General features: G+C 38.1%; 1 protein-coding gene across 2 annotated transcripts; it reads right to left on the bottom strand.

Moving 5' to 3' along the window:
* Window positions 1-4,841: 4,841 nt before the first annotated feature.
* LOC129775616 (serine-rich adhesin for platelets-like) lies at window positions 4,842-114,760 on the bottom strand. 2 transcript variants are annotated; one of them, XM_055780570.1, is made up of 8 exons: window positions 114,358-114,760; window positions 75,885-75,962; window positions 54,020-54,896; window positions 22,407-23,565; window positions 14,344-15,061; window positions 14,117-14,216; window positions 6,761-6,915; window positions 4,842-6,628 (listed from the first exon to the last, which is right to left on the bottom strand). In XM_055780570.1, exons 3-8 carry the CDS (start codon window positions 54,087-54,089, stop codon window positions 6,290-6,292), a joined length of 2,541 nt encoding a protein of 846 aa, XP_055636545.1. In that variant the 5' UTR covers window positions 54,090-54,896; window positions 75,885-75,962; window positions 114,358-114,760; the 3' UTR covers window positions 4,842-6,289. The 2 variants fall into 2 exon arrangements, with proteins under 2 accessions (XP_055636545.1, XP_055636544.1); XM_055780569.1 differs by lacking the exon at window positions 75,885-75,962.
* Between the last annotated feature and the right edge of the window lie 10,601 nt (window positions 114,761-125,361).

The following is a 125,361-nucleotide window of genomic DNA, read 5'->3' as shown; positions in this document are numbered from 1 at the left end:
AGGACAAATTCAGCGTTCCGGAGGAGATTCGCAAGCAGAAACTATCCAAGTTTGCCAAAAAGTACATGGTGTGGCAAGCGATCTGCTCTTGCGGAAAGCGGAGCGCCCCCTTCGTGATGACCGGCACGGTAAACGGGCAGGTTTACCTTAAGGTGTGCCTACAGAAGCGCTTACTACCACTATTGAAGCAGCACGAGGGCCCGACCATCTTCTGGCCGGATCTCACTTCGTGCCACTATTCAAAGGACGTGTTTGAGTGGTACGAAGCCAACGGGGTCACCTTCGTGCCAAAGGAAATGAACCCGCCCAACGCGCCGGAGCTTCGCCCAATAGAGAAATATTGGGCGATTATGAAGCAGACCCTCCGGAAGAACCCAAAAGTTGTCAAATCGGAGGCGGACTTCAAGAGAAAATGGATTTCTGTTCAAAAAAAACTACAGCCTGACGTTGTACAGAACCTTATGGACGGGGTAAAGAGGAAGGTGCGAGCATACGGGCTTGGGCTCGAAGTATGAATAAAAAGAAAATGCCAAAAGTTGTTTAATAGTTTTTATTTTACTGTCTAAAATTTTCAAAAGGATCGGTCTACTGGGCGGATTTCTACAGCGTTTTTTCCGTGATGCAATTTGATGTGACACACCCTTTAAAAGCCGATGGGTGGTTTTGTTGTTCCCGCCAAGGCTAAAAGGCAATGCTCTCGAAAAACATCAGAATATCCCCTGAATGGCCCACTTTTCCTCTGTTACGGCAGACATGATTTGAATTCAAACAATCAGTAAAGAAATGCTTTGCCTGCACTGTCAGCAGGGACGTCTTGGTGTGGCTGCTTTTCCCTTGGATGTAGGTTTATCGTTGGTCTAAACCAGTGAATCCTTTTTATTCTGCGCGGCGAATGACGTGAGATAGCAAATTTTCTCTCTCTATTATGGAAGCCACCTTACTTTTCAGCTCCTTTTTTGTACCCGAGGCGATAACATATGAGGTCACGACTTCAAATCTCACCTAAGTGACAATCTATAGTCACGCAATTCGCCTGCAGGAATACCGTGACTTGAGTCATCTCATGTCACTCGCCGCGCGGAATCAAGGGGAATGTTTCGTACTCGGCTTCGCATTCCCAATAACAGCAATGTTTTGTTTGGGATTATTCAAATGCTGACACTCCAACGGCAACTTTGTCAGTCACATTAGATCCGCTTCAGTTTCGCCTGCTATTTTCGTCAGGAGGCTTGTTCGGACATTCGTGTTTTTCTCCGACTGTTTTTTACGTAGGACTACGCCAAACCGAACGATATGGGGATAAAATGAACTGAACATGTAGCAAAACAAGAAAGAATTCGGCTGTTTATAACTAGTGATCCCCGATAATCGTTCGATTAATCGATCAATCGAATACTTCCTACAGAAATCGATTATTAATCGAACGAATACTGCACAACCAATAATCGAAACGAACGTTTTATTTACGTCGATTAATCGATCCAAACTCAGAGAAAAAAAAACATACAGTTTTATCCTGAAAATCAATCATTAGCTTTGACGCTCCCCTAAATTCGTAAACGAAGCTTAATGCCGTCAACGTAAATTGAGCTTCGTTTACGAGTTTAGGAGAGCGTGAAAGATAATAATTGATTTTCAGGCGGAATGAACACTTTTTTGATTCCAGATGGCTTTCTAGCAAATGAGAAGTATTATTCTAACTAATGATTTATCTCAGTGTGACGATTGATCGATTATTCGATTATTTGGGGTGATTAATCGTATCGAATAACAAACTGCTGAAAAGTATTCGATTCGTATTCGTTTTATCCAGTTTTTTTATTTTTTTAGATTTTCCAGTTTTTTACTCCCAAAAAATTAATTCTTTTCTTCCAGTTGTGAGAATCCTACTCCGCTTCACTCATATCGAAGACCTTTATGACGATTATCGTCTTTCCCTATCTATATGTTCATATACGCAAGGATGCCAGATATGATAACATGCCTTCATTTTGTAAACAGTTGAATTGTGAGATATTTAATTTAGTAATAAATTGTATGTATATTTCTCAAATAAGCTTTAGCCAACATATAAATTGAGAGTACAGAGAATGAAACATTTTTCTCAGTGGCATTTGGTTACTTTTTTTTCGCAATTTTCATTTTCATGTGCATGTATTTTCCTGAATGATTTATGATAAGCCATGGTCAACGATATTGAAGGTCGTTTTTTTCTGTGATCATGGTGATTGAAAAGCCCTTAACAGTAACCCTACCACGAGGGGTCAAATGACGCATTTTAAGCTTTTAGTCAAAATTTTCTTGCAAATTACATTGTCACAACACAATTTACCTACACTACTTTTCTTAAAACATACATCGAATGTATTTTTCAGTGTTTACTCCTCTCTTGTTATTTTTTTTGCTATAAATTATATGAGTTACGGACAGGTGTGTCAGAGAACCCTACAATAGATTATCAACAGCAGCTGCATTGCCGCCACCCATGGCGGTATCAAATTCGAACGGCATAATTGCCGCCAACAGATAAGCGCGCGAGGTGCAGATTCAGCGATCCCGGAGACTGGAAATGGGAACATAAACATCTCGACAGCATCGGTTCGCATCATCGGATAAACATAAACAACGGACGGACAACAACAACGGCATGCAATGCTGACGAAGTGTTTTGTGATTAATAAAAGCTTTTGGAAAATAAAATCTAGTTAGTTCTAGTGAGGACCTGGCGCAGTCAAGTGTTAGTTTTTTAAAAAAAACCCGAACGTTGCCCAGCAACTATAACTTATGTAATCTGCCCTAACTACCGCAACGGGTCATTTGACCCGTGCAAACATTCATATGATATCAGAAAGATTTGTATGTGTGGTTGTGATACAAAAGCATTGCTTTACACATTTTTGCTAATGCTTTATATATTTTGTTGTATTTGTGAATGAATAGAATTAATTGCATTGCTGACTACCCAAGAGAGCTAACAGTAACCATTCCAAGCTACAGTGATATTTTGCGTGTCAAAAATTGTAATTTCATTATTTTGCTAATGATCGTTAACTTAAAAATGTCGAAATATGCAGGAGAAATATGGTATGTCACGTTTCTCAACAAAACGATACAAATCGAGTAATTGTTCACTAACTATTCATAAAGGGTCAGTTGACCCGCTGTGGTAGGAATAGGTATATATGAAACATCGGTAGGTTTAGTGTTAACGTGATATCGTGTTTTTCCGAACTCATTGCAATAGTATAAAAAACACAAAAGTGGTTTTCATTACATGCATTGTGTAAATTAGAATAAAGTTATATGATTCATCGAACGAAACGAAAATAATATTTTAACAACTTCAACATCTCGAAAAAATTTTTTTGTCAAAAATCAACACTCTGGGTTTTTTGACTTGGGACTACGTCTAACCGGAATATATGGAGGGTAAAATGAAAACCTAAACACAGAACATGCAGGAAAAAATGAAAGATTTCGAATGCTTATAGCTCGAACATTTCGTACTGGATAGGAGAGATGTTTGCATCACTTGATAGGGAATATTTCTACGCATCTATCGCAACTAACAAAATGTTGTTTTTCATTAGATACACAATTGAATAACTGTAAAATATTAGGCGTTATCTAAACGCCCTAGCTGCATCGTTTTGATTGGCCCGATTTACGGTTTCCCTAACACAGCCATCAAAACCAAGCAGCCTTGGGGAAATCGGCATTGCAAATACATGAAAGTAGGGGGACTTTTGTTCTCATCGAAAAATGTTCCCTAACACAGACTTTAAAACCAAGCAGCGAAATCGGCATTGCAAGCACACGAAAGAGCCTAGAGGCGAGTGAACTGAAAAGTTTAAACCCTCTTAAAGCCAAAAAGAAGAAAAAGAACACACGAAAGTAGGGGGAGCTTTTGTTCCCACCGAAATGTGTTCCCTAATAGAGATTTCTAAACCAAGGTGCCTGGAGAAATCGGTATTTCAAATTCATGCAAGTCGGGGGTATTTTTGTTCCGACTGGAATGTGTTTCCCTAACACAGACTTCAAATCCATGAAGCGTGGGGAAATCGGCATTGCGAATTCATACAAATCGGGGGTATTTTTGTTCCGATTGAAATGTGTTTCCCCAACACAGACTTCAAAACCGAGGTTTCTGGGGAAATCGGCTCTGCAAATAAATGCAAACTGCGAGTACTTTTGTCCTCGCTTGCCTTTGTGCAGAGTGGAATATGTCTGTCCTAACATGATCTTCTAAACTTAGGAACCTGGGAAAATCGTGCAGCCACTAGAAGCGAATGAACTTCCCAGTTTCAAGCAAATTCGAGATTCGAGAAGTATGTACACTTTTGGGATGTAAACTTCAGAGGGAAATGTAAAATAAAATAATCGTTTGATAATTTTTTTTTGTCTTTATTGGAAAGATTTTCAGCCTTAGGCTGGTTCATCAAACGTTTGATAATTCTTCCGTACATATATTTTGTTATAGTCATCATACCAAACGTAAAAGGTCCGTCATTAAATTTACTTGTAACGAAGAACAATCAATCACAATAAATGAATTGACTTTACACGGCATTTGTTCATTTTTTTCACTCACAGAGCAAATATATTGAACTCAATTGAATTTGGAAACTGTTTCATTCAATCAAGAATTTAATCAATACAAACGAACGATTGCTAAGCTGAGGTAGTTCCACGTGAACCTTGCGGTTATATCATAGATATAACCCACTAATTTTTTAGGATCGTTTTTTCCCCATACATTCATTGGCACCCTAACCCACACACTAGGTACACATGATGCACACACTTCAGGGAATTTTCTTTCGCAAGAACACACGATAACATATGTGACTTAAGGGTTTCGTATATTATTCACATTACAATTTCCATATCTGCTCCGAGCGATGCCGCATCACTTCGCTGAATAAAATCTTGCAATTTCGCGCCAAATTATGGGCTCCCAAATCGTGCGTTTGCGTACCACTGACATATTTACAGTACGCATAACGAAGTCCTAATTCATATGGGAAAATGTTCGATCCAGGACGATCAAACATTATCTTTCTCTACAGTAAGCATGTTAACAGGTGGCTGGATTGCTGCTAGGTATTTCTACAATATACGTTGATCTATCATTTGAAAGCGTGAGCAAGTTTTCTGGAGAGAGAAAAAAAACTAAGAACAATCGATAGATGCTACTCGACACCGATCTGGCAAACAATTTCGATTAAGAAGGTAAAGTAACAATCTCGTAAAAAATTACACACTAGAGCTAGAAGACTAAACTGAACCGTCTGTAAGTTTGTACTGCACTTTGTTAACAATGATTAAAAGGCACTCATATTCATGTGAATCAATGTTGGAAAAAGACCCGCCGATGCTTTGAATGTTTAGCAGTGAGATAAATTCGTTCGTTAGCATGAAATGTAAACTAAATACAATCCGATGTGTCGAGCGCAGGCGAATCAAAATCAGTACCATGGGTTGCATGATAATGTAAAAGAAATAAACTTTCAAATAAAAAAAAATATCAAGATATTCACATAATGTAGATAACATGAAAAAGTTTCGTTAGTTTTCATTCGTGTACATTTTGCGTTATTAGTAGTGTCGTAGTGGAGGTGAACGGTAAAGTAGCTTAAGAACTAACCTACAGCGAAAAATTAAATTCTGCTTGTTTCCTCTCCTGAATTACAGTAATGCATCTGCAATATCTCTCGATATGCGCACAGAAGGTTATCTTGTTGCCGTGTGAACTTTCCAATGTCTGTATTCAGAATTGTTCCTATAAAGGTTAGCTCATTGAGTTTTGAGTCCTAAAACTAAATAAATATTTTGCTTATGTTTTTGCATGGTTCTTTTTTTATTTAATTGTGTATCTCTAACTATTAATAAGTATATTCAACATATAAAAAAATTGTCATTTCTCATAAAATCACAATGAATGTATTTTAATTACGGTTTTTTTTTCTATGCAAAATACAACTCTTTCTTTCGCCCAGCAACGTATTATCACCAGAAACCCAGACACAACGTCCGTCCCGTCCCATTCCATCATTCAGTCTCACCGAAAAAATACCTCAAACATTCTTCCACTCGATCTCACCCAACATAGTCTACTAAATCAGTCAGTCAAAACATGTGGATCTATAGGTATGTGTACGTGGTTTATCGCGATAAAAGAACGACAAATTAAAACAAAGATGTAATACAAAAATTACGTAACTTCCGGTCCTTCCCGCAGGCGTTGACACCGGTCGAGTCCAGTAGTGTTGTGGTTGGCTGAGCGAGATCAACTCGCATCAACCAGGGCCGCGGCGGCAGCAGCATCGTTCGTTTCACTCGAAACGGCGGGAATGGGCGCGCCTGGGACAAAAATTTCCACATTCTGTTGGCTGCTGGCCAATTTTTGTTTTCGCTTCAACTCCATGAGCTGCTTCCTCTGGGCATCTCGTCGGGCGGCGGCGGCCGCAGCAGCTGCCCGCTTACCACTAGCAGCAGTATTGCCGCCATCCACCGAGTCCGATGAGACGGCCGGAGTTTTGAAAGGCCTTTTCACCAGCTTCGAAGTTCGGACCGTGCTGCTGGTGTTGCTGCGTGTCTGCGGGGAGGGACTCACGGGCGCTGGTTGCTGGAAATGAACGGAGAAGTTAGGACGTTTTCTGTTTCAGGAATATAATGTGTTATAAGTTCTTCACTTCAACTGAGAAATTAGAAAGTATTACTTTTTAGAAATATGCAATAGAAAATCAAAGAATCTTACCTTCCATCCATTTCTTCTGAAAGAATCAATCTCAGCGAAAGAGGCGTCAACATTATCAACCTGCAACATAACCATATCCCAAAAGCCGCGTAGATCTTCATTCGTAGTTTGAAACTTTTCGCCGGGCAATTGATTGAGATTGTTGTAACATAAACCTAAAACAAAAAAAGAGTTATTATTTTATTAATATTTGTTATGAAGTAGTATTATGAAGAAGTAGACAAAGATGAGTTCTCGTATGAATCTTTACAAGGTGACTGATTTGAAGGGTTGCTAACTCATGAAGTTGTACTTTTGTCATATTATAGTTTTTAGAAAAGCTTCGCATTTCACTTCGGTTTTTCGATGTTCATATACATCCATTCAATACCAAACCGATATAGTGATTCTCGAATGTTCGTGAAAATTTGTAGTTTTGTTCTTTATTGCGAAATATTAGACCCTCGAGCAATTCCACGTCAAATTAACCGACCGCTGATCCGACCCTCTTCGATTTTTTTAAAACTTGGTGCTTAAAATACATGAAACACCTAAAATCACAATTTTCATTACCATATGATCAATTTAAATTACGTCTGATCTTTTTAAAGGGCGTAAATTATCCTCAGGTTTGATGGGTTTGGTCTGCGACAGGTTTGTATGTCTAGGAAGCTATTCAAACAACTCGGGAAGTTGGTAAAATATAAAAAATTAAAATATTATTAATTCAGCGAATTTTGACCATTTATATGAATAACACAATGATTCGGTGTTCGTATACAGGTAAACTTCGATATAACGTACATTGCACTTTCAAAATTGTACGTTGTATCGAATTGTACGTTATATCGAAGCATAATAAAGTACTCACAAACGTAGTCTATATTACATTATTGTGTTGTTGTTTTAGTAAAGTTAATAAATAACTTCAATCAGAAGACGAAGCCAGCCTTTCTTATGATGTTTCCCTTCGTACTGTTGATTTAAGCTTGATTCATTTAGAATCCGGAATCACAAAACCAGCTGTATTTCAGAATTGATTGAAGGTACAAAACTTGTTTTAGCATCACAATAAAGATAATTCATTGTTCTATCAGAAAAAAAATATTGAAAAAAATTTTCCTTTACACTTTGGAAATGTGTACGCTATATCGAGGTAAAATGTACGTTATATCGAGTGACGTTATATCGAGGGTACGTTATATCGAAGTTTCCCTGTATCGGGATTTGACTCGGGAACGGGTCAACGGACCTGAATAATTTACGAATTTTCTGCTGTTATCAATCTACTGATTCAAATTGCATTTTGTTTTGAAGTTTGGTGGTCCTTCCAATTTTGGGGACATAAATTTAGTTTATTCAATCTGAAATATTGGACAAATCATCAGTTTGGACGACTGTTCACATATTCTAGGAGAGGTGTATTGAAATTTTGTTTAATCTCAACAATTAATTAGCATAGAAATTACTTTGATGTTTGGGGGCAAAGTGGTCATAGGTGAATAATGACTTACAATGTTCTGTTTACTAAAGCTGATATACCGCATCACATTCTGCTCTTGAAGAAGATCCTTTTGTGACATTGACCCTGTATAATTATGCCACTCCAACTAAACGAAGCCTCATTATGCGGAACGTTATGTGTTTCTTACAACGTTTTTGTATGTATTAGAAAATTTAAATTGAGACTCTAGGTGAATAAGCCAAGCTTATTTCATACATGTACCTACTATATCAAATATGATTTGAACGAATTTGGACGAAAAAACGCACAAATCTATCCCATTTAGCTTGATATGTGCGAGTGATCACTTTGCCCCCACTAGGTGACCATTTTACCTCCAAGCAAAAAATATGTTCGATTTTTCATCTTCTTTTTTAATGATGAAAAGTGTACTATTTTTATTTTTTATAGTAAAAGCCGTTTGCTATTCGATAATTGGTATGCGAATAATCAAAATCTGTTCGCCATAAGTTGTAAATAAAACAGGTGAAAGATTATAATGATGGTTGCTTCGTTGTGACATCGTTTCGAGAAGGCAGAGAGCCACCATCAGAGGGAAGTCGGGTAAGACGGACAGGGCGTGTAAGATGGACACTACGGAAAAAATCGACCCTAAAATTTTAAAAAGTTACCCATACAAAATGTTCATCACCTCGAAAAAAAACACCCTATGCAAAATTTCAGCTCAATCGGACTTAAGGGAGAGTAGCGCAAAACGGTCAAAGTTTGAATTTTTTTGAATGTCGAAAAAATTACCCAAGGGAGGAGTAAAGAAATTCGGGATTTTCGAAAAAAAATTGTTTGATGTAAAATGTCTTAAAATTGCATGAAACGAGATCTACTGTCATCTCGAAAAATATTTTTTTTGTCAAAAATCGACACTCTGGGATTTACTTTTTTCCGGAATACGAGACAAAACGTATGGTTTTGTGTGCCAATAAAAATAGTTATCTCCATTTTTCATTCGGAACTTGCTGTTAAATGTTGATTTGCACGCAATTTCATGCAATTTTAAGACATTTGACATCAAACAATTTTTTTTCGAAAATCCCGAATTCCTTTACTCCCCCCTTGGTTATTTTTTTCGACTTTCAGAAAATCAAACTTTCACAGCTTTGCGCCACTCTCCCTTAAGTCCGATTGAACTGAAATATTGCATAGGGTATTTTTTCGAGGTGATGAATATTTTTTGAGGTAAATTTTTTGAAATTCGGGATAACCATATCCATTGGTACCCTAATGGACACTTATGTATGAACGATGATTTACATTAATTAAAATTTTAATAATGTACAAACTTGCAAACAGTGTAATTTTGACACTTATTGGGTGTACACACCCAGTGTTCATCAAAATGTTCTATCAAAATTATAAATTAAAACATAAAAATGATCTGCAAAGAACAGTTCGATGAAAATTTTCATCTGCGGAAAATAAGGTTCTTATTGCTAACAATGATTTTCTTTTTCTTCACGTGAATGTTTTACCACAACTTTTCTTCCAGTTCATCGAATCAACGGTAAATTTACTCTTTTTTAATCCAGAAATATTGATGTTAAAAAATACTAATCATGTCAGATAAGACGGAAACCGAAGGGAATGACGAACATTTTGTTTTGAAAACAATTTGATTATCACCTCCTTCTTTCTTGTAACAGATGCCCACTGACTACGTTTGCAAGAACAACCGGATGTCATGGATGAACCAGCGAATGGAAAAGGCTGTAAAAAGGGGGAGGGGTCCCTCGTGAAGACAGCTGCGTTGAATTTCGACATTCCAAGAACAACAATCGTACGGCACCTCAAAAATTGCAATTTTCACCATAGCTAGAACCACTTCCGACAGTTTTCAGTTAACAACAGCTACAAGAGCTAGTGCGACATCTATTCGACTTAGATAGAAGATTCTATGCGAAGTCCATGACGGAAGTCAGATTTTTTTTACCCTCCACTCACCCCCATCTCGATTAAACTTTTAAAAATTGGCTTTTGTACTGGCGGAACAGAAGCATTTGCTCAATAAACCAACTCCGGAAAAGCCTGAATTAGCGGTTTTAAATTATAATCAAAACCTGTCATTTCGGATGCCGGAAACTATTTCAGACATGACGGAATGAGAAAAGTTACAAGGCTTATAGGTCAAGCCTTTTTGTTCAACCATTTTGATGGCCTATTTGAAGACCCTAAAAACTTATTGACAGGGTGTCGACTCAAAATTCGAAAAAAAAATCCCTGATATTCCCTGATTTTCCAGCAATTATTCTGAAAAATTGAGGCTGGAGACTTTTAATCAAATTTTCTACTAGCTCAACTACAGCTCACTCACTACTACTCAACTTCAACTACAGAAATTCTTAAAACATTTAATTAGCTAAAACAATGAAACTTATGAAGGTCCCTTGATATCTTCCCATAAATTAATTGTTTGTGATATTTTATTGAGTTCAACGACGACTGAGAAGTATCATAAAATATATCAAATTGGATTCATCATACAATTGAAAGACATCATGGAGGAAACTTAAACACTGGTACAAAACGAGTCATTTTCATTTTCAATCGGGATAATTTCATGACACTGCTACGATTTTAACGAAATTATTTTTTTTACAATCTTTCGGCTTCCTTCTGTGCGCTTTCCATTTTTTCTCGTTTCCTCTTTTCAAAGGAAATTCACTTCTGCTTCTCGTAGCCGTTTCATTAACATTGATTCATTTGACACAAAAGTATCTTTCTTCTAGCTTTCCTTGTTTTCTGGATAAAGAGGAAGTTAATTTCGAACTCGATGCATTAACTATCTTAACATTTTAAAGATGTTATCCCCCCAAAGTGAGCTTAGCTGATACGCCAAAAATTTGTCAATATAGTCCAAAGCTTCTCAAATCGTTCTCCAGCTAATTTTTGATCGGAATCAACGAAGGATCAAGGACACACTTTTTGATCGGAATCAATGAAGGATCAAGGACACAGCTTTCGTCGCCGGTTACATCAACGCTTCATAGCTTCAAAACCAGGTGCTTTAAACATTCTCTGCATCCCAAACGAAATAGCAGGATTTGTCTGTCGGAATTTGGGGCAATGCCAAACATCATCATGAAGCTTATATTAGGGTGTCAAAAAAGTCCTGCGGTATTTCCGCGAGGTGTCGTTGTAAGCGCGTAGTTCTAGTTGTATTCATTGTATCGAGTCATACTATAGCTTGTTGGAAAGGTATTTTTGCGCGCTATAATATAGTCCTTGACAGCGTTTTGTTTGGTTAAGTCGTTCGTGAGTTATAGTGTCGCAAATATGGAGCAAAAGAAAGAGAATATCCGACATATTTTACAGTACTACTATGACAAAGGCAAAAATGCATCTCAAGCTGCCAATAAAATTTGTGCAGTTTATGGACCCGATACAGTTTCCATTTCCACCGCACAACGATGGTTTCAACGTTTTCGTTCTGGTGTAGAGGTCGTCGAAGATGCGCCACGCTCCGGAAGGCCTGTCGTCGAAAATTGCGACAAAATCGCTGAATTAGCCGAAAAAGACCGGCATAGTAGCAGCCGTAGCATCGGCCAAGAGCTGAGGATAAGTCATCAAACCGTTATTAACCATTTGAAGAAGCTTGGATTCACAAAGAAGCTCGATGTATGAGTGCCACACACGTTGACGCAAAAAACATCTTTGACCGTATCGACGCATGTGAATCGCTACTGAATCGCAACAAAATCGACCCGTTTCTGAAGCGGATGGTGACTGGCGATGAAAAGTGGGTCACTTACGACAACGTGGAGCGCAAACGGTCGTGGTCGAAACCCGCTGAAGCGGCTCAGACGGTGGCCAAGCCCTCATTAACGGCCAGGAAGGTTCTGCTGTGTGTTTGGTGGGATTGTCAAGGAATAATCTATTATGAGCTGCTTCCCTAAGGCCAAACGCTTAATTCGGACCTGTACTGCCAACAACTGGACCGCTTGAAGGTAGCACTCATGAAGAAGAGGCCATCTTTGATAAACAGAGGCCGCATTGTCTTCCATCAGTACAACGCCAGGCCACACACTTCTTTGGTGAGGCGCCAGAAGCTCCGGGAGCTCGGATGGGAGGTTCTTTTGCCGTATAGTCCGGACCTTGCACCAAGTGACTACCACCTGTTTTTGTCCATGGCGAACGAGCTAGGTAGTCAGAAGTTAGCCACAAAAGAGGCCTTTGAAAATTGGCTATCCGAGTTTTTTGCCAATAAGGAAGCGAGCAGGACTTTTTTGACAGCCTAATATTATCACACCTTAGATGGACCTTCTCAGCTTTATGGCTGTCATGAAACATTCTTCTCAAAACTACAATGTCTTTTTGAACAGTGCGGATTAATTTTTGATCCATCACTTTTTTCCAGACACCACAGGATCTCAACTGTTGAACTGCAGGGACTTATTGCACAAGTAAGTGATCAGTCGCAATCACAACCTAGAGGAAAATGGTTCGAGCTCTTGGTGTGAACACGTTTTTTTTCTGTAACATAGAAAGTAGTTTCTAGAAAAACGGAAAAAAATTGCCAAAACTCCATACTTTGGCTTCATTTGACAGTCGGGGAAAAGTGCCAGACAATTTTATAATTTTATCGTACCTCGTACGCAAACATATCTGCCAACTACCAGCAAAGACAGCACAAATGTTGAAGTCCTTTGCTTTAGCGCTGTTTGTGGACTAATTTGACCTACAGGCAAAAGCAAACTACCAACTGAAAAACCTACAGAGAGTCAAACTACTCAATACTATTTTTGGTATCATTAGCTTTTTAATTACCGCAATGATCAAAATTCTAATCGGCAGAATTGATTTTTTTCCAGATTAATGAACAAATTCCCTTTTCCCGACGTTGTTTGAATCGACATCCTGATTGAGTACATCATCTTGAATCTCAAAATAGAACTCTTCAGTTAATGTCCATTCGGCTAATTCGATGTGGAATTGCTCTATTATATTTCGAAACATGATTTGGCACAGCTCAGTATGCTTACTGTGTATACGCTAGTGCTCAACCAGTGCGATGTACCTTGCTAATTCTTGCTTACGTCCTCACCCTCAGCACAAGAACGAAGAACACATCGAGCGAAAATTGCAGGCAACTATATTTGAATACTAGCCAAAAAGTTACATATTCTTTACACGTCTCCATACGGTACACAACTTATTTCTCTAACTTTTGCTCAGTTTGCCATCATTACGTGTAGTCCCTTGACACTTCCGGAGGATTCTGTTTGTGGTAATGGCAATATTGTAGTTCCATGCGTCTCGAAGCTTTCATCGTGTCTGTATTTTTTTTTTTTATCTGTATTATAGTGAATTTCAACTCATTTGGCTGGTTCGTCACTTTTACTTCCATTTTTGGAAGAATGTCGGGAGTGAGAATTGAACTCGTGACCTTTAGCGTGAGAGGCATGGATGTTACCACTACGCCAGATCGCCTCCGTGTCTGTATTTTTAATGGCATGAAAAATCGAATGTTGTCGGTCCAGAGAGCAGAAGCAATGAGCCATAGTCCATAGTCAAAAATTGGGTGCTGAAATTTGGCTAAGGTTCGATGCGGTATGCTGGCTTGCAAGCGCAGCCAATTAGCATACAGAACGAATGAAAAACGATTTATATAGTCTGTGTATTTATAATTGAAAAGCTTCGAAGGAATGAAATTAAAATTTGGCGAGTAGATCAACGCGAATCGATGCTATGAAACTAAAGTCGTCATAGTTCATTTTACTTTTGCAATCAAGGATTGTCGACAGACACTCGAGAAGAATATGATCAGAGAAAGACATACGTATCAACGTATACATCACAACAATCACAAACGCTCAGAAAAAGCCGGTCTTTTGATTGAAATGAAAACAATACACACTCACCTTCAAACTGCTTCATTTTCTGCGAGCACAGAAGTCGTGCTTTACCCGCCGCCACCAAAATGTAGCCGGTAATTTCCTCGCTGATTTCCACACCATCAGTCTGAAACCGAAAATAAACACAACGTTAATTATCGCTTTTACTACCACGTGTGTTATCCTGCACAGCACGATAACAATTGATAACCATCGCAATCATCAGCATTCGGTCACATTTTATCCAATCTCACCTTCACTTGTTCGATTTCACTCTCTATATCGGCTGCCATTGCGTAGAGCCTTTTCTGTTCGTTCTTGAGCACCTGCAGAAAATAATTTCCATCCTTCAGGGGTGACTTTGCCGACAGCGGTTCCACTATGTCACCGTTCAGATTTTCCTTATTTTCCGCCGGATGATGGTTATGATGGCCGTTCTTGGTTCCATTCTGGATAACTTTCGCTCGATCGTCATGATCGCCACCATTAAGGGCCACCGACGACAGTTCGTTCAACTTCATCTCTTGCTTCTGCTCCGGGGCCGAAACCGATTCCACACAAATTGGCTCCTCTCCGACTGGTGTTCGTTTTGTCACTGCCGTCGTGGTTGGCGAAAAAGATTCTCGCCTAATGTCGCCGCAAATACTATTATCGTTGGCAACAGTTGTCGGCCCTGTTGCGTCACTAGTGTTAGTCGCCGTCGTCGTCTCCCCAGCCGAAGTGACCACTGATAAAGACTCCGAATCCGATCCGTTCTGCTGTTCATGGGATTTCGCGAGTTCGGTTTTGGTTGTGGTAGCCGTTGTGACTACTGTTGTTGCCACTGTGGTGTGTTCTTCTCTCGAGTCCACTCCGTTTGACGACGCGTGGATAGACGATGATGACGACAGCGAGGAGGACGCCGTTGTCGTGCTGTTTGACGTTGTGACTTTGCCGTTGATCAAGTGTGATGTGGAGTACGAATGATGATGACTAGGATGAGAAAATAAGAAAGAACAGATTAGTCATGTAATCAGGCCTTTGTTGATAAGCTATTCTGATGTCTAGATAAAATGTGAGATCAACAAATGGGCATTAGACTGACATCATGATGACAAGGTTGATATAATCCAATATTCAGAATGGAAATCGTGGTCCGTACTGCAATTTGAAACGAAATTTTCGAATCTACGCATACCAATACAGCATTTGGTTACCGCTACTTTTCAAGGTACGTGATTAAACAATAAATGTTTTGGAGTTAAACGTGCCCGACGTGCCGTTTTTAATGTTTCGATTTTAAATTGCAGACAGGTAATATGTACCATGGATATAAGACCATAGTGTAGTGTCTAATTTACCTGCATGCTTTTTTTGGAAATTCATTTCAAGGCACGCAAAACAAGTAATCGAACTCTCCACTTTGAAATAAAGTGTGCTGCTAGTATGTAAATATGAAAAAACACTGAGAATTCATCAGAAAATGAGCCTTCAACCAATTGAATCAAATGAATCAAATTAAGAAATTTATTTCACTGAAAATACACTAAATGACTTTCGTAGCCTAACTAATAGTTAAGAAAATGGTAACTTACATAAACATTTTTCAGGATGGGAAACTCTTCAAACGAGAGAACCGATTGTAACGAAGAATTTTTTGTTAGCCGAGAATTGTAAAAGCGTCTAGGATAGACATTGAATCATTGCCGAATGCAATCAACAGTCATGAGTACCAATGAATATGTGATCAAAATAAATTTGCTACTGAAACTGTTTGAATCGTTGTATTAGGCAACTAAGCTCTCACAATTTGTTTATATGAAACTAGTGGACCCCGCGAACTTCGTCCCGCCTGATGATTTGTGATATGAATACATTCGAACATTTTCTTACTTCTTACATGCATGATCTTGGGTTAAATCCCTATTTTTAACTAGTTAACTGTTTCACCAGAATCGAGCCATGTATATTCGAGTATATTCGTCAATCCCAGAGAAAGTTGCGCTTGTAAGATATTGGTTGAAAAAGATGGATTTATTTCATAAAATTAAAAATTCTATTACTAATAGCTGACCCGGTAAACTGCGTCCCGCCCACAATTGCTTTTCTGATTCAAATAATTTCGAACACTCACGTTCCCCGAAAATTATTTTTCTGTGGGCGGTCTATATTCGCGGATTCTTTTTTGACATATGTATCTGACGCAGGTTGAGACACATCAATCCTGATACTGACTGTTCAAATCAATAATAGTTGCTCCGTTGTTGAGTTGAACCGCGAGGAACGGACACTAAATCATTTTTATTTATATAGATATACAAAATTTGTGGAAATCAGAGAAATTTAAGAAGGAGAAGCTCCACGTAAATCGAGGCTCTCTGACCAGGATAAGCGGGAAATAGCTAGAACAGCTTCGAATGCCTCAATCGCTTTTGCAAATAAAGCAATATTTCAATTTAAATGTTACTCGGGTGACAATTCGTCAAGTTTTGGAAAAATCTCACATAAAGAGGGGCTCCTTATCTTACAATCTCACAAAGGAAGACGTCTGAGTTTTGCCAAAGCTCACATGAACCGACAGTGGGACATGGTATGTTGTGACAAATGGGTACTGGCGTGACTTACGGAAGGAACAGTATTCTTCAACCAGGAATTTTGGTGGAGGCTCGTGCATGGTTTGGGCGGGATTCTGTGCAACCAGAAAGCTCAAGATAGCTTTCACATCATTCAAAGATTACATGAATGTTCTGGAATCCTCTCTCCGACCGTCCACGCAAAAGGATATCGTCACAAAAAATCGACATATCGGGCCTGATCACGAACGTCACTGCACGGTGAAATCGGAGTGAATTGTAAACAAAGTTATTACGGCTGCCACCGTGTGTGTAGAATCCGGAAGAGTTCATCCGTCATGACAACTTTGATGAACTCGGTGTTATTATCAATATCACGATACTGTTACGTCACGGGGAAAAACGAGTATATTTGTCACTTGTGTTTTAGATGGTGAAAGCTAGTCACGCGGAATGGAGTAAGTTTAATTTCGGATTTTTTCGGAGCTTTTTTGCTAACATTTTAAATCGTGTCTTGCTTTTTAAGAAAGAAAAGATAAACAAACAGCAATTTACCCGCTTGGTGGCATTTTAGAACGAAATCCTGACGTATCCAGAGGACATAAATTTGTTTATTTGGATTCGATAAATGCGCTATGGGATGGAAATGAGGACAAAAAAATTTAGCTTCCGTAGACCGATTGAAACATGGCGAAAGGTCTAATTTCGATTGTCCTAAATGAATAGAAATTATTTGTTTCTATTTTAAGGATTAAATTAATAGAGTGTTGCAACCCCATAAAATGGCAATGGAGGCCACTGGCCCAAAACGATCATTATGATTGATTATGTATAATATTGATTTGTTAATATTTTGAATATAAAATAATAACTGTAATGTTTTTCCAACATTGTAGGGTTGGTTTTTGTAATTCAAACATTCGCAATTGGTGGACAAGACCCAAGGATGGAAAACAAGGGAGCATGATGTGATTTACGATTAATCGCAAACTGCACAGATCGCAATCTGTGCAAACTGCGACTAACTATTAATCATCACCCATCATAACCAAATGATTTTCTCTTGGTTACTCTGAGTTGACCAAAGCATTGCTAGACTGGAACTAGTTCGAATAATTGAGTTACTCTCCGTCCTCGTTTTGTTTACAACTCCTAACAAGAATTTGCTCCATGGGAATGAGTGTCTCTATGACGTACGCTTTACGATTCTCGCTCTCTCGTCCGGGCGTTCAATTTTCCTTTCCGAGTGCGTTTACTTCGATGAATCTGGGTAAAATAAAAAAATGCGCTACAGCAGATAGGACGACTTTAATGTTTAATGTTTCACAGAGGATTTTTCAGATGGTGTTTAAATTAATCTACAAGAGACTACAAACAATAATCCCCCTCAAATCACTAATTTTATGAGTTAATGTAAATGCGTTATTGGCCAAGGCTATTACGACATCGAACACGTGGTCTTGCGAGATATATTTTTCCGCCAGCCCAAATACAGACCTCTTTTTTCGGGCCCGAGTAAACTGGTGGCTAGAAAAGACCTTGATTACCTTGAATTAATCAAAAAACATAAATTAGCGCAAATATGTCAACATGTGTTTTTTTTGTGTAAGCACGTAAATATTTGCTCATAAATTTTTTGGATTGTGGAACTCTACATAATTTGTATGCAGATAGACTATCCACAGTTAGTGGGGGGGGGGCTCATACAACTCAAATGGATAATGATTCTCTGCTATCACAAAGCTGAGAATTTTTTTGACGTTTTGTTTTACTATTAATTCATTCAAAAAAAAATTTTAAATGTTTTCTTATCCTGAGACTGGCTCACCATATTGCACTGCTACTAAAACCGTAGACTAACTTCAAGGATATTTTTATTCATTTTCGGCGAATAATCAATAGAGTGCCGTGTTATGAAACATCAGAATAATAGCAAAAACAATATTACGATCATAAGGTATTGGATAGGTTATTCCAGACGACATTGGAATATATTCCATCTGATCATCTTTAGAAAGGTTAAAGACCTTTAAAGGATAAATTTATCTTGGGCACATTGAATTGATGTTCATGACTTCCAGTCGGGTGTTTATCAGCTCTGATAATAATTGTGTGGTCCCCACAAAGCATATATTCCAATGCCGTCAGTTCACTGAAATTCTTCGCATACCGTCTGATGATAAGGTAGGATGTTGATAATCATTTGCTGCGATACCTATTTTTCCAACAGTATTCATTCGACAAAATGAAGACTGAATACCTGAAATTAACCAGATTTAACCATGCAAATCTGCGGTCAAAGCAGTATGTACATTTGAGAGATGCAACAATTTTGAAGGGATATAAAAAACATTAGTCGTTCGATAAATCTACTGCCAGATATGTCGGAAGTCCACGATATATGAATAAAATACGTCCATACTAATTCATTACATTTATTCGCAACGAAGAACGTAACCACACAGAATTGAATTAATCAAATATGTGATCCGTTTTATCTACAAAATAAAAAAGGGTCTGAAATTCAATCGAATTCGAAAGGTGTTTCGTGAAGTCACTAATTGAATTACTATTGGAAAAATTATTTGGAGAGAACTGTGAATGTTCAGAATTATTGGTATCTATAAACGATTTTGGGCGGGATGAGATTCGCCCAAATCTGCTGGTAATAAAATTAATCAATTGCATCCATTACCCGTCTGCTGTTCATCGGGCGGGAGACGAGAGCAAAATAAAATCGACACGAGACTGAGTCAGCCACTCACTGCGGACAATGCAATAGAGAATTAAAAATCCCTCGACGAGTGTCGTAAGATTTCAGTTGATCGTCTCTTGTTACACTTTCCGATCAAGAACTCATCATCCGCTCTATGGAATAGGATTAACCGTTTGTGGCTTGCACTCACGATAAAACTTGAGTAGTAGAAGTAATGTTTCGAGAGTGCAAGCAGTGGGGATTCCGCTTTCATATTGCTTTTTTGAGATCTTGGTAGCTCACCGTTCCAAGTATTCTCTCTGTGTACATATGAAGAATAAAAGAGCATCGCCTGCTGGGGGTGATTTAAAAATATCCGACTAGAGGGATATACTTATTCATTGATCGTTGAATGTGATTTTTTACCATCCCTGTCAAGACCGAGTCAAAACGATAGTTACATCGAAAAAGGCCATTGATCTTTTGTTTTTACGAAATAGATATTTTCAACGATATTGTTTCGAAGATATACTTTGAATGAAAGAATATTTAATTTTTGAATTATTCTCTTCTAGTTCTTTTTCCATAATTTTGATTTGATCATTTTCAATTCTGATCCGTCTAAAGAAAATCTGAATCATTTTCTGCATTTGATAAATTCCTTGAAACTCATCAAGTGTATCATATGAAAATTATGCTTCTGACCGACGCTACTGACCAGTTTCTGTTTAAATAATTATATCAAACCTCATGTCCCGTATATCAAATTACACGAGAATGGGAAGGATAAGAGGATTAAACTTCAGAATCCCATATGGGAGTAGCTCAGATTATAATGATCATGAGATGGATAAATTCGGGTTTATTATGATATATAGAAGATATTATTAATCAAAGTTGTTGAAACGGTTCTCAAAAATGATTTTAACGTTGACTTGTACTAAGTACTTCTCACTATTCAAACGAATAAGACAGAGCTGAGTACAAGAGTTTACGAGATATCGATTATTGAACTCATGATAGTTAGACTTTATCTCTAGAGTAATTTATAGAAAGAGGAAGTAAAATTACATCCTGTTCAAAATCCTAGGGGGATCCTTGTACGCATAATCTACACTGAGGGAAAGCGGTACACCACGATTGAATAGCTCAAGGTCGCAATTTCGGAAATATGGAAAATATATCGAGAAATCGTTCTGCAGCATTTGGTAAATAGAAGATCTCAACGTTTCATGCAATTTGAACACATATGGCATCTATTTTTTCAAAACACAGATTTCATGTAACGCCTACGTCACAATTACGGATACGACGGTGGAAATAATCGATCAAATGATGCTAGTCTGGTAGATGTGACTTGCGATCTTCTACTTTTTCATAAATTATCATTTTTATTTAGACGAATGCTTGAAGAAGAGGTTGCGTCCTTTGTATAGAAAGCAGGATCTGCCTGCTCTATGCTGGTCAGATTTGACAGATTGCGGAAAACAACATCATGTATGTCGAAAAAGCCAACAATCCACCAAATTGTCCTTAACTGTAACCAATCGAACGTTACTAAGCAATTGCCTAGGGTCAAAGAATTGGTCAGTAGCGTCCAAGAAGTTCACGAAGGCTACTGTACAGAATTTTGATGGGAGGTTCAAACCCAAGGCACGATCATTTTACGGAAATCAGCGATCTGTGTAACTTATTCACTCTACTGTCTATCAACACAGTAAGCAATATTAAAACGTACTAATCCAAAAAATTTCAACAACCTAATCGCTGTATTTTTTTTATTTTTGGAAACTTTAGATTACTTTTTGATACACTCTCTAGGACTACGTTCAACAGGAAGGTTTAGAATGGAAATCTAAAAAGGGAGCATGCAATGAAAAAAAGGAACGGATTTGGATGGATTTTGAACGCTTAGAACACAACAATTTATCGATAGATCGCAGATCGCATTTTGCATCGATTGATTGCATCTACGCTTTTAATTTTGAGTTATATATTTTTTTTAATCTGAACAGTTCAAAAAAGTCACCTATTATTTAAATGAAAATCACGCGCTCTAATTGTTTCAATCTCTGTTATCGCAGTTGGGCTGTCAGAAAAGCAAGAACGAGAGGTATATTTTTTTTCACTCTAGACAACGGATCATCCAACATCATATGTTAAAGCTGAGGGTTGATTTGAAAATATTTCTGCTTTGTCGATCGCTATAGCGAAAAAAAGCCAAAGAAGAATATAAACTTGCAGTACCGAAAGCGATCATGACGTTTTGATTCGCATGTTTGAGTATCATGAAGTGCTAACCGAAGCAGAGTTCTCTCGTTCTCGTTTGTGCCATGATTCCGAAATCATGATTTGCTGGTAAGAACAGCACAGCGAGCAGACATTATTTTTTTCCTAATGTTGATTTCACACAGCTCGATATAATAATAAAGAATGGAAAATATTGAAACAAACGAATGCAACTGGGGGTTCACAAACATAGCAGATAACACAATAAAGGACTAAAAATGAGGTGCAAGCACGAAAAAGAGATATTTTTTGCAAGAAAACTATAACTATTTAAGCTACATAAATCAATTTTGATATTTTTTCATGGCTTCGGAAAGTAACCATATGAATGGAAAGTAAAGTTGGATTGAACATCCTACAGGAACAATAATGTAGGTTTTGACCAATGTTTTTGTTTGGCGATTTTTTGCCAGTTTCCGGAAAACGAAAAAACGAAAATTGGAGATTGGGGTTTTTGTATCGGCAATGATCAAAATTACACCAATGGCTTTTGTTAATACAATATTTTTTACAGCTTGGTCGTTAATGGGTTAAAATATCCTTCTGTAGGTGGTCAGATATGAATGTGAAAGGCATGATCAGAACAAAGATAAAGAAGCCTATCAGTAACTGACAATTTTCGTGAATGCCTATTGAATAATTATGTAACTCACTTTTGCGGATATTCAAGGTTATACTGTATTCTATGAAAGGGAATATTTCATATTGCTTGTTGTTGGAAAGAGGACGTTTATTCTGTGATGTGATTATTCTTTGATTAAGCTAAAGTGAATCATCCTACCTTAAATCCCCATTGGACATGGAATAGCTATCGATGTGACAATCACTGCTGGCGGTACCACTACCGGAAGAGCTCCGAGCGGGTGACGTTTTGGGGACTTTTTTGGGAGAAAATAGTTGCAACTGTGCCCGGAACTCAGGCCGCAAATGCCGCAATACTGGCAGCGCTTCCAAATCTGGATCACTGGTAATCTCCTTATTGTTCTCATCGAGATTCTCTTTTGTTCCACCACAACTACCGTTGACGCTAGCTCCACCTCCTGCCCCATTTGCTATCCCTCCTCCCCCTCCTCCGACCCCGGTTCCACCAACATCGCAGCAAGCATTCGACGCGGCATTTCCGTTCCCATTGAAGTGAATCGTGCCAGAGTAGCTCTTGTTCACATTCTCATTCGCAATGTTGTTTAAATATCTCCTCTCGTTGTTGTTGTAAATCTGCTTGCTAATCACAACGCCCTCCGCGCTCCCGTACAACTTTTCGACGCGCTGCTGAATGAAGCTCTTCTTCACCACTTTCTCGCACTCTTTTACGCTGCCTAGCTGGGATTGCGATGAAATCACCTTTGTTCGCAGCCCACCACCGCTGAACCCATTACTATTGAACATTGCGGCATTATCCGGAACATCCTGGCTGACGGTCCGATCCGATCCGACAAATCGTCCCCCTGCGCCACCGCCGTTCACCATTGCGCCAATTCTGCCGTTGCTAATGCTATTGTTAATACTATTATTCATACTAATGTAGCTGAGAGTGGGGGCGGTCAGCTGAAAATTGCCACCCTCCGACCGATTGTAGTGCAGTGTGGCAATGATCGGCCGGCTCGGCGATACCTCCCGCGACTTGTTGATATCCTGCCTCAGCTTCGAATCATACGTCGTCAGATTCGAGTAACCATTCACACAGCAGGCCAGATTAAGGTAGCTCGGCTTCTTGCCCGTGGCAGCCGTCGCCGCCGTCGTCGTCGATGTGGCCGTCTCGGTCTGGGGGGATGTCGTCGTCAGGACGGTGCTGATATTACCCGTCGCCGGATCCAGTACGGTCGTTACGGCCTGACAGCTGATGAACGGGATCTTGCAGCGCTCCTTGATACCGGCAGTGAACTCACGTTGGATATCTTTGGCCGAGTTGGGCGTTAGGAAGTTTAGTTCGCCTGAGGTGTCTGCAAGAAAAGATCGGAAAACATAGATTGTTAATACTATTTTATTTATTATATATTTTATAAGTAACACTCTAGTTATAGTATAAATTAAACAAAAGCCTCTTTTCAGATATCTCACTTATATACATTCAATTGAACGGTAAGTAGAGATTTTAATTATGAAGAGTAGTCGGCAAAAACATTTTCAATATCCATTCCACGAATTTGCAAATTTGTAAATATTCAATATGAAAAAGACGGGTGGGTAATTCCCGGGACATAACCGCAAAGACGTAAGACTACATCAAAGACTTTCAATTGACAACGAATTCCATGCCAACTCGACCGGCTATTGGCAGCAACATCTTGGATTGGAGTGAAACGTTGTGGGTGTAAAGGCATTAGTCATTCAAGCAACTTTGAATACTTGGAATCTTCGAAAAGAATAACACTGCTTTTTGATAAGATTTTTTTTCTTTATATTTTACAACTAGCTGACCCGGCAAACTTCGTCCTGCCCAAAATTTGTGTTTTGTTATCAATACCTTCAAACATTCACGTTTTCTTACTACGCGCTAGTTCATGAGCCCAATCGCAGAACTGTTCATTGATTGATCTTCTAATCGACCCCGTTGAATTCACCTTTCACTATAAAATTATTAGTACTTCTACCAAAACTCATCATTATAATATCAGATTATTTTCAGACACAATTCTCGTTCCAGATTTTTCAACCCCTTGCAAATAACATGTTTCTTCGTTACATGGAATAAATGTTTGATACAGAAAATATAATATAATAAAGCTTGAATCATTCTCGAGTAATGTAGAAATTTGTGTTTCATTTAAATGGCAAAAAGGGGGAGGGGTCTCAAACTATTAGGAAAACCTTCCCCGGCCCCAAAACCCCTACATACCAATTTTCATGTCGATCGGTTCAGTAGTTTCCGAGTCCATAAGAATCAGACAGACAGACAGAAATCCGTTTATATATATATAGATAAATTATAACTCAAAAACTATAATATCTACAAAATTCTTGTTGAAATTTTCATAAAAAATACTAAAAAAAATTTAAAGAAAAATTACGCTGAAAATTTTTTTTCAAAAATTGGAACCTTTTTTTTCTCAAGGTTTTAGATCTTATTAAAATGTGAACTTTTGTTGAAGATTTAAACTTTCTATCTTTTATAGTTTCTGGAATATTTGGCATTTTTATATAGAGACTCCTGAAAAAGTAATGTTTATTCGTATCATTTTTGTGTGTAAATTCTCACGTTTTACTTGTTCTTGATGTGTTTCGGAAAAAAAAGAGATTGCAAAAAAGGAAATTGCAAAAAAAGAGATTGCAAAACATTGTGATAATCCATACATAAAAATGTTACGGGTTAAACTTTAAAAGTAAGCTTTCAAAGAAAACGTGGAAAGGTTGTTGTTGGAAAAACTCTTTCCCTATAAAACTGCCCATCTTCCGATGTATGAGTGACTTGTTGGAAATTTGTAAATTGCAAAGGTTTTTTTCAAAATTAAAAAAAAAATATTTTTGAGAAAAATTTATTTTTATTTTCGAAATATGTTTTTTTAATGATTTTTTTTATTATTTCTTTTTATTTTTTAATGAAAACTTCTTACACTTCATTCTCTAACCAACATTTTGTAAATCGTATAGTTTTTGAGTGATTTTTTTTGAAGTTTTTTGAGTTTTGAGTTTTTGTAGAGTTTTTCTTTCAATTAGCTGCACTATTTTCAGTCTGCATGGGTTTGCTTGAAATTGGAAGGCAGTGGGCTTATCATTAGGTGACTTTTTTCAGAATTAAAAATTTTGTTTTTTTTAAGTTAATTTGAATTTTTTAAATATGTATTCTCAATGAATTGTTATTTTTAATTTTTTTTATGTTTTTTAATAAAAACTTCAATAACTTCTTACATTTCATTCTCCAACCAACATTTTGTAAATCTTATAGTTTTTGAGTGAATTTTTTTTCAAGTTTTGAGTTTTTCTTTCAATTTTTTAATAAAAAAAATTCAAACAAAATTTCATTGAAAAAAATATTTGGAAAATTTAAATTAATTTAAATCCATTTTCAAAATATTTTTTTAAAACCGATAAAAAATAAATATGAATAGCCCTTACAATTTCCAACAAATCGCTCATACATCGAAAGATGGGCACCTTTACAACGAAAGAGTTTTCCCAGCAACAATTTTTTCATATTTACTTCGAGAAATTAATGTTCAGTTCGTAACTTTAACACGTTGAGTGCCACAGTTTTATAGCGACTCTATAGAAATGTTCAATGTATACGTTTTTTCTCGTAATGGAAGGTATTTTTCTTCGAAAGGGAATGCTTATAAGCTTATATGCTTATATTAATTACCTTTATTATCATATGTTATACTGTCAATCGCCGGTGACTGACGTAGCCGTCAACGTGTTAATAAATAGAAATTATCACGACTTACATGTTCTGCAAACATTTTTCTATTCAGAAACATGTCAAGAACATGTATAACGCAAGAATTTACACACAAAAAAGTTATGAGTAAAACATATTTTTCTCAGGAGTCTCCATAGAAAAATGCCGTGTATTCCAGAAACTATAAAAAAAATTGAAAGTTTATGTCTTCAACAACAGTTCATATTTTAATAATTCATTATTCACATAATTTTCCTGAGAATTTTTAAAAAATACATTTTTGAGAAAAATTAATTTCAATTTAAAAAAAAAATTGAGTGTAATTTTTCTTTAGAAAGTTTTTGGCATTTTTTATGAATTCTGATTATTTTTCGAAGATTCCAAATATGCATGACAGACATGAAGTCTGTCTGTCTGTCAGACGCTTTCACTTGACGATTGAAAATTCCCCATTCATTATCATTTGAATTTCTATATGTCACTTTCAGATCGTGAAACTGCTTTCAATTGACAGTTTCATTCGAGCTCATTTCTTCAAACTGAATTTTCCGGGACCGTCTTTCGAAAAAAAAAGTGGAATTAAAAGAGGCATATGAGGGCATATTATTTTCATTCGAAATAAGACACTTTCATTCAATATAAATGCCTTTCATTTTCATTTGACGGTTTGATAATTTCCCTTCAGTGTGAAGAATGAAAGAAATAATCGTGAATTGGAACGAGTCCGTACGAAGGTGAAGTAATATTCTCTTTATTGAGCGTGAAAAAAGAGCAGCACTATTTTCAGACTGCAAGGGTTTGCTTGAAATTGAAAGGCAATGGGCTCATTATTAAGTGACAATGTGTCAATTGAAGTGAAATTGTAAGGCCCTGATCCGAGTAGTTTTATTATTTCGGAAATTAGTTAAACTCTCACTCCCGACATTCTTCCAAAAATGGAAGAAAAAGTGACGAACCAGCTGAAATGTGTTGAAAATCACTATAATAGAGAAAAAAAATCGGATATCACTTTAGAATGCATCGTATTGCATTAACTCGTACTGACTTGTAGTAACTCTTCTGTGAAAGATTTGGTGCCCCTGAAATACATCAATCGATTCATTCTTGTTCTCGCGATGTTGAAATTTGTGTCCTCATTTTGCCAATGCACTTCACTAGTCAAACTGGAAGCAGATGATATTCGTGAAGCAGTGACTTTAAAACCCACGCAGACTGCAGACTTTTTATCGTCTAATAGTTTGATCGGCTACTTGATCATCCTAGAACGATGACTTTAGCATATGAACCCTGCTTCGCGGTTAGAAAGTGAATGATGTTTTCGGTAAGCAATATCCAAATTTATTTCATTCGACTGGCGGTACAATCACAAGGGAATATTTTGCTTGTTTTCAAGTTCCGCCGTTACTCTGATTGATCCTTTTGGTCAGAACCATTTGAGGAGCACAAATTGGACTAAGCATCAAAGTTTAGAGTGATCAAAAGCCAACGGGTTTTTAAAAAAATGTGTCGAATAATATTCTTATTGATTAAGCTGCTTAGAGGATACATAAATATCTAGTATTTATTATTTAGGAAGAAAATCTTCTAATAACGCCTGGAAAAGATATGTTTTGGTTGCTCAAACTGAAATAAAATGAAAGCTCATAATTCTCCAACATGCTTGAAAGCCCAAACAGTGACATGCACAAATGTATATGCATCGAGCTGTTTACTACGTTTGTTCGTAATAGAGTTTCATACTGACGGATACTTTTCTTGAAAAACGCGAACACAAAAAATGCGGGTTCCAAAAGCACTATGTTATCCTAAGCTGCTCAGCTATCCGTCGATGCCAAACCCCTTTCGCTCGAACAGAGATGCGAGTGATTTGAGTGATTTGGAAAAAAAACGTTACTACGGGTCACCCTGTACCACTCTTTTTCAATGCTCGTTTTGACATAAAAATAGCTAAAACTGGATAAAAATCCCTCAACATGCCAAGACACCTTTTACACCATCGACACGCTAGCAAACAGCCAACGAACTCGAATTGTTTAGTCCTTTACATTTTACATCGGAAAACGCCAAGGAGAAAGAAACCTTCACACGCCCGTCAAGTCACAAGATTCACGACCCTGTGAGCCCGATTATGTTCGACCTTTAACCTACAAATTACCCACCTCCGTCACTGGTTACTGCCCGTGATGTGGTTTAATACCTTTGCCTTTATTTTCAAATGGTGGGTGAATGTACGAGCTTTATTGTGAATAGTTTTGGCTTCGCCATGGCAATGACGCTAATCCCAGATAGGTTTGGTTTTTTTCCATAAACAGCAGTAGCTTACTGGTTTCGGTCACAAACTGCGAGACATTCGCCTGCCAGCAATCGGAAGAACCGTTAACGAGCTTGGAGGAGAGAGTGAGTAGAAAAAAGCTCTAGATCTGCGCTATATATCGCCATGAAACACGGAAAATTACAATTAAGAACAGGTGGTGAGGTGGAAATATATAGGTCTGTTTATATGGCCTTAGCCGTATCTCGAGCCGTATTCCAATTCCAGTTCCACGGCCAGAAACGACGACACGTTGAATGAATCGTAAATTAACGAATTCGCGCGAAAAATGATTTGGAGGTTTTGGTGTATAAATAATTTGTAGATGTTAGCGGTACCCTATCCGAGCGGACTGCATTTCTCGAGCGCGCGTTGCGAAACTTCATAATTGGGATCGGGGTTATTACACGAATGTGATTTCATGGAACCCATAAGTTTGGTTATGAATGACTCCGTTGTGTGACTAATCTGTACGGGTTACCACTTACGGTACACCAAACAACACATTGTACCGTTCCAACGATGGTCGATGAAAGGAAAATGAACGTGAGAGATATTTCACATACTGCATATTAGATGTGAGTTATGCGCAGTTAATTGGCTTACGATCCTTAATTAAAATGAAAAAGCAATTCAACCAATTCGATTGAACGAATTGCGGTATGCTTTGGTTTGCTGTTTATAACGCTGCGGAATCAAACATCTACTGAATTGATTTTTTGTGTGTTCGGTGGTTGTTTTACTGAGAATATATGAATTCCAGACAAATGATGCAAAATCTTAACTGGTCAAAACTGCACAGGGAACACTGAATTATTGGGACATCGAAACGAGAATCCCAGTAGTTACAATGGGTGCCTTCTGAAGAGTGAAAATTCAAAATGTGTAGTTCAATGTTCATCAAGTTCAACGAAATGAACACCTTTCTCTCGCTCTGAGGAGAATGTCATCATCCATCGCATTCGTGGAAATTATGTTTATTCCCATAAAACTGGAGAGAAGATTTAATTCTGCAATCATTAATGACATGAAGCTGGCACTGTAGAGACTAAACATCATTCCAAAAGCAAAAAAGTTACAAAAGAGTTTTAATGAAACACACACTTCATATTCTGGGGCATGCAAATCATATTTCCGACATACACACTAGGGTGGGAATGTATGTATGGGAAAAAAATTCATCATCGAATTTCAAAAACCGACCATGTACATTTTGCTTATTGGCCCAAAAAAAAATCTGTGCAAAGTTTCAGCTTAATCGGACATGATTTAGGAGTGCTTCAAAGAGCTCAAAGCTTTGATTTTTTTATCCTCGAAAATCTTCCAAGGGGAGAGAGTAAAGGAAATTTGGAAAATCAAAATTTTTTTTCGATGCCAAATGACTTAAAAATGCATGAAACGTCGAGATCTGGTGTCATCTCGAAAAAAAAATTTTGGCCGAAAATCGACCTTTTGGGACTGAAAGCCTGAAGGCAATGAAAGTATGGAAAAAAAATAATTGTCGAATTTGAAGAACCGACCATGTACATTTGGTTTATCGGCCCAAAAAATGACCTGTGCAAAATTTCAGCTTAATCGGGCATGATTTAGGGGTGCCTCAAAGCACTCAAAGTTTTGATTTTTTGGCACTCAGGATCGATTTTTGCCCAAAAATGTTTTTCGAGATAACACCAGATCTCGACGTTCTATGCATTTTTAAGTCATTTGGCATCAAAAAAAAAATCGATTTTCTAAATTTTCTTTACTCTCCCCTTGGAAGATTTTCGAGGATCAAAAAATCAAAACTTTGAGAGCTTTGAGGCACCCCTAAATCATGCCCGATTAAGCTGAAATTTTGCACAGGTCATTTTTTGGGCCGATAAACCAAATGTACATGGTCGGTTTTTGAAATTTGACATGACCATTTTCGCTGTCACCCTAATATACACCCATACCTCACTATACGGTCCAAAAAATCAACTTTTTTTTTTTTTCCAAAAATGACTTTTTTCAAAAATTCTGAACTTCTGAACTACTGAACTGATTCAGATGATCAACATATCAAATTGAAGCCAATGAGCCAGTTTTTTTAAAAAAATATCGAATTCGTGGAACAAAATTGGATTCTAGTTGCAAAGATCTAGTCTAGTCGCATAGGAATATTGAACGAAGACTGAAAACATGTTAACTTTATAAAATCATAACTCAAAAACGAGAAACAACACCTTATTGAACTTTGGATACGATATGTAAAAAAAACTTCAGCTTTCAAGGAGAAATATGAAAACAAATAGCACCCTTGGTCCCGAGAACATATAAACTATAAAAAAAACAATCAATGATTACAAAAACAAAATCCCGTTTTTTTTGCAAGCGTAGAACATAGTTATTTAAGAAAAATGCAAATCCAAAATGGCCGCCACAACAAGATGGCGCCTTATATATTTTAAACAACCCCATCAATATAGGTATCAAATGAAAAGGCCTGTCTAGTAGAATACAGTTGTTTATGAAAAATGCAAGTCTAAGATGGCGGCTACTACAAAATGGCGGATTACATATTTTCTCAGAACCCCATCAATATGGTTTGATACCCATTTCAGAACTGCGGCCATCTTGGAATTGGATTTTTCATAATCTGATATGTTCTACTAGTCGAAAACTTTTTTTTGACACCCATATTGATGAGGTTTAAAAAAAATATGGCACTATCTTGTGGTGGCGGCCATTTTGGATTTACTTCTTTCTCTTTCATTTGATATACATATTGATGGAGTTTTGGGAAAACCCATATTGATGGGATTTTGAGAAAATATGTACATAATCCGTCATTTTGTAGCGGCCGCCATCTTGGATTTTCAAGATCATGGAATGCGTAGTTTTATAAAGACACCAGAGATAAAGATGTGTTCCAAATTTCAGATCAAACGGTCAACAGGTAGAGGGTTAAATTTCTATTGATATGGTACAGCGCTACAGAAAATGTTACAAAGTTACAAAGTCACACACATACAAACGGATCAACCTAGATAAAACCGTTTAGTAAATAAGTGCAAATCATAATTATATTACGTTTAACAACCGAAAATTCGTTTTTTTTATGACTCGATTATCCGGAGTGAAAGAAAAATCAAAACTGCGGATAATCGTAGTGCCAGTAAAATTGAGAAATGTTCAGCGGGAAGATTGAAAATTACAAATTCGCGGTATACATTTGACAGAATGTATTGGATATTATGATGAGAGCATCAGCGTCGATCCCTCTGAGCGAAAAAAGCACTTCCGACTGATTCACGCATATCTTGTGGCCACTCAAAATATAATCAAAACTTGTTATTCCCATATTACCCTATGGGAATAAAAAGTTTTGATTATATTTTGAGTCAAACGCCAAATCAGTCGAACAAAGCAAATTTTACCGTGAGCCTCTTCGATTTTATTGAAACTTGGTACGTATGATGGAAGCTACCCAAAATCACAATTTTCATTATCACATGACGTATATGATCAACCAAGAAAAAATTAAATTTTAAATGAACGTTAGCCTTTTTCGTAAATGGTTACGATTTCACATAGTATTTAAATTCCATCAATTTTCAAAAATTCATATCTCCACTTTGATGAGTTTGCCACGAGATTACTGTACGTCAAACTTTGTTAGATTGGAAGGGCTTTCCAATAAAAAAATATAAAATATAAATTTAAAAAATATACAAATGCCTTTAATATGAAATTCAATTTTTAAGTAAGACTTCCAACAGTGCATTTAGAGTCTAATTTTCCTGAATAGTTCCTTTTTTTCCAAAAACTTTGACAAACATCATATTTCAATCACACATCTGAATTTTAGGTTACGATTTTTTGAGAGGAAGATCAACGATTTTGAATGCGCTCTTTTGAAACATCAATCGTAATTTAATTGGTCATATGATAAGGCGTGGTACAAAAATTACGTAACGCTAAAAATTCGACTAAAACTCCGGTAATAACCACCAAACCACCTGGTAATAACCAAACGAACGTTCGTATGTTCAATCCCACAAAAAATAATTGATTGATCTTCTAATTGGCCTTGTTCGTGGTTAGAGGCGAATTAACCTTGTAATCTAAAGCTTTTTAACAGAAGAAATCAAACAATCAATCAATTCGCGATGACCAATGTAAAGTGTCAACATCTACAGTGGTGTGAAGCAATTAACTCTATCAGATTAGCAAGCCCTAAAGCAGTTTCAAATTGTTAAAAATAGAATGAAAATTCTTACTTGATGTTATTTGAATTCTTAGAATACGTGGTTTTGACCCTTAAAGGGTGTGTCACATTGCAAATTTCATCACGGAAAAAACGCTGTAGAAATTTAATTTTTAGGAATTATATCTTCAGCTTTCGCTTATAATCAGATAAGAGTGTATAGATCACGTTGGGCATGCTTTACTGTCAATTTTTCGTAAATTTGGAAAAATGTCGTCGAACGAAAAAGAGCGTCGTGAATTAATCCTGTGCACTCATTTCGAGAATCCGGAGTTGTCACATCGGGACATCGGTAAGATGCTGGGAATCGTCCAATCCACGGTCAGCAGAGTACTAAAACGATACTTCGAGAACCTAACCATCGACCGGAAGGTGAAGAACGGCAAAAATGGATGCTCCGTCAGTGAAAAAGATCACAAGCGCGTAGTTAAGCAGTTTAGACGTGATCCGAGAAGTTCGGTCCGGGATGTCGCCAATAAGCTGAATTTGTCAAGTTCATTCGTCCAGCGGACCAAGCAGCGGGAGGGCCTGCGTACATACAAGGTTCAGAAGGCTCCTAACCGCGACGAAAGGCAAAACATGGTGGGGAAGACGCGAGCCCGGAAGCTGTACACCGAAATGCTGACGAAGCCGCATTGCCTGGTAATGGACGACGAAACCTACGTCAAAGCGGACTTTCGTCAGCTGCCGGGCCTGTTGTTCTTCTCCGCAGAGGACAAATTCAGCGTTCCGGAGGAGATTCGCAAGCAGAAACTATCCAAGTTTGCCAAAAAGTACATGGTGTGGCAAGCGATCTGCTCTTGCGGAAAGCGGAGCGCCCCCTTCGTGATGACCGGCACGGTAAACGGGCAGGTTTACCTTAAGGAGTGCCTACAGAAGCGCTTACTACCACTATTGAAGCAGCACGAGGGCTCGACCATCTTCTGGCCGGATCTCGCTTCGTGCCACTATTCAAAGGACGTGTGGGAGTGGTACGAAGCCAACGGGGCCACCTTCGTGCCAAAGGAAATGAACCCGCCCAACGCGCCGGAGCTTCGCCCAATAGAGAAATATTGGGCGATTATGAAGCAGGCCCTCCGGAAGAACCCAAAAGTTGTCAAATCGGAGGCGGACTTCAAGAGAAAATGGATTTCTGTTCAAAAAAAACTACAACCTGACGTTGTACAGAACCTTATGGACGGGGTAAAGAGGAAGGTGCGAGCATACGGGCTTGGGCTCGAAGTATGAATAAAAAGAAAATGCCAAAAGTTGCTTAATAGTTTTTATTTTACTGTCTAAAATTTTCAAAAGGATCGGTCTACAGCGTTTTTTTCCGTGATGCAATTTGATGTGACACACCCTTTATTTAATCTTTTTTTTATAGATTTTCCAAGATTTCTAACAAAAAGTGACATGTTAATATAACATTAATATCAAACACAATTTTCATTCAAGATTCTTTAATTCATCTTTGCATGATTTTTTTTTCTTTGTTGGTGAAATAAATCAAGGTCCACGATCAACTTGAAGTGATCTTGTTCTTTTATTTAATTTTTGGGCATTCATTGTTATAATGGAAATTATGAGTTAATCAACAGAATGCTCAATTTCGTCAATACAATTTTCAATTGGACGCCTATCACGATGTTTTACCGTTTTCCTTCAAAGTTCTTCCGACTTTTCTCGGCCGGGTTTGCCGTCTGATTGACTATGCTTTCAAGCTAGAATACACAACCTAAACATTTAAACTCGAAGAAGGAAATATCATGCTCTGGAGATGTTTATTCTGGTTCAGAATTGGTCCGAGTCTCTGAATAAAGAAGACAATGGATCAGTACCTTTACCACGAACGAAATGAAAAAAAAACAGTTGAAATAGCGAGTTATGCAAGATAATGATTCTAAGCATACAGTCCGCTCTGTAAAAATGGATTTCTGGATCATAAAATTTAAGTTATGCAATACCCAGCACAGTTCTTCAATCTAAATCCGGTATAATACCTGTGGCAGATTATTGAAAAGTCTGTGAATCAAATGAAATCAAGAAGTCAAGATGAGTTGTGAAGCAAAATTAAGGAAGCATGCTATGCTATATCGTTAGTACGTGCCGGAACCTCGCTGAGTCGTTGCCTCAATTTGTGTACTTGAAAATCCTCGAAGGAAAGTTTTTTCTCGAATACTTCGATAACATTTGAATGTATTTTTTTAAGTACGATAATAGAGTATTTTGTCATTATGAAAAAAATACAATTTGTTATTTTTTCTGGTATACTACCAGTCTCTGGATCGGTTTCAATAAGTAATGATCTTATATTCTGTTCCAAGTAGAGCTTTTGCCACCTCGTATAGGTTAGGGTGCCAATGAATGTATGAGAAAAAATCGACCCTAGAATTCCAAAAAGTTACCTTATGCAAAATGTTCACCATCTCGAGAAAACACCCTATGCCGAATTTCAGCTCAATCGTACTTAAGGGAGAGTGGCGCAAAGCGGTCAAAGTTCGAATTTTCTGAAAATCGAAAAATCACCCAAGGGGGGAGTAAAAGAAATCGGGGTTTGCTAAAAAAATTTTTTGATGCCAAATATCTTGAAGTTGCATGAAACGTTGTTGAAAGTTGCATGAAAAGCAAAAATTTTTTTTGTCGAAAACCCGCATTCTGGGACTTGGGAGTTTTTTTTCGGAGTACGAAACGAAAAGTATGATTTTGGGGGCCAATAAAAATAGTTATCTCGACTTTTCATTCAGAACTTGCTGCGAAATGTTGATTTGCATGATAATATATCCTATGCAAAATATTAGCTCATTCGGACTTCATTTACTGGTGTCACAAACGATAAAATTAAAAAAGTTAAAGTTTTTTGAAAACCGAAAAATCACCGGAAATCAGGGTTTTTAAGAAAAAATTGTGGTGCCAAGTGTCTTAAAATTGCATGACACGTCGAGATTTACATTTAATTAAAACAAAAATTTCGTCACAAATCGATTTTTCAGGTAGAAAAACGACCAAGTGCCAAAAACAATTTTTTTTGATAAAAAAAATTCGAGATAACTATAAATCTTGATGATTAATGCAATTTTAAGACATTTGGAATGAAACTTTTTTTTTGGAAACCTCGATTTTCGATGATTTTTCGTTTTTCAAAAAAACTTAAATTTTAACGTTTGTGACACCAGTAAATGAAGTCCGAATGAACTAAAATTTTGCATAGGGTGTATTATCATGCAAATCAACATTTCGCAACAAGTTCTGCATGAAAAATCGAGATAACTTTTTTTTGTCCCAGAATGTCGATTTTTGAGAAAAAAAAATTCGATATGACACTAGATCTCGACGTTTCATGCAATTTTAAGACATTTGGCATTAACTTTTTTTTCGAAAATCTCGATTTCCTTTACTCTCACCGTAGGAGATTTTTCGATTTTCAAAAAACTGAAGCTTTGACCGCTTTGCGCCACTCTTCCTTAAGTCCGATTGAGCTGATATTTTTCATATGGTGTTTTTTCGAGGTGGTGAACATTTTTCATGGGTAACTTTTTGAAATTCGAGATGGCCATTTTCATTGGCACCCTAATGTAGGTATTACAAGCGTCATTTTGTTAGTAGTGCCTAGTTGATATTTCTTATGCCAAATGACACGCCTTGAATGTGGCAAGCTCTAGAATACGTGCGATCGCAGTGCAAATCGGAAGAAATTTCATTGGAGAATAAACTCCTGGCCAGAAAGGGAGTCGAACTTGAACCCTCAGCAGGATGTATGTGACGTTAACCACTCGGCTACGGAGGCACCGAATGTACAAGGTTTTGAAAAAAAATCATAGAGCATCTGGGTAGCAGTGGACGAGTGATTTTACACCTTATCGTTAAATGATGAACAGCTTCCAATTTGATCTTCCGATGACGTACGGATCTCAATATGATCATGAGTAGAAAAAAGTATGTTACTGAAATGTTAATAATATACCACTACGTACCGTTGTTATGTGGATGGATAAATTATCGTTTATCAGATCAATCACAATGTATTAACCCCAATATTATACTAGCAATATTATGGTAATGCACGTTATTTAACCGCGTTCTTATTAGCAAGATTTATCGTTGAACGTTTGGTTCTGAATGCAACGGGTTACAGTTGCTGTGCCACCTACATCTATCTGGTTAACTGGGGAAGAAAACAACCACTGTTCTACTATCCTACTGATCCACAAAGCACACTCTTTCGCTGCAATCTCATAAATTATTCAATCGAATAATTGTTTCTCCACTTGTTTCATCACATTAGGTGCACACACACATTTCGAACAAGTGTATTTTTTCTTGTTCACGATCGTTTCAGGACGAAGAAGATGATGTAAAATTTGAAAAGAAAAAACGCAATCACATCGACACTATCGACAAACTTATTCACAGCGTAGAGAAGACACAATCGATTTGCACTGAAGACACTTCCCATTCACACGCAGAATCCAAACGCCGCAGGGTTTAGTCATCGCAACAACTATTTCAGTCATCTTCTCTCACTTGTTCTTCATCATCTTATTTTCACCGTAAATTTCCCGCTATAGAAGATGTAACCAGCGACGATGATTCATGAATCTCGACGGAGACACCGTCGAATGAAACAAACAGGGAAATGTGTCCACCCTTCTCACCACCACCCTTTTCACTATAACACACAATTCAATTACAAACTGCACGTTCTCCCTAGCGCCGCCGGTGTCCCACGGGACGAACTATAATTTCACTATAATCGTACATTTCTTCTTCACAACCTTCGCTGGCTGTTCGCGATCGGCCGAAGCGTGCGAAAATCACCACCTCATGAATAATACCCCCGAGATTGGACTAAGCTAAGCGACGACGGTGTCTATGTGTGCGATATGGATGCACACGACCGAATCGAAGCAGATAACGCGAAAAATTCCAATCTCATAACCATGCTCTCCCCACTCGCACACATACACACACTGGACTCGCGATTTTCACTTAATTTCTCAATTATCTTCTTCACGGCAAACGGCATAGCAACATAACAAGAGCTAAATAATCTTTCATTTCTTCTCCATGTAATAAACGATCGATTCCGCTTCCACACCGGGTCGGCTGCCAGCCAGGTACTGCTGCTGGAGCAGGTCGAACCACGAGTTCTTGAACGACTCTAATGGGCGACCACTTCAAGGCGCACACACGACTGCCACAAATCTCGCGCACTCGCGCGTCGCTATAGCCTTGCTGCTATAAAAGCTTTGAGCCTATCAAAGGTCTGAATGAGACTGCCTACGCACAGACTCACACGAACTGATGGCTGCTGCTGTTACCGAATGGCTCAGCTTGGAAGAACGTGAGTATGACGGCACAACAACAGAGACGATGGCGACGACAACATCTGCGAACGCCAATACAAAGTTAATCTTCTCGGTACGAGCCCCGATGAATGACTGACTGACCGGACAACACGCAAAACGAGGGGTGCACCAACCACCATGGCGCAGACGACTAACAACAACAGGATGGAAGACTTGCAGCCACAAAAGAAAGAGATATGGTCCGGTTTGGAATTACAGCAGATGGATTAGAAGCTGCTCAAATGAGCAGGTTACATGATCCATCCGCAAAGGGAGGCTTCGTGTATCATTAATTGGGAGAACAAATTAGTGGTACACATTTAATATAGTTTTTTCGACAGTTGCTTGAAAAAAACTTTCACGTGATTAATGCGTCAATTTGATTGCAGTTCAACGAAATTTAGCCTAGTCCAATAATTGGTGCCACAGTTAAAAATGTTTAAAGGGAAAACAATACATTTATAATTTATTTTTTTTTATTAGAAATTTCGACAACTTTTACAAAAATAATAATCATTAACTTACGATTATTTCGTAACTCCGCAATCACAAAATGTTATGAAAAAACGAAAGTATTTCGTGTAGCCAATAATTTATAAGGAGGTTGAAAGGGGCGATTCAATCCATGTAACCTGCCGTAAACTACGGTAAACGAAAAACATGATGGTTTTGAACACTTGTGTGTTTGTGTGTATTTGCACTTCCCCGGTGCATCCGTCTTGTATACTAGCTTTTATTCTTTATATACCAACAGGTAAAGGAAACACCCGAAAGATGGATCAAGTTGCACTCGTTCGGAAGAAAAGGACACCGTTTCGTCGAGTGGTTCCCTCTTATTCTACTGTTTATTGTATCTATTATTGACCTGACCTGTAAACTATCACTTGTAGTCTTTCCTTTCCTACTGAATTCATAAGTTTATCACTCTACTGTGAGCTGAAAATACTCTATTGACCGGAAGCATCTGCCAATATGTTATTCTAGTCAGCATTGCTCTAAATGACAGTACGAAGTTTGCATATAAATATCAAGAATTTTATTAATTTTAATGTTCCAGCTATAGAAGAATGGGCGAGTGTTCGATGTGATGGGAACCAACTTTGCTTATAAAAATGCGTTCGATAACAATTCTGCGAATTTCTTTTCAGGTATAACAGGAAGGTATGGGGCGTAAAATGAATAAAAAAAATCGAATATGTGACATAATTATGAATGATCCCGATGCTTTAAATTTTTCAATTTTTCAACAGTTTGTCCCAAAAGAATTATGATTTTTGTAGATGCGTAGAAATATTTTTGATTGTCGGAAAAAATTAAAAAAGGCAAAAGCATTATCTGAGCTAAAATCCCACGTTTTGATAGATTAAATCTGTGCTTCTAAAACTACGCCGCCCAGAACGAACCATCTAACGTAGAGGCGAGGCACATTTTTATTATTCCAATACCGATAGCGTTGAAGATGAAGGGAAAAGTTATTCAAAACGTCAGTCAGATGAGAAAAATGTGTAGCCAAAACCGTGTCCAGAAGAGGTGTGCGCCGACCTATGAGTCCGATTAACGGAAAAGTAGGCAATTTCTTCGTGATAACGATGAATAATTTGTTCTGTAATTTGTTGAATCTGCAACATTATTCGTTTTTGCATGAAAAATGCATTAAGTTGAATAATAAAATGAATTTATACATTATTCAAAATATTGGTCATCGCTAGACACTACTTTTTCCCATCTTTCTGGCAATTTACGGATTCCATCGCGAAAGAAGCGTTCATCTCTTGAAGCCAATAATGAATCCAGTCAATTTTTGATACTCAAAGCGTTCTACATCGATCGAAACAAACGGTGGACGGAAGAGGTAAGGTCATGACCATAAGACGGGTGAACCAGAATTTCCCATTTTCCAAATAGGTTTAAACACGAACAGCAACATGAGGCCGAGCGTTGTCTGGTCGCTTAATCTGGACGTTATACGGCAATAGCTCACTTGAAACGAATCAAGTGTTGCCTGTAGAAGTCTCCATTTGTCTCCAGTTTGATCAGGTTCCGAGAAACTCCTTGTGGATCACACCCTTTTTATCCCACCAAATACAGAACTTTGACACCGTGGATATTCGACTTCGGCGTTGAGGTTCCTGGTTGGTTGGGCTTTACATACAATCTTTTGCGCTTTGAATTATCGTAGTGAACCCTTTTTTGTATTTGGATGTATCCTGCGACTTTGAATCGCTTAGAAATAGCTTGTCGACTTACTCCCAATGATTTTACCAGCTTTGTTTGCGTTTGGCACGAACCTCGATCGAGTAATGTCTCTAATCCTTCGTATTCAAACTTTATCGGTTGACCCAGACGCTTTTTGTCATTATCTCTAAAATCATTCCAAATCATTCCCTACAAAATCTATCCGATGGTGCAGAGTCATCATAAACTTCCACAGGCATTCGATGCGCTTCAACTGCACTTTTCTTCCAATGGCAAACAAAAATCAAAACTTCCCGCAAATGGTACTTGTTTGTAGTGAAGCTCGTCATTTTCAACGCAGTAAAAATTGTACTTGTTGGGCAAAATTCAAAGACTTGTGAACAATGTTTGGTTGAATGATTCGACACTTCACGATTCAGCAAAAATCAGCTGTCAACGACTTCTGTGTATATTTTATATGGGTATTCACATGCGTCTGATTATTTTATATTAGTTCTCTTATTTGTTATCAAGGGGTCTCCGTAGTTTAAATTACAGCACTTCCGCTTACCAAACAAACAATCGTTCAATCCCAGGACTCTTCATTGGTTGATTGGCCTTTCTCGAGGCTAGACCCTCTTTTATCAAACACTCTTTCTTCAATATCATCAATTTTCGTTTCACTCTAGACAACGATCAGCCAACACCATCTGCTGAAGCTTAGAGTTAATTTAGAATTTGTTATTTATTGATGTTTATAATTTTTCCTCGGGAGAGGGCTTGTGTGAATCAAGGAATGGGTTTAACAAGAGTTTAACAGTGACTTTTTCCGATCATTTATTCAATTTTCGAGAAATCGAGCATCGCCTCTAGACCGCAGCTCGCTTGTATCGTACCGTTGCCGTGAAAATGCCTTAAGGTCTGCACAAGTCTATGGGGAAAAAAGAATCTCTTATTCTTACTATTTTCAACCAAATTACTATTAAAAATTCATGATTTCTATATGGTAGTGTCCAAATTGATTAGTGAAAAAATCTTGTAAATCCACATAAAAATAACTGAGCAATAAGTGCAATAACAATAACATTTTTCCCAAAAACCACGTAACCCTACCTCAAAAATATATTGAAACTGAAAGTAAAAAAATACTTTTAATAATAAAATCCACTAATATCAAAATAAATCGATCATAAGTTAATTTTCACTATTAGTCCCAAGACTTTATAGTTTCCTGACCAATATCTATTAATCGGCTTTTCATAACTGAGGCTTACCGAACAATAGTCTATTGATTACTTACTTGAAACTGAAGCTTACGCCTATTGATCGCTAGTCATAGCGATAGAGACGATAATTGATATTTTATTAACAGTGAAATTTGTTATGCGATACGTTGCTCAATTGCGTTAGTTTCGTTGCTGTCGAACTATTAGCGATCGATAAAGTATGAATTGACATAGAGCAATTCCACACCAAATCAGCCGAAAAACGGCAAATTTTAACACGACCCTTTTCGATTTTTTTTAAACTTGGTAACTCAAAATGAGTGCACCCGTGGCCGAGTGGTTAGCGTCTCACATTATTATGCCGGGTGTTCGGGTTCGATTTCCGTTCTGGTCGGGGGATTTTTCATCAGAAAAATTTCCTTAGACTTGCACTGTGATCACGCGCATTCTAGAGCTTGCCCCTCGGAATACATTCAAGGCGTGTTATTTGGCTTAAGAAATCTCAACTACGTATCAATAAATGACGCTAATTGATGCATACGTTAAAACGGCAAAAGTTCCATAGGGAACGTTATCGCCATTCAAGAAGAACTCAAAATCTAGATGCGCGATTGAAATAAGATGTTTGACAAAGATGTGAGAATATAAATCAACCATTTAGGAAAAATAACATTTTAAATTTACTGTTAAAAAATCTCACTCAAAAATTTATTTTATTATTTAAAACCTTCATATCTCAAAACACCCCCCCTCCCCTCCTCCTTAGATATTTTTTTTTGTATATTTTTATTTGAAAGCCATTCGAATTTCACAAAGTATGCATTTTCTAGATTTTCACGAACACGATTTTAATAATACAGCAATTCCAAATGAAATCGACAAATGACAAAACTTGAGTATTTTTGATTCGAATGAAAGTGTGTATTCCGTTTGGGTTAGAGGAAATATGAGTTTTCCACAGCAATTGGGAATTTTTTTACTCAAGCGTAACTTTTGAAAAGGGCGTATCGATTTGAGTAAGAGAAATCTTTGATAATTTATATCTCAAAAACTATGAGTCGTACCGAAATAGTGTCTTAGAAAGAGTTATAGAGTATTGATGGTTGAATATGAAAAAAATGTACAATGAGAAAAAAAAATTAGTACTTTTTTTTATTTACAAAATAAAAATTCAATTTGCAATATCCAAAACACATATTTTTTTTTATTTTTTTTTATTTTTTCATACAAAATAGAAGTCATGTAGAAAATTTAAAAAATGGGCCCAAGATGGCAAAACTATTTTTGACAAAATTTGTGGAACATCTAATTTTTGAGAATTTTCGAAACTTCGAATTTTTGTATGTTGGCAATCATTTTTAGCCACAAATTATGAATTCTGATGTGATTTAAAACAAAAAAGGTTATTATCAATCTCCTTTTAAATGCAACCATTTTCGAGATATTTAATAAAATATTTCTAATTTATAATCTTTTTTATAGTAAATAATCTCTTTTAATATGTTTGTCGTGTTATACCGTCATGTTCATGAAATTTTATGAATTTTCTTATAATTTCCACCATTTTTTTTTTATTGATTGAAGTTTTTATTAAGATAAAAAAGATTTTTTAGTTTCGCTACGTTTAGTATTAACCCACATGTCTTCGAATGTTTCGTAACGTAACTCCTAAACATATGTCTTTACCATAACGATGTATTTGGAAAAGTTGTTGGAAATTATAAGAAAATTCATAAAATTTCATGAACATGACGGTATAACACGACAAACATATTAAAAGGGATTATTTACTATAAAAAAAACAATAAATTAGAACTATTTTTTTAAATATCTCGAGAATGGTTGCATTTAAAAGGAGATTGATAATAACCTTTTTGTTTTAAATCACATCTGAATTCATAATTTGTGATTAAAAATGACTGCTAACATACAAAAACTCGAAATTTCGAAAATTCCTAAAAATTCGATGTTCCACAAAGTTTGTTAAAAATAGTTTTACCATCTTGGGCCTATTTTTTAATTTTTTACATGACTTCTATTCTATTAATTCTATTAAAAAAATAAAAATATTTATTTTGGATATTGCATTATTTTGTAAATAAAAAAAAGAGTACTAATTTTTTTTCTCAGTGTACATTTTTTTATACATAACCATCAATACTCTATAACTCTTTCTAAGACACTATTTCGGTGCGACTCACAATTTTTGGGATATAAATTATCAAAGATTTCTCTTACTCAAATCGATACGCCCTTTTCAAAAGTTACGCTTGAGTCAAAAAATTCCCAATTGTTGTAGAAAACTCATATTTCCTCCAACCCAAACGGAATACACACTTTCATTGGAATCTAAAATACAAGTTTTTAAAATCTGCATTTTTAGGACGATTTCATTTGGAATTGCTGAATATTAAAATGGTTATATTTCGAGAAAGGTTGGTCCTAGGATTAAACGTTATGTATAGTTTTTCATGTAGAATCGCATGTGAATTCCATTTTTCATGCTATTTTTCTTGAATGGTTACAATTTTACAAAGTATTGAAATTTCAAAAAAAATCAAAAATTCATATATCCATTTTAGTCAATTTACCACGGCACCACATAAACTTTGTTAAATTGAAAGGGCTTTCCAAAAAAAAATATACAAAACAATATCGAAGGTTGATGTTTTAAGATATAAAGGTTTTAAATATTCAATTAAATTTTTGAGTAAGACTTTTTAACAGTAAATTTAAAATGTTATTTTTTCTAAATAGTTCACCCATTTTCCAACAACTTTATAACACATCAAATTTTAATCAGGCATCTGGAATTCGATTTATATTTTTTTGATTAATGATTAATGATTTTGATTACGACCTTTTAAAAAATCAGTTGTAATTAAAACTGGTCATATGATAATGAAAATTGTGATTTTAGGTAGTGTCCATCATAAGTACCAAGTTAAAAAAAAACGGAGAGGGAATTGAACCATACTGTGTATGCAAGCCTTCATATTGTTCTATGAATGTTTATTACAGATCAACTAATCTCTCATCCAAAACTACGAGCTCTCATGATTTATCATGTTTCTCTGAGTTGAAAAAGTGAAATCCAGGTCACTTAATGAACAGTAAAAAATGTGTTTAGTATATTTCGTTTTTCATTCACAAATCTACCTAGATAAAACCATAATAATATTGAAGAATAATTATATACAAACAATACAAAATTGAACATCAATGAAAATCAATATTCAAAATCAAATGCTGTTCATTTGTTTTACGCCGAAAATATCAATTTACTGAACAAATTCCTAAACCTACGAAAACAACTAATACTTTTTTTTTTGACGTAGAACTACGTCTTTCAGGAAAGGTGCCAAATCAGAAAACAGATCACGTTTTTATGAAATAATGTTAACGTTAATAACTATTTCCACTGTGAACGAATTCTCGAGATTTGCATATCAATCGAATCGGAAATTCTCCAAGATTTGTTTAATATGCTATACATTACAATTCGCTAATCTATAAACAGTTTGAATTCATGAAAACAGGAAGAAAATCCTTTTTCCCCATACATTTGTTATTCCGATTTGTGTTCTAACCAGTATTTCGAATGCTTATAACTCGGACATTTCTTAACAGATCGGAAAGATGTTTGCACCAATTGATAGGAAATATGTCTGCGCGTCTATCATAATTAAAAAAATGTTATTTTTCATGAGATGAACAATTGAATAACTGTCAAATTACAAGCGTTATCTAAACGCCCTAACTGCCAAAGGTTGATTGGCTGATTTACGGTTACCCCAACACAGACTTCAAAATCGATGTACCTGTGGAAATACGCTTTGCAAATATACATGCAAGTCGGGGATATTTTTTCCCCACTGAGCTGTGTTTTCCTAACACGGACTTCAAAATTAATGTGCCTGGGGGAATCCGTTTTGACATTACATGCATGTCGGGGGTATTTTTTGGTGTTTAGTATTTTTGTACTTGCTTGTCGTTGTGCAGACCGGAATATGTTTTCCTAAAACGTACTTTTAAACTGAGAAGCCTGGGAAAATCGTCATTTTAAGATACTAGAGGTGAATGAACTTTCGCGGTTCGAGAACTACGTAAAAATAAGATGTGCAATAATTTCAGAGGGAAATGTAAAATACAATGATCGTTTGACAATTTTTGTAAGATTTTGTAACGAAGAACATAATCTATTACAAAAATTTCGATGCATTCTAAAATAATATTCGAAGTGGTAAACAAGTGGATTGCATGATATAATTGCGTAGTTCTACGTCGAAAATATGCGGGCGTGTCCTAGATACAACCCCTTACAATTTTTTTCATGAAACAAACAGTGTGTTGAAGCATATTGATCTGCGATTTCAGCTTCAAACCAACTTTCAGATGAAGAGTCACCATGCAGAGGGTTAATACTTTTAGGATCAAATTCTCTAGCTTCTTCAGCGTGTTTCCTTTTATAAGTTGATACTCTCTCTGATTCTGTATGATCTTATCTATTTGATTGCTCGAAATGCTGCAGAAGAATAGTAGAAGTTAAATATTGCAACGTAAGCTCCGCCTCTGCATCGGATGAAGTTTCAAAGGAAATTTTACTGGTGAGTTCATACTATTCTCGCTCTAACCAGTGAATAGCCAACATCCACATACAGAGGGTTTGGCCGCCTCGAAGTCTGAGAGGGTCGATAGTTTGTGGTGAATGAAAGATATCACTTCGCAGTGCAATTCATTTTTTTTTAAGTTCTGTTCTCAAAACATTGGATGCCCAATGAAAAGACAAACCGCGCTTACTGTCAGGTGAAGAGTGTACGTGGATGATTGAATATAATCGCATGTGATCGCAGTGAATTTCAGCGACGAAATAGACCGACTTGATAGAATGTTGGTTTTGATGTTCTTGAAGAAGAATTTTCACGATGTATATTTGGTGCAGTGGGCCTATTAATAAGAGCGGAACAAAATGGGATATATGGACAGCGAGGGCAAGAATTCATTATGAATCAACCATTTTTAGATACTTCTATGAAACCACACATTCATTAGTCCATTCCAGGACCACCAGAACATTGTACTAAAAGATAATTTAAAAATTTTGATGTATTCTAAAATAGTATTCGAAGAGATCAACAAGTAAGTTTTATATAAAATAAAAGAATCCGTAGTTCTCACGCAGAGATCACGAGTGCAATTCTCACTCCCGATATTCTTCCAAAAATGGAAGTAAAAGTGACGAACCAGCCGAAGAGTGTTGAAAGTCACTATAATAGAGAAAAAAAACCGTAGTTCTAGGTAAACGATGCTGTCGCTTCCTGGATTCCAGTCTCTATTATTTTTGAAACAGATTTTGGAATACAGCGCGATTATATACAGTTTTTGATGTCTTTTCACTGTATATAATCGAATCCTGTATATAATCAAGTCAAAAAAAAAATTTTTATTATTTGTTTTTTTTTGCATGTATTTTTCGTTTTTTGAAAATAAAAGAGGAATTTGATTTTTGATTCATTCCCTTAAAGTCAGAAAGTACCTTTCTCACATGAAAAAAATAAATTTATGAAGATTATCTCAACAATGACAGAGTTATAGAACTTTTTTTCTGTTTCAGACTCTGTTGCCTCAAACTGCCTCTACATTACAAAGTACGCTACGGAAGACGATTATGATGCTTTCATTTGAAAAATGAAAAAAATTAGTGCAGGATATAGTAGTTGGACAACTAAATTAGTGGATTTGAATAACATTTTGGAAGTGAAAAACTTAAAAGTTAATAATTTTTTATGTGTTATTATTAATTTTATCCTAAAAATTTATATTAAACTAGATTGTTTCTATCAACTAAATTGAAGTTCTTCAACCGCTCTACAATTTGTTCTTTGACGCCCAACTTCTATCTTTCTTAATTTGGCTGCAATACCGATATAAACAATTCCTGGTGAAAATTCAAGCAAAACCTTCAAAAATCACGATTTTTACCCTACTGTACATGTAATAGCCACTTAAACTTCACCTTAACGTTGAAAGGTTACATTTCTTCTTGAAATAAGCCATATTTAAAAAAATAAAAAAAAAATTCCAAACTGTATATAATCGAGTCCAAATTTGTATATAATCGAATCACATAATCACATATAATCGAGTCCGACCTGTACACATAATTGTGAGATTTTTTTACACCATCTTCGAATGCTACGTGCATAACATGAATTCCGCAGTTTTTATTTCCCTGAATGAAATGGTGATCATCGCAAGCTCTGCTGATGGAGCGTGAAAACACCTGAGGATATCCATTTTTTTAGGCAGAAGACATCTTGTTTATTTGTTAAATATCGTACAGCAAGGAATATTCGTGATCCCCTCGACACTGTTGGACCTTGCAGCCAACGCATACACGAGACACACCCGATACGGGGAAACAAGTCAACGGAATCGACAAAAATGCACTCACAGATCAAGCTGCAAGCGCGACTAGCCGTCACTGACGCTGACTTTTCAAACATGCCTTTACCATGTATGTAATAGTTTAAACCAAGGGATTGCTAAGATGGCCGCCTTTCTGTAGCCAACATAGAAACTCATGAGCATAAAAATCATAACCTGAAATTAAAAATGAAGTGCTCCGCGCGATCCTGTAGCAGTGATTTTAATTTCGAATCTCCAAGAAAGCTTCCGGATGGGTATCCAAACATCGATTGCCAAAGGAAACTATCCAACGTAATCAAGTATTAACATATATGACTCCAAACTGTAAACAATACGTGAGCCCCCTTAGCGCGAGCCCTGCTTTATGCTGCCTACGCTTAGTTTGCATTGGTTGGGATAGGGTTGTCAGAGCCCCGGTTTAAACCACTTCGCGCGCATCGGAACATACCGTCCGGCTGGCAAATCAAGTATGCAAACAACAAACAAACAGAGAGGGAAAAAACGAAACCTGCGTACTAATTGCTAGCTATCGTTGTTCTACTGAAACAGCCTTTCAGCGCTTGGGCATGACGCAATTTCGAAACGATGCGAACACAACAAAACCTTACACGGCAGTACATCTGTACCTCCACTTCCTAAGAGTTTCAAACCATTAGAAATGATTGGATGTGCACAAACAGTAAATCATAATTTTTGAACGTCGTACCATCGTTTCCAGTGATAGACTCGAGAGTACATCAAAGAAAGCATTCTTCTGATAAGGTCAGCCGCAATACATACTCAATACGCAAGAACCTTGAATTGGCTAGGACTGTGTTGGTGAGTACAAAGCTTGGTCGGTCACCCAATTGGGAATATACCCCCGATAAGGAATTATTCGTATGTGGGAGCTGCATGCGTTGTTTTTTGGCGCAGTCTCATTTTCCTATAATTTCTTGCAACATGGTATCCACATCTGTTGCTTGCAGCGAACTCAAGGCAAAAGAGTGCACGCACTTAAATCATGTGGATTCTAATCCTGTCGATGTGAATCAATAACAATAACTTTCATTCCACCAACCTTCGTATAAAGTACGCAACACCAGTAGTGTCATCAATTGTACAAGGTGGAGGAAGGCCACGCTCAGAACACGCAAAACAGGAAACACGCGGGGAATGCTTCATAAATATTAATAAGTGTTTGTGTTTGGCGATATAGAGCTTATATAGCTGTATCTCATTTCTAAATTTAACGATATCAACCTATTCGTCATACCAGTGATAAAATACCGACAGAAACTTCCCAAAATTATGACTTCAGCATTCGATCAAACAACATTTGAGAACCGATACAAATTTGCATTGACGCTAAGTCTAGAACTAAACAAGAGATGAACATTACAAAGGAATCGTGTTCCGCCAGCTTAAAATCCTTCATGGTGCGGCCTACCACAAACAACAAAACCCACGCAATGGTACACTAAATCCAAAGAAAATCAAACACAAAAAACGCATAACGCATTGTGTTATTACAACTAATTTGAGGACACCGGTGAAGAACCTCCAGCCAGTTGAGGCGGTTGAGGTACTGGAAAGGTGCACAATAGGAGGTAAACCTCGCGAGTGAGATCACTGAATACTAGTCACTGCCGCATAGGAGGCCCCTAGAAGGCCAAATGGGGTTGCCGCTGCTGCGTAAGCGAAACCTGTCACCGGTGGTAATAAAAGCAAAAAACCAGCAAAACTACAAACTTAAGCCGCGAGCAACAACAACAGAAAAAAAAACGAAAATAACGACACAACGCTTCTGGTTTGAGAAGCTCGAACGTGAGGTGAATGTCTTTTTTTGGCTGCATCCCACATGCAAAGTAGAATTTTGGATATTTTCCTTCTCCACTGCGCCCAGCACGCAAACCAGGTGGAGGTGCGAGCTCATGGCCGCGCGTTCCTCCCTGGCCAAGTTTCACTGTCGCGGAAAGGTAAAAGTGTTTCTCTGATTCACCGTGGAATACTAATGGATAATGTTGAGGTGGAGAATTTTACGCGAAGAACAAATTTTTTTCGTTTCAGTTTTGTTTTGATGCCAATGTTGACGCAGAACATGACGGTAGTATGCAAGTAGTGTCTGTGTGTCTAGGTAAGAAATTTATTTGTTTTTTGGTGCCTCTGCTATCCTTCACAAATATACTGTCCATGTAAACAACAACGTAACGTTGAAATACTGACCATCAACTTCTGTTTATCAAATTCATGACAAGACCGAACTACACACAGTCAATATCGCTAAACAATGTTTTCGGAATTAGCATTAAAGTATGGAGTGTAGTCATTGGTTTTTCGTCTAATCTGCACCGGTCTCTATGGTTCTAAAGTAGATTTTTTCGTTCATTGATCACAGGGGCAAAATTTAAAATATGGCTTAACTTTTCGATAAATCAAAGCAGTACAAAGTTTGAGCAAAATCAGAGATTCAATACATTGGTTTTAGTAGGAACTAGCTGACCTAGCAAACTTTGTCCCGCTCAAAATTTATTTTTTTCAATACCTTCAAACATTCACGATTTCTTACTAAGCGAATGTTCATTGGTCCAATCGCAGAACTGTTCATTGGTTGGTCTTCCTTTTACTATGAAATGCTCAATACTTCTACCAAAACTCGTCATTATAATATCAGATTAGTTTCAGACACAATCCTCGTTCAAGATTTTTCAATCACTTGCAAATAACATGTTTCTCCGTTACATGGAATGAATGTTTGATACAGAAAATATGGTAGAATAAAGACAGTCCTAAATCGGGCAATTCCTTCCTCGAGTTTTCTCTTATCCATTCCATTTTTATCTATACAGATAGAAGAAGATAAAGGTAAAGATAGATAAAGATAAATCAATTTCCACTTTCGAACATCGATCAATTTCGTTAGCGCAAACATCAAATGGACTAACAACGCTTGTCGCTATGTAATCCCTCGCATCCCAAGTTTGGCTCCATTTACTTAACTAGTTCTCGAGTTATGCAGAAGTTTGTGTTTCATTTGTATGTAGGGGATAGGTGTGTCGAATCACCATAGAAACACTTATTGCCCCCTAAAACCTCCATATACCAAATTTGGTTCCATTTGTTTGATTAGTTCTCGAATTATGCAGATATTTGTGTTTGATTTATATGGCAGCACCCCTTAGAGAGGAGACAGGAGTGTCGAATCACCATAGAAACTTTTATCGATCCCCAAAACCTCTATATACCAAGTTAGATTCCATTTGCTTGATTAGTTCTCGAATTATTCAGCCCCCCTCCCCCTTCAGAGAAGGAGAGGAGTGTCAAACCCCCATAGAAACAGTTATTGCCCCCCAAATCCTCCATATGCCAAATTTGGTTCCATTTGCTTGATTAGCTCTCGAGTTATGCAGAAAATTGTGCTTCATTTGTATTACAGAGAAGGGAAGGAGTGTCTGTTCACCATAGAAACGTTTCGTGCCTCCTAAAACCTTCAAATGAGAAATTTGGCTCCATTTGTTTAATTAATTCTGGTGTTATGCAAAAATTTATGCTTCATTTGTATGGCAGCCCCCGCTTAGAGAAGGGAGGGAATGTTTGTTCACCATAGAAACGTTTCGTGCCCCCTAATACCAATACCTGATTATTTTTCGAGTAATGCAGAAATTTGTGTTTCATTTGTATGCTCAAGCATCGAGATCAGATCGTCCGATCTATTTTTTTTGCTTGACTTCGCCCAAAGAATCGTAGTCGTGAGCAGTGTTGCCACATGTACAGATTTATCTGGAAAGGTACAGATTCTTTCGTTATTTTTGGTACAGATTTTCGTCAAAAAGTTCTGATTGGTACAGATTTTTTCCGCGTGTGAAATTTCTTACATTTGAACAAAGCGACATTAAGGTACATGACGACTTTACGCCGCAGTATCGCTTGGTGCTGCTGATCATAAAAGCATTTATAATACAATAATTGATCAGTTTGATGAGGACGAAATTCGTTGTGTTAGAGGCGTTTCCAGGGGGTCTCCGTAACCACATTGGTTGCGCTCGATGGTGAGTTCAAAACTCAGGGCCCTCATTGACCATCTTTGTGTTCTTACAGAATAACTACGTCCACGCAACAATCATCAGCGATGGAGATCGATCCGCGGTCGAAATAAGATCGATTCATCCATACAACTGCTCTGCTCTGCAAGACACATCGGGCTGCTGTTCTATAAATAACTCAACAATGATCAATCAACTGTCGCCACTGTCCGCTCTAACTGGATAATGGAAGAACAGAAGGAAAACTCATACGCCTAAATGGCTACTCTGTGAATGTTTATCATATGCAATGGTATAGAAGGGAATACTCTAACGCCTGAAAATGGCAACTGTGTAATGTGCTAATTATAGATATGATAAACTTGTGACATGTTCACGATTCAAATTCGGCTCTGTTACAGCTAAAATGCTAATGAGCCTAAAATAAACAAAAGGGATAACAAAAATAAGAGGCGTTTCCAGGTTTCTACGATGAGAATGTACAAGATCTGGAGAATGAATTCCGTACCCTAAAGGTAAAATTACTCCGTAAGGGAACCAGTTTCAGAAAACGAGCATGTGCAAGATTGGTGAACAAGAATTTGCTGTCTAAAAAGAATTGAGGGGCTCAAAATTAAAGGGCTGTAAGTGACATCATCGACTTCTCTACATCGACTCTCTCTTTTGATCATAACTTAACTGCAAACACATTCCCAGATTTGATAATCTGGAAGATAGACCAAAACCTTATCTATCGAATTCTATAGCAAACTCAATTTGGACGTTTTTGCAGTTGAGTTATTAACTAAAGAGAAAGTTGATGAAGAGAAATCGGTCAAATCACTTACACCCCTTTCCTTCTGAGCCCCTCAATTAATGGTTCGCCCACATTTTCGGAACTTCGATACCTTGTTTGTAACGTGCAGAACAAAAATAAGCTTCGAAATCGACTCAACAACGATACGATAAACGCTATTTTGAGATCAAAAGATTTGATTCATCAAACACAGGAATTACTTGCAAATGTCAAATTATGCAATGATAAGGAGGATAGATCCCATCCCATCCGGAATCTGTAGAATGTAGTGTTTGTAGTGAAAAAAAATTTTTTTTTTCATTCTAATAGAATATATTTTTCCTACAACGAATATTTTCAATGGTACCGATTTTTGGTACATATTTTTGGAAAAAAAAGTACAGATGAGAAAGATTTTTAACCCCTCTGGTACAGATGAAAATGTGGCAACCCTGACCTCGAGATCGTAGTAGACGTCCAATCGAATTCGCCTTGGCGCATTTAGCTTCGTGTTCCGTTGGTTTGAAATGAAAATGGGAAGAGAAAATCTATTCATTCACCCTCAGAAATTCAGATGATTCGAGCATCAATCGCAGACAATAAAAACGAAGTCGGAGTACAGATCTATTGAATATGAAAAAGGGCGTCGAACCACAAGCTGGTGTAACCAAGTATTTTAAGGTTGCACTAATGTTGGATAAATGCGATGATATGTAGAACATAGTGCTAAAACAGGTCCAACATCCGTTCAATCGAAGAAGATGAAAAGGTGAAGGAAAATTATATGAACGAAACAACTAGATACGGTAGAAAGCAGCCATGAACCAAGTGTCTCGGCGTAATGTGTAAAAAATCTACTCGCTATGTCAAAACACTATATTCCATGAGACGGATCGAAGCCACAATTATTTTTCTGCCGGAAACTTTTCAACTTTTCAACATTCAAACAGAAAATTAAAACGCATCCGAAGGCACAGAATATCTCGGTACATCATGGTACAAAATACATCAGTTGTCCGCCCACAGATAATTCAGACAATTACAGTTCATGGAAACCGAAGCATTTATTTCCTTCCCAATAAAATTAAAAAAATATTGGATCTAGTGTACAATTCTTCTGTCGGCTCTTCGTTCCGCATTTCGGTATTCGATTGATTCTGATCGCGAATCGATGGTCTGACTCGAAGGTGGTGTTGCAATACAACGAACCGTCGTTGAAATGTTCCACAAAGTAATATACAATAGATGCAACAAGCAAACCAAAACAAACTTCTTGAATTTAGAGGCGAATGAACTGAAAAGTTTAAACCCTCTTAAAGCCAAAAAGAAGAAGAAGAAGAAACTTCTTGAAAAATTATGACAGATACTTCGATAGCTTTCACTCAGTCGACCCTACCGACTTGCTTAGTATCCATGATAACTAAATAGAGCTAACTAGCAAAAGTTGGTTCAATTCGAATTGGGAATGGAGCCCAATAAGAATAAATGAAAATGAAAAATCATCGGATCCTATAAATGTTCAATTCATATTTTTTCAAGCTATTAATAAAAAATATTGAATTACTTACCAGAAAAATCAGTCGAATCAGCATCTACATCGAGTGAACAACTACCAATGGAATCTACACTTCTATCCATATTCCGCTCGAGGACTTCGGATAGAAGCCAAATCTCCCACTGCTACACCTCCTGTCTGTCGTCCAGCTTTTTTCCAATAAACCAGAAAAAAAGCAATCACTTGCTGAACACTCAGGCCACTATATACAAATCGGATTCTACGTTTGCACTAACTCTATAACCCTGTTTCAACACCGGAAGCTGTGAGCAATGTTTCAAAACATATGAGCATTAGCCGATTACAAAGCTTTGTACCATTCGGCACTGTAGAAGCGTTGATTCGATTCACTATTTTTTTTGCAACACAGACAAATTTATCACACTCGTACACTTCGTTTTATTTTTTATCTTTTCAGATTTGTCGCATTCATTTAAACAGAAACTGCACTCACATAGTAATTAAAAAACACATCGGAAATTTGAAAGCTTGCCAACTTTGTTTCACCTTAGAAAAGCGCACGATTGCCGCTCGCCCGGGGACACCACTTTCGATTGCGGGGACGCTTCCCTGTCGCCCGGATTCCTGACAATATCCAAAACACGAGCGTATCGATCGGATGCGGCAACTGCTACCGCGTTGCAACTTCTACTACTTTTACTGCTGCTGTTGCCGGTGGAGTCGCTGCTGACTGCCCGTCACAAACCGCCTATAATTGAACATTCTCCGCGCGCGCGATCTGTGGGCGGCAAGCGAGTTCCCTCCTAACAAATTCTCTTACTACCCCCGCCTCGCGCTCTTCAACGGGGTCTACTACTAGTTCGCCCGTCGCGTTAACAGCTCTCGGATCTCGGAGCACAGTTGCTGTGTGTCTCGAGGTGAGGATCGCTCTGGAAATGGAGAGAAAGAAATAAAAACATACATAAATGAAACCCGTCTAATGACTGCGAGATCGTTTTCGAGGCAAACATACACACAGGGGACACTCATGAAAATTATGTTTTTTTTTGTTTCTAGCGTAGATCACCTAGCAGTTATCTGTTTTGCTGAGGAAGCGACTTAAGTGAGAATGGGGTCTTTCATACAAATGAAACACAAATTTCTGCATTACTCGAGAAATAATCAAGCAAATGAAACCATTTGAAGGTTTTACGGTGCAATAAATGTTTTACGGTGGTTAGACACTCCACCTCCACCCTAAGGGGGAGCTGCCATTCAAATGAAACACAAATTTCTGCATTACTCGAGAAGTAATCAAGCAAATGGAACAAAATTTGGCATATGGAGATTTTAGGGAGCAATAAATGTTTTCATAGTGGCTTGACTCATTAACTCGAGAACTGATCAAACAAATGGAATCAAACTTAGCATATAGAGGTTTTAGGGATCGATAAACGTTTCTATGGTAGTTCGACACTCCCACCCCAGTATAACTCGAGAACTAATCAAACAAATTTAACCAAAATTGGCATATGGAGATTTTAGTGAGCAATAAATGTTTCTACGGTGGTTCGACACACCTATCCCCTCTCTTAAGGCAAGGGGGTTGCCATACAAATGAAACATAACTCGAGAACTAATCAAGCAAATGGAGCCAAATTTGAGATATGAAGGTTTTTGGGTACAAGAAATGTTTCTATGATGGCATGACACCCCTTGCTCCTCTGGAATGGAGAGGGGGTCCCGAAAAAATAATACAAATATTTCAAACAAACATATTCCAATTAAACATGACAATTGAAAATTTTCGGAAAACTCTGAAGGAAAATGGGAAAATTCGAAAAAATCAATTCGCATGGGTTCTACAATTACATATTGAATAGCGTTGTTAGTCTATTTGATGTTTGCGCTGACGAAATTGATCTGTGGAAATGGAAATGAAAGTGGAAATGGATTTGATTGTGATAAAACGCACTCCTTTGTCTTCTTCTATCTATATAAATAAAATTGGATCGCCGAATGTGTTGATAAGAGCAATACTCGAGAAAGGAATTGTCCGATTTAGGGCTGTCTTTATTCTATAATATTTTCTGTATCAAACATTTATTCTATGTAACGGACATATCTTGCACGAGAATTGTGTCTGAAATTAATCTGATATTATAATGTCGAGTTTTAGTAGAAGTACTGAAATTTTACAGTAAAAAATAATTTTGAGTGGTAGATTAGAAGATCAATCAATGAACAGTTCTGTGATTGGACCCATGAACGTGCGCTTAGTAAGAGAACGTGGATGTGATAACGAAAAATACATTTTGGGCGGGACGAAGTTTGTCGGGTCAGCTAGTAACATTATAATTATGCAGCCATTCGAAGTAAAACCGATATAGTGGATCTCAGATTTTCGTCAATTGTGGTAATTTTGTTATTTATCGCAAAATATTAAACCCGTATTTTTTTTTTTTTTATTAGGGTGCCCATTTCCATTTTAGGGTGGTCCGAAAATCAAATTTTTCCACTTTTCCCAAAAACAACTTTTTTTTTTAAATTCATAACTATTGAACCACTGAACCGATTCAGATGATCGATATATCAAATTGAAGCCAAGCGGCATATCAAATTGAAGCCAGACGTCATTCTTGGATAAAAAGGAAAAATGAGTTTTTGGACCACCGGTTAACTTTGAAAAATCATATCTCAAAAACGAAAAAAATTTCACATCTGATATCGAGATATGTTGTGTAAAAAATCCTCAGCTTTCAAGCAAAAATATAAAAAAATATAGTGCCCTCTATTCCAAAACCATGAAAACAACAAAAAACAACTACAATCAATAATAACGAAAACAAAATACATTAATACTGCAAAATCAATAACAAACTAAAATTTAAAAAAAAATAAAATAAAATAGTAAAAGGCTAGCTCATTGGCTTTAATTTGATATGTAGAACATCTAAATCGGTTCAGTGATTCAAAAGTTATGAATTTTTGAGAAAAGTAATTTTGGGGAAAACGTTGAAAAAAATGATTTTACGGATCACCCTAAAATGGAAATGGTCACCCTAACAAAAAAAAAAAATACGGGTCTAATATTTTGCAATCAAGAACAAAATTACCACTTTTCATAGAAATCTGAGAACCACTATATCGGTTTGGCATGCAATGGCTGTATAACATTATAATTTTAAATTTAAACTGGCAGCCCTTGATGTATTCCTACGTCTCTCCGGTTATTTCCCCGACATTATTCTCCCGTCTTCTTTTTATTTCCACAACGCACTGGACCGATGAGAGCGGTCGAATAATGATTTCGGATAAGCACTCATTCATATTTTTGAGTCTTTTCATCAAATGTCCAACATTAACTGGGATTTTCGTTATGAAAATTGAACCCTTTTCCCGGTTTAAACGGAAAGATGTATTTTTTTCGAAAAATCCTATAAAAAGTACAGGGTCCCTTCAATCACGACGACATAAAAACAGACATTTTCAATGTTTCGTCTGAAAGTAACCATTTGAGATACATGCTCAAAATGGGTATTCCGGAGCGTGTGAGAAACACGCAACAACGGCCGATTTTGTTATGTAAAAATATATGTTATGTTATATATATATATATATATATATATATATATATATATATATAACATAGTATATATATATATATATATATATATATATATAACATAACATATATTTATATAACTATATATATATATATAGCCTAAGCCCCCTCTTGTACAGTTTTTACGTCAATGATATGGATGATTGTCTAACTAGAGACTGCATGCTGAGACAACTTGCAGACGATGGAGTTATTTCCATCACGGGTACTAATCCCGTCGTTCTGCAAAAGTCGTTGCAAGATACCCTGAACAATCTGTTCACGTGGGCCCTCAAGCTGGGTATCGAATTCTCTACGGAGAAAACTGAAATGGTCGTTTTGTCTAGGAAGCACGAACCCGCCCAATTCCAGCTTCACCTATCCAGCAAAACGATCCAACACTCTGTTTTTCAAATACCTGGGTGTATATTTTGATTCTAAGTGTACCTGGGGGAGACACATTGCGCATTTGAAACAGAAATGCCAGCAAAGAATCAATTTTCTCCAAACAATTACCGGAACATGGTGGGGTCCATCCAGGAGACCTCATTCAGTTGTACAAAACAACGATATTATCAGTGTTAGAATATGGCAGTTTTTGCTTCCGATCAGCTGCCAGGATTCATATTCTCAAGCTGGAGAGAATACAATATCGTTGCCTGCGTATATTGCATTCGACACATACGATGAGTCTCGAAGTTTTGGCAGGAGTACCCCCGCTTACTGTTCGGTTCACAGAATTATCCTACAGATTTCTCATCCGTTGCAAGATCATGAATCCATTGGTGATTGATAACTTCGAAAATCTACTCCAACTGACTCCTCAGTCAAGTTTATATACATATTATATACATATATATATATATATACATATATATATATATACATATATATATATATACATATATATATATATATATATACATATATATATATATATATACATATATATATATATATATACATATATATATATATACATATATATATACATATATATATATACATATATATATATATACATATATATATACATATATATATACATATATATATATATATATATATATATATATATATATGTCAAATGATGTCAAAAAATGTGCTGTATATTTATATAGAGTGTACAAGACCGACGATCATAACCGGCGAAAGAGTTCAACAATTATTTCTAGAATAAACCTTGAGAAATCAGAAAGCAAATCCAAAATTTATGACACTAAATCCATATTGTAACTGTCTGTATAAAATAATCGCCGAGCGTTCTGCTAAAGAATGTACAAAAAAAAACATCACAAATCCACCGTTTAAGCTGGATTACATTGCCGACAAAAGCATTTCTACCCATATTCCAATACTTTTCCAACTTATTCCAGCTTATATAGCTTATAACGCCCTACGATAACGAACGCACTTGGATGCGACAGAAGCGGCACCGAGATATAAATTTAGATCGCACTTTGAACTGCCATCAAGCATTAGTAGCGTTTTCATGGACAGGAGAAAAAAAACCAATATGAACGCGTACAATCATCGAAGGACAAGGAGAACAACAAGCGACGCGTGCTCCTAAAGTCGCATGTTGGGGAAATGCATCTAGGACAAACTCTTGCTCTTTTGCTTTCTTGACGACGGCTGGTTGCTGGTGCAGAAAAAGAACCCAAAGGCATCCATCCCTATGAGCGACGTTTGCTGAGCCGCAGAGTAGAATGTTAAGCCGTGGATTTAGATTATAAATAGATCGCTCTATTTCTGGGCGGGCCCATCGCGCATCTCCGCGGCCGAGAATGCAGCTTAAATGCAGCCGAGATGTGAGTGTGACAAAATTCCCTGTGCGGTTGTGCGAGGAAATACGTTTTCTGAGATAAACTCGGGTGTAAAGATGGCTTTATGAGGGTTTTTGAGAAATTGATCTGCAAGAATAGACGCGAATCTAAATCCACCGATATTTTATATTTCCGGCTAGCAATAATCAAAACTGTATTTTGACCGTCGTATGCACGTTAACGCCATCGTTCCGTGGTGGTATTCTTCAAACAGCAATTATTTATTCAACGAGATTATTACCATCCGCATCATCATCATCATCACCACTTACACTTGGTCACTGAAATAAGCTGACATCATTTGACGAGCGTACAGGTTGCGTGAACTGGCTGTACGTTTGTGATCTTCACCTAATGCAAGTGACGACGACTGTTTGTACACTGCCTCGGTGTACCATAACTGATCTGATTGAATCACCAGTGTTGTATGAAGCAAATGTTGCATGTGGTCACGTGAACAACGCTTTTCGACCTGATGGCCACCATCATCGGCGCACAACAGGAACAACAGTGAGCACGCAACGGCTCGAGCAGCTTTCGGTTTCATTAACGAACCGCCTACCGCCTACCCTGAATCACAACAAATCTTGACGTAATCGGTATTTGTAGAGACAATGATATTCGATGCTGACTTTTAAATTATCTCACCAGAACCAAAAACTAAACTACCGCGCAAGAGGTGGCGTAGGTTCTGCGCGAAGTGCATTAAGCTTTTACTTTATGTGCGACGCGCGCAAGAGACGACGCGTGGTCAGACTTGTTTCCAGCTACACCCACACTCGTTATCCCATAGTCTCAGCCGCCCGGTGACGGTGCGCCAGAGCGGAACCGGTGCAGATAAATCTTGCAACGAATCTTGCATCTTACGCCTCTCAATTCACTCCCACCAAAATGCCATGATGTAAAAGTATCAGCTCTTTCTTCGAGGGCTGTGCTGAAGGGGTGGATTGCTCAAAATGGGTATTCCGGAGCGTGTGAGAAACACGCAACAACAGCCGATTTTCAAAGTCAGGAAATTTCATGAACTGTGGTAATAAAACTATTGTAAGGAAGTGATGATTCAGTATGATTTAGCAGTATAACAGGCTTTCGACACGATTAACATATCATCTCAGAGCAAGTCAGCTTGCACTAAGGTCTCGCATCAATATACCAGGAACAGTAGCGCATCAATATACCTTAACTGAAAAAAAAACATTTGAAGAAGCCACGCTTTGCCTTCGATTATGATATACTCGCTCAATCTTTATGACCTTGAGCAATACCGTACCATCCAGAGTTCCAAACCATTTTGCAGTGTCTACGAGGGTGAGTTGAAAAGTTTTCGGTCTGACAAAGTAAACTTTTTTCCATCGCTTCATTTTTTTTACTTACAGGAGTACTATATTTTTCATACCTTTTTTTCTTATACAGTGATAGAATTTTTAAAGATCGATTCGTGAAGTCCCTCGAAACACTGATTTACAGCTCACAATTGATTTGACTTCCGAGCCATTTTTCGAGATTACAAAACAGATAACAGTCGCTGGAGGCTAAATCTAATATTAAAATTTATTGTACAATTTAGAATGGACCTTTCTGGATGGAGGTGAGAGATGTAATAACTTTCAGCTGGCATCCTAGAAATCCTCGTTGTTCTTTTTTTTTATCCAAAATATATATTTTTATTAAGGCTCATATGGCGTCAGCCTAACGGGGCCGGGAGTTCAATATTTCGACAATGTTTGCTTACAACTATGTTAGTAATATGTAACCGATTACTCGCGGTTGGCTCGAGGTTAGTATTACAAGTGTTCTCATAATTGGTATGTTGCAGTCTTCGATGCTCTGTACGTGTGCCCGACACGGGATACCTCCTATTGGGATGCAGCTGACCATTAATCAGCAACGCCCCCCTAGTCTGTACCCCATATCTAGCGTGGTGCGTCTTTCTCGACTCGAGGAATCCAGGATAGAATGGTCACTAGCCGGCGCAATCATCAGCTCGTGTAGAGTTGTCATAAGCGGTACAACCTTTGGCTCTTGTTGAATGATCAGTGGACTGCACAACCTTTGGCCCGTGTATCTGTAAAGAGTGTGTGTATGTATTGCCGCGACTAAGTAAAAGTTTATCGTTTGGATAGGAGGGATATGAAACGGGGACACAACGAAGGAAACATCATTAAACGTTGACATCGGCGTTTCTGAGGAACAGGTATAGATGAAGCAGAAGATCAGGATCACGGCTACCTAAGATATCCCGGACGGGGATATCCGATTGTCTGCCTTGTGCTCTCAGTGCTCTAGAGAGCTGAGAGCGAGCAGCATGGAACCGGATACACGACCAGACTACATGCTCGATGTCGTGGTAGCCATCGCCACAATCACAAAGATTGTTTGCTGCGAGCCCAATGCGATAGAGATGCGCGTTTAGGTTGTAGTGATTGGACATAAGCCGAGATATCACGCGAATGAAATCACGACTTACATTCAGTCCCTTGAACCATGCACTCGTCGAGACCTTAGGGATAATCGTGTGTAACCAACGACCGAACTCATCTTCACTCCACATGCGCTGCCAACTTACGAGCGTATACTGACGAGGAATGTGGAAAAATTCATTATAAGCAATTTGCCTTTCAAAAAGTGTGCCTTCTAAAGCGCCCACCTTAGCTAGCGAGTCCGCTTTCTCATTCCCCGGAATCGAGCAATGAGAGGGAACCCATGCTAAGGTAATCTTGAATAAATTTTCGACCAAAACACTCAATAGTTGTCTTATTCTTGTTAGGAAATAAGATGAGCATTTATCAACTTTCATTGAGCGGATTGCCTCTATTGAGCTGAGACTGTCTGAAAAAATAAAATAGTGGTCGATGGGCAATGTTTCAATGATCCCTAATGCGTAATATATCGCACCCAGTTCAGCGACATACACGGAACAAGGATCTTTGAGTTTGAAAGAGGCACTGGAATTTTCATTGAAGATGCCGAAGCCAGTGGACCCGTTTATGAATGAACCGTCAGTAAAGAACATTTTATCAGATCCAACTTTCCCATATTCTGCCGAAAATATCGGCGGAATGAAATCGTGATCTGGGATTCCATGGATTTTTTGTCGCATGGACAGATCAAAAGTGACAGAGGAATTGCAAAAGTATGGGAAGCAAACTTGGTTGGAGATGCCTGGTGAAGGGTGCACGTCGTGGGTAAGGTACTCATGGTATAAAGACATAAAACTTGACTGAGGAGTCAGTTGGAGTAGATTTTCGAAGTTATCAATCACCAATGGATTCATGATCTTGCAACGGATGAGAATTCTGTAGGATAATTCTGTGAACCGAAGAGTAAGCGGGGGTACTCCTGCCAAAACTTCGAGACTCATCGTATGTGTCGAATGCAAACACCCCATGGCTCGTTGTTCTTGTTGTTGTCCATTTTTATATGATTTTCGCGTCAGACTACCGTTTATTGAGAATGGCAAATAAAAAAAACATTTGACGTTTTTTTTTTAAATAATAGGAGTACCGGTAAGTTTATTCGTTTTTTTTCAAAAAAAAATAATGCTTTATTCTGCAAAAATTGTTACAAGTTTAATATTCAAATATTGCCCATCGCTAGTCACAACTTTTTCCCATCTTTCTGGCAATTCACGGATCCCTTTGCGGAAATAATCGACCGGTTTGTCGGCTAACCACGAATCGATCCAATTTTTGACTTCATCAAAATTGGAAAAGTTCTGGTCAACCAGGCCATGTTGCATCGATCGAAAAAGGTAATTGTTCGGTCTTTAATTAGAAATCCAAGTCCAATGGTATTAGCATTTCCATTATTCCCACCTAGTATCCCATCTATTAACCTCGAGTAAGCCGCGGGTAAACGGCTCCCATTAATACTAACAAAAATACCATCTAGAACCTTCTAGTCACCCTTCGTTCCAATGTTTCAACTAAAGCTAACAAAATGCCAAGAACCTTCTAGTCGTCCTAATAAACACGCCTTGTAGAATCTTCTAGACGCCTCTTGTCTCAATGCACATTTTCCGACAGCAATAGCCACAACAACAACAGGCTCATTATGCACATGGTGGTGCGCGCTGATTGGCTGATTGGAATTTCAATGCAATAAGCTGACGCAATCGTTCGAATATAAAAGGAGACAGTCTAGAGCGAATCAAATCATTGTATTCTTGAATATAGTAGCGCTAACATTACAGAAGTGGAAAAAATATCGAAGTTAAGTTAAAGTTAAGTTTTTTTATTCATACGTGGATAGAGACAAAACTGTCTTTTTCAAGACACCCCGAAAGAGTAAATTAGCCCATCCAATACAGTCCATTTCGTAAAGTGAATTGCGCCCTAAAGAGTGCCTCAACCGAGGTTACTGTTTGGAAGAGGAGCTTCAACCGAAGCTCGGTGCTGTTTTCCTAGGAGGAAAATCCGAGGATTTCCTATCGTCCCATCCTTGCAAATGTTCAACCGAATAGTAGTAATCGGACGAAGCAATGTCTAGAGAATACGGCGAGTGGGATAGGACTTCCCATTTCAGCGTTTCCAAGTATGTTTGACCAGTTTCGCGACAAGCTGCAAAATAACTTCATCATGTCTTTACTCGCATTGTGGCCGTTTTTCCTTCAGTGCACGGCTCAAACGCATCAACTGTTGTTGATAGAGGTCCCCCGTAATGGTTTCATTCGGTTTTAGCAGCTCAAAGAACACCACACCCAGCTAGTCCCACCAAATAGACAGCATAACCTTGAATATTCCGCGCGGCCGTCGGAACATGGCCGGAGTATCCAGACGTTGCCGGAAGTTTAGGGTTGTCGTAGTGGACCTACTTTTCATTACCAGTAACGATTCAATGCAAAAAACTCTTTCTTTTATGCCGTTAGAACAGTTGTTCGCACGTGAAAAAACGGCGTTCGACGTCTCGTGGCTCTCGTGGCAATGTCCTATCTTTCGGATCATTCTAATTGCTTTTAAACGATCGGATATGGTTTGCTGAGTGTATCTGCAAGTTCTTGTTGCGTTTGTGACGGATTTGGATCGAGTGAAGCCTCCTACTCTTCATCTTCAAACTTTTTTGGGGTGGAGGCGATCTGGCGTAGTGGTAACATCCATGCCTCTCACGCTAAAGGTCACGAGTTCAATTCTCACTCCCGACATTCTTCCAAAAATGGAAGTAAAAGTGACGAACCAGCCAAAATGAGTTGAAAGTCACTATAATACAGATAAAAAAAAAAAAAAAAAAAAAAACTTTTTTGGCGGTCCGGAACGTTCTTCGTCTTCCAAGTTAAAATTACCACTTTAAAACCGTGCAAACCACGTTTGACATGTTCGCTCAATTAGAGCATGGTCACCATAAACTTCCACCAAAATGCGATGACATTCCGCAGCTTTTTTCTTCATATTGAAGTAATGAAGTAACACTCCTCGCAAAAATACTCTCGTTGGTACGAAATTCGACATATTTGAAGTGGCAAAAGACTATGTTGTTTACGCTCCAACTTTTTGACATATACCGAAAAAGACGCGCAATGACAGTAGCTTTCCAACGAATGTCTGGAAATTTGATTCACTGGAATAATGTTCAAGTTACGCCATCTGTTGTGAAACCGAAGAAACTTACCGGTACACCTAATATATACGGACGAATTTCATAACAAATGGAACAAAAGGCACTGACATACGCGAATTAGGCTTCTCCCTTGCACATTGTACCGGGTTAGAGTATAAAAGATGATAATTGCGAAGTCCAGAGTCTTCGGACCAGAGACCAGTCAACAGTTTTTCCCGAAGCACCCTGAATGAACTTTAGATAGAGTTTTATGTTAAGCTTTTTTATAACTAACGAATTATCTTTGTAGTTTGAAGGCCTTATAATAGAACAAAAATCAACAAAAACAATCTCCTCTAATTCCAACAGTCAATCGTATAATCAGCATATGATGAGTTCCGATTCAGGCAAGTGATTCTTCAGATTTTAATTTAAGAAATTCAATATATGGTAAGTGTTTGTATTGTTCCGATCTCTTCGATACAAGAAAGTCAATTCTTAATTTTCGTTTTATTCTACATTCTGTCAAATATATATTAGGAATCAGTAATTCTAAATCTTTCGACTGAAAATTTTTATTTTTTAAGTTGGTACTACTTTTAATGATCTTAATGTAAATGTCGACCGCGATCTGTCATTTAGTTTGTTTACAGCGTCATTGCAAACAAGTTGTTTTTTTCCCGGCAATTTTTTATATGGTGTTGTCCATTCGAAATTCCTTCCGGAGGGCCAAACGGTCAATAAAGAATATGAGCTTGGCGTTATAAGACGTTTGAGAGAGAAAATTCGTCGCAAACGGGCAGATTTGTGGAAGGGTGACACTCGAATTTTGCACCACGATAATTCACCAGCTCATCGATCATTGTGAACGAATTTTGACCAAAAATGGCACGAATGTGATTAAACAAGTGCCGTACTCTACAGATATGGTCCCGCGTGACTTTTTCCCATTTCCGAAACTCAAATTACCGCTTCGTGGGACCCGTTTTGAGAGCGTTGAAGACATAAGAACGAATTCGCTGCGTGAACTGAAGGCAATTCCTGAACACAGCTACAAAAAAAATTTCGATGACTGGATCGTTCGTTGGAAAAAAAAATCTCTAAAAACATAAATTCCCGTATAATGTAGATAGATTGAACCATGGTTTCAATTCTCAACGTGATGAACACTGTCCGATTTGTGAATCGAATCAACTCCAGTGTCTTTTCGAATGAGGATGTAAGGATGTGATTTCATTTAGTTGGTACATTTTGAAAGCATCCTGGATAAGCTGAAGCATAAGTAAATGATGCCATCTGGCGTAAAAACCCTTTTCAGGATATAATCTTTGAATTATTCTCGACATGGTCGATAACATACCACTATGTTAAAGCTGTATTTGATAGACACAAAGGAAACAATGTCAGTCAGTATTCTTTATGGAACGATAAATATTAACATGAAACTATTACAAGTTATGGTTTAAAGTGCCCAAAAATATTATGATGTGTTGACAATTTTTTTTGGAGACACATACACTAAATGGTAGGAGAGAGGGAGGCAAATTGGCGACGTTAAGCTTTGGCGAGCCCTGGATCTTGGATTTTTTTTTTAATGATGCTGATTCATATAGCCTGAAGTGTTTTCTATCATATTATCTATTGGATGGGCAAAAAAAACTAAAAATCTTGTCCACCCAAAAGCTTTGCACAAAAAGCGTCGAATTCGCCATCTTGCCTCCACGTGGAGGCAAGTTGGCCAATATGGTTTGGTTACCTGAAAATCAACAAAATGTAATAACAGTTATTTATTTATCCTTGGTTGGAACAGTGGAAATGCCATTTTCATCAACACTGTAAATATCACACGCAGGAAAACGATACTGAGCTCGTATATCTCCCAAAGTTCGAAAAAATAAGTCACAATTTTCTTTATTGAACGCCATTAATCGAGCCGCTGAGGTATTTTCTGGCTCTCTCAAAGATAGCTTATGAGCCTTCATAAACATTTCAACCCATGACCGTCCAGCGCATGTTCCTTTGAAAGAGTGATCTATGCCATTTTTAACCGCAAACGAATAGGCAATTCTTCGGAGCTGGATTTGAATGAGGCTTTAAAGCGGCCTTTATTGGACGACGTATCTTGCATAAAGACGTTTAATTAATTTATTGGACGTTTAATATTTCTTGCATAAAGAACATGGAAACGCAAATGCTGAATTGAAAATCTAACCTCCATGTCTGGATATTTTCGTCAATAGCGTCTCAAAGTTGGTCCTGGCACACCGAACTGTTTTGAAGCACCCAGAACAGACAAACCTTCTTCTATAGCTTTCATAACATTCTCCAAAGTGGTGTCCGACCAATATTGGTCTCTTTTTCGCTTATAAGTTCTAACCATCTGCAATAAAAAAAACAAAAATTAACACAATGTTGCAGTTCGCCAACTTGCCCCCAAGCGACTTTTTAAATAAAAAAAAATTAGCTGAGAAAAAATCATGATTGAAACTCGCCGGAAACAAACAGATTATGTACAATAGAGTACCTTTATCATGTAGAAAATTATTTTGAAATTTTAACTTTTCTCATAAAGTGGATAATGAAATTTGAAAAAACGGAAAAAATAACAAAATCACGATTTTTCTCATTTTTGTTTTTCACTTTTTTGGTGATAACGTTTTCGGCAGAGTTACCGAGTACAAAGTTTAGCCTTGTTATGATGCATATTCAGTAAAAAGTAGGTGGCGCTACCTTCATTACAACGATTCAAACTACCGATTCGTCATCTTGCCTCCCTCTCCCCTATAACTATATTACTTGAAAGTTTTGAAAAAATCAGAATTAAAGTTTCTCTTGGATACACCTATAAATTAAAAAAAATATAAACTTTTCTCAATTCTTGTTCATGCCATAAAGGGTGTGTCACATCAAATTGCATCACGGAAAAAAACGCTGTAGAAATTCGCCCAGTAGACCGATCCTTTTGAAAATTTTAGACAATAAAATAAAAACTATTAAACAACTTTTGGCATTTTCTTTTTATTCATACTTCGAGCCCAAGCCCGTATGCTCGCACCTTCCTCTTTACCCCGTCCATAAGGTTCTGTACAACGTCAGGTTGTAGTTTTTTTGAACAGAAATCCATTTTCTCTTGAAGTCCGCCTCCGATTTGACAACTTTTGGGTTCTTCCGGAGGGCCTGCTTCTTAATCGCCCAACATTTATCTATTGGGCGAAGCTCCGGCGCGTTGGGCGGGTTCATTTCCTTTGGCACGAAGGTGACCCCGTTGGCTTCGTACCACTCCAACACGTCCTTTGAATAGTGGCACGAAGCGAGATCCGGCCAGAAGATGGTCGGGCCCTCGTGTTGCTTCAATAGTGGTAGTAAGCGCTTCTGTAGGCACTCCTTAAGGTGAACCTGCCCGTTTACCGTGCCGGTCATCACGAAGGGGGTGCTCCGCTTTCCGCAAGAGCAGATCGCTTGCCACACCATGTACTTTTTGGCAAATTTGGATAGTTTCTGCTTGCGAATCTCCTCCGGAACGCTGAATTTGTCCTCTGCGGAGAAGAACAACAGGCCCGGCAGCTGACGAAAGTCCGCTTTGACGTAGGTTTCGTCGTCCATTACCAGGCAATGCGGCTTCGTCAGCATTTCGGTGTACAGCTTCCGGGCTCGCGTCTTCCCCACCATGTTTTGCCTTTCGTCGCGGTTAGGAGTCTTCTGAACCTTGTATGTACGCAGGCCCTCCCGCTGCTTGGTCCGCTGGACGAATGAACTTGACAAATTCAGCTTATTGGCGACATCCCGGACCGAACTTCTCGGATCACGTCTAAACTGCTTAACTACGCGCTTGTGATCTTTTTCACTGACGGAGCATCCATTTTTGCCGTTCTTCACCTTCCGGTCGATGGTTAGGTTCTCGAAGTATCGTTTTAGTACTCTGCTGACCGTGGATTGGACGATTCCCAGCATCTTACCGATGTCTCGATGTGACAACTCCGGATTCTCGAAATGAGTGCACAGGATTAATTCACGACGCTCTTTTTCGTTCGACGACATTTTTCCAAATTTACGAAAAATTGACAGTGAAGCATGACCAACGTGATCTATACACTCTTATCTGATTATAAGCGAAAGTTGAAGATTTAATTCCTAAAAATTAAATTTCTACAGCGTTTTTTCCGTGATGCAATTTGATGTGACACACCCTTTATGTAAATTATTTTGCTTTTGAATAGGAAAAACCTAACAGCTAGTTTTTCGTTCTATTCACATAACAACCAAATATACGGCACCAAGTAATCACATTTTCCGTTCAAATAATTTCAACAGAGCGCAAATCATAAAACACCGTTCCGCACGCAGTTATGATTTAAATTTAACATTAGCCGCAATTTCTCCGACCACTCCTAATTGAGACGAACTTCGCGTGGTCCGCAAAAAGTAGACACAGAGATATATGTACAATTTGTGCTGCCTATCGCGCGGTAAACACACGCACGGTACATTTCCAGCGACCGCGACCGGCGGTTGATTAGTCTAATTAGACCACACAGCGGTCATGGAAGACGACATCACCCCGCCCGGTCGACCGGAATTTGTTTAATGGAGCACGAACGTTGACACTGGTGCGAGTGAAGCATATAAAGCGAGCGTTGTCAGTTGTCGTCATCCGTCACGGATTGAGTTGACCCCGGACGTTACGAAATGTCGAAGAAAATTAAACCTAACCCCTTGGCTTCATCATCTCAAGCGTAGAACTGGTCTTCTTTATGGAGACAAAAAACTGGAGCCAATCACCAAAAACAAGCTACAACAGAAGTAGCCTACCTCACATACAAGAGCCTAGTCTCTGCAAGAATTTCCCATAACCATAGTCATATAATGGAGCAGCACCAGAAACAAGCCGGCGTTCGATGCAATAAACGCCAAAACATGAAAGACTGAAGCATGTACACGGATGACTTGCCGACGCGTCGTGAGTTGCGGCAGCAATACGGTGGGGAGGTACAATCGACCGCAGCATAAAGTTCATCACATTGTGTGGTTTTGCCAACAATTTCCTGCCGTCGGGTTTTGTCTTACCACTTGCCGGCCTGCCTATAGCGCAACAGAAGACGGCAGCCGTGAGGTCTGTCATGGCTGTCCGCCGCAGAACCACACAGATTGCATAAAAGTGCAAACTGTGGCTCCTGCCGCGGAACCACAATTCCCGCACCACCACCGCAAACTCTGGTGGTGCTGGATGAATTGTGAGTTATGTTGGCGTGGAAATCAGTTGCGAAACTTCGTTCTTTTTTGTCTCTACGAAGAAAAACTTTTTATCCGTACAACGTGCTCGTGAAGTCACTCTGGAAATTATGGATCGGTAGGGCCGCCCGGTAGAAGGAAACGAAAAACAAACTTCATGATGGTGGCGTAGGTGGATGACCTCCCCAAAGATGACAAGTGCTGAAGTAATAAATTATGGAAGAAATAGAGGTCCGTTATGCGTATAAATTTTATCACGTTTGCAGTACCCATCGGTATGTATCGTTGACTTCCGCATGGTTTTGCGAGTATGAAACAATTGAGACATGGAAAAAGACGCAAAATCAAGAAAAAAAAATTTATAAATAGGATTGGATGTGAAAAAAAATACAATATTTCAGAAAAAATACAAAATTACAAATTACACATATAGCATCAAATATCGGAAATTAAATCAAACATGTAGATATTTCGTTAAAAAAATATCGTTTGAAAATTATGATAACCAGGAAACCTAGGAACAGGAAATTATCCGTTGTTCCTCATTTTTGTTTCAAACTTCCAGAACTTTCTTCCAGATTTAGGAATATTCAAACAGCAAATCGACTGGCAGTTTCAAAAACTGTTACAAGCTTTGAACATTTCGAAACAAAACACACAACATTATGTGTCATCACATGTCAGCTTTGCAATTGATTGTAAGTTTTTCTCAGCTATGAACCACCATAATTTAGACATGATTAAAGAAGAATCATTCAAAAAAATCAAAATGGCATATTTATCAATAATGACCCTGTGCCCTTCAAAGTAATCCCGGCGTATTATTTTGGCACAACACAGTTGTAAAATATGATAAGCTTAAGTATCACTTTCTCATTTGTTGAAAACAACGTGATTTCCAAGTTGTACTCAAAACCCCGCGTCTCTTTTCAATGATCGAAAAAAAAACCTGGTGAATCTCGTTATTTTAAATCTTCATTGGAACTTTGCTAGTTTAAATTTGTTGGTTTAATTCTTGTCTAGAATATAGAATTTCGTTTCTGCACCTCCTTGTTTGAATAAAAAAAATCCCGCCAACATTTTCTCCATCTTGGAGAAACTAAGTGAGGAGAATAAGGGGTATGTGAAACAGGCTGGAACCCCATTTGTGTTGCGACCACAACTGCTGATCTGGTGCGTTGTCGTGATGGGAATGGAATTTTTTTGTGTTTTTCTTGCATTTCGGTTTCGAAACGGTCCTATAGCGATGAATAATATGCATTTGTGATAGTTTTACCCTTTTCCGAAAGTCGATGAGGATTATTCCTTGCGAACCCGAAAAGATAATCGCCATTACCTTCCCAGCCTAAGAAACGGTCTTCTTTGGCGCATATTTCCCCTTGGTAACCCATTGTTTAGATCAGGGGGTTCTCAAACTTTTTTGGGCAATAAACCCCTTTTCCAGAATGAAGTAACTTCCTCAGACCCCTATAGCCAAATTTCATTGGAAACCATATCTTTAGTTTTTTTTCTCACTGAATTACTATCAATTGGCAGACATTGCAGTTAGTTAAATGAGTAAACTTAACATTATTTTCTCATGGAGGCGATCTGGTGTAGTGGTAACATCCGTACCTCTCACGCAAAAGGTCACGAGGTCAACTCTCACTCCCGAAATTCTTCCAAAAAATTGAAGTAATGTAACAAACCAGCCAAAACTGTTGAAAGTCACTATAATACGAAAAAAAAATTCTCATCATATTCAATAAAATAAATAGAGATAATATTTAGTAAATATCAAGTGTAATTAAGTGTAATAACCGTTGGGTTTGCGTGGTTTTGCAAAGGTAACTGATGAAACTACATACATAATTCTATTTTGTTCTCGTGAGAATAATACACGAGAGTTTTCATGACCACTCCACGCGGAAGCAGAATAGAAATTGATGCTCTTAGATATGATTGCATCACTGAAACCGAACGCACAAATCTTCCTTCGCTCGACCGCAATTTCAGGGCAAACATTCCTTCATGACCATTCCATGCGAAAGCAAAACAAAAACTGATGCTCTTGAATACGAATGTATCACGGGAACCGAATGCCCATATCTTCCTTAGCTCGAGCACATTTGCAAGCGAGTAAAAGAAATCACAACATGCATGCATTCGCGATGACGGTTTCTCCAGGTGCCTTGATTTTGTGTCCGTGTTCGGGAATACATTCCGATCACCACAAAAGCAACTATCATCAATGAATTAGATTGAGGCCCGTTTACAAAGCAATTTTTAAGCTATTGAAGCGATGTTATGGACCAATAAGTGACAATCATATAATTCGTTGACATTTTATTGTTCGAATGAAGTGATTATTATACCACTCCATTCAGCCGGTAAAGAGGTATTAATGTCACTCTCTCGTTTTCGAAACATTGAATTTACACCCCAGTACAGAAATGAAAGACGTAGTCCTACGTCAAAAACATTCAAATCGCGATCCAATCTATCCGCAACTACCAAAATATTACGCAGTTGTAATTTTGTAACTTTGAGTGAGCTGTAAACCACGATGACGACCAACCATAAAGGGTGTGTCACATCAAATTGCATCACGGAAAAAACGCTGTAGAAATTTAATTTTTAGGAATTATATCTTCAGCTTTCGCTTATAATCAGATAAGAGTGTATAGATCACGTTGGCCATGCTTCACTGTCAATTTTTCGTAAATTTGGAAAAATGTCGTCGAACGAAAAAGAGCGTCGTGAATTAATCCTGTGCACTCATTTCGAGAATCCAGAGTTGTCACATCGGGACATCGGTAAGATGCTGGGAATCGTCCAATCCACGGTCAGCAGAGTACTAAAACGATTCTTCGAGAACCTAACCATCGACCGGAAGGTGAAGAACGGCAAAAATGGATGCTCCGTCAGTGAAAAAGATCACAAGCGCGTAGTTAAGCAGTTTAGACGTGATCCGAGAAGTTCGGTCCGGGATGTCGCCAATAAGCTGAATTTGTCAAGTTCATTCGTCCAGCGGACCAAGCAGCGGGAGGGCCTGCGTACATACAAGGTTCAGAAGACTCCTAACCGCGACGAAAGGCAAAACATGGTGGGGAAGACGCGAGCCCGGAAGCTGTACACCGAAATGCTGACGAAGCCGCATTGCCTGGTAATGGACGACGAAATCTACGTCAAAGCGGACTTTCGTCAGCTGCCGGGCCTGTTGTTCTTCTCCGCAGAGGACAAATTCAGCGTTCCGGAGGAGATTCGCAAGCAGAAACTATCCAAGTTTGCCAAAAAGTACATGATGTGGCAAGCGATCTGCTCTTGTGGAAAGCGGAGCGCCCCCTTCGTGATGACCGGCACGGTAAACGGGCAGGTTTACCTTAAGGAGTGCCTACAGAAGCGCTTACTACCACTATTGAAGCAACACGAGGGCCCGACCATCTTCTGGCCGGATCTCGCTTCGTGCCACTATTCAAAGGACGTGTTGGAGTGGTACGAAGCCAACGGGGTCACCTTCGTGCCAAAGGAAATGAACCCGCCCAACGCGCCGGAGCTTCGCCCAATAGAGAAATATTGGGCGATTATGAAGCAGGCCCTCCGGAAGAACCCAAAAGTTGTCAAATCGGAGGCGGACTTCAAGAGAAAATGGATTTCTGTTCAAAAAAACTACAACCTGACGTTGTACAGAACCTTATGGACGGGGTAAAGAGGAAGGTGCGAGCATACGGGCTTGGGCTCGAAGTATGAATAAAAAGAAAATGCCAAAAGTTGTTTAATAGTTTTTATTTTACTGTCTAAAATTTTCAAAAGGATCGGTCTACTGGGCGAATTTCTACAGCGTTTTTTTCGTGATGCAATTTGATGTGACACACCCTTTACTCAATGAAAAGTCCGGCGGTTGAAACCTCGAATGCTTAGTAAGCGGACGAGCAACCATTTTTTCTTGAAGACACAGTCTTAGCCTTGAGAAAAGCTATTGACTATTCACGGACTGGAGGGAGTAACTGTCATGTAATTCAAATCACAAATGGCTTATTCTTTATTTCCGTCCATTGCAATGTGTGGCAAACGGGCGATGCTTGAGTAGTCATATTTCATTCCTCGTCGATGCCCGTAGAGCGAGCACTGCATTTGCATTTCGATTGTGCTTCGCCGCTATATTTGTTGCTCGTTACTGAGCAAATATATGGGAAATTAGAAGCTTCCAATTCAACGCCATTTCGACATATTCACTATTGAATTAAATATAATTTTCGTTTTCGAGGAGCGTACTTTATCAGCTACTTCTTCAACTGTAGGTGGTTTGTGGTTTTTGACGTAGGTCTACGTCTAACCGTTCAATATAGGGGCCCATTTCAATAATTCGATGTGAAAAAGTGTTCAGTTTTTGAACGTTAATACCTCTTCAATTAATGAATGGATTTTGATTCCAAATATACACATTAATAGGAAATATCCTCAGCAATTGTTTATATGCTGTACATTACGGTTTTTCAGCTCAAATAAAATTCAAATTGATGAAAAATTGGAAGAAACAAATGCCTACTATCCCATACATTTTGTCTGCGCTCTCACAGCGAACAGCTATTCATACAAGCAACCACGGGTACGGGCGAAACGTATGGACAAAAGGAAGGTGGAGGACGAGAAAAAGATTATAAATAAATATAGGCGGTCGCTACAACGTTATCTATATGGCTATATAAAGAGAGCGATGGTGGTGCTTGGCCACATTCTATCATCGGACGCCAAGCAGGACGTTTGTGCTTTGTTTTTTTATTATGTGTCGTTTTAATTTGAGCGATATAGGAAGGTTTTGCAGAACGCCGATTTCGGTCGCGCGCTCCATTAAATTTTCGGACTCGCACTGTATAGAAGAGACCAGTGATTGTGCTTGATATTTTTTTCCAAACTGTATATAATCGAGTCCAAAATTGTATATAATCGAATCACATATAATCGAGTCCGACCTGTATGTATATATATTTTTTCCGAACCCCTCATCAATATTGGTATCTAATGAAAGGGCTCGACCAGTAGAACACAGTTATTTATGAAAAATGCAAATCCGAAATGGCCGCCACCAGAAAATGGCGTTCGCACTAACAAAATAACCAACTACTTTTTTAAACGGTTCCATTTAACTTGACCGGTTTGTATGTCTGTAGGGTTGTCCAACAATTATAGAAATTTTTCACCGTTCCTTCTGACTAATTGATCTGAAATTTGGAACACACCTTTAACTCTGCTGTTAATATATCCGTTATCTTGTAAAATCCAATTTGACCGCCGCTATAAAAATGGCCTTGGTTTAGTCCTACGTCTCTCCGGTTATGTTCCCGACATTACCCACCCGTCTTTTATTTTCGGGAGAGACTCACTTTTTTCGCTTCTTCGTACATAAATAGAACGATAACTTCAAAAAAACACCATAGAGACCCGAATGTCGTTTTCCAACTGAGCTTTATTCGTATAGCATGTCATATAGTTTGTAGTGATTAACAAATGTAAGTTTAGAATGTATTTGTATCAATTTTTGTTCATATAATTCAATACAAATAAATAAAAATGAAAAAATAAAAATCATTGACGTGAATCCATCAAGAAATGATTGAGCAATATGGACTCAAAATTTGAGAATTTTTCGTAACGCGATTGATTTTTAGTTTTTCGTAGTACTACGTCAAAATGTAAAATTCAATCTTTGGCATTCTAATAGGCAAAACATTATAGTTTCACGAGGTTCATCCTATGGAGATACGCACCTGATGAATAATGGTTGAACATAAGTCTACTTATTAGCCGAATGAAGTCTCGATTTACATCTAAACGTTTGACCGTACCTGCAAAAATAAAAAAAAATACCATTAATTTTCGATCGCTGCGGAAAAAAATCAAAATGAAATCGTATTAAAATACTGATGTAAGCTTGCGATAGGAATTGTTTTTTTCCTTTGCAAATTATTAACTGTCACCATAAGCCTCTTTCTTTCACAGCTAAAATTCTGCAATCAACATATTTCGTTTGTCGAAAAATTTAGTTTTCTATAAACCCTGAGGATGACGTTTTCGGAAATTAAAACCTTGACTCGTCACCGAATTTTATTTCTATGAAGATATTACCTTTCGAGGATCACTCCGACTCACGTTGATAGTGTGTATCTTTACACATAACACTTAAAATACAACCAGAGCATTTTTTTGTTAGCAAAAAAAAAGTGATAAACGATGCAATATATAGACGTTGTTGCTATCAAAAATTCTATGTATTTTTTCTTCCCCTTTCACATTGACTTTCTTAAGCTTTTCAAGCTTTTTCACAAAATGGAAATTTCAAATTGGTGAAGGGAAACAAGCTTGGTGGGAAATGTGACCACATCATCGTCCAGCCGTGTCGATTAATAATCAGATGAACAGCTCTAATACCATTAGCGGAGGTAATCGAGCCCACAAAACTACATGATTACATACACGAATCAAACAAACAAAGCCGCCTAACTAAGATATTGCACGACGGAACTGAATGAATCGTAGGGGAGTATCATCATCGCAGCATCGTTGAAGCTAATGAGTGAAAGTGCACAAACAAACCAAAAATTGCACACCAGAGAGAAATGAGAAAGTTCCTGTTACGTTCGCAATATGTATGCTGATATCTCACGCGGATTAGATGTTAGAATGGCGTATCCCGGTAAGCCATAGGTTGTTGCTATATTCCATCTTGATGCTGTGTGGCCGATTCAACTGAGATAAAACAAACACAATGTAATCTGGAATCATCAATCGACAAACTAGCTTGATGGCATTAAGATTAACCCCAGGTGTGGGGAGTTCAATCAATCAGTTATGCACACAATATTGTGTGCTTCAAGCTTATCCCTCGTAGAGCACTCGGAGCATCGCGTGACTATCTAATCTACTCGGTACCATACCTCTTACGTCAACAATACAGTACAGTACAACCAAGTGGCAACACGTAATACAATACCGAAAAACAGCATGTGCGCAAATCAGTATTACGCTGGGTACACATAAACAATGAGTTAATATCAGTTTTGCCTTGCCTATGCTACTTACAGTTTTTAAGCTACCTAATGACCGCATGCGATTTACACGGTGCGAGATTCTAAATTAGATACCTTGCCACACTTATTCCATGAGGTTATGCACCAATGAACCAAATTTTAACTTTAGTTTGAAGAAAAAAAATTAAAACGTAATTTGAATAAGCCACTAGTTATATCATAAATTCCTGGAAACGGAAACTTGGAAATTTGATTTTTATGCGCCAACCTTTGAGAGAGGCGAGTTTAAAAAACTCGATAATTATATTTAAAATATTTTAGGTTTTCACTATTTTTATATTTCTTGAGATATCTCTGCACTTGCTTAATCAAAATTCAATGTCTATATACAGGGTGGGCCATTTAAAGTGGAAGGATTTGTTTTTGCAATAGCAAAGTAAAGAAGTGGAATTTTAATTTTTTTTTTTTTTAAATTCATTTATTTTGGTCCAAGGACATTTGTTCTAACTACTTTTTGATTATCATATCTCGTAAATGACCGCCTCTGGCCTTGACCGCAAAATGTGCCCTTTTTTCGGCATTTTCCATCACTTTGCCCAATGTTTCGGCCGATATGGCAGCAATTTCTTGTCGGATATTGTCTTTCAGCGCAGCCAGGGTCCTTGGTTTACCAGTGTATACCTTGGATTTTAAATATCCCCATAAAAAAAAGTCAGGAGGCGTCAAATCAGGTGATCTCGGTGGCCAGTCATAATCGCCGTTTTTCGATATTAATCTTCCGGGGAACATTTCGCGCAATAATTTGGTCGTGGCAGCCGCTGTATGGCATGTAGCGCCGTCCTGTTGGAACCAGTAATTGTCCAATTCATTTTCACGAACAAATGGCAATAAAAAATCGGTTATCATTGTCCGATAACGCTCCCCATTCACGGTTACCTTTGCTCCATTTTCGTTTTCAAAGAAGTACGGGCCGATGACTTTATCGGCATAAATGCCACACCACACAGTAACTTTTTGGTCGTAGAGAGGTTGCGTTTCGATGAATTGAGGGTTTTCAGTAGCATAAAACCGACAATTTTGTTTATTCACTCCTCCATTCAAGTTGAAATGCGCCTCATCAGACATTATGATTTTTTTGCCAAAAGCCACAATTGAGAAGTTATTTTGAATGTACAGCTGAACAATTTCAGCGCGTTGTTCAGGTGTGTATTGTTCCATGGTTAAAATTGTACTGAAATGACGCTTCCAACGCGGTATGACATTTGTTAATCTGACATCTCTGTCAAAAGTTATGGGGTTGCCAGATGCTTCCACTTTAAATGGCCCACCCTGTACCATTGAATGGATAATTAAATACTTGTTTGAAGAGCCGTGGGTAGACCTAGATTTAATTTTGTAATTTATGAGAAACAAGCATTTTGAAATACAGGTATTTTGAAGCGTTGTCAAGTCACAAAAATAGAGCATTTTTTTAATTTATCAACTGAATCTATGTTCAAACCATTTTTATACTTGGGTTTCTCTGAGCAAACAATGAGAGTCAAGAACCCACACAATTTGGTTAAGATCGGTCCACAAATGGAGGAGTATCAACTGTCCCAAGAAGTCGTTGTCACGTCACGTAAAGTATACGATCCATTCCAGCGTGACGTAGTAATATTTCGACTCAACACATAATTTTTTTTTGGCGTTTTTAGGTATGAAACACACAAACTTTTAAGATGTTTTAGTGAAAACGAGAAAATTTACTACAAGAATCATCAGTTGGAGAATATTTTATAGATAGATTGGTTTGTTGTTTGTCAAATACTTTTGTGACGAAACAACACCTGACTTTGTTCCGGACTGTTGAACATTAATGTTTGAAACGGAACTGAAACCGTTTCAAAACATACAAATGAACTTTTTTCTATGTTTTGTCAACAATAGATGAACGTAGATTCCACAATACAGAATTGATTCTTGTTTCGACTTCCGGTTTGCTGGTAATAGTATTGAATGACAAAAACAGGAAGTGGGTTATATCTATGGTATAACCGCAATGGTGACGTAGGACTATCGTTGATTTAATGATCATTTGTTTGAAGTTGAATCTGAATTCATTCTGAATGAATGAATAAATGAATATTTGAGGGACTTCGAAAACGAGAGCGTCACGTTGGAGGTACAAGGTTTTATGCATCCAATATTGGATACGAAAATATACTACTGATGGGGAAGAATAATCTTCAGAAGATTTCCTGCTAATTGCACTTGATTGAAAAATCACAGAACTAAATGTATTTGGTAGCAGTATTATATGGATAGAAAGCATTAAAATAAACTCCTTCGCTTGCATGCAATTTTCAATTCCAAGGGGAACTGGCTGATGATTTTGCAGTAACGACATCTTTCCGGATTCTCCTCGATTCTTCTCGAAATCCACCAGTGGTTAATGCTTACTCGATAACCGCCTGTTAATAGCACTTCATTGAAAAATATTTGGTCGCAGTGTTACATGGATAGCAAACATTAAAATAAACTCTTTCGCATGAATGTATTTTTCAATTCCCAGGGAAACTGGCAGATACTTTTTCAGCAGCGTTTAGATCTTTCCGGAATTTTCTCGATGCTGAATGGCATCCAAACGAAAAAAAATCCGCACGTGTATGTGTGTGTGTGGCGGCTGCTTCGATGTCTTCCCGGGAAACAGTTTTTCGATGTTGATACTCTCTGGTCACCTTCTCTTCTCCTTCTGATGGCTCGGCTTTTCTGCCCTTCCTCACAGTTCCAAACAAACTGCATGTCTTTCAGATCAGGTCAGGCCAGGTAATGAATCCCTCGATACCTTGATCGCCCGCCGTCCAGCTCGCTCAAATACGATGTTACCTTGTCGATGTCCTCACGAAAAATGAATTCGTTTCACCACCAGAATATCGCTTAAGTATGCTTTTTGTTCGTGATTGAATCGAGATATGGTGTGGTTTACGATGGCAATGTGAAAGGCAAACTAGAGGGGAATGAACTCTCTGAGTTTGAAATTTGCGGCGACTGAGCAATAATCGATTAAAAATTTTATAATTTTCACGATGCGAAACATTTTCCGTTACGCGCGCATACAATATTGGATACGAGAATATCCTACTGATGGGGAAGAATAATGTTCAGAAGCTTTCCTGCTAATTACACTTGATTGAAAAATTACAAAATCAAATGTATTTGGTCGCTGTGTTATATGGTTAGAAAACATTAAAATAAACTCTTTCGCATGAATGTATTTTTCAATTCCCAGGGGACCTGACAGATTATTTTTCAGCAACGATTAGATTTTTCCAGATTTTCCCCGATATGCGAAGCCCACCAGTGGGTTAATGCTAACTCGATAATCACCTGTTAATAGCACTTGATTGGAAAATATTTGGTCGCTGTGTTATATGGTTAGAAAACATTAAAATAAACTCTTTCGCATGAATGTATTTTTGAATTCCCAGGGGAACTGGCAGATTATTTTTCAGCAGCGATTAGATATTTCTGGAATTTTCTCGATGCTGAATGGCATACAAACGAAAAAAAAATCCACGCGTGTATATGTGTGTGTGGCGGTTTCTTCGATGCCTTTCCGGGAACAGTTTTTCGATGCTGATACACCCAGATTTTTTTTTTACGCGGAGGATACGTACCTCGTAAAATAAACCGTGTAAAAAAACCGCGTTAATTGGAAAATCCGCGTAAAAAACCGCGTTAATTGGAAAATCCGCGTAAAACAAACCTCGTAAAAAAACCACGCAAAAAAACCGCGTAAAAAAACCTGGGTGTACTCTCTTGGTCACCTTCTCTTTTCCTTCTGATGGCTCGGCTTTTCTGCCCTCACTCACAGTTGCAAACAACCTGTGTGGCGGCTGCTCCGATCTCTTCCCGGGGAACCGTTTGTGGCATCACCCTCCTTCTGATGGATTCCCTTCTGGCCTAAGCTGCATGATAAACGCGCTTTCATGATAAACGAAGAGCTTCACCACAGCAGCGACAACATGCTCCAATCGCTGTTCAATTATAACTGAGTGAATTTCCGAGCGGCGCTCGCTTATATACCGATTCGTGATTTCAATAGCCTGTTTTGAATGCAATTTTAAGACTATTGAAACAAGTTTAGGGTCAAAAAGTAACAAGTATATAACGCGTAGACATTCTATCTTTCGAATGAAGTGTTTATCATACCATTTCGTTCAGTTGTTTAGGAGCTATTAACGCTCAAAATCTCGGTTCTCCGGCGAAACGCTTTCGTTTTCGAAACATTGGTTTTATACCCCGGTATAGAAATGAAAGATGTAGTCCTACGTCAAAAATATGGAAACCCCATACGATTTGGGTATTTCGTTGCAGGTATCTTTATCTAGGGTACGCGAAGAATGACAAGAGAGAATAAAGTTTGATAGTGAGGAGATAGGATTCTAGCGAGAGGGAGATAATATTTGAGTGGTAAGAACTTAGAGCGCCGCGTGTGGAGTTAGACAAGGAAAGTACACATCCAAATGCATAATAAATGTAATACATGCATTAGCAATAGGGACACAAATTCCGACATATTCTTGCGTTATTTCTAAAATTTCAATGCATTCTAAAATACACTAAAACCTGTTTTTGTGGGGTTTTTTTTTTACGCTAATTTTTTTAGTGCTATTTTTTTGTGCGATTTTCTGTTCTTGTGCGGTGTATGAAAAGAAGCGTATTTGACGAAGTTATCGTCCATTTAGTTTTTTTCGATGGTTTATATGCATTTCAGTGCGAAAAAAGCATATTTGCGTCTCAATTATCCACTTCTGAAATCATTCCCCTCCTCTCATCAAATGCTCTAAGTTTTTCTAAGTTTTTGCATGATATGATTATCAACAGCAACACGTTTCGATATACAACTAAAAGCACAAAACAGCCACGCGCAACCGAAAAGGCGAAGTGTCCCATCGCAAAGCAGGGAAACAAAAGGAAATTGAACGGTGAATGGCGTGGATTCGAGTAATTTTCTTGGGGGAAACTTTTTTTATGCGGTCCCTATCTACCGCAGGATTAAAACATAATGTGTACGAGTATTTTTAAATATTCCATTATTCAAATTTTCATAGGGCCCATTTTTTTCGCTTTCAAAAAGCTTCTAACATCCTGGAAACATTATTTCATCCATTTTATCTAAATTATCCATTAGTTATTTTCGATATTTTTGTAGAGCATAATAAAGTTAAACATTTCAAAACCGTATATTGAAAAAGGCTTATTTATTGTCAATCTAAAATAACTTTAAAAATCACAGAACACGTGTTAATTGATTAAATTTTGTTTTAATGCAAATTTCCTTTCTTTTTGAGTGCCAATGAAAATGGTCATCTCGAATTTTTGAAGGGAACTTGAATAAAAACGGCGATTCCCACGAAAAACTACCCTATGCGAAATACCAATTCAATCGGACTTCATTTACTAGTGTCGCACAGCGGTCAGTTTGAATTTTTTGAAAACCGAAAAATCACCCAAAGGGGGAGTAGAGGAAATCGGAGTTGTCTTCAAATTGCATGAAACGTCGAGATCTACTGTCATCTCGAAATTATTTTTTTTACCAAAAATCGATAATCTGGGATTCCTTTTTTTCGGAATACGAGGCGAAACGTATGGTTTAGGGCGCCAATGAAAATCGTCCTATCGATTTTTCATACGGGACTCCTTGCGAAATGTTGATTTGCACGATAAAATACCCTCTGCAAAATATTGTTTCATACGGACTTCATTTACTATTATAGTAAATCTCAAAATTTGAGTTTTCTGAAATTCGAAAAAAATCACCCAAGGGGGGAGAAAGGAAATGGGGGGTTTCGAAAAAAATTGTTAGATGCCAAATGTCTTAGAATTGCATGAAACGTCGAGATTTATTGTTAACTCAAAAAAAAATTCATCAAAAATCGACAAAATCGACATTTCAGACAAAAACGACCAAGTGCCGAAGAGTAAATTTTTGACAAAAAGCCCCGGAGTGTCGATTTTCGACAGAAAAAAATCAAGATAACAATAGATATCAACGTTTCATTTGAAGACATTTGGCATCAAATTTTTTTTTTCAAAAACTCCTTCACTTCCCCCTTGGATGATTTTTCGGTTTTCAAAAAACTCAAACTTTGACCGCTGTGCGACACTAATAAATGAAGTCCGATTGAGCTGATATTTTGCATACGGTACTTTTACGTGGGAATAAACATTTTTAATCAAGTTCGCTTTGAAAATTAGAGGTTCACTTTTTCCCATACATCCATTGGCACTCTAGTTAACAGTCAAAATAGAACGCTTTTTTTTATGAACACTAAACCTACCGATGTTTCATGTATACCTATACCTACCACAGCGGGTCAAGTGACCCTTCATAAATAGTTAGTGAATAATGACTCGATTTATACAGTTTTGTTGAGAAACGTGGCATACCATATTTCTACTGTATATTTCGACATTTTGGGATAGCAGTTATTAGCAAAATAATGAAATTACATTTTTTGACACGCTAAATAGCATTGTAGCTTGGAATGGTTACTGTTAGCTCGCTTGGATAGTCAGCAATACAAATTGGATAGTCAGCAATACAAATAATGTATGTTTTAGGAAAAGTAGTGTAGGCAAATGATGTTGTGACAATGTTATTTGCAATAAAATTTTGACTAAACGTATAAAATGGGTCATTTGACCCCTTGTGGTAGGTTTAATGTTAATATAACTTGGGCCTTCTTTTAGATTTACTAGATACACATTGGAAGGATTTTGGTAGCTGAATAGCTACCATATGCTAATTTGCAACTCACTCACTAAACTTTGTGGTAAAGCTTTTCCAGTTTTCCTTAGTTCTAATTAATCTAAATTGTACCTTCCAACTAGGAGAATGTACATTTTAAAAGATGTCAATCCTACATGATCTACAATCAATGATATTCACAATCTAATAGTAATTTAGAGCGAACTTTCCACCCTTTTCATTTTTTCGAACGCGTGTGAAAAAGCGTAAAGATAAAATAGTCTGAACTAAGCGGGGATAGTTAAAATTTAATTTAATTATTATATGTGCATCAGATGAATTTATATCCGATCTATTTCCCGCTTGCTGAATGCCATTGAGCTTAATTTATATGGCACTTTAACTGCTTTCTCTCTGCGTTTCGGTTTTATGCCACCGATCAATCTAACCAGTTAAACGTCCATAAACATCTTTTCGACGGCGATACTCAGAATCATCGCACATGGTAATTGAATAAGATCTTTTGTAGCCACATGGGATGGTTTAATTTTTCGATTGGGAGGGAATCCCATCTGATAGCGCATTTCTTCTGAGACCCTCTAACGCAAACCCAACACAAGCCAGACCCTTGATTTTGTGAATGCTTCATTTGACGTAACCCTCAACATAACCCGAACTGCAATTTTCATTATGCCGCCGCCAAGAGACTGTCGATATTGAATTACAGATTTACACGCTCTCTTTCCAGTGCTTTCACAGTAGAGTGCTGGAATATTCATTTACACGACCTCCATATTGACGCTGATTTCTTTCTGATTTTCGGAGGTACCGCGAAATTTCACTTTCGTTTATTCGGCAGCGTTCACGTTCACACTGCGCATGCAATCTGTGCCTTCGTGTGACCGTATGCATCCAGTTGGGAAGTGAGGAAAGTGGAGGAAAGCCAATTTATACTATGACCAATTTTACCCAAATGCCATGAAATGGAAATTGAAAGTTTCCCCTTCCACACGTTGGAATTGGCTTGGATCGGTGGAAAATTGTAGTTTTTTTCTGGTGTAGTTTAGTTGTGCTAAGTCGTTAATTGACGGTAGATATGTCAATATTGTGGAGCTTTTATCGCTGGAACCATGCGATTCAATATCGCTAAAACAAAACAAACTGCAGTTTTGAGATTTTTTCATCTCATACCATATTTAATACAAATAGTTTCCCTACTTTCATAGAAAGTTGGGAGTAAACAAGGTCTCTTTCTCCTAGTGTCAGACTTAGACTTTGGTGATTAAGTTAAAAAAGAAAACTCATGTCTTAAATCTCCACAAACTCAAGCCTTTACTTATCGATTCTCGTTGCATTGCAAATTTGCATAAACCTGAAAAAAGAGTGAAAACTTACATGAATTTATGTTCACGTTAAATGTCGTGGGGACGTTGAAATGCCACGGATCCATAAACTGTTATTTAATTACATCGTTCATTCTCTCCAATTTGGGAGCATCTCATTGGATACGTAATAACTATATTTTCAGCACTCAGTGCAGTACAAAAAAGCACCACATTATTTCGCACCGCCATATCGTAAACTGACATTATGTCCATACATTGCTTTACGTGGCATGACAAATTGAGGTGCAGAAGGATCGCCACAAACGGTAATGAACAGTACCAATCGTTGTTCATTTACAACGCAAATATCTCATACATTCACCTGACACCAAAAAGACCACCACACGATGAGCAGCAACTTAATTATTTAATAACCACACCATAAAAATAAAGCTCTTATATGGGTTAACATTAAACGGGCGCAGTGGCTCATTTCTCTTTCGTTGCATTCACCCGCGGTCGGTTAGTGGGCGATGGAGTGTATCGAAGGAAGCAGCCATTCTCTCCACATCACACGGAATGCCGTAACTGCGCCCCCAAAACTGCATATGGTACTAACTACTGTTGGCCGGTGCGAGCGAATCGATGATGGCGATGTCGACTCAGAACTGTGAAAGTCGTTGTCCATCGAACGGAACGCAATTGGTTTTGGCTTAGCTACTTAGCGAAAGAAAAAAAAATCAGTAGCTATGCGATATCTAACGACAACTCATTCGCATTCATATCAACGTCGCGTTGCAAAAATGGTAATCCGATACGGCGACGAAGGGGGTGGAAAAATTGTGTGTCGAGTTTTTTTTTCGCTCCATATATTACTTTGTAACTGGGATGGATTACGTGTTCTTGAACGCTCTGTTTACGTTCTCGGTTTTATGTAATAGTCTCGTGGGGCACCGCGTAATGTAGAGATTTATGCACTTCGTTACTGTTATACTACGCTGTTTTTCAATATGAAAGACGATACATGAGTTGTTTTCCAAAAGATGCCGGGATAGCTTTTGATTAATACCTGATATTTTTTTATTTTTCTCCCAAATGGCACTCCATTCAATTTGAGTATGGACAAATTCTAATGTTGAAACTCCTCACGTAATTTTTTTTTGCATATTTGGCTTTTATATAGAATATTTGATTTTTATTGTGACCTAACAGACACGATGAACTTCGACTCACCCATAAATATTTTTCTGATATAAATAAACATCGAACGTCCACGTTTCCTCCTTCTTGTAACAACTAACAGAAATATAAGAAATATAAAAAGTTTTCGATCGCTTGTAACTCGACCATTTCTCAATAGACTGCAAAGATGTTTGCATCAATTAATTGTACATATTTATACGCATCAATCACAATAAATAAATGAAAAAATTTCAGGAAAGTTTTTTATAATTCAATAATCAAAATAATTAAAATGTCAAGCGTTATCTAATCGTGCTAAAAACCATGTTTATTGGTCCAAATTATTTGTAAATTCTTTCGACATATGGCCAGCTTGTTCTCACGATAACAAGAATGAGTGCATTCCATAAAGACAATACAGTTCAATGTAACAGTGCGATGCTTCTAATGTAATATCCAAAATAATAATATGTATAAGCAAAATTGCCACCAACACAATGGATTTCGGATTTTTTTTTGCCGTTCTGCAAAAGATGCTGCATAGTATAATTTGTCGATTTTTTTTTTGGGAATGGTGATTTTGGGAACGTTGGAAATGTAATTTTACTAACAGATACGGAATAACCCTTTGGATATTCGGCTAGTTATTTAAATTGGCAGACCTTGGTATGTTCCTACGTCTCTCCGGTTATGTCCCAATATTACCCAACCGTCTTTTTCATCGTACTTTCGCAATTGATTACAAATGACGCTACTCAAATCTCAGTTAGTAATTGAATTAAACGCATTTCGAATTCATCATTTGTTTACATTGCAAATGAAGTGTTTGATTGAATATAATGTATCTCACACCACTCAGTCTCTATTTCTCTTGAATTGAATTTGCCCTTTTTTTAATTTCAATGATGTCCAATTGAAGTCTTATTTATCTTCGAAAATTTGTCGGATTAAATTAACTTTCTTCCAGTGTCTTAGAATATCAACAAATATTCACGAGTAACGAATATGATATTATTTAAGTGTAAATGATTTTTTTCAGCTTGAAACACACTTCCCTCATTAAATTGATGACAATAATAAACGAGTTCATTTTGTTCATATCGCTGATGCATGAACAAATTTGCTATAATGAATGAATGCGGCATTGAGTGGGGTTCATAACTTCGCTGTTATATATACTTTGAATACCAAAAGTAACAAAATTGATATTCATCACATTCGAAATGATATTTGTTCTGGCAGTGAATTAGAGTAAAAATTCAAAAACATTTTTTTAAGCAGGACCATTTTGAAAACAAAAACACCAGAGTTCGATGAAACTAACTTTGCAAGAAATCACGAAGAATTTTATTTGGCGAGACGGTAACAACGGCATATGCAGAATGGATACACCGAGTGGCTGTAGCTACCGTCAAGTGATTTGCGACATCGGGAATTTCATAAGGCATTTCCGAACACAACATCAAGCTGCAAAGAAGGGCTCATAAAACATTTGGTTTGTGGTAAGCAAAAAAACGCGAACGATCCTTTAACACTTTACTGCAATTGAAAGACTTAAGCAGCAGTTCAATAGAAGTTCGAACTAAATAAAAACCAACCGCAAACAGCAGCCTCAGGTTAAAAGTAGACAACAGCTGATATTCATTTGGCTAAAATGAAATTCAATTCTCATGTCTTTAATAATCGAGATGAAAGTGACACTGGGTGGGAAAATAAACTTTAAAACATATTGAAGAACAAAAGTTCATTTGCTCATACTCACTGGTTGTCTGTATCTGTCATTTAGATTTTCGTTTGGAATATATAGAATATGCACAAAGCAACCATAGTGCAGAGCTTGCACTGATGGCCAGAGGCAAAGCAGAAGAGAAATATTAAATAAAACGTACAGCGTTGGTTTTTTTTACCGTTAGTTGGAGATTATTTGTGTATGATTGTATCACACGTACGAATTGTTGATTTTATGCGTTATCAAATAGATAACGGTGGCGGGGGACCGATATATCGTAGCATGGAGCCGCATACTGAATCAAGTACGTGCATTGGCAATCGTGTATTCTTCTTGACAGAACACGAATAAAGCATAAATAAGCTATCTTCAGTTGCTACAAAACCACCCATCGACTCTTTCCAGGGTCATCAAAACCTTTGACTAAAAAATAATTTTAAAAATGTATCTCGAGAAATAAAAATCGAATTGATGTTTATAATTTTTTCGCTGGAAGAGTGCCTGCGTGAATTAGGAATATGTTCGTATTTATTGGTAATGATTATCATGGTTTTTTTGAATTGTATAGGCTTTAAAATTTCGTTAGTTTATTGTTTTTTTAGGTCTTCTCAAATTTCTCAGTTCATTCGCCTCTAGCCTTGCAGAAGGCCAATTCAGAAAATTGAACTAAACACTCATCTTTGTGGAAGACCGTTTGGAAAGCCTTGTTGCCACTACCAGGATGACTGATACGTCGTGAATGACTCATTGGTAACTTTTATTTGGTCGACATTTAAATTTTCGTAAATTCAAGCATTGTTGCCAGATTGAAACTGCAGTGCATTTCAAGCCGGATGTGAAGAAGGTATTTTTCAGCGCTGAGAACTGCTGTGAAAATGGTGCTTAGGGGAAAAGGGGGGAATTTGAACCACTGTTGTTCGAGCATTTTCAAACACTTTTGATGCTTGGTCAAAGAAAATCTGTCCTGGATGGCCTGTGTTACTTTTCAAGCTGCCCCCTTCCTTCAATGTTGTCTGTCCATCATTTTTCTATAATTCCGCGACATTTGGAATCAATTATACCAAAGAAAAGCTTCAAACATGTAGGACCAACTCACCCCACAGAAAGGAGTCCATGTCACCCCACACAACATGCAAAAATTAAAATGCAATTAATTTCATTTATTGTTATCAAACTTACAGTTTCGCTGCATCAAATTATTCCTCTTCTGTAGGCGAACAGAACTTTACTGCACAATACACGAAACATTTGTTTAATCAGCGGGAAAACCTTAAAACCACGATCGGAAAATTCACATATTTTGACAATCAAAGTGCTTGCTGTGTTCATGCTACCACTTCCTTCCACCTGTCAAATTTTACCAAAGTTTTTTTACGTTAGTTACATATGGTTCATTGATAAAAGAAGATGACATTATAAAAAATCCAAGTTGAGTCGTACTTTTCGAGATAAAAGGGTGGTCCAAATCACCCCGTATGTCCAACTCACCCCGTGTTACCCTACCTACTCGCGCTGTCGATAACGAGCAACTAACACAGCAAGAAGCATAAAATTTGTATACCACTGCGAATCAGACGCGTGAGAATCAATCGCTCGAAATGCAATTGCAGTAATCGGTTTCCAGACATTATGTAGAGAGGGCCTATTGCAACTTAAGTTCCATCCGTTTGAGACTTATAAAAGGTATAAAAGAAAAGAATAGCGATTTCTTTTACACTAGAGACGAATGTACTGAAAAGTCGTTCTATCAAACAGTTGACCTTCAGCCAGCGAGCAGTCAACAGTCTTTCTTTATTCTGATGTGTGTTTTACATGAATGATGTTGCTTATAGCGGTTTGATTTTGGCTGCGGCTCGAACGAAATCTGAGAAATCTGTTTCTTATTTGTTTGTTTGTTTACGGAAACTATAAATATTTCTAGTTTTCGGCTCGATGACATAATTCACCGCATCGACATTTATAAAGTCCTTCAAAGTGATTCGTTTTGGTTATCTTATTGACCAAAATTCAATATATGACCAACTTGTTTATTGTTCACGCGAAGGCAACAATGAATCATAAATCAACCTTTTTAGCTGCTTCTAGAGAATCACATAAGCCATCCGCCCTTTTCTGGGCCACCACAACATTTTACTGAAGAGTTGATATAAAAATTTCGATGCATTCCAAAATAAAATAGGAAGTGATGAACAAGGGAACTGAATGAAATAATTTCATAGCTCTACGTCAACAGTATCCTTGACACAACCACTTATATTGTTTTGCGATTTGAATTAATAGGCTGCTGATAGCAGTGAATCAATAGATCGAAAAATCCAATCTGAACAAAATTTGTCAAAATGATAAGGCGTTGATTTATCATGACTTTTCAACTTCCCTATTGATTCGATCGGTGCTTCATCTGCCGTTACTTCAGTATCAAACTGATTCCAGCTCACATAAACTAACAAGTTGAATAACCGTATAATCGCACGGTCACTAGCAACACGATGTTAAGTAAAAATTTTTGATCGATTGACTTTCAAATTCGTCGAGACATTCCGCTTACATTCGCACCCCAGACAATAAAATTGATGAATCACAAAGAACACCACGACCTGGCTTTTCCGTCAGCCCCGTCAAAATTTGAATCGTTCGAATCGGATGGGCCCGAGTCGGATTCGCACGAAAAATCCATTATCGATTAAACAATCAAATTTTGGGTACATATTTGGCAGCATATGAAATAATGCATGCCTGAATGGGCACAGCAGCAGCAAATGCGATCACATTCGAGCCGAGGTCGTCGGGCGCATTGATGAGGAACGATGTTTCGTAATAGAGAGTGAACGCAATGCACAATTCCATGCCGGCGCTTCCGTCTGCTATCTGAGACCGAAGATAACGGATTATGGATGTGGTAAATTTGAAAATTGACTCCCAATGACATCATCACCCGAGAATGCAGTTCCGATAGGAAGGATACTTCCGATAGGAAGGTACTTCCCTTTGGCTCCGAACACTGCCGGAGGCAGCCCGATAAGTTTTGTCCTGTCCTACAAACACTCCAGCAATACCCGTTTACACTTACCCAGTCGCTTATGTTGTGCTAGTGTCGGATCATAACTTGTTCCGATTTTCATTTACCGTTAAAGCTTTCATCGAGGAACTGGCTCTCAACATGATTACGTCCATTCCACCGCTTCAATCGCGAATTGGCAAAATGATATATGGCTCCGCGTGTCCGGAGGAGCGGCAGGTTGGTTCAGCAGCGAAATGTCTAGTTCGGACAAGTATCCATCCATCAGGACCCAATTTCTAACCGGTTATAGAGAGACTCCCCCCATTTTCGCACGACCTGATGGCAACGGACAACTGACCCGATGACTGAATTAGGTTCACCTCTGGGAATCGAAGCTTTCGCTCCCAATGTCGAATTTCACCATCGCAGAGTTGCACAGCCGCGTGCCTTTCGCCAATTCCAGTGAGGGTTGAACAGGCGTTGAAGCCGGATTAATGTGCGAAGTGACGTGATGGAATTTATCGGTTCCAGCATTGTTGTGCCCCTGCCTTTATGTAAACCTAAATATAAACACGTCGCTTCATTTGAAATGCAGAAATGCGTGAACTGAAAAACATGGCGGTGAAACGTCAATATTCGCCGAAAGTCAACCGTTGTGTTGTTTTTAACTTCCAAGCTGTTACCGAATTGCCTCCAACTTACTATTATACGGTACTTTATTTTATGATCTATTTTAACCACAAAACAACTAGAGTTAGATATTGATGCCATCTGCGCTAGTAAAGTACTAGAAAGTTCAATTTGTCGTTCACATTTCGCTCCACATTTCTCCCAGCTAGACTAGTAATAATCACCACCAGGGGGAAAAGCACGTGCACATTAACTTTTTTGTTTCTCACCAACCGGCATCGCTGGGTGATTGCCGACGCTCCATCATCACGATCTCGGAAGTGAAGTTGCTCGGATAAAGCCATGGGGAAGGAGACATCCACGACCGGCTGTCTAGCAGCTCGAAGTCGACATTAGTGGCATCATGCACACAAGTCGTTGACTCGCTCGCTCGCTCTCTTCAATCTAGATAAAACTGTGCGCATCATCGGGGTGTTTCACTACCATATTTTTCATTTGCCCCACCGGGGAGACTTCAATGTTCTCAAATGACGAAACATTAACTCCCAACTCGCAAGTCCCTGACGAAACGCGCGCATAACCACACAGCTACAGCGGAGCCGAGAGAAGCGTGACTCAACGAAAATAAAACGATTTGTCACATCGCCACGTCGTCGCTTGCCGGTGAATCCAAAAATAAATCGTTGTACAACAACAAACTGGGAATGCCTCAGCGAGAGGTGGAGAAATCTTTCTGCGACGATTCATGCTGATGCTGTTGCTAACATTTTTTGATTTACCTTCTTACCCGTTACTTATTAGGGCGACCCTTTCGGGCCGTCTGCGGAAAGATAGATTTAGTTCACACGGAAAGAAATTTCGAAATTAAATGTACTACTTTTTTGTTACTTTGACCAGGCCTGTCTGTGTGGTCCGATAATTTCTTACGGAACAGGGTATTTGGGTAAAAAAAGAAGAGACTTCATATAGGTGCATTCATTCTACCAGATGTTTCGTTTCAGTGCTATAATTGTGTGTGCATGCATAGATAGATAGCTTTTTAGTAGCACCATTCGTCGACGAATTTTAACACTAATTTGAAAGTTATCAGTTCACAATTCAAAACTGTAAGAATGAAAACAGCATTCTTAAGAGGGTCCAGAAAACAAGATATGCAGATTTTGCAGTATATGTATGGAGATAAGATAACCAGAAATAATGTCTTCCAGCTCGTCAAACGTTTGATTTTCAACTACAGTAGAAACTCGATTATACGTGAAATAGATTGGCCATTGGGTCACCGCCATCGACCATGAAAGCTACAGTTTTTGGTGCATCCACCTTTTAGTGCTTAGGTAGATGCTTTATATATCAAATCCTGAATATTGGCCAGTACACACATAAATACAGCTATACAGCCAAGTCAATATATTGGTTCTCAGAATTCCGTAAAAAGTGGTAGTTTTGTTCTTTATCGCAAAATATTACACTCGTATTTTTTATTTTTTCATTAGGGTGCCCAAAAATTACTTTTTTCCAAAAAATCAAAGCTTTTGAACTGCTGGAATGATTCAGATGATCGACATAAAATATTACACTTATTTATTTTTCTAATTTATGTCGATTTATGAATATTACACTTATTTAATTTGATTTATTTTTCTAATTTTTGATTCTTTTTTGTATCCCATTTGTTTATTTATTCAGGGTCATTAGCATTTTAGCTGTAATAGAGAGGGGTTTGAATCATGTACATGTACATTAGGGTGGCAATGGGTGTATGGAAAAAAATTTCATAATCGAATTTCAAAAACCGACCATGTACATTTTGTTTATTGGTCAAAAAAAATGATCTGTGCAAAGTTTCGACCCAATGGGACATGATTTAGGGGTGCCTCAAAGCGCTCAAAGTTTTGATTTTTTCATTCTCGAAATTCTTCCAAGGGGGGAGGTAAAGGAAATTTGGAAAATCGAAATTTTATTTTCGATTCCAAATGACTTAAAAATGCACAAAACTCTGGTGTCATCTCGAAAAAAAAATTTTTGGCCGAAAATCGACCTTTTGGGACATGAGAGGCAATGAAGGTATGGAAAATAAAAAAATTATCGAATTTAAAGACCGACCATGTACATTTTGTTTATTGGCCCAAAAAATCATCTGTGCAAAATTTCAGCTCAATCGGACATGATTTAGGGGTGCCTCAAAGCACTCACGTTTTGATTTTTTGCCACTCAGGCTGTCCCAAAACGTCGATTTTCGGCCATTTTTTTTTTTTTTTGAGATAACACCAGATCCCGACGTTTTATGCATTTCTAAGTCATTTGGCATCGAAAAAAAATTTCGATTTTCCAAATTTCCTTTACTCCCCCTTGGAAGATTTTCGTGGATCAAAAACTCAAAACTTTGAGCGCTTTGAGGCACCCCTAAATCGTGTCCGATTGAGCTGAAACTTTGCACAGATCATTTTTTTGGGCCAATAAACAAAATGTACATGGTCGGTTTTTGAAATTTGACATGACCATTTTCGCTGCCACCCTAATGTACATGTTTTATTGTTCTATAAATTGTAAATTATTTGGGGATCTCTGTAGCCACATTGGTTGCGCGTTCGCTTAGTAAGCGACCGATCGTGAGTTCAAAACACAGGGCCCTCATTGACCATCTTTGTGTTGTTACAGAATAACTACGTCCACGCAACAATCATCAGCGATGGAGATCGATCCACGGTCAAAATTAGATCGATTCATCCATACAACTGCTCTGCTCTGCATGGCACATCGGGCTTCTTGTTCTATAAATAACTCAACAATGATCAATCAACTGTCTCCGCTGTCCGGTCGAACTGGATAATGGAAGAACAGAAGGAGAACTCTTACGCCTAAATGGCTACTGTGTAAATGAGTTACATACGCAATGGTATAGAAGGGAATACTCTAACGCCGAAAAATGGCCACTGTGTAATGTGCTAATTATAGATATGATAAACATGTGACATGTACACGATTAAAATTCGGCTCTGTTACAGCTAAAATACTAATGAGCCTAAAAAAATGTAAATTACACAGTAGTAGCCATTCAGACGAAGAGTATTCTTTCTGTTCTACCATTGTTCAGCAGACCGGGCAGCGGAGACAGTTCATATTGATCATTGTTAGCTTAATAATAGCACAACAGTTTATTCATGCTAAAAAAAATGAAAATAAAATCGTGTACCCGGGAGCACCCCGCCCCCTCCGCACCAACCAGTCGACGTCACCGCATATGCATCTCTGATTGATATGATTTTTATCGTTTTTGAGTTATGATTTTTAAAAGTAAACATGTTTTCAATCTTAGTTCAAAAGTTCTATGCGATTAGACTATCATTGATTTATAGCGAGTGTATCATAGTTACATTATCAACACTCATTATAATTTCTAATACTCCGCTATCATGTTATACATAGAGCCTTGAATCAAATATTACACTTTCAAAAAGATGGATTTGTATTTGTTTTTTATTGTTGTATTTGTTTTTTATGGTTTACATGGTATATAGATATATGGCGCCGTATTCTTTATATATTTTTTCTACAAACCTCAGGTCTTTTTACATAATACAGTCAACTCTCCGTAACTTGATATCCAAGGGGACCATCGAGTTAGGTGGGTATTGAGATACAGAACATTTTTTCATAAATTTTTTATGTCATGAAAGGTTATATATCAGGGTAAGTGTCCCAATTATGGTATGAATTTGAATTTTTGATTCATCCCCTTAAAGTCAGAAAACATCTTTCTCACATGAAAAAAATATTTTTTCCAGAATTTGTCAGGAGATGATAGATAGTTACATTTCACGAAAAAAATCGTTCTAAGCATATGTTCGAATTTCAACGATGACAGAGTTACAGAGCTTTTTTTTTGTTTCAGGCTTTGTTGCCTCAAACTGGCTCTACATTGAAAAGAACGCTACGTAAGCCGATTCTGTTGCTTTCATTTGAAAGTTCGGAAAATTAAGTACAGGATATAGGAGTGGAACATCTAAATTAGTGGATTTAAATAACATTTTGGTAGTGAAAAATTTTAAAGTTAGTAATTTTTTTGATGGGTAATTATTAGTTTTATCCCAAAAATTCATACTAAACTTCTTGAAATGAGTCATAAATTGTATATATTCGAATCATATATAATCGAGTCCGACCTGCATAAGGAACTAAATAACAAAGAAAATATCGATTAAGTATGTAATTCAAACTAAATTGGAACGATCACGCAGGAACCGTTCAATCACGAACAAATGTTCGAAATGTTCCACAGGAACATTCTCAGTTGATTTTAATATTCCGGATACATTCTTCCATTTCTCAAAAAGCATTAAGATGGGACACCGGCCTGGAAATCGAAAAAAATGAATTTTTGGGAAGCTTGTGCCCTCAGAAATGTTGTCCTAAAAGGATTCTTCGATATTTGATTTCGTTGGAAAGTTACAGCCAAAAGTATGAAGTCACCTCAAGGGATATAGTATTGCTGTACGAATTTTAAAACACGTTTCTCTCGAAACCATGTTATTTCAACTGGTTGTATCGATATTTCAGGATCTACTCGACCGCTCCAGCTTTTCGATTCCGACCCTCCTTATATGCTTATATGCTCAATTTTTCCTTCCGATCCCATTTTATCTTTAGCTTGAATAGTGTTGATACCGTACTTCGCGGAATACTGAAATCTTTTGCAACTTCAGACCCCTTCGGTTCATACTTTTGGACCTGCTCGATGATACTCAAACGTTGCGCAAAGGTTTTTGGTGGTTTTCCATACTTGAAAAGAAATTCCTTGATGACACGAACACTTCGTCTTCACCTTCAAGAGCAATTGAAATGACAATTAATAACGCACAAAAACATGTACGCGAAAATCAATCGAGTTCCCAAAACTCATGGAAAAATGAATTAAAACCCATCGAGTAAGCGAGGCATCGAGTTAGGGAGGTATCGAGTTATGGAAAGAAGAATGCTTGTAAAATCAAAGGTGCCATAAAATTCATCGTGTTAGAGAAAATATCCAGTTACAGAACATCGAAAAGGAAGTGTGGATTGTATATCTAAAAGGCGAGGCGTTTTCTTCGTTTTTGAGTCATGATTTTCCCAAAATTAACATGTTTTGGTTGCGCAGGTGTCTTAAACCTTTAAAAAGTCGTGGAAACTAGGCAAACAGAATCGACTCAATCTTCAGTAAAACATAATCCTTACATGAGGAAGAACACATATTTATCATTGAAAGAAAAAAACTATTGAATCAGTTGAGAAAGTTGATAGCAATATGGTTTGCCACTGCCCGTGAACCCCAAAACACTAGTGAAACTACGTTTGCGGCTTCCTAGTAAGCCTACTTTATTGCAGTTCATAAAACGGAACAATGTAAAAAAAAAGTCTTTGATTGAACAAACGGCCTTATTCCCATATCCACTTACACTTACGCTACGCTTTTTTTACGTGAATTTTTGAAATTACACTGGAGCCGCTTTTTACGCGGCGGCGTAAATTTTTGTTTACGTGCCGCATAAAACTAAGCTGCGTAAATTTTGAAATCCGTGTAAAAATCTGACCAACAGTGAATTATTAGTATAAAATTCAACCCATATTCTAAAAAGTGATTAACACGTTGACTGCCACGTTATACTGAATGACAGTATAACATATGATAATAAAATTAACTAATATAAGCATATGGGCTTATAAGCATTCCCCTTCGAACAAAAATACTTTCAACTACGAGTAGAAACGATGGCACTAATACGTTTAAAAATTTGTATAGAGTCGCTGTAAAATCGTGGTACTCAACGTGTAAACTTAATTTTTTGCATACTACAATCATGATATACTACAATAATTCATCATGATATCTGTTTCTCCTTTTATTTCTCAGCTACTAATCAGTGATACAATACAAACTTATTTCGTGAAAAGTCACTCGTAAATTTCGCCGCGTAAATTTCGAAATAAGTATAAAAATAAACCGCGTAAATTCCTAAAACCGCGTAAAAAAGTCGCGTAAAAAGTGACTATAGTGTACGCGATTTACCACTGCCTGCCGTCGTTTCTTTGGGAAGAGCAAGAAGATCTGTATCTGTAAAGAGTGTGTGTATGTATTGCCGCGACTAAGTAAAACTTTATAGATCGGATATGAGGGATATGAAACAGGGACACAACGAAGGAAACATCATTAAACGTTGACATCGGCGTTTCTGAGGAACAGAAATAGAAGAAGCAGAAGATCAGGATCACGGCTACCTAAGATATCCCGGACGGGGATATCGGATTGTCTGCCTTGTGTTCTCAGTGCTCTAGAGAGCTGAAAGCGAGCAGCATGGAACCGGATACACGACCAGACAATATGCTCGATGTCGTGGTAGCCATCGCCACAATCACAAAGATTGTTTGCTGCGAGTCCAATGTGATAGAGATGCGGGTTTAGGTTGTAGTGATCACGAGATATCTGTCCAATCAGGTTATTAACGAATTTGAAGAACCGGCCATGTACATTCTGTTTATTGGTTCAAAAAAATTATTTGTGCAAAATTTCAGCTCAATCGGACATGATTTAGGGATGCCTCAAAGCACTCAAAATTATGATTTTTTGGCCACTCAGGCCAAAGTCATTTTCGGCCAAAATTTTTTTTTCGTGATAACACCAGATCTCGACATTTTATGCATTTTTAAGTTATTTGGCATCGAAAAAAAATTTCGATTTTCTAAATTTCCTTTATTCCCCCCTTGGAATATTTTCGAGGATCAAAAAATCAAAACTTCGCTTTGAGGCACCCCTAAATCATGTCCGATCGAGCTGAAACTTTGTACAGATCATTTTTTGGGCCAATAAACAAAATGTACATGTTCAATTATTTAAATTTGACATGACCATTTTCGCTGTCACCCTAAGGTACACATTCCACTTGTACTGTGGCAACAAGATCGATAATGTCGAAGAGACCTCAGCCCACCCTTTTTCCTCGAATATCGCCAGATCGAGAAAGTTTGGGCAATTGATCAACGGAAGCTGAAGGGATGATGTAGAGATGAAGAGATGGTAGATTAAAATGTATGACCTACGGAATGTACAAAAATTAATACAAGTTATCCGAAGAGAAGTCATCGAAAACAAATCAGAATATTTTTTTATCCTAACAAAGCTATCCTTAGATAGAGCTGATTTCTTGCGTACATATTCTTACTGAAACAATCTTCAATATACAGCGCGGACTCGATTATATACAGTCTTCGATTTCTTTTCACTGTATATAATCGAGTCAAAAAAAAACCTTAAACTGGCTCTAATTCAAAAATTACGCTACGTTTCACAATGCTGTTGCTTCCATTTGAAAGATAAGAAAATTTTATTCAGGATGCCGTTGTGAAACTTCCAAATTAGTGGATTTAAGTAACATTTTGGAAGTGAAAAGCTTCCAAGTTAGTGGTTTTTAAGGTGTTACTATTAATTTTATCCAAAAATACATAATAACCTTGAATCTTTCTATCAACCAAATCAAAGCTCTTTAACCGCTGCACAATTTGTTCTTTAACACCCAACCTCTATCTTTTTCAATTTCGCCGCAATATCATTTTAAACGATTCCTGGTGAATCTTCAACTGAAATCTACCAAAATCACGACTTTAACTTTACTGTACTCGTAATAGCCAATTAACTTTCACTTTAACGTTGACACATTTCATTTTCGCTTGAAATAAGTCATATTTGAAAAATAAAATTAAATAATTTTTAACTGTATATAGGTCTAAAGTTGGGGGTCTTCGTAGCCACTTGGTTACGCGTTCGCTCACCAAGCGATTGATCGTGAGTTCAAACTCAGGGCCCTCAATTGACCATCTTTGTGTTGTTATTGAATAATTACGTCCACGCAACCATCATCAGCGATGGAAATCGATCCACGGTGGAACAAAGATCATCCATACAACTGCTCTGCTCTGCAAGACACATCGGGCTGCTGTTCTATAAATAACTCAACAATGATCAATATCAACTGTCTCCGCTGTCCGGTCTGCTGAACAATGGATGAACAGAAAGAATACCCATACGCCTAAATGGCTACTACTGTGTAATTTACCATAATGTAATGAAACAGAAAACTTAACGCCTAAATGGCTACTACTAACTACTGTGTAATTCACAATCTATGGAAACATAAACTTATGTACATGTACACGATTAAACTCGTCTCTGTAACAGCTAAATGCTAATGAGCCTAATAAATAAATAAATGGGATAAAAAAAAGTCTAAAGTTGTATATAATCGAATCATATATAATCGAGTCCGACTTTGTATTGCCATCAGATATAGAAATAAGATCATCCGTATGTTATGAAATTCGAATAATTTGTCAGCGCCTGATGTGTCATCTTCAACTATCTTTCTTGTGCAAATGCAAACAATTCCTCACGATAGCCCACAGGTTGCGGACAGACTGAAAGTTAAAATAATCTCATACAATCTAAGCGAGGGTGCATGAAGGACCTAGATGATGGGTGAGTAAGGTCGTCATCGCAGGAAATGACGTTATGGTTAGAGACGTCGGTTAATCGTTCGATTAATTTAAATAATCGAATATCTGGAATTATAATCGAGTAATTTTGTATCGAATAATTTGAAATCGAAATATGAATACATCGAATAATTGTCACTGTAATCGCGATTAATGAAAGAAGGAATCTGTCTCAATGTTAATGCATTTTTAGGTTATGAATTAGGCTATATAATTGTTTTATCCAACATTTTTATATCCAACCATCTAACATCGACAACCCGATAGACCATGCGACCAGAATGACAACGCGATACGTGATTATTACAAGAATTAAATATTCGCTCGATTAATCGAATATTGAAAGACAATTATTCTTATGAATCGAATATTGAAAAATTCCCCAACGATTAATCGATAATCGAATAAATGAAAAATTTAGACATCACTAGTTATGGTCGCATGTTCGGCTTTTTTTTCCAACAACATCAACGCAGATCGAGCGTGTGTGCATGAATGATTTGTGGCTACCTTTCCTTTTGCCTTTCGCTGTGTGTACCACACAAAACCTCGAATGGTAACAACACCCAAACAAAGTGCCACATTCTCCACCATTGGGGGACTGCTTTTGGTGGTGTTGTTATTAGTATGGTGTGTTTTATTATTTCTTTTGTCCCTGTCCCACACAATCCGGCGGCTCGTGAATTGAACGTGAATGCAAAATGCACACACGAGGTAGTGACACACAAAAAGTGACAGCAACAACTGCAAAGGTCGTGTTCCACATTTCATACAAAGAACACAAATGGAGATGCAATATTGGTGAAGGAATGTGTCACATATCACGTGTACCTGAAGTCATAAATAACATGAATGAATCCGTTAATCAGAGCCAATATTTTTCAAATCATACAACACGAAACATATCGTAGTCAGATACGTTTTCGTTCGAAATTTTCAATCTCGTTTGAGTCCAATCTGATAACAATCAAACACTCGTGATGCAAGATAACGAATAATCGAAAACTTTCTACAAACTTTAGCGCACAAAAAATTAATTTGGATGCGATCCTCCCCAGCCATGGTCGGGGTTTGATGATAATTCGAAAACCCCCCGGCAACAGTACGGAAGAAAAACGTGCGAATAAACAGTTACATATGGCGAGTAATTAATTATTGCCGATTTACAGCAATTCAAGCCCCCCAATCAATCAATCTTTTCCACGAAACCGAAGCACTATTTAAAAGGATAAATTGCCATTGGTTATTTATAAACGAACAACTTGTTTGTACATTTTTCGCGCTCCGTAATCAGCAAAAAACGGTAGCGGTGAAAAAAAACGGTTGGGAAACAGAATCGATCAAGTAAATCGTCTTACTTTCTGAAGTGGAAAAACAAATTGTTCCACCCTCCCCACAGGCAAAGTATACGCACAAAACAATAACACAAATACTTTAATGGCAGTGAAAGAAAAATCGATTAAATTGTGATATTATGGGGCACCACACCACGAATCGTATGGTGCAATAATCATTCGAGCAATCGAAGCTTGACAACAGTGCTGCTGTTAACGTTGGTAGTTTTGAACGTGATTACCATTTTGTGTTGTTCCGCTAACGATATCCATTATGGTTGTACTGATAACATATTATTAACATCGTTGTTCTATCGTAATGGATGATCATGGATGATGTTGTTTGAACAGCACAAAAGGATTTTTTTTCGTATCCAATCGTTATCGGGGACGAAAAATGGATTCACTACGACAATCCAAAACGCAAAAGATCATATGTAAAAATTGGCCAACCAGGAACATCAACGCCGAAGCCGAATATCCACGGTGCCAAAGCAATGCTTTGTATTTGGTGGGATCAAAAGGGTGTGATTCATTATGAACTGTTGAAATCGGGTCAAACGATCAATGGTGATTTCTACAGGCAACAATTGATCCGTTCAAAGCGAGCTAATGCCCAGATTATGCGAGCAGATACGAGTCGATAATATTCCATCATGACAACGCTCGGCCTCATGTTGCTGTTCGAATTAAAAACTACTTGGAAAACAGAGGATAGGAGATTCTGGTTCACCCACCTTATAACTGTTTCTGTTTCAATCGATACAGAACGCTTTGAGTGGAATACGCTTGGTTGGATTTATTCTTGGCCTCAAAAGATGACCGATCCTTTCGCGGTGGAATCGATATATTGCCAAATCTGATCAACACTTTGAATAATGCATTAATTCGTTTTATTGTTCAAATAAATGTGTTTTCCATGCAAAAAAAAAACAGGACGAATTAAGTTGCGCACCCAATATTTCGCTTAAATATACTTGAAAGTCTACGCTTTTGAAAATGTTTCTCCTATCGTGGTATCGCTTACATAATTTCTCATGAATAGGATTTTAAAATTAAACGGTTTCATTGTGATTAAACATAATAATAATAATAATACAGATAATGTACTAAAAAGTCACAAGAGGGCTGTGTCCGAGACACGACCGCATAGTTGACGTAGGATTCCGTTAGGCTATCTATTGATTTTGGATATGTTTGAAGAATTACATCGTTAAACTCTTTGATAATGATTTGGTGACCCTGAAAAGGGCCGTTTTGTTTGGTTGTTGGGTATTGTTTGTTCACTCCTCCAGTGTTTACCGAGTGATGATGACAGAAAGATGGTGAACAGTCGTTGGATGGTGCGTATCAGATAAAAGATATTGAAGTGGAACGAGATATGATGAAAACCGTCCTCTGTGATCCTAGACGAGATACCTCCTGTGATATGTATGGATAAATTAAAAAGAAAATTAAAATACTGCAGCAGAATCGCACAAAACAATTCATTTTTAACTTTAGGTTATGATTTCTATGCTCATGTTTTTCTATGCTGGCTACAAAAAACAGCCGCCTAGCAATCCCCTGGTTTACTAGTCAAGTGGCCGCAATCTTGGATTTTCAAGATCATGGAATACGCAGTTCTATAATGACAGCAGAGATAAAGTTGTGGGGCAACCTTGGTGAAGGGGCAACAATGGAATCCTCATATCAACAGTCCCGCTATGTATGGTCCAAACTGTGAAGATTCAAACAATAGGAATATTCTCACGCCCAAAAAAGGCAACATATTATGGTGGCAGCGAAAATTTCAAAAACCGACCATGTACATTCTGTTTCCTGGCACAAAGAATTACCTGTGCAAAATTTCAGCTCAATCGGACATAATCTAGGGGTGTCTCAAAACGCTCAGTTTTGATTTATTGACCCTCGAAAATCTTCCAAAGGGAAAGTACATGAAATTTGGAAAATCGAAAAAATGAATTCGATGCCAGATGACTTCAAAATGCATAAAACGCCGATATTTGGTGTTATCTCGGGAAAAAAAAATTTGGCCGAAAATCAATCTTTTGGGAGTGCTTTGAGGCACTCCTAAATCATGTCCGATTGAGCTGAAATTTTCCAAAGTAATTTTTTTGGGCCAATAAACAAAATGTACATGGTCGGTTCTTTCAATTCGATAACTATTCTTTTTCCATACCTTCATTGCCACTCAAGCAAAGTCCCAGAAGGTTGATTTTCGGCCAAAAAAATTTTTTGGAGATGATAACAGATCTCGACGTTTTTGCATTTTTAAGTCATTTGGCATCGAAAAAAAATCGATTTTCCTTATTTCATGTAACCACCTTCGCCCCGCTCTTGGGAGATTTTCGAGGATCAAAAAATCAAAACTTTGAGCGCTTTGAGGCACCCCTAAATCACGCCCGATTGAGCTGAAACTTTGCGCTGGTAATTTTTTTGGGCCAATGAACAAAATGTACATGGTCGGTTTTTAAAATTCCATGGTGAAATTTTTCCCATACATCCATTGCCACCCTAATGTGTATCGATAGAATAGGAATACTATTACGCCTAAATGGCTACTGTATAATAGATAAAAATGTGTATCGATAAGATAGGAATACTCTTGAGGCAAAAAATGGCTACTGTGTAATATACAACAAAATTATCGTTAGACAAAAATGTACACGAACAAAATTCGCCTCTGTTACAGCTGAATTGCTAAATGAGCCTAATAAAATAAACAGATGGGATAAAAAAGGTGTGTGGCAACTATTGAATAATTGTAAAATATCAAGCATTCTGCGTCTAGAAGGCGCAAATAAAGTTGCACCAAAGCACAATTTGTCCATATTCATACCATTGGAGAAAAAAAACCGTAGCTACCATCAGGCATCATTATATCTCAGAGAAGGACAGACAAAGATCCAACTTAATAAATATTTTCTCGTTGCGATATTTCTTCAGTTTAAGCTTTGCTATCGTGCTGAACAGACATGCGAAATTGTTAACTCCAGAATCTCCAGAAGTGTCTGTTCTCTGTTCACTGGATACTTCAACTAGAGCGCTGACTGGCATCGTCTAAATCAGCCTTAAGAGTACATTCATTGAGACTAGCATGCTCAAATGCAGTTGTAAATTTTCTAACATTGAGTAAAAATTATTTTGAAATGTTGTTTGCATGTTCAGGTTACATAGTCCAGATCCGTGTATAATCTAATACACGGTTTGTTTACTTTTTCCTCATACATTCATAATATCCGCTAGTTGCCGACAGCATACCTTCTATGTCGCGAATAGGAACGAATGACATTTGGGTTAAAGTCCCCTAAAAAACAAGAACCAAGAACCGAAATTAGCCACTCTTACATCGACCTCCGCGACGACATCCGCCATCCTTTTTTTTCTACATTATAACCATTCCGAAAGAGTTATAGCCTTTCTCAAGGCTTTCCGATCGAACGAATCAGCCCGCAACCGACTGCGACCACCGAGGAGAGCTCCTCCCGTTCAGCCCAAAACCTGGCTTTTATTCCCATATTGAACAACAGTATACAGTGTAGGACAAAACGTTAGGACCACTGCTGAAGCAAACACGGAAAGTGACCAAACTATGAGACAAAATAATCCAATCCAGTGCTTCAATCCTTTATAATAATTTATTTGCATTGTTCGAGGAAATTTATAACATGCGTAGTTAAAACAATAGTCATTCATTAAAAAATGCGTATTAAGCATACTTAACAACTAAAATGACGCGACAAAATTTAGAACCAGTAACTCGTTTCGGCTGTTTCGAGTGTTGTTTCGACTGATTTTTGAGAAAAATGGATTGTTTCTCGGTGGTGTTTTGTGTTTTTCGGGTCCTGGAAAGTATTTATAATGTAAACAAGAAGTATGTAAGGTTTTAATTCTCGAATTCTAGTTGCAGTCAACGAAAAATGGGTCGCGCGCATAATTGCACAGAAATACAGCGAATGGTCATCCGCAAAATGTCGAAGGCAGGCAGCAGCCAACGCGAAATCGCAGAGTACTTGGGACGATCCAAAACCTTCGTGTTTAATGCCCTCCACGACCGCAAAAAAACGGAAACGACTGCACGCTCAAGGAAAATTACCGCGAAGGATGACTCTGCCGTAAAGCCACGAGAGATCCCTTCGAGGCCTCGAAAATGATTCGGATCGAATTGAACTTGAACTTGAGTTCACGGACAGTTCAGCGGCGGTTGGTGGAGCAGGGGCTAGACGATAAAGCCCCCGGAAGGTCCCGATGCTGACGCCGAACCATCTGAAGTGAAGGCGCGGCTGAAGTTCGCGAAAGACCACTTCGATAGGATGAGGTCGGATGAGACGGGAAAAATTGGGTCCATCGCCTAATAGGCTGCGCTTACAAGCCACAGTATACCACGAAGACATTCAAGCATGGAAGGAACATTATGGTGTGGGGATGGATAAGATCATGGATCAGTACCTCTATGCCCAAATCCTAAGGATCCTAAGGGATGTTATGCTGCCAAACGTCGAGTGGGAGATCCCCCTGAAATGGCAGTTCATACAGGATCGATCCGTAGAACACCGCCAAAACCGTTACAAAGCGGTTCCAGGATAACGAAGACGACGTCATGGAGTGGCCAGCTCAGTCACCGGATCTTAACCCTCTAGAGAACCTGTGGGAGATCGTGAATAGGTCGGTGTATACGGAGAATAATCAGTAACTGTGGAATAGGATCCAAGCTTGTTGGTACGGCATCCCGGTCACCACGTGTCAGAAGCTGGTGGAATCCATGCCGAACCGAGTCATTTTAGTTGTTAAGTAGGGGAGCGGACCCAAATATGAAACTCAATCTTTATTTTGAGTATTACTCAGCTCGTAATTAAGTTAGCAACCCGTCCAAACCCTTGATCTTAAGATAAAAGTCCACAGTTTGACACCCTAAAACCACGACCGCCTATCTTTAATAGTTTCCTCAAAATTTTTATTTTATAAATACCTCACTTTCAAAATTTAAAAAAAAATGGTCGCCAAATACGGAACTTTTTTTTTACATTAAAAGATCATTGAAATACTCAGAAAATAGGATTATTAAGGAAATAACAAGTGATTATAATGAACAAAATTCACACAGAAAGCGGTCAAACCTTGCACATGTAATCTATACAGAGTGGTTTTAGGCACGTTGAAAGTTCTAGCAGCTATTGTAAAACCACAACTGTTCTTCTCACACATTTTAGTGCATTTTCAATGAGTTTCAGCATAAGTTTTCCGTTTCTTTGCGTTAGAATTACCAGCCATCTCGTTTTCTGCTGTAAACAAACCAATTCCATATTAGGCAACTTGGACTTTTTTTTAAAATGCATTTAACATCAATTTAAAATGAATTGACATCAAATCCAAGTATATGTTCTGAAAGTACTAACTTTGATTTTTCCAACGATACCGAACAACATGAACTTTCGAAACATTTTCGACCCGAATTTTTTATAATGAAAAATCATAAGAAAAAAAATCATCACAAATCACGTTTTCATTGATAACAACCACAAAAATTATCGGACCACCTCGTCAGGCGTGGTTATTTCACTAGAGGAACAACTTCCAACCATCGCCGTTAGAATGCGCTGCTTACTTTTCGAGATTTTGACGCGTTCCATATTTGGGTCCGCTCCCCTATGCTTAAAACGCACATTTTAATGAATGACTATTGTTTTAACCTCATATGTTATAAATTTCTCTGAACAATGCAAATAAATTATTATAAAAGGATTAAAGCACTGGATTGGATTATTTTTTCGCAAAGTTTTGTCACTTTCTTTTTATGCTTGAGCAGTGGTCTTAATGTTTTGTCCGACACTGTAAAACATGTAATTAATGTATCTCAATGACCTCAATTCTGATCATGGTTTGTCCGATGCACTGATGTTCGTATGTCCACGTGATCACTATGGCAGCAGATTAACGTACTGCAGTTTGTTTAAGTTGTTTCTCGTGCGTAACAGAAATAAAGTATCAATGTGTTGAGTGCTGTTCACCTTTAAAATGCCCAAAAAGGCAATATTCTGAAGAAAGCCTAAACAAACCATGATCATTTTTCGGACAAACCATGACCAGAGGTGGACAAACCATGAACATAATTTCTCTTTGAAGAAAATCATTAAAAAACATAAAAATTTGAATAATTTGAAAGCCTTATGGTATTACTGACAACTAGAGACGTTTCAACAAGCCGAGACTCGTCTTGATTACATGTGATTGTAATGAAGTTTTCTTAATTTGCATTTATTAGTTGCGTGAACACACCCAAAATCGGACAAACCAACATCATTTACCCTTATGATACGAAAAAAAACAGGTTACGGGCGTGGTAAAATAATCTTCAGAAATCTTATATCAATTGGAAACCTGAAATCTCGCGTGGTTCGTCATCCCTGTTGTTCACACCGTGAGAAGCCAGTTGTAAGGTACATCAGTACACGTTGACCATATTTTATCTATCAAAAAGTGTCAAATATTTAGCTTCGGTCAAACAGTGTATGTGCACCTTTGTTCTTAAAAACTTCCCACAAAAATAGTCCGATGAAATAGAGGCTTCTAGGTTCTTTTATATATGACAAGACAAGCAATTCGTCTCAACTCGATTCGCTCCAGTCATTAACGAGTCAAGTGAAATACCGTATTCCAGAAGACGACAATCATTAAATCGACTCAACATGCTTATTTCGGTTACTTATTTATCTCAGTATTTCTCAAATTTCATGGCAACCAAGATAACCACCAAGCAATTCAATTAATCCAAATCAACCATTCCGTCCTATACGCTGAAGTTTGATCTCGACTGGATCCTCACTGAAGCGGCAAACGAAACAGGAATGGAGTCTGGAGCTAGCAAAAAAACGGAATCATAGTTGAACAAGTGTAGTAACTTGCAACTTTCTATCTTGACTAACTGTCTGAAATGTAGGGGAAAAGAACTAACAAAAAAGTACAGTTCGACAGCAGCAGCAGAAAAAAAAAATAATCAGATGATTTAATTGTGTATTTGATATGAAAACCCGACGACAGACAGAGCCGAGTTTTACCTCTACTTTACTCTGACGGACAGTTTAATGGTTCGTTAATTGGTACGTTTGGTTGGATGAAAATTGAGCACAAATCCACAGAATGCAATACTATGAAAAAGTTTCTTTTACTGGAAAAAAATCCCGTTGAAAGTTCGTTATAGATTATACATTTTTTTAACATATTTTGTCTGAACAGTGCTGTTAACGAAATAGTTCTTAAAATCGGGATCAATTCCGTCGAGACATACGATGCCTGCCGTGCAAGTTCACTTCTGCTGTTTGCACCCAAATGGATGTGAGATGTGAGCGTGAGAACCAACAAACTGGAAGCTGGTGTTTGGTCTGCGCATCAGGACATATATGCGACTGTCGTTCAAGAAGTGAAGCAACACGGCAAGAGAAGAGCAGTAAACAAACAACAAAACAGAAATTCTAAATATAGTGGGAAGTGTTTTTGTTTCTTCATTTTTAGGGCAACGTTTCTGTAGAATTTTTAACTCCCGTGACGTTGCTAACGTTGCATTATTGCCGATGAGAAAAGAGAAATCGAGCATTGGAGCTAAGAACAACATTGGTGGAAATGATTTGATTTCATAGATTGATGCAAGTAAATTTACCGACACATAAACTACAAGTTTCCTTCACCTCCTTTCGAGATTTCCATATCTGTCAACATACTTAGCTCTCGCAAAAAAAATTGCGTTTCGGTTGAAACAACATTCCAGCGATACTGCTACTTAAAACGCAGACGACAGGCAGTAAACCGGAGGCATACCTCTCGTTCGATACGATATTCGTTTTATGCATGCCACAACATACCCCCTCGGTGCGAATGTATGCGTACATATAGGAAACTACTACGGTTCACTACTTCTCATCAGCCACCACAATGAACCCCGCGATGGTCCAAATTTCATGCAAATGGCTGTATATATGTAAATAACGCAAAATACAAAAACATGTTCTTTTCGTTGGCGCACCCCCACACACCACTTCATCTCATTTGGGAGAACCCTCTGGATTTAATTACCGTCGCCAGGGTTGCCAGTAGAAGGAGAAGTTAAGCGTTTACCCTAGGAAATGGTAAATGATCTTGGATTGTTCAATTTAGGGTGTTCTCACGTAACTAGTAAATGCTAATAGATTTTTCTTCATGAAAATCATATATAATCAATACGAGTTTGGGTTTGTTGAAAAGCCCCAAGTTTCTAATAACTACCAGAAGGTGTTGAAATTATACAAATTTCTACGTTTTTTAACGATTTTCCTCAAAAAGAATTTATGATCATGATTTGTCCACCTCTGATCATCTGAGCTGAATGTATATTTTTGAGTCTACGCTAAGTTTTTTTTGTTCTAATATACGTTATATCGTCGTTAATCGTGTTAGTTTCGTGATAGAAAGTTTGTTTATTGTCCGCGTCTCATCGGAAAAGTGGAGTACAGCTGATTCTACTTCTGTATCAAGTATTTCTGCGATTTTATTGCGAAGTTAGCGATACACTCTGCGGACTCCATCATGATTACTGAATCCCGCTAACAGTGATCTTTTATTTGAATTCAACTGGCTGCGTTCGCTATCACCTCGACAGACTGTTACGATAAGTATCGAAAGTAGAAATGATTAAACAACAATGCGGTGCGTGTACATTGGAGATCAACGATCTGGAACCAGTGTTCTGTGGGCTCTGTGAAACATACTTCCACATTAGCCAACATTGCTGGTGGTATGAATCTACGGTCTTGCAAGGATATTTTCACGCAAGGAAAGGTGTTATTCATCTGCCCTGATTGTCGGAATGTACTGAAAGGGTGAAGCATTCGTGCCTATATAGCCGAATTGGGCTGTTCACAACCGTCAGAAACGAATGGCATCGCTTCACAACTACAGCCAATAACCGACTTAGTGGAAGAGTTGAACAAAAAGGTTGATTCAATTTGCACCGGCGCTCCAGGCGCATTGGCGCCAATGATCATCGCAGCAAATAAGAATAGGACACCAATTTACCCAAAACTGAGTGTGAAGCGTCGCCGTGGCGAGGATGACCATACCACTCGACCAGCCGCAAACAAAGGCATAAAAGCTATGCATTTTGAAGATCTTTCCATCCCTTTCATCACACCCGCAGCTCCGCCACCAATGTTCTGGCTCTATCTGTCTGGATTTCAACCCATGACCACAAACAATGAAAATCGTTTCCCGTTGTCTGAATTCTAACGATCCAATCAAGGTCATTCGACTCGTGCCTAAAGGAAGAGATTTTTCAAGTATGACCTTCGTGTCGTTCAAAATTAGTGTCAACCCAGCCCTAAAGCCGCAAGCCCTCAATGCTGAAAGTTGGCTCAACGGTTTGCTGTTCGAGGAATTTATGGTTCAGCCAAAAAACGTGACTCGTCGTGTGTTCACTACAACACGGGAGACTCCTCTTGCAACCGCGCAGGACACAGTAATTCCGATAATTATTTGAATGGAATGCGATGTTATGTGGAAGGTGGGAACCAATAGGTTCCCGCCAAAGACGAGTATTTAGTCGAATTTACACCCCCTCCCACACTCAATGATTATACGTTGCAGTACATTAACCGCGTGGATGATATTTCGATCTACTATCAAGGACAAAAACGGAAGAGCTGTTTCAAGAAGCTCTTCAAGAAGTGACTGTAATTTCGACGTGATCATCATGACCGAGACTGGACTGGACGAGACGCAACAGCTTTTTGGTACCGCTTTCAATGTTTTCCGTTGTGACCGAAGCTCTGCCAATAAATCCCGTTTTGGTGGTGTCCTGAGCGATACACACACACACAGCGATAAGTGAGCCATGTTGTGAACACTATGAGTGGGCAACGCTTGGAGCAAATATGTGTTACCTCGACGATCAAGGGTAGGAAGATCTTGATATGTACAATCTATATCCCACCGGATAGGAGTCAGGATGTCGGCGTAATTAACGACCACCTCTCCTCCATTGTTATGCAACAAATGTTCAAACGATGATGTTATCTTGACATGCGGTGACTACAACCAATCGCACATGTGTTGGCGTTCGATTGATAGCGTTATCCAATGTGATAGTTCTCAACTACCGTCGTCCAGTAGCACACTTTTAGATGGGATGGATTATTTGTGCCTCAATCAAAGAAATCTTGTGCACAATTCACTCGATCGCATTCTCGATCTGGTCTTTTGTTCGCCCGACGGTGATACTGATGTGAATAACTGCCCCTCTTCGTTGTTGCCCGTAGACTCGCACCACCACCCGCTTGAAATCAACCTACCCGCGCGAGTGGTATGTAACGAAGCAATAGAGAGAAGAGTGGACCGGCCTCTAAGTTTCCGTAAAATCGATTTTGCTGCTCTTTTGACCTATCTGTCCACTGTTGATTGGGATATCATTTCTGTTATTAATGATGTCAATGAAATGGCCGAAAGTTTTAATTCCATTTTGAACGATTGGTTACGAATGTCCCAAGAATCAAACCGCCAGTTTCGCCCGTCTGGAGCTCGCACCGTTTACGTACACTGAAGCACACGCGCAAATACTTGTCAACGGCAATTACGTCGTCAACGTACGCCCACCAACAAACAAAGTTTTCAACAAGCAAGTAATGCGTATAGGTCTTTGAATGCCTCTCTATAAATTCTACGTGTTCCGTGTGCAATCTGCTTTGAAAACAAACCCGCGTAGTTTTTGGCACTTTGTTAATACCAAAAGGAAAAAATTTCAATGTTCCCATGAACGTTCACATTTGAATGATATAACAGCAACGTCGGCTACAGAATCAAGTCAGTTGTTTGCTGAATACCTTGCGTCCGTGTTTGCAGAGAATCCCGCTTCAAGGTCTGAAATTGAAGAAGCCATCCGTGATGTTCCCGTAGACCTGGTAGAGCATGATATATTTGCCGTAAATCCAGAAATGGTCTCCCTTGCTGCAAAAAAGCTCAAACGATCGCGAATCCCTGACCCTGATGGTTTGCCTGCAGTCGTGAAATTGTTTGAGACTATAGTACGGGGAGTGATTCTCGAGGCAACTAAAAGCTATATATCTACTGACCAACACGGGTTCGTGCCTAGGCGGTCGGTTACCACTAACCTATTGGACTTCGCGTCACGTTGCATAACGAGTATGGAGCATAGAGCACAAGTGGATGTCATTTACACCGATTTGAAGGCAGCATTCGATAAAATTAACCACAACATGCAGTGATAGACGCGTAGAAATATTTCCTTTCAATTAATGCAAACATCCTTACGAACTGTTATGAAATGTTCGAGTATACGGGTAGGGTTAGCACACAAATCGGCAAAAACAAATGTATGGGAAAAAAGGAAATTCTTCCAGTTTGCATGAATTTAATCCGTTTAGAGATTAGCGAATTGTAATGTATAGCATACCAAACAAATCTTAGAGAATTTCCGATTCAATTGATATGCAAATCATGAGAATTCGTTCACAGTGAAAATAGTTATTAACGTTAACTTTATTTCATAAAAACGTGACCTGTTTTCTGATTTGGCACTCTTCCTGAAGGACGTAGTTCTACGTCAAAAATTAACACAGTAAGGCGATTTAGCAGAAAATTCTGAACATCTGTAAGAAATGAAATCATAAGACTGATAAGAAGAGCTTAACTTTATTATTAGATTCATGAACCAATGGTTCCCACGTGCGATCGTTCATGAACCCAGTAATATTTACGCATACATATCATTGTGAACGATTCGTAATTCGGTATAGTTACGTTCTGACGAGCTGATACACGAGTGTCCTTAAACTTGCCATTCAAAGTACATACATTCAAATTAGAATCAGGGACGCAAGTGTACTCCATGAAGATGGGATTACTCTATTGATGTGACAATAAAGAAGACATAAGGATTGACCAGACCAAAAACTCATATGAATTTATTTCGCACAATTTGTATCCAATAGGAATGCGTGCAACATGTTTGAACGACCGATGACATACTTAAAGGATCAATCGATATTGATATCTTAAAAATCTGTTTTGGTTCTTGATGAAAAACATATTCGTTAGGGTACTTCGTTTTCTAAACGTGTGGTATAATGGATCAGAATAGATACTTGAACATCCTGAAGTAAAATATGAAGCGAAATGTCCACAAAATGGTCGAGGATTCAAGTTTTACCAAGACAAATAAAAAGAAAGGTTAAGAACGTAGGAAGCGTAGGAAGGTTAGAAACTGTCAAATTTCCAGCTATAAAGATCTTAAAAGACACACGATGAATGAAATATACCATAAAGATCGCAGATAACTTTATGGCGGCGTACGAATTCGAGTTTGAGTCACTGTATTACAATAAAGCCCCGATTATCCCCAGAGTTGAGTACCAAGATCACAGCAGAAAACGTACTAAATTAATTAAAAAGATAAAACAATATTCAAAAATATAATAATACTTATATTACATTAAAATTACTATTTATGCGGTCAACTTTTGACACCAAACCACATAACCATAGAGCAACCAAAGAGCTCATACATATTTTTAGAAAAATAACAAATGTTGCGACTGAACCTGCCGGACTAGACAACTGGCATCACTGGAAATTTTTCGATTCACGTTTTGGGGATTCGGCCACACGCAAGAGCCGTTTTGTTTGCTGTTCTGGTCATAAAAAAACTTCGCGTGACTTTCACATCAAGACGTTTCGTATAGTAGAAATTACTATACATGCACATATACATACCTGGATATAGTAGACCGCTAGAATGCCACGAAGTTGAAATTTCGAAACAGCCTTATTAACGCCAGCATTGTTATTCCGAAAATATAAACCACTATGGAAAATTACGACACGTTCAACACATGAAATGCATAACATCGACCCAGAAACTTCTCCGATTTCCACTACACTTGTTCCAGTTTAAAATCAACCTTTTCGTCAACTAGTAAACGGTAATTCTCACTTAACAATTTTCCACTGAAAACCAGCACTAACGTTCACGCATGAACTGTGATTCTAATTGTAAGAATTTGCTTCTCGAACAATTGTCGAACCGAAATGAGTTAAGATTTGCCACTAAATAGCCAGCGTACTTCCCTAACCCTGCACATCCACTACCTTCGAAAACGAAGACTGGAAGCATACTTTTTTATGATACGTGAAAAACGCAATCATCGCGAAGTTTTTTTTGTCATGCCACTCTCTCCCTGTCTCTTTCGGTCTCTCCCCTGTGTTGGAAACATGAATGTTTGAATGTGTATGCACACTCGTAAACAGCATATTTCCATCCAACAGCTGGTATAAACTCGAAGTACCAGTCTGACACAGAAATATATCCATCTGCCCAGGGGTTTTTAGATATTAGGCGAACTTGTCGGGAGCACGCGTTTTAGACGTATTTCGCTCGAGAAACGCGAGCGAATGTAAACTCGTGTTGGCGACATTGAGGGTAGGCGCAAATTGAACCGCGTATAGCGCGAGTAACTTGACGCGATATAGCGCCTGTTTTTGTGGCTAATGAAAACAGATTGGCCAGGTGACGCGAGATGGCGTCGCGCTCGTGAGACACGACTCGTGTGACACTGTGCCTGAACCACAGTTTCTCGTGCTGGTCGTGCCGGCTGTTGCGGTTGTGTTGGTTAACAATCATAAAGCACCGTGAGTCTGACACTGTATGGTTGTGCCAGTTGGGTGGTTGTAGTTAGACTCAAGGCGCCTAGAAGTTTATCCTAAGGTGGGATAACTTGCTAAAACCACTCTTCAGCCATCTTGGAAGTCTACTGTGCTTTGATTGTAAACAAAACACAATATGCTAATGCCGAAACTAGCTCGTGATCAGTCTGTCTCTTTCACGCTACAAGCAAATAATTCCCCTTCTGCTTTCTTCCGTACTGTTTTCATATACCGCTCCCCTACCCAACTTAGTGACGAAACGGCCTCACCTAGTACCATGGACCCGTCTTGGTTAGACTAATATTTCTCATTTGCTAGAAAGCCATATGGAATCAATAAAGTGTTCATTCCGCCTGAAAATCAATTATCATCTTTTACGCTCCCCCAAAGTCGTAAACGAAGCTCAATTCGCGTTGACGGTATTGAGCTTTGTTTACGATCTTAAGGTAGCGTCATAGATAATGATTGATTTTCAGGATAAAACTGTAGTGGCCGCACTTTTTTTTCTCTCTGCGTTTGGATCGATTAATCGACGTAAATTATTCGTTCGCTTCGATTATTGGTTGTGCAGTATTCGTTCGATTAATAATCGATTTCTGTAAGAAGTATTCGATTAATCGAATCATCGAACGATTATCGGGGATCACTACACGCCACTCTGTGTGAATCAGACATTGTATGCGAGAGACATGTGGCACAACTCAATATAGAGATGGGCAAAACGGTTCACTTTAATGAACCGTTTAGTGACCAACCGTACACTTAAGTGAACTAGTTCTTTTGAGCAGTTCACTCACTCTTTCGTACATTAGAAGGACATGGCAAAGCATGTATAAAAAAGTGAGGGATGTTATGCAGGACTGTTCTTTTCATGCATAAAATGCTGTTTGTTAGCAATAATTATTTGTCCGAATTTTGTTAAAAATATCTTAGCAGAATAGAAAATCAAACTATGATTTTGAATTTTTGATTTAGTTTGAGCCGTGATTCATTATTTTCAGCACAAACTAGCGTTGCGCTTCAATGTTCTTCAATGTTTTGCAATAACTGCTATAGCAAAACTGTACCAAAACGCGAAAGACTTTCTCGAAATTATCGAGCACAATATGATATAATATAAAAACATTACATATCAGTGACACCAATTTTTATTTACTGTTTTTTTTATCCCTTTTGTTTATTTTAGGCTCATTAGCATTTTAGCTGTAACAGAGCCGAATTGTAATCGTGTACATGTCACATGTTTTATCATTTCTATAATTAGCACATAACACAGTTGCCATTTTTCGGCGTTAGAGTAGTCCCTTCTATATCATTGCATATGGTACACATTTACACAGTAGCCATTTGGGCGTAAGATTTTTCCTTCTGTTCTTCCATTATTCAGTTAGACCGGACAGCGGAGACAGTTAAATTGATCATTGTTGAGTTATTTATAGAACAGCAGTCCGATGTGTCTTGCAGAGCAGAGCAGTTGTATGGATGAATCGATCTAATTTCGACCGTGGATCGATCTCCATCGCTGATGATTGTTGCGTGGACGTAGTTATTCTGTAACAACACAAAGATGGTCAATGAGGGGCCCTGAGTTTTGAACTCACGATCGATCGCTTACTAAGCGAACGCGCAACCAATATGGCTACGGAGACCCCCCTATTTACTGTTGAAAAATACTGTTTGAATCGTTTCACTTTCAACTGTATTATTTTTGTGAGGTAGATTTGCATATCTCACTGATATATTTACCCTCAACTTAAAAATATGAAATTAAAACTTTATTTGATAAATAATCTAACAATCCAATTTAAGAACCATCGTATCCTGAAATATTGCGTTTTATTATGAAAACGACAATACCGACATCTCATTTTTGTTATTTCATGGGGCTATCGTTTGTTTCCATTCGTTAATTTGAGGACTATTCACCTTGCAGCAGCATTCGTCTATCACTCGTTCGATCGCCTTCCTTTTATACACCGATCACCATACCCAGTTCGTTCTGAACTGTACGCACAGTTCAGCCAGCGGTCAGTTCGTTCTGAACTGTGTACACAGTTCCGCCAGCGGTCATCGTAAACAGTTCGTTCTGAACTGCATACACAGTTCATCGTTCACCGTACAGTTCGTTCTGAACTGAACTGTATACACAGTTCAGCCAGCGGTCTTCGTTCACAGTTCGTTCTGAACTGGGTGAGCAGTTCATGTGAACTGTTACCCAGTAAAAAAGAACGACCGTTCGTTCATTCTTTTTGGTGAACTAGTTCTTTTGAACAGTTCATGAACGGTTTGCCCATCTCTAACTCAATATGCGCTCGACCACGCTACGTTTGTGGCACACATGAGTCGTGTTGTTGAGGCCCATTTATACGTTGCGACGTCAAGCGAGTTCACCGGGTCAGTGAAGTCGCTTGACCAATGGTTGACTCGCCTTATCCGTTCACACAATGTGAGCTGCTGGCAAGAAACTAGATACTACGGCACGGGTTTACCAGAGATGCCAGACGATAAAATGTCAAATAGGCAGAAATAGTCAGATAGTCAGAATATAGTCAGAAACAGCAATCAGATCCGAATTTGTCAGATGATTGATCCGAAATCGACTTCTTTATTGGCAGTTTTCGTCTTAGGTTTTCAGTTGAATTTATCATTACACAATTTTATCGCGAAACACACGCTGACCGTGTTTACAAATACTTTGTGCTGAATTTCTTTGAACTGAAGGTACTATCCGAAAAAAGCAGAAAGAAATAAGGATTCAGGCCAGAAATTGGATGCAAAGAAAAGGAGCAACAAATACAACATTGAAGTAACTCCACGATGATGATCCCCGAGAATACAGAGCAGTGTTGAGAATAACACCAGAAAAAGTGAAAAAACTGTTGGATTTAATTGCTCCAAAAATACAACGCCAAGATACACTCATGAGGGATGCTATATCTACAAGAGTGAAACTAGAAATGATGTGCCTTTCTTCTGGAATATCGTTCAGATTATTGTCGATATTTTTTTAGAATCTCGAAAGCATCCATAGCTAAATTAATTCCGAAAGTATGTGGTGCTACAAATGGCAGTCTAAAAGATTTTTCAAAATTTGATTTATTTCGCCTTGACAGCAGCTTCGTGTACCAATTTGTGAAATGAAAATGATAGTAGATTTGCAGGAGGAATAAATACGCCTCAAAAACTAGAATAATGAATGAAAATCTACTCTTTTAAATCGAATATGTATTCTGTTTCTTATAACAATACTTTTTTGCAAGTTGTGAGCTAATTTTGAATGAAAATTGTGCCCGATAATGATTTTATATTTAGATTCCCAATGAAACTATCTCAAAAAGAAAGCGTGCCCCACCAGTGTGCAAAACAAAATAACAACGATTCCGTTTAGAAACTATGAGGGTTTTATTTGTTTTTCCAATAATTTTCAAGTCTATAAATATCTTCGCATATTTTCAAATATCTTAAAAATAGAGACATGTAAAGACAATGTAAAGATTTGGCATCCCTGATTCGAGCGCTAAATTCTGTTTTTGACGTTTTGAGGGATGCGAGTGCGAGTAAATTCAAAAAACTTTGAAGTAGCTCGCACGCCGAATCACACATGACACTAACTGGCATGATGTGTTCAGACGGTGTGAGTAGCTGCACTGCAGTAACTGACTAGACCGACTCGTATGCTTACTCGCACCGTCTGAACCCGGCTTTAAGGCCCATTTATACGTTGCTAGTAGCTGACTTGACAATGAGCAGCTACTGACCCGGTGGACTCGCTTGACAATTGGTTGACTCGCCTTGTCCGTTCACACAGTGTGAGCTGCTGGCGAGAAACTAGATACTACGGCACGGGTTTACCAGGGATGCCAGGCGACTTTTCAAATGTCCATCAAATAGTCAGAAACAGCAATCAGGTCCGAATTTGTCAAATGATTGGTCCAAAATCGACTTCTTTATTGGCAGTTTTCATCTTAGGTTTTCAGTTGAATGTATCATCACACAATTTTATAGCAAAACAAACGCTGATCGTGTTTAAAAATACATACTTTGTGCTGAATTTCTTTGAACTGAAGGTACTATCCGAAAAAGCAGAAAGAGAAAAGGATTCGGGCCAGGAATTAGATGCAAAGAAAAGGAGCAACAAATACAATATTGAAGGAACTCTACGATGAGGATCCCCGAGATTACAGAGCAGTGTTGATAATAACACCTGAACAAGTGAAAAAACTGTTGGATTTAATTGCTCCACGAATACAACGCCAAGATACAGTCATGAGGGATGCTGTACCTGCAAGAGTTAAATTAGAAATGACATTGATGTGCCTTTGTTTTGGAATATCGTTGGGATTGTTGTCGATATTTTTTAGAATCTCGAAAACATCCATAGCTCAGATAATTCCGAAAGGATGTGATGTTATAAATGGTAGTCTAAAAGATTTTTTTTTTTAATTTTATTTATTTTGTGAAATGAAAATGATAGTCGATTTGCAGGTGCAATAAATACGCTTCAAAAATTTTAATAATGAATGAAAATGTACTTTTTTAAATCGAATATGTATTCTGTTTCTTAGAACAATACTTTTTTTTGTAAGTTGTGATCTGATAATGATTCTATATTAGAGATTCTCAAGAAAACTATCTCAAAAAGAAAGCGTGCCCCGCCAGCGTGCAAAACGAAATAACAATTATTTCGTTTAGAAACTATGAGGGTTTTATTTGTTTTTCCAATAATTTTCAAGTCTATAAATATCTTCACATATTTTCAAATATCTTAAAAATAGAGACATTTCATTACATTTGGCATCACTGATTCGAACGCTAAATTCTGTTTTTGACGTTGTGAAGCATGCAAGTGCGAGTAAATTCAAAAAACTTTGAAGTAGCTCGCACGCCGGATCACACATGACAATAACTGGCATGATGTGTTCACACGGTGTGAGTAGCTGCACTGCAGTAACTGACTAGACCGACTCGTATGCTTACTCGCACCGTCTGAACCCGGCTTTAGTCTCGTGTGAGCTTACGAGAGCTATACGCTTCTCCATTTGTGCCTAGCCTGAGAATCGTATTCGTCGGGTTGGATAATAAAAAAGATGAAAGAAAACTTTTCCATATCGAATATACATTTTTTGTAGTACAGTTATACGTTTTCTGCATGTGGGAAGAAAAATTGAGTCAACCTTCCAGGGTTATCTGGAATATCTCAGACTTTTACGGATTATCTAGACATCCAGACAAAATCCTCAAAGATATCTAGTTGACACTTTTTTATGATTCGACCAGATTTCTCCAGATTTATCGAAATAATATAACATTCCCTTTTATTCCATAATGCTGGGAGATGGTCCAAGTCACGCGGTTCCCGAAGAAGATTGGCGTGACTATAGTTTGTCACTAGGTGAGATTTGAAGTCGTGTCCTCATATGTTCTCAACTCAAGTATTAAACAGGAGCTGAAATCTAAGGTGGCTTCCACAATAGAGCGAAATAATTTGCTATATCATGTCATTCGCCGCGTGGAAAAAAAGGAATTACTTTTCTGGTTGGCTTCATTTTTTTGCGAATTTCAATCGTGACGACGGAAAATTAACTGTGAGAAACCCGAGAGAACAGAGAGAACTCCGCTTTAACCATCGGACCGGCGATTTATTTCATTAAACATTGAGCTTAATCTTTATAAAGCTCCATTCGCGACGGCGAAGCGTTATACAGTCAACTATCCCTAACTCGATGTTCTGTATCTCGATATGTTCCCTAACTCGATGGGTTTCATGGCACCTTTGATTGATTTTACAAGCATTCTCCTCTCCATAACTCGATGGCCCCTAGGATATCGAGTTAGGGAGAGTAGACTGTATTTGGGAAACCTGAGAAGGTAACCGAGAGAACTCCTCAAAACCAATCTAACCGGTGATATTTTCCATTACTCATCGCGCGTACTTTGATTCGAATCGTAACGATATGTTCCTTCATCTCTTCGTCGGCCGCCGATCTAGAAAAGCGTCAGCAAATTGATGCTATCTATATTGACTTCACCAAAGCGTTTGATAGAGTTCCACTTTCCCTTGCAGTGGACAAATAGTGCAGAATGGGCCTACCTGCTTGGTTGACTCGCTGGATTCTTTCCTACCTTACCGAACGTCGGGCTCACGTACGCATTGATGGAGTAAATTCGGCCCCTTTTGACATCACGTCCGGTGTGCCCCAATGCAGTCACCTTGGCCCACTTATATTTGTGCTATTCGTCAACGATCTCTGTCACTCCATAGATTCTCCTAAAGTAATGTACGCCGACGATCTGAAATTCTACCGCGTAGTCTCATCAGTAGTTGAGTGCTATGCCATCCAAGCGGATATTGATACGTTACTAAACTGGTGTGAGCTAAACGGAATGGAGGTCAACACCAGAAAATGCAACATAATCTCATTCTGTCGGACAATAAATCAAGATATATTAGGCTGTCAAAAAAGTCCTGCGGTATTTTTTTTTATTTTCATTTGTTCATAAAATTAGTTACAATCATCTGTTTTAAGTCAAATATGCGCCGTTTTGTTCGATGACTTGTTCCCAACGAGATGCCAACTTCATAATACTCCTGTTATAGAAGCTCGCTTCCTTATTGGCAAAAAACTCGGATAGCCAATTTTCACAGGCCTCTTTTGTGGCTAACTTCTGACTACCTAGCTCGTTCACTATGGACAAAAACAGGTGGTAGTCACTTGGTGCAAGGTCCGGACTATACGGCGGATGCAAAAGAACCTCCCATCCGAGCTCCCGGAGCTTCTGGCGCGTCACCAAAGAAGTGTGTGGCCTGGCGTTGTCCTAATGGAAGACAATGCGGCCTCTGTTTATCAAAGATGGCCTCTTCTTCATGAGTGCTACCTTCAAGCGGTCCAGTTGTTGGCAGTACAGGTCCGAATTGAGCGTTTGGCCATAGGGAAGCAGCTCATAATAAATTATTCCTTGACAATCCCACCAAACACACATCAGAACCTTCCTGGCCGTTAATGAGGGCTTGGCCACCGTCTGAGCCGCTTCAGCGGGCTTCGACCACGATCGTTTGCGCTTCACGTTGTCGTAAGTGACCCACTTTTCATCGCCAGCCACCATCCGCTTCAGAAACGGGTCGATTTTGTTGCGATTCAGCAGCGATTCACATGCGTCGATACGGTCAAAGATGTTTTTTTGCGTCAACGTGTGTGGCACCCATACATCGAGCTTCTTAGTGAATCCAAGCTTCTTCAAATGATTAATAACGGTTTGATGACTTATCCCCAGCTCTTGGCCGATGCTACGGCTGCTACTATGCCGGTCTTTCTCGGCTAATTCAGCGATTTTGTCGCAATTTTCGACGACAGGCCTTCCGGAGCGTGGCGCATCTTCGACGACCTCTACACCAGAACGAAAACGTTGAAACCATCGTTGTGCGGTGGAAATGGAAACTGTATCGGGTCCATTAACTGCACAAATTTTATTGGCAGCTTGAGATGCATTTTTGCCTTTGTCATAGTAGTACTGTAAAATATGTCGGATTTTCTCTTTATTTTGCTCCATATTTGCGACACTATAACTCACGAACGACTTAACCAAACAAAACACTGTCAAGGACTATATTATAGCGCGCAAAAATACCTTTCCAACAAGCTATAGTATGACTCGATACAATGAATACAACTAGAACTACGCGCTTACAACGACACCTCGCGGAAATACCGCAGGACTTTTTTGACAGCCTAATATATTGCCTGAAGACACTCTTTTGCGCGCTGGTACGCAGTGCACTTGAATATGGTGTGCTCGTGTGGGCGCCATACCGTGCCGTACAGGTGAACCGGATAGAGCGAATTCAACGAAACTTTATCCGATATACGCTTCGCTCGCTACCGTGCAATGATTCTTTTCGGCTGCCACCGTACGAGCAACGTTGTGCTCTGATATACCTTCCGAGTTTGGCGAGTAGGTGGATTCTGTTGCAGTGGCTATTTGTTATCGTCATCTTTAACGACAACGTGGACTGCTCGATACTGTTGGGAAAAATTAACATAAATATTCCGGCCAGAACTCCGCGGCGTGCAGCTTTCCTCCGTCTACCAATGCATCGTACAATCTTTGGACAGAACAACCCGTTTGATGTCTGTTGTCGTTTTAACGAAGTGTTTACCGATTTTAATTTTACCATTTCCAAGAACGTATTCAAGAATAGAATAAGATAATCTGTCTGTACGATCAAGTTCGAAGAAATGTAAATAAATTAAAAATTAAAGTTATTCATGGCACGTAGTCTTTATTCAATCCCAATCGCGGCATCGGCGACGGTAACCTGATAAGGTAACCGAGAAACCTCCTCATAAACCCATAGGTTTTTGTTGCTTATTTTTGGTTTCATTTTTCGTAGAATGACTCCCCTATACAGAAATCAAAGACGTAGTCCTACGTAAAAACAGGTGATAAATTCATAGTCGCGTTTGCTACATTCATTTCATGAATTGAAAACAGAGAGTATATTACAGTGTGTACAATGAATTCGGATGCACTTTAAAAATATTTTAAAAAATGAAAATAGAAGACATTTTTTTATGCGTCAATATACAGTCAATCGCAAAATTATGTATACACCTCGTGCTGCTTTGTTATTTTTGAGTTTTTCGGGGTTAAAAAGTAAATAATTAAATGCGACTCGTATTCATCGTAAAATTGATCCATTTTACTCTTATGTAGTGATACGAAAAAATTAAAATAGTCATATTTCTACTTCATATTTAAAATACAAACAAAAAAATCTCCAATTAAGTCGTGGCAAAATTGAGTGTACAGTTTAAGTTTTTCTTGAAAAGAAAACTTAAATCAGTTCAGAAATGTTAACAGATAACAAACATCAATCCCCTAGTATTTGATATGGCTCCGCTTTGGCGTCCAGCACTTTCTGCAAGCGCCGTGACGAGATTTCTGGACACTGTTGACAGAAATGCCGCTCAGATCTCCGTAATCGTCGTTTTGAGTTCCGCTTTGTTCGCTGGATTTTTATTCTTCAGATGGTTCTTGATTTCCCACCATAGATACTCAAAAGTGTTGAAGTCCGGTTATTGCGGAGGTGTTTTGAGTTGATTGGGACATTATAGAGCAGGTATTCCCGCACGATGAGGTCAGTTTGCTTCGGGTCATTATTCTGTTGAAAGTAGTAATCGAGGAAGCAAGATGCTGAACTATAGGTGTTTCGTTCTTGACACTTTCAGGACATGACGTGAGACGAGTAGCGAGACGTAACTTTCAGAATTATTTACTTTTTGTTTGGATGTGTGGTTATGATTTCAATGTCGCAACTCGCTAAGGAAAATAATTGCAATAATAAACAAATATATATTCGTGGAATATAGTGCACAACCTCCTATTGCTCTAGCCAATTACTTGTAACGGCCCTTTCCGGATCTCCTTCCCGGTATATGCACAGCATTCTTCTCCTCCCTGAGCGAAATCAGTGGAGCCACAATCAGCGTTATTTTTTTTGTCACCATCGCCGTAAGCTGATAGTACTCTTTTCCCCGCCGATGGGAGCCAAACAGAAGTACATTTTGCTTGGAAAGAAAGGCGAAAAGATATACTAAAACATCCTTCTGCACTGTTTTGATTCGACAATAAAGCGCGAGCAGCTATTTTGCCAATTTGTTTTGTAAACAAATTTGTTTTTTCACGAGCAATGGCCGAACAGCAATTTTGACATTGCGGTCCACCTATAGTACAACGCCTTGCGAGGAAGGAAGGAAGGAAGGTAGTAATCGAGGAAGACCCAATTTCTGAGAGATTTCTGGGAGACTGCAGGTGACGTTTCAGGAAGATAAAATAAGTCATCTTGTCCATCGCAGAATCGATAAACTCCATACTTCCAGATCCAGAAGCTGCCAATGTACCATACATTATCTGAATACCGCCCCCGTGTTTTACTGTGGGAACCAAATGCTGAACCTGGAGCACCGATCCTGGTTTCCTCTACACCATCTGTCTTCCATCCGATGAGATGAAATACTTTTCATGGCCAACACGACCTCTCAGATTGTTCCTGTATGCTGTTTTACGGACAGTGTC

The sequence above is a fragment of the Toxorhynchites rutilus genome, chromosome 3 (assembly GCF_029784135.1).
Source record: "Toxorhynchites rutilus septentrionalis strain SRP chromosome 3, ASM2978413v1, whole genome shotgun sequence".
Lineage (NCBI taxonomy): Eukaryota > Metazoa > Arthropoda > Insecta > Diptera > Culicidae > Toxorhynchites > Toxorhynchites rutilus.
This window is presented reverse-complemented; position numbering and strand designations above follow the sequence as displayed.

Excerpts from the sequence above, each read along its gene's own strand:
- LOC129775616 (XM_055780570.1), bottom strand. The coding sequence starts at position 54,089 with ATGGATAGAAGTGTAGATTCCATTGGTAGTTGTTCACTCGATGTAGAT. Across the intron at positions 15,062-22,406 it reads ATGTCCAATGGGGATTTAAG|TCATCATCATTCGTACTCCA; the intron begins GTAGGATGATTC and ends TTCTCATCCTAG. Across the intron at positions 6,916-14,116 it reads GAAAATGAAGCAGTTTGAAG|GTTTATGTTACAACAATCTC; the intron begins GTGAGTGTGTAT and ends TTTTTGTTTTAG.